This window comes from Haliotis rubra, unplaced genomic scaffold (genome assembly GCF_003918875.1).
Source record: "Haliotis rubra isolate DU_JTF1 unplaced genomic scaffold, ASM391887v1 Scf367, whole genome shotgun sequence".
Lineage (NCBI taxonomy): Eukaryota > Metazoa > Mollusca > Gastropoda > Lepetellida > Haliotidae > Haliotis > Haliotis rubra.
In genome coordinates this window covers 75,383-219,561 of record NW_025767043.1, presented here as the reverse complement: position 1 = coordinate 219,561, position 144,179 = coordinate 75,383, and the positions used below count along the sequence as shown (strand labels likewise).

The 144,179-nt window shown below is 39.0% G+C and overlaps 6 protein-coding genes and 1 long non-coding RNA gene across 8 annotated transcripts; 2 read left to right on the top strand and 5 right to left on the bottom strand.

Annotated features, from left to right (window-relative positions):
• Positions 1–5,695: 5,695 nt before the first annotated feature.
• Positions 5,696–14,592, bottom strand: LOC124285708 (plasminogen-like). The gene is made up of 5 exons (XM_046721983.1): positions 14,247–14,592; positions 10,807–11,129; positions 9,709–9,848; positions 7,278–7,573; positions 5,696–6,033 (listed from the first exon to the last, which is right to left on the bottom strand). The coding sequence occupies exons 1-5, from the start codon at positions 14,590–14,592 to the stop codon at positions 5,696–5,698; spliced, it is 1,443 nt and encodes a 480-aa protein (XP_046577939.1).
• Positions 14,593–35,838: 21,246 nt separating this feature from the next.
• LOC124285726 (m7GpppX diphosphatase-like) lies at positions 35,839–40,165 on the bottom strand. The gene is given in 5 exon segments (XM_046722004.1): positions 35,839–36,290; positions 36,293–36,395; positions 37,365–37,589; positions 39,192–39,337; positions 39,850–40,165. Coding segments are annotated over 5 exon segments (954 nt in total). The 3' UTR covers positions 35,839–36,126.
• A 264-nt stretch (positions 40,166–40,429) lies between these two features.
• On the top strand, positions 40,430–48,835 carry LOC124285724 (D-2-hydroxyglutarate dehydrogenase, mitochondrial-like). Its single transcript, XM_046722002.1, has 7 exons — positions 40,430–40,863; positions 41,800–41,997; positions 43,700–43,893; positions 45,295–45,463; positions 46,326–46,612; positions 47,081–47,252; positions 47,922–48,835. Exons 1-7 carry the CDS (start codon positions 40,524–40,526, stop codon positions 48,170–48,172), a joined length of 1,611 nt encoding a protein of 536 aa, XP_046577958.1. The 5' UTR covers positions 40,430–40,523; the 3' UTR covers positions 48,173–48,835.
• Positions 48,836–53,918: 5,083 nt separating this feature from the next.
• Positions 53,919–70,041, top strand: LOC124285725 (glyceraldehyde-3-phosphate dehydrogenase 2-like). Its single transcript, XM_046722003.1, is given in 11 exon segments — positions 53,919–54,020; positions 59,152–59,212; positions 59,882–59,978; positions 60,608–60,651; positions 60,653–60,715; positions 61,972–62,062; positions 64,293–64,547; positions 66,028–66,122; positions 67,226–67,304; positions 68,267–68,448; positions 69,538–70,041. Coding segments are annotated over 10 exon segments (1,002 nt in total). The 5' UTR covers positions 53,919–54,020; positions 59,152–59,183; the 3' UTR covers positions 69,605–70,041.
• A 902-nt stretch (positions 70,042–70,943) lies between these two features.
• LOC124285707 lies at positions 70,944–77,727 on the bottom strand. Its single transcript, XM_046721982.1, has 5 exons — positions 77,701–77,727; positions 75,671–75,795; positions 75,318–75,639; positions 73,337–73,441; positions 70,944–72,386 (listed from the first exon to the last, which is right to left on the bottom strand). Exons 1-5 carry the CDS (start codon positions 77,725–77,727, stop codon positions 71,784–71,786), a joined length of 1,182 nt encoding a protein of 393 aa, XP_046577938.1. The 3' UTR covers positions 70,944–71,783.
• Positions 77,728–106,706: 28,979 nt separating this feature from the next.
• LOC124285720 lies at positions 106,707–132,497 on the bottom strand. 2 transcript variants are annotated; one of them, XM_046721996.1, is made up of 11 exons: positions 132,390–132,497; positions 128,496–128,612; positions 121,838–121,889; positions 121,255–121,399; positions 119,748–119,894; positions 115,749–115,851; positions 114,804–114,884; positions 110,045–110,133; positions 109,822–109,875; positions 107,959–108,398; positions 106,707–106,964 (listed from the first exon to the last, which is right to left on the bottom strand). In XM_046721996.1, the coding sequence occupies exons 4-11, from the start codon at positions 121,265–121,267 to the stop codon at positions 106,950–106,952; spliced, it is 942 nt and encodes a 313-aa protein (XP_046577952.1). In that variant the 5' UTR covers positions 121,268–121,399; positions 121,838–121,889; positions 128,496–128,612; positions 132,390–132,497; the 3' UTR covers positions 106,707–106,949. The 2 variants fall into 2 exon arrangements, with proteins under 2 accessions (XP_046577952.1, XP_046577954.1); XM_046721998.1 differs by lacking the exon at positions 132,390–132,497 and adding an exon at positions 132,250–132,383.
• A 4,027-nt stretch (positions 132,498–136,524) lies between these two features.
• On the bottom strand, positions 136,525–136,975 carry LOC124285721. The gene is made up of 2 exons (XR_006900871.1): positions 136,667–136,975; positions 136,525–136,627 (listed from the first exon to the last, which is right to left on the bottom strand). It is a non-coding gene; the product is annotated as an uncharacterized LOC124285721 (long non-coding RNA).
• Positions 136,976–144,179: the final 7,204 nt, after the last annotated feature.

The window sequence follows — 144,179 nt, the reverse complement described above, 5'->3', positions numbered from 1 at the left end:
AGTTCCGTCAAAACGTGAGAGGTCATCGGTTATCCAATCAAATCGTTAGAATCTGAGGCCAAGTCGTTACGACACAGGTCAACGCAATACAACACTCGTGTGACGTACGAGATTAGTATGCAACTACCCATAAGAAGCCCATATCTAGCCCAGAAACTACTGTCGTGATCCTTCCGGCAGCACCGTCCTTCAAGCCGGGTTTCTGTGGTGTTTCAAGTCTGCCAGTGCTGGATGGGAGAAGTGTGGTATCCCTTAATGTTGAAATTCTCAAAACTATTTTTGTATGTCTGAAACGTTCCTTCCCAGATAAATGTAACCATATGTATTGAAATGTTCGTTTGTTGTAGTTTAAACTTGTGTAGGAAATTTTATGATATAAAACATTTCATTAACTTCATCAACTCATCGTCGACTTGTCTGGTTTTAAAAGGACTGGGTTAGGATGTGTTCTCAGAATCCAACTGCTTCACGTAAAGGTAGACTAAATTATGCAATCTCTTTTCCACGGTTTGGACCAGTGTGGGGAGTTTGGTGACTGAGGGCAATGGGGCTAGGAACAGATTTCAAATCGCCAACAATTAGAGTTCGCTCACCTGTTACTCTTCCTGAAATCGGTAAAATTTATTTATTTATTTATTTATTTATTTATTTATTTATTTATTTATTTATTTATTTATTTATTTATTTATTTATTTATTTATTTATTCATTCATTCATTCATTCGTTCGTTCGTTCGTTCGTTTTTATTCGTTGGTCCGTTCGTTTGTTCACATTAAAGATGCAAATTTACACATTTCGAAAACAAAATTTATACTAACTCCTTCTCATATCAACATGCCTTCCTAGGTATTAAACATCAATATCCCAATGTCTTAATATGTGTAACTAGTGATGGTCTAAACAATGGAGACAAGTTGCCAACTGCAGCTTCGCACATAGTGATACTTTATCACTATGATTAACTGATGTAAGTTCCGTTTTTACTCCAAGGCTGAGGCCATTCCATAACCGTTGCATCTTCTTCAACCTTCCAAAGACAACAGTTTCATCAGTTATTTCTGATAGTTCATCAACACCCCGATGGGGCAGTTTTCATCCACCTCCGATCAACATCGGTGACGTTGATTGTTTTCCACCACCAACTTCACTCCCAGTTTTGTCAACAGCATCTTCATGGACGGCAACATATGTCGTCTTTTGTAATGTTCATCCAAGCTGTCATTGTTACAAGCCCTTGGATGTTTATTTTCCAGATCGTCTTTTGTCTAAATGTATTGGAAAGTTTCAAAGAAACATAGTAGTTTGGGCATATGCTGTCTTTTCATATATTTTTTGTGTGCCCTAATTGACAATTATGTGAATAGCACTGCTCAGAATTTAAGGTTACGAGGATTTATTGATTGTTTGAGGCCGGGTGCATTAATGTCGTGTGATAAGAAGTTGGGGTTTGGTGTCAAAATATTTTCCTAAACGGAGAATGGGAACCCGTTTATTTATATAAATTTTACATCAAATATGAATTTTTTAGATTCTGGTATTCTCCATGACAATGCTGGAATTTGGCTAAAACCGACGTCAAATCATACTCACACACTCAATCATGTTAATTATTACTCACAGTGGAAGACACTGCAGTGTAATATTTTAGGGCAATATTACACTAGTGTAATACCGCTAGACGTATGCTGTCATAGTGGTTTACAGTTATGACGTCAGAATGCTCATACTTCTGTCACAATGTTATTATACCTTGTTTGACTCGCGGAAAGCTGACAGTCATCACACTGTAGGCAGTTTCTATCAATTTATGTTGGAGAGTAATAAACATAACACTAAACTCGCTTCCGTGAAATACCATTTTTATCAAACTCATGAAAGGAAAATGGTATTGCACGGAAGGTCGTTTGGTATCCTTTATTCCTTCTTTTGTTCGCCATTTTTTCGTCAGTCTAAAATATAGGGTCCACAGTAACGTTTACTGAAGTATGCGAAATAGGGACGAGAAATGGTTTTGAACTTTCTGTTTACGTCAAGCAATATTCCAGCAGTTCCATGTATTTATGATTCTATTTCACACCGTTTGAGGTACCAGCAAAAGCCAACCTTTTCCACGAAGAATGTGCAGAGTGTCATCAAACGCCTCTTGCTGTCAGCAAACAGCAAAAATGTTAAACACGTTTAGCACATTTCTACACATGCTGTAATTGTGGTGACAGCAACAAACATGATGACATGTCCTGTCGGATCCATCAGTTACAAACATGGTGACGTGTCCTGTCGGATACATCAGTTACAAACATGGTGACATGTCCTGTCGGATCCATCAGTTACAAACATGGTGACGTGTCCTGTCGGATCCATCAGTTACAAACATGGTGACGTGTCCTGTCGGATCCATCAGTTACAAACATAGTGACATATCCTGTCGGATCCATCAGTTACAAGCATGGTGACGTGTCCTGTCGGATCCATCAGTTACAAACATGGTGATGTGTCCAATAGTATCCATTAGTAACAAACATGATGCCGTGTCCTGTCGGATCCATCAGTTACAAACATGGTGATGTGTCCAATAGGATCCATTAGTAACAGACATGATGCCGTGTCCTGTCGGATCCATTAGTGACAAACATGATGCCGTGTCCTGTCGAATCCATCAGCTACAAACATGGTGACGTGTCCTGTCGGATCCATCAGTTACAAGCATGGTGACGTATCCTGTCGGATCCATCAGTTAAAACATGATGCCGTGTCCTCTCAGTTCCATCAGATACAAACATGGTGACGTGTACTGTCAGATCCATTAGTTACAACATGATGACGTGTCCTGTCGTTGGCATCAGTTACAAACATGGTGACGTGTCCTGTCGTTGGCATCAGTTACAAACATGGTGACATGTCCAATAGAATCCGTCAGTTACAAACATGATGACGTATCCTGTGGGTTCCATCAGTTACAAACATGATGACGTGTCCTCTCAGTTCCATCAGATACAAACATGATGACGTGTACTGTCAGATCCATTAGTTACAACATGATGACGTGTCCTGTCGGATCCATCAGTTACAAGCATGGTGACGTATCCTGTCGGATCCATCAGTTAAAACATGATGACGTGTCCTGTCGTTGGCATCAGTTACAAACATGGTGACGTGTCCTGTCGGATCCATCAGTTACAAACATGGTGACATGTCCAATAGAATCCATCAGTTACAAACATGATGACGTATCCTGTGGGTTCCATCAGTTACAAATATGATGACGTGTCCTCTCAGTTCCATCAAATACAAACATGATGACGTGTACTGTCTTATCCATTACTTACAACATGATGACGTGTCCTGTCGGATCCATCAGTTACAAGCATGGTGACGTATCCTGTCGGATCCATCAGTTAAAACATGATGACGTGTCCTGTCGTTGGCATCAGTTACAAACATGGTGACGTGTCCTGTCGGATCCATCATTTACAAACATGGTGACATGTCCTGTCGGATCCATCAGTTACAAACATGGTGACGTATCCAGTCGGATCCATCAGTTACAAACAAGGTGACGCGTCCTGTCCGATCCATCAGTAACAAACATGATGCCGTGTCCTGTCGGATCCATCAATTAAAATCTGTCCTGTCGGATGCATTAGTTAAGACATGATGACGTGTCCTGTCGTTGGTATCAGTTACAAACATGGTGACGCGTCCTGTCGGATCCATCAGTTACAAACATGGTGACGTGTCCAATAGGATCCATCAGTTACAAACATGATGACGTATCCTGTGGGTTCCATCAGTTACAAACATGATGACGTGTCCTCTCAGTTCTATCAGATACAAACATGATGACTTGTACTGTCTTATCCATTAGTTACAACATGATGACGTGTCCTGAGGGATCCATCAGTTACAAACATAGTGACGTGTCCTGAGGGATCCATCAGTTACAAACATAGTGACGTGTCCTGTCGGATCCATCAGTTACAAACATGGTGACGTGTCCTGTCGGATCCATCAGTAACAAACATGATGCCGTGTCCAATAGGATGTACCAGTTACATATATGGTGAAGTGTCCAATAGGATGCATCAGTTACAAACTTGGTGACATGTCCTGTCGGATCCATCAGTTACAAGCATGGTGACGCATCCTGTCGGATCCATCAGTTAAACATGATGACGTGTCCTGTCGTTGGCATCAGTAACAAACATGATGCCGTGTCCTGTCGGATCCATCAATTAAAATCATGGTGATGTGTCCTGTCGGATCCGTTAGTAACAAACATGATGCCGTGTCCTGTCGGGTCCATTAGTAACAAACATGATGCCGTGTCCTGTTAGATCCATCAGTTACAAATATGGTGACGTGTCCTGTCGGATCCATCAATTACAAACATGATGACGTGTCCTGTCGGATGCGTCAGTTAAGACATGATGACGTGTCCTGTCGTTGGCATCAGTTACAAACATGGTGACGCGTCCTGTCGGATCCATCAGTTACAAACATGGTGACGTGTCTAATAGGATCCATCAGTAACAAACATGATGACGTGTCCTGTCGGATCCTTCAGTTACAAGCATGGTGACGTATCCTGTCGTTGGCATCAGTTAAAACATAGTGACGTGTCCTGTCGGATCCATCAGTTACAAACATGGTGACATGTCCTGTCGGATCCATCAGTTACAAACATGGTGACGTGTCCTGTCGGATCCATCAGTTACAAACATGATGCCGTGTCCTATCGGATCCATCAGTTACAAACATGATGACGTGTCCTGTCGGATCCATCAGTTACAAGCATGGTGACGTATCCTGTCGTTGGCATCAGTTAAAACATAGTGACGTGTCCTGTCGGATCCATCAGTTACAAACATGGTGACATGTCCTGTCGGATCCATCAGTTACAAACATGGTGTCTTGTCCTGTCGGATCCATCAGTTACAAACATGATGCCGTGTCCTATCGGATCCATCAGTTACAAACATGATGACGTGTCAAATAGGATGTACCAGTTACATATATGATGAGCTGTCCAGTGGGATCCATCAGTTACAAACATGGTGACATGTCTTGTCGGATCCATCAGTAACAAACATGATGCCGTCTCCAATAGAATGCATCCGCTACAAACATGATGCCGTGTCCATTAGGCGGTATGAGTTACAAACATGATGACGTGTCCAATAGGCCGTATTAGTTACAAACATGATGACGTGTCCAATAGGCCGTATTAGTTACAAACATTGTGACGTGTCCAATAGAATGCATGTATGTGTGTATGTGTGTATGTGCGTATGTATGTATGTATGTATGTATTATGTATGTATGTATGTATGTATGTATGCATGTCTGTATGTGTTGGAGAGAGATATCGTGTGTGTGTGTGTGTGTGTGTGTGTGTGTGTGTGTGTGTGTGTGTGTGTGTGTGTGTGTGTGTGTGTGTGTGTGTGTGTGTGTGTGTGTGTGTGTGTGTGTGTGTGTGTGTGTGTGTGTGTGTGTGTGTGTGCCAGCGTCCATGCACAAGTGCCTGTCCCAATCTTCCAAAACGACAAAGTTTTCATTTTATGACAAACACTTCTTTATTTAGAGTAATTATTTTATTAGATTGGCCAAATGTCAAAACATGTTTCGATATTCACTTTTCACTTTGAATTATCTTAAACATCCCTTATCTTATCGTTAAAGATGTTGTTGCAGAGGTTCAAGCAGCCGCAGGGCCAGCAGTTGTTGCAGCATTGGTGGTGGTAGCAGGACATCTGGGAATGTCACATCTCTCCCATCTGGTCTTGCCACTAGCAACGTAACACCATGCAAAACCCTCAGGTTTCAAGTTACCTCCCGAAGGATCACGGCAGTAGTTGGAAGCACCTGCATAGCCAGGACCGGCGTCTCCGTTGGTGATGGAAAAGTAGCTGTCGATGTAGCCATGTTTGTTTGGAGACTGTGATGACCATTTCTGACAGGCGCGGTTGTTTATGGTGACGGACGTTGTACCACTGTAGACGGCATTACCACCGACCATTGTGTAACACTCATTTGCTGTAAATGATAGTTAGTTCTTAAAAAAGTGCATCAAAACAGTACAAAATAGTCACATTCGGTTACGTCTCCACCTCCTAAGAGCGTAGCTTCTGGTAATGAAACCAAAGTCAAATTCTACAATGCGCTGTGTTTCTGGGTTGGCGATTGTCAAATTATTCTTGACAAATAGCTATACGATTCATAGTTAGGTTTATAGTTACGGGCATATTATAACTGGATCTTTCACAAATTGTCAATTAAACACTGGTCGAGACGTCCTGTCTGAGAACCGTGAGGCAATAAGTGAACACAATTAAATTATGCAGACATCACTTTTTCTTACTGTTCATATTACAACTATCAGTGTTATGAATAAGTGAGTGAGTAAGTGAGTTTAGGTTTTACGCCGCACTCAGCAATATTCCAGCAATATGGCGGAGGTATGTAAATAATCGAATCTGGACCAGACTATCCAGGGACCCACAGCATGAACATCAATCTACGCAATTGGGATACGATGACATGTGTCAACCCAGTCAGCGGGCCTGACCACCCGATCCCGTTAGTTGGTTCTTACGACAAACAGTGTTATGAAGAATCAAATGTATGCAATCTAGTAAATACGTCAATGATTAATTTCAAAGTACCTGGGATGAAACTATGTCAACCGTTGATTTATGAAACATAAATTATGCTGGGCCTCATCTGCCTAACATTTGCCATTGCCACTGACTTTCAACAATACCATCTTTCACCAATTACAAGAAGTGTGTCTTCTTAATCACTCAGGTCACAGACTGCTGTCAAGTCAAACAATCACCTCGGCAGCCAAGGTACAGGTTTTAGAAAACCTGTCCCCATTACAGACTCACTTTGATAATTTTTTACCATACTTTCTCTCAAAATCATTTAAAACAGACACTTGAATTGTTTTCCAACAGGGGACATGATACCTGCTGAATACACTTGAAAACCAATGAGCTTGTGTGTCACATGACTCAAAAGGCAACTGCCCGAGTGCATCATAGAGTACATGATTGATCTAACATAACCTGTTTAAAAAATTGCCGATATGAATCCTACAATTCTTACATGCAAAGTTGTCTTTTACATCCAAAACGCTATTTTCTAATGTATGAAGGAGAAAAAACTGACTGGAAAATAGATTCATTCTATAGATCAACAGATTCATACGAGATGTCATAAGGGAACTTCGAAAATTTCAATATAGAAATGGAGGCAAACTGTTTTGATTGGCTTACCAGATGCAGCAGCCGTTGCAGCAACAGTGGTGGTTACGGCAGCCGTTCTTGGTGGAGCGGGGGACGTTGTTGCAGCATTGGTGGTGGTGGCAGGACATCTGGGAATGTCACATCTCTCCCATCTGGTCTTGCCACTAGCAACGTAACACCATGCAAAACCCTCAGGTTTCAAGTCACCTCCCGAAGGATCACGGCAGTAGTTGGAAGCACCTGCATAGCCAGGACTGGCGTCTCCGTTGGTGACGGAGAAGTAGCTGTCGATGTAGCCATGTTTGTTTGGGAGACTGTGATGACCACTTCTGACAGGCGTGGTTGTTTATGGTGACGGACGTTGTACCACTGTAGACGGCATTACCACCGACCATTGTGTAACAATCATTTGCTGTAAATTATAGTTATTTCTTAAAGAGTGCATCAAAACAGTACAAAATTGTCATATTCGGTGTCCACGTCCTAAGAGCATAGATTCTGGGAATGAAACAAAAATCAAATCATTCAAAACGCTGTGTTTTCTTGGTTTCTGACTTGTCAAATGCAATTCTCCAGAAATAGCTATACGGTTCATATATCACGAAAGAAGTGACTTGCTTCGGGCGACAGATATTTGTTCATAGTTGGGGTTTATAATTACGGGCATATTATAACAGGATCTTTTCACAAATAGTCAATGAAGCATTTGTGGAACAATCGGTTGCAGCTGAAATTCACTTAAACTTCAATTATCTATAAGTTGGTAGTAGATTTCAAACACATATTCTCATTTTTGTAACTGAAGATTGAAAATATTTACCCCCACAAGTAAGTAACACAAACATGGTGATGGGAATTTGAAGGTCCTGTGTATGCTATACGTGCACCCAAAGGTCTTATGTTATGGTTGTTACAAGTAAAAGAAACACCTGTTGTGATGCAACCAAACACTATCTTCATTGTCTTGTAGATAAAGTGCCTTTGGGGGAATATACAAACTGTTACATCGCTACAGCGAGAGAAATTTTTCAATTTGGTCTTGGGTTTAATTTCATAAGCATATTATATCTCTGGTTATGCTTCAGGCCATGTTATATATATTAGTGGCGATACCAAGTATTTGCGATACTGTATCCTGCTCCACCAGATTTGGCGTCCTGAACGTATCAATATTCATATTTGACTACATATATCGCCATCGTGTTTAGTGATAAGTATCCCATGCAGCAAGATTTATAGTTTTCCTTGTGTTTGTAATGTGGGAGAGCGATGTAGTGGTATTCTATAATCTTGAAGGGTACGTTTTACCCAATTTCACATCAAATGTCAAAAGAACATAATGGATATAATATACATATTCCTTGTGAGGTTCATCACGTTGATGCCAATCTAACTAGAGTGTGTTGCTGAAAGTGACAATCTAAAAGTGCTGACAATATGGGCGAGTAGGGTTAGTGCTGGGATTGGACTGTTTATGACAATGATAGGGTACTCCATCTACATGAACAGTAGTGCTGTTGAGTGAGTGAGTATAGTTTTATGCTTTCTGGAAGACCACCAAGGCTTTACAAATAGCGCAAACCGAGCTCGGGGCCATGGCGAGTGCACAATCGAGAAGATGATTTGAGAGATGTACTGCACTCGCTCAAGAAGCATCGAACGGACTGCATGTATTGGACACGATGAATGATAATCCCTTAGAAGAACCCCAGCTTCAATTTACACTTCGGAAACTGTGAGGGCTGGACAAGGCCATGCAAACCATGCGTGGATCGATCGTCAATAACCTAGCCAAACTGGACGCAATCGACGAGCATATTGGTCATGAAAACAAACAAACTCAATGAAGCGGAGGACGAGTTCAGCCGCCATCGCATCGCAGAAAGATTACGCGACTTGGAAGACGAAAGATCGTCCCGATTAGAATTGGCTTCCACCAATAGAGAACCACTTCAATCCCATATTAGTCGCATTCGCAAAACCATCAACCGAGTCCTCAATAAAGACCCCAAGTTAGCCGAAAGGCTTAAGACATTATTTAGAGAACAGGGGATCACCATTGCTAGCATTTTGACCGCACTCGGGCTGATCGTATCGACTTTAGCCGTCACTCTGACCGATGGTGGTACCACTCTGAGCCCAACACCTAGCCTGACACCCGCCAAGCAACAAGAAAGGTGTGAAAGAATGGATTACAAAAAAACATTTAAAATCCCTGGGGCAAGCCCTCGCGAAATTGGCGGGGAAAGCCACAGAAGCCCTCCCATGTATCCTCGGTAGTATCATCTCCAAGTTATTAGGTCTCTTATCTAAACAGCAATGTGGCAGAGTCAAAACTCATGGGTGCTCATCGTCGCCGTGGCCAGTCTGCTGTTCGTCGGCACTAAGGACTTTTTAGCCATATACAACACAACCCGACTGTTATCCCACCGACCACCGAATCGAATTGCACAAAAAATACCACAGAGCTGTCAATGCTATCAACGGTGTGGACACAGTGCTTGTAACAGCCAGCATGGGGCTCGGTGTGGCTGGGGTCAGTTTATTGCCCATGATCAGCGCCACACTGATGGTGCTGGCTATGGAAATAGCACCTGGGACCTGAGGATTAGCGGGAATAGCTTTTGTATGTGTTTCATACCGATTGCAAAGGCAGATATTATAACACAACAGCATTTGTATTCTGGCCGAATCAATATTGAATATGATCGAGGATCATATCTCGACAGCGATCTCTGATAGTAAAATCTCCAAAGAAGAGTTTCGTTTGGTGATGTAGGAACTCACCAAATACCACAAGATAAAAGTAGAAATTCATACTAACACTCGTAAAACCATGGACGTTCTGCGCAGAAGAGAAAAAAGTCAAAGAGAACAGTGGAAACAACAAGCCCTTCAAGCCTTCCTCATCAAACCAAAGACATCATAAAAGAACAACACTGAATTGCTTTCTTGGTTCGTAATTTGTTTGTCTCTCAACATGATTCAAACATGCAAACGCAGTTTTCTGACAAAAAAAAAGTTTTGTAAAAGTTTTGTTAGCCAGCCTGACTCGAACTCTAACACACAGTACCCATTGTCCAGCACTTTATCATCACACTGTCAAGACTGCTGTGAGTGACATGGTGAATTTAAGCTATTTCTTGCTTCATATATGCCACTTACATTTGTTGCTTCGTTTATGACTGACTGACTGACTGAGTTAAGTTTTACGCCGCTTTTAGCAATATTCCAGCAATATCACGGCGGGGGACACCAGAAATGAGCTTAACACATTGTGCCCATGTGGGGAATCGAGCCCGGGTCTTCGGTGTGTCGAGCCAATGCTTTAACCACTAGGCTACCCCACCGCCCCTCGTTTATGAAAACACTAGATACACAATAATGGAATGTATGAAGGAGAAAGAATGACTGGAAAATATATTCATTCTATAGATGAACAGATTCATACGAGATGTCATAAGGGAAGTTCCAAAAATTCAACATAGAAATGGAGGCAAACTGTTTTGATTGGCTTACCAGATGTAGCAGCCGTTCTTGGTGGAGCAGGTCTCCTTACAGGGGCGGTTGTTGCAGCATTGGTGGTGGTAGCAGGACATCTGGGAATGTCACATCTCTCCCATCTGGTCTTGCCACTAGCAACGTAACACCATGCAAAACCCTCAGGTTTCAAGTTACCTCCCGAAGGATCACGGCAGTAGTTGGAAGCACCTGCATAGCCAGGACTGGCGTCTCCGTTGGTGACGGAGAAGTAGCTGTCGATGTAGCCATGTTTGTTTGGAGACTGTGATGACCACTTCTGACAGGCGTGGTTGTTTATGGTGACGGACGTTGTACCACTGTAGACGGCATTACCACCGACCATTGTGTAACAATCATTTGCTGTAAATTATAGTTATTTCTTAAAGAGTGCATCAAAACAGTACAAAATTGTCATATTCGGTGTCCACGTCCTAAGAGCATAGATTCTGGGAATGAAACAAAATCAAATCATTCAAAACGCTGTGTTTTCTTGGTTTCTGACTTGTCAAATGCATTCTCCAGAAATAGCTATACGGTTCATATATCACGAAAGAAGTGACTTGCTTCGGGCGACAGATATTTGTTCATAGTTGGGGTTTATAATTACGGGCATATTATAACAGGATCTTTTCACAAATAGTCAATGAAGCATTTGTGGAACAATCGGTTGCAGCTGAAATTCACTTAAACTTCAATTATCTATAAGTTGGTAGTAGATTTCAAACACATATTCTCATTTTTGTAACTGAAGATTGAAAATATTTACCCCTCCACAAGTAACACAAATATGGTGATGGGAATTTGAAGGTCCTGTGTATGCTATACGTGCACCCAGAGGTCTTATGTTATGGTTGTTACAAGTAAAAGAAACACCTGTTGTGATGCAACCAAAGACTATCTTCATTGTCTTGTAGATAAAGTGCCTTTGGGGGAATATACAAACTGTTACATCGCTACAGCGAGAGAAATTTTTCAATTTGGTCTTGGGTTTAATTTCATAAGCATATTATATCTCTGGTTATGCTTCAGACCATGTTATATATATTAGTGGCGATACCAAGTATTTGCGATACTGTATCCTGCTCCACCAGATTTGGCGTCCTGAACGTATCAATATTCATATTTGACTACATATATCGCCATCGTGTTTAGTGATAAGTATCCCATGCAGCAAGATTTATAGTTTTCCTTGTGTTTGTAATGTGGGAGAGCGATGTAGTGGTATTCTATAATCTTGAAGGGTACGTTTTACCCAATTTCACATCAAATGTCAAAAGAACATAATGGATATAATATACATATTCCTTGTGAGGTTCATCACGTTGATGCCAATCTAACTAGAGTGTGTTGCTGAAAGTGACAATCTAAAAGTGCTGACAATATGGGCGAGTAGGGTTAGTGCTGGGATTGGACTGTTTATGACAATGATAGGGTACTCCATCTACATGAACATGTTACTCGCGTTTGCTGTTGAGTGAGTGAGTATAGTTTTATGCTTTCTGGAAGACCACCAAGGCTTTACAAATAGCGCAAACCGAGCTCGGGGCCATGGCGAGTGCACTCAATCGAGAAGATGATTTGAGAGATGTACTGCACTCGCTCAAGAAGCATCGAACGGACTGCATGTATTGGACACGATGAATGATAATCCCTTAGAAGAACCCCAGCTTCAATTTACACTTCGGAAACTGTGAGGGCTGGACAAGGCCATGCAAACCATGCGTGGATCGATCGTCAATAACCTAGCCAAACTGGACGCAATCGACGAGCATATTGGTCATGAAAACAAACAAACTCAATGAAGCGGAGGACGAGTTCAGCCGCCATCGCATCGCAGAAAGATTACGCGACTTGGAAGACGAAAGATCGTCCCGATTAGAATTGGCTTCCACCAATAGAGAACCACTTCAATCCCATATTAGTCGCATTCGCAAAACCATCAACCGAGTCCTCAATAAAGACCCCAAGTTAGCCGAAAGGCTTAAGACATTATTTAGAGAACAGGGGATCACCATTGCTAGCATTTTGACCGCACTCGGGCTGATCGTATCGACTTTAGCCGTCACTCTGACCGATGGTGGTACCACTCTGAGCCCAACACCTAGCCTGACACCCGCCAAGCAACAAGAAAGGTGTGAAAGAATGGATTACAAAAAAACATTTAAAATCCCTGGGGCAAGCCCTCGCGAAATTGGCGGGGAAAGCCGCAGAAGCCCTCCCATGTATCCTCGGTAGTATCATCTCCAAGTTATTAGGTCTCTTATCTAAACAGCAATGTGGCAGAGTCAAAACTCATGGGTGCTCATCGTCGCCGTGGCCAGTCTGCTGTTCGTCGGCACTAAGGACTTTTTTTAGCCATATACAACACAACCCGACTGTTATCCCACCGACCACCGAATCGAATTGCACAAAAAATACCACAGAGCTGTCAATGCTATCAACGGTGTGGACACAGTGCTTGTAACAGCCAGCATGGGGCTCGGTGTGGCTGGGGTCAGTTTATTGCCCATGATCAGCGCCACACTGATGGTGCTGGCTATGGAAATAGCACCTGGGACCTGAGGATTAGCGGGAATAGCTTTTGTATGTGTTTCATACCGATTGCAAAGGCAGATATTATAACACAACAGCATTTGTATTCTGGCCGAATCAATATTGAATATGATCGAGGATCATATCTCGACAGCGATCTCTGATAGTAAAATCTCCAAAGAAGAGTTTCGTTTGGTGATGTAGGAACTCACCAAATACCACAAGATAAAAGTAGAAATTCATACTAACACTCGTAAAACCATGGACGTTCTGCGCAGAAGAGAAAAAAAGTCAAAGAGAACAGTGGAAACAACAAGCCCTTCAAGCCTTCCTCATCAAACCAAAGACATCATAAAAGAACAACACTGAATTGCTTTCTTGGTTCGTAATTTGTTTGTCTCTCAACATGATTCAAACATGCAAACGCAGTTTTCTGACAAAAAAAAAGTTTTGTAAAAGTTTTGTTAGCCAGCCTGACTCGAACTCTAACACACAGTACCCATTGTCCAGCACTTTATCATCACACTGTCAAGACTGCTGTGAGTGACATGGTGAATTTAAGCTATTTCTTGCTTCATATATGCCACTTACATTTGTTGCTTCGTTTATGACTGACTGACTGACTGAGTTAAGTTTTACGCCGCTTTTAGCAATATTCCAGCAATATCACGGCGGGGGACACCAGAAATGAGCTTAACACATTGTGCCCATGTGGGGAATCGAAACCGGGTCTTCGGTGTGTCGAGCCAATGCTTTAACCACTAGGCTACCCCACCGCCCCTCGTTTATGAAAACACTAGATACACAATAATGGAATGTATGAAGGAGAAAGAATGACTGGAAAATATATTCATTCTATAGATGAACAGATTCATACGAGATGTCATAAGGGAAGTTCCAAAAATTCAACATAGAAATGGAGGCAAACTGTTTTGATTGGCTTACCAGATGTAGCAGCCGTTCTTGGTGGAGCAGGTCTCCTTACAGGGGCGGTTGTTGCAGCATTGGTGGTGGTAGCAGGACATCTGGGAATGTCACATCTCTCCCATCTGGTCTTGCCACTAGCAACGTAACACCATGCAAAACCCTCAGGTTTCAAGTTACCTCCCGAAGGATCACGGCAGTAGTTGGAAGCACCTGCATAGCCAGGACTGGCGTCTCCGTTGGTGACGGAGAAGTAGCTGTCGATGTAGCCATGTTTGTTTGGAGACTGTGATGACCACTTCTGACAGGCGTGGTTGTTTATGGTGACGGACGTTGTACCACTGTAGACGGCATTACCACCGACCATTGTGTAACAATCATTTGCTGTAAATTATAGTTATTTCTTAAAGAGTGCATCAAAACAGTACAAAATTGTCATATTCGGTGTCCACGTCCTAAGAGCATAGATTCTGGGAATGAAACAAAAATCAAATCATTCAAAACGCTGTGTTTTCTTGGTTTCTGACTTGTCAAATGCATTCTCCAGAAATAGCTATACGGTTCATATATCACGAAAGAAGTGACTTGCTTCGGGCGACAGATATTTGTTCATAGTTGGGGTTTATAATTACGGGCATATTATAACAGGATCTTTTCACAAATAGTCAATGAAGCATTTGTGGAACAATTGGTTGCAGCTGAAATTCACTTAAAATTCAATTATCTATAAGTTGGTAGTAGATTTCAAACACATATTCTCATTTTGTAACTGAAGATTGAAAATATTTACCCCTCCACAAGTAACACAAATATGGTGATGGGAATTTGAAGGTCCTGTGTATGCTATACGTGCACCCAGAGGTCTTATGTTATGGTTGTTACAAGTAAAAGAAACACCTGTTGTGATGCAACCAAACACTATCTTCATTGTCTTGTAGATAAAGTGCCTTTGGGGGAATATACAAACTGTTACATCGCTACAGCGAGAGAAATTTTTCAATTTGGTCTTGGGTTTAATTTCATAAGCATATTATATCTCTGGTTATGCTTCAGACCATGTTATATATATTAGTGGCGATACCAAGTATTTGCGATACTGTATCCTGCTCCACCAGATTTGGCGTCCTGAACGTATCAATATTCATATTTGACTACATATATCGCCATCGTGTTTAGTGATAAGTATCCCATGCAGCAAGATTTATAGTTTTCCTTGTGTTTGTAATGTGGGAGAGCGATGTAGTGGTATTCTATAATCTTGAAGGGTAGATGCGTTTACCCAATTTCACATCAAATGTCAAAAGAACATAATGGATATAATATACATATTCCTTGTGAGGTTCATCACGTTGATGCCAATCTAACTAGAGTGTGTTGCTGAAAGTGACAATCTAAAAGTGCTGACAATATGGGCGAGTAGGGTTAGTGCTGGGATTGGACTGTTTATGACAATGATAGGGTACTCCATCTACATGAACATGTTACTCGCGTTTGCTGTTGAGTGAGTGAGTATAGTTTTATGCTTTCTGGAAGACCACCAAGGCTTTACAAATAGCGCAAACCGAGCTCGGGGCCATGGCGAGTGCACTCAATCGAGAAGATGATTTGAGAGATGTACTGCACTCGCTCAAGAAGCATTGAACGGACTGCATGTATTGGACACGATGAATTATAATCCCTTAGAAGAACCCCAGCTTCAATTTACACTTCGGAAACTGTGAGGGCTGGACAAGGCCATGCAAACCATGCGTGGATCGATCGTCAATAACCTAGCCAAACTGGACGCAATCGACGAGCATATTGGTCATGAAAACAAACAAACTCAATGAAGCGGAGGACGAGTTCAGCCGCCATCGCATCGCAGAAAGATTACGCGACTTGGAAGACGAAAGATCGTCCCGATTAGAATTGGCTTCCACCAATAGAGAACCACTTCAATCCCATATTAGTCGCATTCGCAAAACCATCAACCGAGTCCTCAATAAAGACCCCAAGTTAGCCGAAAGGCTTAAGACATTATTTAGAGAACAGGGGATCACCATTGCCAGCATTTTGACCGCACTCGGGCTGATCGTATCGACTTTAGCCGTCACTCTGACCGATGGTGGTACCACTCTGAGCCCAACACCTAGCCTGACACCCGCCAAGCAACAAGAAAGGTGTGAAAGAATGGATTACAAAAAACATTTAAAATCCCTGGGGCAAGCCCTCGCGAAATTGGCGGGGAAAGCCGCAGAAGCCCTCCCATGTATCCTCGGTAGTATCATCTCCAAGTTATTAGGTCTCTTATCTAAACAGCAATGTGGCAGAGTCAAAACTCATGGGTGCTCATCGTCGCCGTGGCCAGTCTGCTGTTCGTCGGCACTAAGGACTTTTTAGCCATATACAACTCAACCCGACTGTTATCCCACGGACCACCAAATCGAATTGCACAAAAAAATACCACAGAGCTGTCAATGCTATCAACGGTGTGGACACAGTGCTTGTAACAGCCAGCATGGGGCTCGGTGTGGCTGGGGTCAGTTTATTGCCCATGATCAGCGCCACACTGATGGTGCTGGCTATGGAAATAGCACCTGGGACCTGAGGATTAGCGGGAATAGCTTTCGTGTATGTGTTTCATACCGATTGCAAAGGCAGATATTATAACACAACAGCATTTGCATTCTGGCCGAATCAATATTGAATATGATCGAGGATCATATCTCGACAGCGATCTCTGATAGTAAAATCTCCAAAGAAGAGTTTCGTTTGGTGATGTAGGAACTCACCAAATACCACAAGATAAAAGTAGAAATTCATACTAACACTCGTAAAACCATGGACGTTCTGCGCAGAAGAGAAAAAAAGTCAAAGAGAACAGTGGAAACAACAAGCCCTTCAAGCCTTCCTCATCAAACCAAAGACATCATAAAAGAACAACACTGAATTGCTTTCTTGGTTCGTAATTTGTTTGTCTCTCAACATGATTCAAACATGCAAACGCAGTTTTCTGACAAAAAAAAAGTTTTGTAAAAGTTTTGTTAGCCAGCCTGACTCGAACTCTAACACACAGTACCCATTGTCCAGCACTTTATCATCACACTGTCAAGACTGCTGTGAGTGACATGGTGAATTTAAGCTATTTCTTGCTTCATATATGCCACTTACATCTGTTGCTTCGTTTATGACTGACTGACTGACTGAGTTAAGTTTTACGCCGCTTTTAGCAATATTCCAGCAATATCACGGCGGGGGACACCAGAAATGAGCTTAACACATTGTGCCCATGTGGGGAATCGAAACCGGGTCTTCGGTGTGTCGAGCCAATGCTTTAACCACTAGGCTACCCCACCGCCCCTCGTTTATGAAAACACTAGATACACAATAATGGAATGTATGAAGGAGAAAGAATGACTGGAAAATATATTCATTCTATAGATGAACAGATTCATACGAGATGTCATAAGGGAAGTTCCAAAATTCAACATAGAAATGGAGGCAAACTGTTTTGATTGGCTTACCAGATGTAGCAGCCGTTCTTGGTGGAGCAGGTCTCCTTACAGGGGCGGTTGTTGCAGCATTGGTGGTGGTAGCAGGACATCTGGGAATGTCACATCTCTCCCATCTGGTCTTGCCACTAGCAACGTAACACCATGCAAAACCCTCAGGTTTCAAGTTTACCTCCCGAAGGATCACGGCAGTAGTTGGAAGCACCTGCATAGCCAGGACTGGCGTCTCCGTTGGTGACGGAGAAGTAGCTGTCGATGTAGCCATGTTTGTTTGGAGACTGTGATGACCACTTCTGACAGGCGTGGTTGTTTATGGTGACGGACGTTGTACCACTGTAGACGGCATTACCACCGACCATTGTGTAACAATCATTTGCTGTAAATTATAGTTATTTCTTAAAGAGTGCATCAAAACAGTACAAAATTGTCATATTCGGTGTCCACGTCCTAAGAGCATAGATTCTGGGAATGAAACAAAATCAAATCATTCAAAACGCTGTGTTTTCTTGGTTTCTGACTTGTTAAATGCATTCTCCAGAAATAGCTATACGGTTCATATATCACGAAAGAAGTGACTTGCTTCGGGCGACAGATATTTGTTCATAGTTGGGGTTTATAATTACGGGCATATTATAACAGGATCTTTTCACAAATAGTCAATGAAGCATTTGTGGAACAATTGGTTGCAGCTGAAATTCACTTAAAATTCAATTATCTATAAGTTGGTAGTAGATTTCAAACACATATTCTCATTTTGTAACTGAAGATTGAAAATATTTACCCCTCCACAAGTAACACAAATATGGTGATGGGAATTTGAAGGTCCTGTGTATGCTATACGTGCACCCAGAGGTCTTATGTTATGGTTGTTACAAGTAAAAGAAACACCTGTTGTGATGCAACCAAAGACTATCTTCATTGTCTTGTAGATAAAGTGCCTTTGGGGGAATATACAAACTGTTACATCGCTACAGCGAGAGAAATTTTTCAATTTGGTCTTGGGTTTAATTTCATAAGCATATTATATCTCTGGTTATGCTTCAGACCATGTTATATATATTAGTGGCGATACCAAGTATTTGCGTTACTGTATCCTGCTCCACCAGATTTGGCGTCCTGAACGTATCAATATTCATATTTGACTACATATATCGCCATCGTGTTTAGTGATAAGTATCCCATGCAGCAAGATTTATAGTTTTCCTTGTGTTTGTAATGTGGGAGAGCGATGTAGTGGTATTCTATAATCTTGAAGGGTACGTTTTACCCAATTTCACATCAAATGTCAAAAGAACATAATGGATATAATATACATATTCCTTGTGAGGTTCATCACGTTGATGCCAATCTAACTAGAGTGTGTTGCTGAAAGTGACAATCTAAAAGTGCTGACAATATGGGCGAGTAGGGTTAGTGCTGGGATTGGACTGTTTATGACAATGATAGGGTACTCCATCTACATGAACATGTTACTCGCGTTTGCTGTTGAGTGAGTGAGTATAGTTTTATGCTTTCTGGAAGACCACCAAGGCTTTACAAATAGCGCAAACCGAGCTCGGGGCCATGGCGAGTGCACTCAATCGAGAAGATGATTTGAGAGATGTACTGCACTCGCTCAAGAAGCATTGAACGGACTGCATGTATTGGACACGATGAATTATAATCCCTTAGAAGAACCCCAGCTTCAATTTACACTTCGAAACTGTGAGGGCTGGACAAGGCCATGCAAACCATGCGTGGATCGATCGTCAATAACCTAGCCAAACTGGACGCAATCGACGAGCATATTGGTCATGAAAACAAACAAACTCAATGAAGCGGAGGACGAGTTCAGCCGCCATCGCATCGCAGAAAGATTACGCTGACTTGAAGACGAAAGATCGTCCTGATTAGAATTGGCTTCCACCAATAGAGAACCACTTCAATCCCATATTAGTCGCATTCGCAAAACCATCAACCGAGTCCTCAATAAAGACCCCAAGTTAGCCGAAAGGCTTAAGACATTATTTAGAGAACAGGGGATCACCATTGCTAGCATTTTGACCGCGACTCGGGCTGATCATGATCGACTTTAGCCGTCACTCTGACCGATGGTGGTACCACTCTGAGCCCAACACCTAGCCTGACACCCGCCAAGCAACAAGAAAGGTGTGAAAGAATGGATTACAAAAAACATTTAAAATCCCTGGGGCAAGCCCTCGCGAAATTGGCGGGGAAAGCCGCAGAAGCCCTCCCATGTATCCTCGGTAGTATCATCTCCAAGTTATTAGGTCTCTTATCTAAACAGCAATGTGGCAGAGTCAAAACTCATGGGTGCTCATCGTCGCCGTGGCCAGTCTGCTGTTCGTCGGCACTAAGGACTTTTTAGCCATATACAACACAACCCGACTGTTATCCCACCGACCACCGAATCGGATTGCACAAAAAATACCACAGAGCTGTCAATGCTATCAACGGTGTGGACACAGTGCTTGTAACAGCCAGCATGGGGCTCGGTGTGGCTGGGGTCAGTTTATTGCCCATGATCAGCGCCACACTGATGGTGCTGGCTATGGAAATAGCACCTGGGACCTGAGGATTAGCGGGAATAGCTTTTGTATGTGTTTCATACCGATTGCAAAGGCAGATATTATAACACAACAGCATTTGCATTCTGGCCGAATCAATATTGAATATGATCGAGGATCATATCTCGACAGCGATCTCTGATAGTAAAATCTCCAAAGAAGAGTTTCGTTTGGTGATGTAGGAACTCACCAAATACCACAAGATAAAAGTAGAAATTCATACTAACACTCGTAAAACCATGGACGTTCTGCGCAGAAGAGAAAAAAAGTCAAAGAGAACAGTGGAAACAACAAGCCCTTCAAGCCTTCCTCATCAAACCAAAGACATCATAAAAGAACAACACTGAATTGCTTTCTTGGTTCGTAATTTGTTTGTCTCTCAACATGATTCAAACATGCAAACGCAGTTTTCTGACAAAAAAAAAGTTTTGTAAAAGTTTTGTTAGCCAGCCTGACTCGAACTCTAACACACAGTACCCATTGTCCAGCACTTTATCATCACACTGTCAAGACTGCTGTGAGTGACATGGTGAATTTAAGCTATTTCTTGCTTCATATATGCCACTTACATCTGTTGCTTCGTTTATGACTGACTGACTGACTGAGTTAAGTTTTACGCCGCTTTTAGCAATATTCCAGCAATATCACGGCGGGGGGACACCAGAAATGAGCAAAACACATTGTGCCCATGTGGGGAATCGAAACCGGGTCTTCGGTGTGTCGAGCCAATGCTTTAACCACTAGGCTACCCCACCGCCCCTCGTTTATGAAAACACTAGATACACAATAATGGAATGTATGAAGGAGAAAGAATGACTGGAAAATATATTCATTCTATAGATGAACAGATTCATACGAGATGTCATAAGGGAAGTTCCAAAAATTCAACATAGAAATGGAGGCAAACTGTTTTGATTGGCTTACCAGATGTAGCAGCCGTTCTTGGTGGAGCAGGTCTCCTTACAGGGGCGGTTGTTGCAGCATTGGTGGTGGTAGCAGGACATCTGGGAATGTCACATCTCTCCCATCTGGTCTTGCCACTAGCAACGTAACACCATGCAAAACCCTCAGGTTTCAAGTTACCTCCCGAAGGATCACGGCAGTAGTTGGAAGCACCTGCATAGCCAGGACTGGCGTCTCCGTTGGTGACGGAGAAGTAGCTGTCGATGTAGCCATGTTTGTTTGGAGACTGTGATGACCACTTCTGACAGGCGTGGTTGTTTATGGTGACGGACGTTGTACCACTGTAGACGGCATTACCACCGACCATTGTGTAACAATCATTTGCTGTAAATTATAGTTATTTCTTAAAGAGTGCATCAAAACAGTACAAAATTGTCATATTCGGTGTCCACGTCCTAAGAGCATAGATTCTGGGAATGAAACAAAAATCAAATCATTCAAAACGCTGTGTTTTCTTGGTTTCTGACTTGTCAAATGCATTCTCCAGAAATAGCTATACGGTTCATATATCACGAAAGAAGTGACTTGCTTCGGGCGACAGATATTTGTTCATAGTTGGGGTTTATAATTACGGGCATATTATAACAGGACCTTTTCACAAATAGTCAATGAAGCATTTGTGGAACAATCGGTTGCAGCTGAAATTCACTTAAAATTCAATTATCTATAAGTTGGTAGTAGATTTCAAACACATATTCTCATTTTGTAACTGAAGATTGAAAATATTTACCCCTCCACAAGTAACACAAATATGGTGATGGGAATTTGAAGGTCCTGTGTATGCTATACGTGCACCCAGAGGTCTTATGTTATGGTTGTTACAAGTAAAAGAAACACCTGTTGTGATGCAACCAAAGACTATCTTCATTGTCTTGTAGATAAAGTGCCTTTGGGGGAATATACAAACTGTTACATCGCTACAGCGAGAGAAATTTTTCAATTTGGTCTTGGGTTTAATTTCATAAGCATATTATATCTCTGGTTATGCTTCAGACCATGTTATATATATTAGTGGCGATACCAAGTATTTGCGATACTGTATCCTGCTCCACCAGATTTGGCATCCTGAACGTATCAATATTCATATATGACTACATCTATCGCCATCGTGTTTAGTGATAAGTATCCCATGCAGCAAGATATATAGTTTTCCTTGTGTTTGTAATGTGGGAGAGCGATGTAGTGGTATTCTATAATCTTGAAGGGTACGTTTTACCCAATTTCACATCAAATGTCAAAAGAACATAATGGATATAATATACATATTCCTTGTGAGGTTCATCACTTTGATGCCAATCTAACTAGAGTGTGTTGCTGAAAGTGACAATCTAAAAGTGCTGACAATATGATGAAGGCAGCTTACCCTGGCAGGTGGCTGTGAAGGCAGCTAACACAGTCAGGAGCTGGAGACGAGTCATGCTGGAAGTTCACTGAACACATCTGAACGATAGCAACCACCACCGAGTTATATATGGCCAGCGTCAGGTGGCAGGCAAATATTGGTGACAGGTGGATTTTGTGTCAATCTCCATGAACGTCAACGTGTCCTCTTCACAGTCGGTACTGTTACTGTCACCATGAACATGAAAATATGCGGCAAATAGATTTCCTACGTATTTATGGCCAAGTTGAAACTATATGCTAACTGCAGATGAGTCCATAAATGAGCTCAAAAGCCAACAAAGAGAAGATGGTGTATTTAACAATTGTATTCTAAACTTAACTACGCTTACAACTCAATACACATAACAGCAAAGGCATTACAATGGCAGAACAAGATTATGAGTGGGTGAGTGAGTTGGGTTTTACGCCGCTTTTAGCAATATTCCAGGTATATCACGGGGCTGGTGGGGCGCATCAGAAATGGGCTTCACATATTGTACTCATGTGGGGAATCGAACCCATGTTTTCGGCGTGACGAGCAGTTGCTTCCTGTAATTGAATAACCTGGAGTTCATACAGGAACATGAAATTGTTGGTATACCTGAAATCTGGAATATTTTGGCACATTTTGTGAAACTGATTTTTGTCTAAGATTGTTGCTTAAAATTTGCAAATTTCAGATTCAGAAACATGTGGTGTTTGTCTGATTCAGGTCACTCTGTTTTCTTGCTTCACCAAACATTGTGAAGCAACATCAAGAATTATACTCTCTAGTTTATACTAGAGGTTTTCATTGTCTGTAGATCCACCCATCAGCGGAAGTTGCAGGAGTCGTTTCAATGACAGAGAGTATAGTCTTGTTCTCACTTTGTGCAGTCCCAATGTTTCCCGAAGAAGAGGCACCAACTCTTCCAAGTGAATGGTATCATTGGGACTTCGTCCCTTCTTGTAACTATGGCTGCGTCAACGTCTTTGGGAAGCTAGAAACAGACTCAATGCATTTGCGTTGGCAGTTCTTCTGTTAGAAAGACTGCCAAAATATAAACGCACAAATCGATCAACATTGGCAGGTAGCACACAGGGTTGTATTTAATATGGAGCTCTATGATAAGTATGTTATGGTTTTATCTGATCAATATTTACTGAACATAATATCTTAGAGACTTCTAAGACATTATATGCTACCCAAAAATAGAAACGCATAGGCGTTTTGTATTTTATAAAATCTATTAATTACCTATTGTGTTCAAACAAGCGTCAAAATATGTAACGAAAGTGTTGATAAGATGATTTTACACAATTGCACAAGCAAAAAATCGACTTTACCTGAAAATGTTGATTTTGATGGGATTTCTTACAAGGATGAAAAAGGCATATCCTTTCAGCATAATTAGGTTGTGAAGTTAAGGTTACCAGAAAGTTGGTCATAATAAACTAAGTTTATGAAATAATTTAGTAGATATTGAATAGTCATAGTAAAACAATAATCTTCTTCACTTACGGTTCCCATGGCAGTTATGATGCAAATGACAAGTTACGATATTGAATTTGTACTTTATACCTAAAGCCATAATGAAATGTATCCATGAACATTAATCATGCAGAACCCACTTTTATACTTAAAACTGAAACATATAAATTATTTACTAGAAGATGTTTTCTTCACTTGAAGTATGTTGGCCATAGGCCCATGATACACTGTTCATATATTACATGTGTTACAGAAGTGATTTGCGTAACTGCATAGCTTTAAAAATATAAGTTGATAACTGCTTCAATGTGTGCCTGGTTGGGAATTGAAACTATCTCATGGGAATTAATTGAGCCATTTAATTATTATAACAAATGCATATCAAAATAAAGTGATATTCATATTCTATAGAATTACATTTACGTACATTACATATTCGCTCATTTCTAGGTTACATATTATGTCTACCAGTTTCAATTATATCAAACTAATAATACTTAAAACTTGACTGGGTCACTTAAATAATTTTAGATAGTCTTATGTGTGATATTCCAAATAGTTAGGGACTGATGCAAATTAATGGGTTCATGGATGAATATGTAATATCTCACCGTAATGGTTGTGCACTATTTCAATCTAAATACATATTGTAAGCTTTATCTGAATGATTGTTATCATGATGATACGACGTCGCCATCTCATGGATACGACGTCCATGACAACGACCGCCGGTAACGTGCAGAAGATAGCGACTTTTATGAGACCAATGAACCCTACGCCATTTCCTCAAGTTGCAGTCCTTGGTGTTTGCACCATACCAGACGTTTTCGCCTGTGCCTATCTGTAAGGAGGGATGTCCAGTCGGACAATGTACCCTCAGACGTCACAATCCCCTTCTGATGGTACTGATGGAGAGTCCAAGAGACTCCCACTCCCCATTACAGACAGACAGACAGACAGGCAGTTTTATTTGCGTAATATCGGCCTAGTGGCCTATAATGCAGTTATACAGTTGTATTAATCGATGTACAGTGCTCAACTGGGTCCAGCTCTTCTTTGGATTACATTATGCTGAAATAAAGCAGTGAAATATATTACCTGGCTGTTTCTTGATTTGAAAATAGATTCTAAGGTTAGTCGACCTTTATACACTTTTCGAAGTTGTACCAAATATTTTTCACGCCAACATTCGTAATATTTACATTAAACAAAGACATGATGCTCGTCTTCAACTTCCAATGCATTACATACAGTGCACAAATAGTCTGTTATGGGGATATCTTTTTTACATCTAAATTTGTTTATCTTCAGATTGTTATGGGAAATTCGGAATTTGCAGTACGCACGTATTAAGTATTTGTTTTTCAATTCAGTGATGTACGGTTCCAAGTGAAGGTCATATTTAAATTGTGAATAGTGGCTGAGAAACGTTGAGCTGCAAATATCATTATGCCAAATCTGGTAGGCTATATCTTTCATGCGTTGTTCGAAGGTTAGGATGAATAGCTGCACATCGCCAACACCTTGGTTTAACCATACATGTGAAAATTCGTTTTTGAATTAAGTAGATTTCACACTTGACACCCAAATAATTTTGCCCATATCGTCAAAAGTTTTAAGCATCTTATGACACTGTATGGGATAACGTTGTTGATTCATGTGTAGCAGTTTAAACCAAAACTTAATTACTTTGATCTGGCTGAAGACATACATTCGATAACGTCCAAGTTCACCGAGGGAAGCCTTGTTAGAAGCAATTTTTCCAATTTTGAGAAATCTTTTAAAATACATCATTTGAATCCTTTCAATTGAATCTCAATATTTGTGTCCCCAAATTTCAGCTCCGTAGAGTAGTATTGGTGCTATCTTCCTATCAAAAATAATCCGTGCCGTAGAGTATGTAATTTCCTGGTTTAGATCTTCAGTATGGTTCATCATATTGATGTCTTGCCAAAAGAATTTGGAGACGGTCATCATGGTTATTAGCCTTCCTCAATCTTCCAGGACCTGGACAATACTTTACTACACAGGTGGGCACGTGGTTCCTCTTAAGAGGACTCTAATAACTTTGTGATTAATGTACAAGTTCACTCCAATGTTGCGACAGATCATCCCTGCATCGCAGTGAATAACTTGCCATCATGTTTGCCATGTAAAGAAATGTTATTTTTCAGTATTGCTGTCTTCAAAATCATTAAAGAAAATTGTAGAAAATTGCTATTTCGATATTTATACACCACTTTACTCGGGACCTCCGCAACATGTGAACATGTGACCCATAGGAAATGAACAGTTTGAGACCTTTCCAAAGCATCATTTGTGGAAAGAACTAAGCCTAGTAAAATTATTTGTTTTTTTGGCGTATTATTTTAACTTTGATTGGAAACTCAAAATATAGGGTCGTAAAAGAGGGTGAAGAAGAACTGGAAACAATGAAGAGAGGCATAGAGCTCTTATCCAGGTGTAATTTAGGTGCCATGAGGGAAAATTTAGATGATTTGCTCAGCATGAAAAGCTGACACCATCCCTATAAGATGTAGGCCTCAGCACTAGTACAAAATGTGACCTATTGGCATATATAGAAGCCAGTGTTACAGCAGCAGCAGATGATACAGATGGTGCCAGGTTGATTATTGACGGAGGTGTCACCGTTCAACATTTGAAACTGTTCTGTCAAAACATTAGATGAATGTCCTAGGGAGGTTGCCATACCACACATCCAAGCACAGGTATGAAATGTCACACGTTTGGGTCTGATATGGGATAGATGCAGTCTACAAGCAACAGTCCGAGTCAATCATTGGCACTGATCCCGACTAGAAACGTAGCAGAGAGAAGATGAGAGCTACCAAGGGAACATTCCTAAATTTTCTCAAAGGCTTTTATTCAATCTGTCCAGAATCAGGACAAGGAAGTTATTGTTACAGTCGGAGAACAGGAAGAGTTTGTTCCACAACAACATCTGTCTTCACTTGTCTCTTGAAACCAAGAAGCCGATAGACACCATAGTCATTGTGCTCATACTGCAAAACATGGCCATAAAAAGATTATGTTACGAACAGTATCGGCAGATGCTGTAGTGTTTGCAGTAACGCTCAATAAATCCCATCCCACCAACACATACAGCTCTTGTACAGCCAACCAACCCAGCTACCCAGGCAGGATATATATGCGGTCAGTCATCTCCTCCACAGTCTTAACTCCTATCTCCAACTTTGTGGAGCTGGATACAGCAGCAAGGTGGTATGTTCCTTAATGGACGACACTTCACCAACTTTTGTCAGGAGTTTGTCTTTTGTGGCTGCTTGTGTGTGTGTGTGTGTGTGTGTGTGTGTGTGTGTGTGTGTGTGTGTGTGTGTGTGTGTGTGTGTGTGTGTGTGTGTGTGTGTTAACAACATATGTAAGTACAAACACTCTTCTTCATTATCAAGATATTCCACCAGAATCTATTAATAAATTTATTTTGGTTAAAACTTCCCTTTAAGGCATTGATGGTCTTTCCAGAACTTAGACAGTAGCCTAAAAAAGGCAAAACCTTATGTACGTTCTGCGGATGTCCTTCAAGATTCGAGTTAGAATTGGTCTTCCACAACCCATGCTTGTCGTGATCAGGTGGTCATCCCAGCTGACTATCTTGAAGCTCTCCACAGCAATAACCACCACCCTTACAGCAGATACGTTGTGTGAAACTGTACTGTAGGCCTGCCATGGCCATATGTCATGGATATGAGGGGTGGGTAGTGCAGAGAATTTTCATATTGCGATATATTGCGATGCGGAAGCATATATTGCGATATGTATTGCAATATATTGCAAGGATTATGTTTTTAACAAAAACTACTTATAATCGAGTTAATGCTTGATTATAAAGCAAAAACACAACAAAATCACTATGATTATTAACCTTTTATAAAAACTTTTAATCATGAAAAAATAAAAATGTACAATGTAATTAACACTTGGCAGTAATGAAACAGGGAAAAGAGCAATTCAAAAAACGGAAATATCCGAGTGTTACGATTGTTTCCGAATGCATGTCAAAATACCGGTTTTCGATCAGCGTGTCGCAATACGTATCGTTTTTATGTCTGAACCGGTAAATACCGGTAAACCGGTTATATTGCGCAGCACTAATGGATATATGTGTTAAACTCGAAGGTGTCTGGGAGGCAAGCTGATGTCAAATCGTAGACTCGTAAAGAGCCGGGTTAAAATTGGTATTCAGCGGAACCATGCTTGTCGTAAGAAGCGACTAATAGTATCGAGTGGTCACTGACTCGGTTGATGCATGTCGTCGAATCCCAAAGATGTATGTTCAGAATCTCAAACAGGGCGTTGTTGAATCCAGACTCGATGATTTACTGACTGTCGCTATATAGCAGGAATATTGCTCAGTGCGGCGTAAAACAACAGACAAACAACAACAACAAAACTGCGCAAAATGAAATTCCTTTGTGTGCTCCCGTATCCTAAAATGTTCACTATGGTCAGTCTATAAATGTGCAAGGTTTCATGCTTTTATCATTAAATGCACGTTTTATCTGCTTACCCGATCCACTTTGAGGCAAGGTTATTTATCATTTTGTCGGAGAAGCGACTGGATGACGCAGTTGATTGCGATGTCATGGCATTATTGACGGTATGGGTGTTGCTTTTCAGAACCCGCCAATGGGGGAATATTGCTGACGACATCAAAGTATATATTTGTTTGTTGTTTATCGTCACGCTCGGCAACAGTCCAGCTATGTGGCGGCGGTCTGAAAATAATCTGGGACAGACAATCCAGTGATCAACAAAATTATCAACGATTTACGCAATTGACATGAGTCAACCAAGTCAGCGAGTCTGACCACCCGATCCCGTTAGTCGCTTCTTACAAGAATTGGTTGCTGAAGACCAGGATCTTCACGGCAGCGAAAAACAATACCCATGCCATCACTTACAGTACAATGCAGGCAGGGGATGTCTAAAACAAGAACATTAAAAAACAATGCCCATTTTCCTTCATTCACTCAACACTTGGCCCAAGGTATTTTGAATGGTCCAAGGATTGGGTGCACCCGGGTTATAATGCCACCCTGGATATGATGCTATGATTTTGCCAGAACGTATTTCCTGCCAATATAATACCCTGGTTATAATGCCAAACTGGATATAATGCCATGTGCCTATGTTTTTTTGGAACAAGACATTTCTCCCTTGTTATAATGCCAATTACGCTGGCTGCATGTGGCATACATACCTTAATTTCTTAATTGACTCAAATTAATTGACCAAACTTATTAATGCTTTAACTAGACATGTAATCAATACACTTCCTGCCACCTACAACAAGTCACCTGCAGCCCCTAGACACTGGGAGTACCCAGTCATTCAAGGTTCAATACAGGAGACATCAGCTCAATCACCTTGTTGCTTGCATAAAGCCTCTAACTGTCCAGTGGGCGGTGGGGTAGCATAGTGGTTAAAGCGTTGGCTCGTCACGCCGAAGACCCGGGTTCGAATCCCCTACATGGGTACAATGTGTGAAGCCCATTTCTGGTGTCCCCTGCCGTGATGTTGCTGGAATATTGCTAAAAGCGGCGTAAAACCAAACTCAGTCAGTCAGCCAGTCTAACTGTCCTACCTGGTTATAATGCCACCCTGGATACAATGCCATATTTTCTCCTGGACAAACGGTGGCACTAAAACCAGGGTATAGTGTATATTATTCTATTCGAATTAGAATTTTCAAGGATAAATACTTCACAAATGTAACTAAATACGTTATTTTATATTTAGTTTAGTTAGTTTAGTTATAGGTAAAGATAGGGAATATCAGATATTTCGGTCACTGAATCGTGACATTTTGAACGTCCACATGCCCGATATTGTTCTTATTAAAACCTTGATGAGGCCTTAAATAGTGCAGCCTCCGTCAAACAACTTGGAGCAAGAGTAGTATGGCGTTTATTTGGCATCTTAAGGGGAGATGCTGGGTTGTAGTTGTAAAAGTTATGATTTGTGACGTACAAATTTCGGAGCAAGTGTAAGAGTGTTGGGCAGTTGAAGTTACCCAACTTATCTTTGTAAATCTCAAATAAAAAGACAAAATTGCAAGGGAAATTGAAGCCTGAATTCCCATTGGTTTCCACTGTAGTCGCCCCTAGTATAGTGAGTGAGTAAGTGAGTTTAGTTTTACGCTGCACTCAGCAATATTCCAGCCGTATGGCGGCGGTCTGTAAATAATCCAGTCTTGACCAGACAAGTCAGTGATCAATAGCATGAGCATCCATCTGCGCAATTGGGAACCGATGACATGTGTCAACCAAGTCAGCGAACCTGACCCGATCCCGTTAGTCGCCTCTTACGACAAGCATGGGTTACTGAAGGTTCATTCTAACCCAGACCTTCACGGGTTAGTGTCAAGTATAAATATGTATCCCAGTACAACATCAGTAACGATTCCACCATGGAAGTTATTCAGACCAACAAGGGTGGTTTGAACCTAGTCTTGGATGGGTATATGTACACCAATCACGCAAGTCGAAAAGCCAAGATTGTTTGGAAATGTAGTCATAAGTCCAGTATGAACTGCCCGGGCCACCTGCAGTTGTTTTTAAGAAACATTCTTAATTCATTCCAAAACGTCTGTACATACATGTACATATTCAAAAGAAATATAAACATGGACAATATCTTCAGGTTCTGTTTTGCAAAATGTACAAATATTTCTATCTACTAATTTCATTTTCATTAATTCTTTTTTGGTATATACAATTTTATGAATAAACCAGAACTGGAAATCCAATCGCTTGATATCACTGTTACTGGTTGAGTTATATTTACAGAGGACAAGTTTCGGTGAAGTTTGTTTAGAATGAACTTCCTATATTCCTAGTCATAGGTGGTTGGAGCCTTCGGAGAGTTTTTCGGAAGCTAATAATGAATTGTTACTTTACCTAGTTTAGGCCAGACGAATTTTATTTCTTGTTTTACGGATCCGCTGGTCGTATTTTTTCAAGAATAAGAACAAAAATATAAATAAATTTTCCCCGCTCAAAAAATAAAATCCTAATATTTTTATTGGCCGAAAATGTAAACTTACAAGGAAACTTCTTTTAGATTGTTTTTTGCCCCATATACACTTCATAAATTCCCAAAAGTAAAATACTGTTAGTATTTAGAAGGAATATTACTTTGACTGGTCATTTTATTTTCATTGTTTTTCCCTCCTGCCTTTAGGTTTTCTGAGGACAAAATTCTGTAAAACAAGAAATAAAGTTGGTCTGGCCTTACCTTCAATGTTTGTTTAAGTAAAAAATCAGATATTAAACATTGTCCATCAAATACTGAAATACTTATGCTCGGCACACATTTCATCTACTTGGATAACACTGAAATACCCAACATGTTAGACAATGTAAAAACATATTGTAATAACTGTCAATGACAACATTTAGTGAACATAAAACAATGCATTCCAATGGTCTTTAATTTCATATGAGGCTCAATATGGCAATTTGTTTGAATTCTAATTTGATGCTCCACCAAAATTGATAAGTCAAAATATATACAAATATATATACAATTACAAAATTTGATATACAATAATTGTAGTTTCATACGTCACTCATGTTTTGTAAACAAATGCTACTACTGCAACGTGATGCGACGCGTGCGGCACGTGCAATACGTGATTGTGATTGCCCGATACGTGGTGTGGAGGCGAATGTCAGTTGAGCAATTTCACTTACATGGAAGGTCATTCATGGACTATTTATGTATTCAAATATTCATGTGGTATTGTTTTGTTTCTACAAATATGAATTACCATGAAAAGACATTCATGAACATATGAAACAACACATTTTTTACCGGAATTTTGGTAAAGATGAGACTATTAAGTAATGTTCTTGAAATTAATATTTAATAGTCTGGCTTTAAACCAGAGGTGAGGTGAGGTGAAATTGGGTTTAACGTCGTGCTTGAGAATATTTCGCTCATATGACGACGTGCATGCGTGTGTATGTGTATGTGCGGCTGCTTGTACTAGCACAGACTGAAGCTGGTTTTATAGTGCTAGCCCACTGAGATACCATGCCGCAGTGAAGCATGAATACCCCACTCAGACACATTATACTGACTCCGAGCCGACCAGTCCTTGTTGTACCCATTAATGAGGAGCGCCAAACAGGGACCATATTTTAACGTCTTTTGGTATGACGTGGTCGGGGATCGAACCCGCGACTTCCGCTCTCCGGGCGGACGCTCTAACCACTACACCACGGAGGCGGTCCTTTAAACCAGACATAGATATATACATGTATTACCAGTTGAGTTTTATTACAGAGGACAGGTTTCGGAAAAGTTTGTTTAGAAACGAGTTTTCTGTATTCCTAGTCATAGGTGGTTGGAGCTTTCAGAGGTTTTTCGGAAGCTACTAATGAATTGTCATTTTACCAAGTTTACCTTTATTTCATGTTTTTGTAACAACCCAGGTACTAAACATTGCCCATCAAATACTGAATTACCTATGTTTGGCACACATTTCATCTACTTGGTTAAGCATAGAAAATACCCAACATGTTAGACAGTGTGAAAATATATTGTAATAATTGTCAAGGCCTAAACAATGTGAACAAAAGATGTGATGTGTTTGAATATTTGAAAAGTCAAAAAGGACAAATATATTGTCTACAAGACACCCACTTTACATCAGATTTGGAACGTAATATCAAACAGGAATGGGGATCAAAACATTGTAAATTTAGTTCTTACAGAAGTAACGCCAGAGGAGTAGCAATTTTATTCAATAAGAACTTTGAATTCAAAATCAAAGAAGAAATTAAGGATGAAGAATTTGGAATCTACTTAGCATTAAAAATACAAATTGAAGAAAGAACAATTACTTTGATATCGGTGTATGGTCCCAATAGAGATACTCCAGAATTTATCAATAACATATTTGATATCATCAAACGCCTCGACTCAAAGTATTTTATTATTTGTGGAGATTGGAACATTATCCAAGATATTGAACTTGATCTTTATAATGACAAACATGTACATAACACTAAGGCGAGAGATGTATTCATAGAATATTTTGAAGAATTTAATGTTATTGATCCGTGGAGAGATAATAACTCTTTACAAAAGCGATATACGTGGCACCAACAAAACCCGAGAAAACAAGCTAGACTGGAATATTTCCTTTTATCAAGAAGTCTTGAGTTTTCTGTCACAAACACAGGTATAGATCCAAACTATAGGTCAGACCACTCATTACACTGATTTGCTTTGAAATTCAATGATGTAGAAAAAGGCCATGGATTTTGGAAATTAAATGACTCTCTTTTACGAGATAAAATATATGTTGACAAAGTGAAGGCAATAATCAAAGATACCATAAAACAGTATCAAAATAATACTAATGATGTAGAAATGCATTTCATGATTAATGATCAATTATTATTTGAAACAATTCTCCTAATGATAAGGGGGTGGTGGGGTTGCCCTGTGGTTAAAGCATGATTCCCCACATGGGTACAATGTGTGAAAAAATTATCCATCAATATCTGGACTCTTTTTGTTTTTCAACGATTTGATTGCTCTAAGGATTTCACTCTAGGGATTTCTAATTCATTTTGCAAAGATTTTGGAAGGGTTGGGGTTTTTAGTTCTGAAACAAGTGAAAGAGACCAAGTAGTTTTTTGGTCATCCATACAGTCCTGCTCAGGGTCTGAATACAGGTTTTGATAAAAAGCCTTTTGTTTGTCTAAAATATATTCACCATCAGTGATAATTTCACCCATGAGACTAGTGATGGATTTACTAACATAGTTTCTGTTTTCAAGATTACAAATATATTTTGATGGCTTTTCTCCCTCTTCATACCACTGAATTCAGTTTCTGATCTGTAATCCTTTAATTTCTTGCCCTTGAATTTTTTCAAACTCCATCTTGTGTTTGGATAGATCAGAGAGAAGGGTTTCATCAATGTTTTGAAGATTGCTACATATCGTATCCTCCAAATCTTTAATTTTATATTCTAATTTCAAAGTTTTTTCATTCCTTTCTTTTTTTCAAAAAAAGAGCTATAGGAGTTAGATTTTCCTCTAATATTCATCAACAAAGTTTCCAGGAATAGACAATCATCTATGCTTAGTTTCAAATCATTATCATCAACATCATTTATGCCATTGGTTTGAGAATTTATTACATGTATATAGTCTCTTAGTTGCCCCGATTTCATTTTTAAGTAGTTTAACATATTCCTTGACTCTCAAGAGCGATGTGTTAAACTTCCAGTAGCCCTTTCCTCTAGACTTGCTGTCTGAAGAGAAGGTTAGAGTAATAGCTGAATGATCTGATTTATATCCTGGTAGAATTGCAGAGTCTACAGTTACATTTGAAATATCTTGAGATCAAAAAGAAATCAAGTCTGGCTTGCTGCCTTGGATTCTTTTTCCACCAGGTATATTTCCTTGTGTCAATATTGAAGATTTAATTCATCTACCTTCTCCATGATTATTTTCCTAGCATTAGGATTATTTGCATGTTTATAGTTCTCTAAATCAATGGTTGAATCCATAACTAAGTTCCACATTACTTTTGGCTTAAATTTGAAGAATTCCTTAATGATAACCTCCAAAACAATCTGACACTATCTAAATTCATCATTATGTTGGGACTGCCCTCAAATAACCAAGTAGTAACTCACATTTTACTACTTGCAAAAAGATTAATCTATACTTCAAGCCTTAAACAGCAAGATATATCCTTTGCAGAATTTCTCAAGCTGCTTAAAGACATATGCTATATCAAAAGGTTTATTGCAATGAAAAATAATAAATTTAGTTGTTTTACTAGGAAATGGCAACACTTAGATACGGTACTCTGACATTTTAATTTAGCACACATGCAGTTTGACCTACTCAAACTATTGTGTACGCTACAGTAATAATATTTTCACACTAACTCCTATTTATCTATATATGTACACCCTCATATGTGTATACAATTTTGTACTAATTTGATGATGTAACTGCCAACACATGTCACTCTTCTGTCTGTACATGCAACTTGAAATGTAATAAAGAAAGATTTAAAAAAAAAAGTTCCACATTATCTAAGTTAGCGTCATCATGTTTTATCAAACAGTTCAGGTCAAAACTATACCTTATTGACAATACATAGAGGAAAGAGACAACTTACTTTATTCAGTAAAGATAAGTTATTTTACTACTTGTAAGAAGCAAGGATCATTAGGAGCCATTGCAACCCAAAGTTTCCCCATAACCAATTGTTGTAACAGTATGTGCAGTGAGTGAGTATAATTTTACACCACTTTCATGATTGTTCCAGCAATATGACGGCGAGGGACACCAGACATGGGCTTCACACATTGTATCCATGTCGGCAATCGAACCCGGGTCTTTAGCATAAGAGGAAACAATTAAACCACTGGGCAACCTCACGGCCATAACCATGTTTGTCTGACTTGTTCACACTTCACAATATTATTTTAGCAACAGCAGTCATCGCCACACAAACCCGTGAGTAGGTCACAACACTCTGTACTTCCGGTGACAAACAACGTTTCATATCTTTTCGAATGGTCTCATGGTTGTCAGTTGACAGTAAGGAACCGAAAATCTTTGCAGGAATAACAAATTTCTGATCTAACCATCCCCAACATTACGACTAACAACAGCTGTGACAGCCAAGCATAGTTGTACACTTGGTCTGGTCATATTTGGCGGTCGCGCAATTTGGAACCAGAACTGGTTCTTGAATATATGCTTGTCACCGGAAATCTGCTACCAGAAGTAAGCTGGGCCCCGTCTCGTGTATCGCAAGTTGGTGCTCGCAAAAGGAGCCGGGAACCAGCTTAGTACCGGAAGTAGCGCTTCGCGAGACTTACAGGCCTACTGACACACAATTAACTAAGTAAGCCTGACCACCTCATCGTAGCCTCTTGTGATCAACACAAGAACATGTTCTAACTTAGAAGATTAGAGTGTATAACATACAATCCCAAACCATCATTTAAAGTAGCCATATTTCTCATAGTCTTTGTACAACTGCTGGTTTTCTCTCACAGTGAAACTCAGCGACTTGTTCTGATAGTAGTCATTGCATGTTTCAATATTATCGATGACGTCCTCCAGCAAATGGGCCCGCAAGGCATCAAATCCTGGAGCTTCGTACGTAGATGGGTGATGTGAAAGTGCAGATGGTAGTATGAGGGCTGGTAGTGGAAGTAGATGCGGAGCTGGGACTTGGGCACGGAATACTTCTCCTGTATAGCACTCTGAATAAAATAAACGTCACAGTATCTCATATCAGACTACCATGATTAAACAAGCGAGTGAGTTTAGTTTTACACTGTATTCAGCAATATTCCAGCTATATGGCCGGAGTCTGTAAATAATTGAGTCTGGACCAGACAATCCAGTGATCAACAACATGAGCATCGAACTATGCAATTGGGATACAATGACATGTTCAACCAAGTCAGCGAGCCTGACCACCCGATCCCATTAGTCACCTCATACGACAAGCATGGGTTGCTGAAGATGAATTCTAACCCGGATCTTCACGGGTCATGATTTAACGATTCATTCATGCATTGTAATCATGGCGATCATAGATGAAGAACTTTCAATATACTGCCACAATGGGCAATATTCCAGCTATATGACAGCAGTCTGTAAATAAAAGGGGTCCAGACCAGCCAATCCAGTGATTGATATTAAAGGCATCAATCTTCACATCTGGGATACAATGATATATATCAACCAAATCAGCAAGCCTGACTGCTCAATCTCAACAGTCGCTTCGTACAACAAGCATGTGGTTTAGAAGATCAGTTCTAACCTGGATCTTCCAAGGAAGACCTTAAACATTAAAGGCAACAAACTCAATGCATGTCTTCCCATCTTTCTTTAATTCATGACGATGTTCATGCTGTTGATCACTGGATTGTCTGGTACAGACTCAAATATTTACAAACAGCCACCATACAGCTGGAATATTGCTGGATGTGGCGCAAAACTAATCTCACTCACTTTACTTCATGAAACAAAATCTACCTGGTCCTATCAATCATTCACATGAATCACAACAGTTGATGTAATGTTTACAACAAAAAACAAAACAACAACAATATTGCCTCCCTTGGACCAAAAGAATTTCAGAAACTGGATGGATTCAGAAATTCCGTGAAAATCTTCAAATTGATTCATATCATGTGTCAGTAAATAGCAAACAATTGACTCACTGTTCCCTTCTCCAGTACATTTTTAAGCAGTGGCAAGTGTTGTTGACCGAGATCTCTCAGCGACTTGATCCCCCGCTTGTGTACTATAGCTACAAGGTAGAGACTGTCTACGTCTTTTCCGTCCCACTTCATATCTGGCAATAGCACAAACCCAGTGTCTGCGTCCGGATCCTCCATCACAATCCGCTCTGCTTCACTCTTCTTGTCCAGGATGTTGTATACCCACTGTAACCATGGAAACAAACAATTTCAACGGATGAAGAAATTAGACAAGGTGTGTCTATTTACTCATGACCATGTGACAAAAGTTGTTTGAAAATCATTTTTAGGACACCACACATTGTTTCTAGTCAACAGAATAGTCATCCAAAAATAGGCAGATTAAATTATCCTTTCAATTGCATGCTGTGTTCGTCTGCTCGTATTGTTGAGTAAAATTTGTTTCGGGCAAGTGAAAAATATATTTTGCTCGTCCTAGAGGACGAGTACATTTTCTGACCCAAAAGAAACATTTTTCTTTTCCCTTGAAGTTCAGCTATCTTATATGGTAAACGAATTCAATTTTGTCAAAGATTTTGTACAGAAGACAAAGTAAGTAATGTTTATTGTAGTTTTATTCCAAGCAAACATTTTTAAATAAAATAATTTAAATTTATATTCATTGCGATGCATGATCTATAGGGAAAGTACAATTTTAGAAGGATGAGTGGATAGTTCATATTACTCGCCCTACAAGGCGAGTGCAGATTTTTTAATTTGTCGAGCCCTGAGAAGAATATTTTACATCAAATGTGGTTGGGGACAGTCATTGCTGTTTGATTAACTTGAGAAAGCAAGCTGTGACAGGAACATGCAAAGATGTTGTGATAAATATTAAGGTAACTGTAGCGCCCATAAATTTTCGGAGTTCTGTGATGGGCTTTGAATCAAGGACCTACCATTCTGACACCTTGGCCATTAACCCCTTTGCATTAAATTGCAAGCTGACAAAGTAAGGATATCATGAATCCATATTCTGCAGCAACAAAATCCTATCCTTGACATTTGCAGTCTACTTTTCTTGTATCAATCTCCCTGCTTGTTCGGGAGAGTTCACTCAAACGCATCTCGTTCAGTTAGTGTTTATGGAATTTAAAAACATTCATGGAAACGCATATACACTGACTGCACGAGATTTGCCTGCTAGTGAACTACACACGCTCCCAAATTTCATATGTTAGAATTTAAATTCAATTCGGTTTTCAACTTTGCTGATACCAGACGTAAATTTAGAGTTAGGTTAGAAAGTCCATCAGTTGTTAGATATTCATAAATTAGCTTAGACAATCGGTGGGGTTTAATTAGTAAAGAACATTAGAGGTTAGATATTCAGGGTTAGACTAGTTTAGTATTAGTGGGGTTTTGAACATTAATAGAGTTAGAATTTAGATATTAGGGGTTACTAAAATTAGTTAAATTCGTAGAAATTCATCATCGCAAAAGTTTATACATTCAGTTAGTTCTTCACACATTCATTTTTCCCATAAGTGTTATCATATTTAGTTCTTCAGTTCCTCATTAGAAATAATTGTAAAATAATCACATTTAGTTCATTACATTAAGTTAGCAAATTTACGTTTCCACAAAAAGCATCAGAACACTGCTACCTTGTTATGAATGAGTTTTATCCCATGTTGTTATTACTACATATTATTAAATATGATCACACATTACATCCAATTTGATCACTGTTCTTATTTCAAGACAATTACCATAAACAAAAATATTTGCCATTTCATCACCAACCATACATTTATTATTTAACATTTTTATCAATAAATAACGAACCTGCATGCTGAAATTACTACTCTCCAGACATGGTAGTGTGATTTTCTCATACAGAGCAGGCGTCTCTCTGATGGTATACTGGTCATGTTCAGAGTATTTGTCTACGTGCTTCTGTGTGGCCGGATATATCACAGTAGTCTTGAAACCTGCATGAGAAGAAATTTTCAAAAGTGAAATTGCAAAATTTATTACATATTCTGTGTTATATATATACAACCAATAAAAAACAAAACAAATCTAATGCCATTAAATTAATGGTTTACCATGGTTACAGGATGCACAATGGCACATATTCTACGCAACAAACAAGGGAGTACTTTCAGGGTCATACAAAAATTGCTTATGCATGTTAGAAAATGACAGCTGCTTTGTCATATTTTGGTACTATTTAATTACTAACTTCTGTAAATAATCATTGCAAAAATAATACACGATGTTGAATCATATTTAAGTGATAACACGTTTAGAATCCTTTCAGATGGTAGCTACATGTGTACTTCTGAATAATTACGCTAAGGTCATGAAAACATGGATTGTGTTCACATATTCAAGGGAGGTAATTCTTACAGTGGTGAGTAATTGTCTCCCATTTCATTTGTAAGACCTGTAGTTTGAAGAAAGAACTGAATTACCATTAATTAAAATAGCGTATATTTACCTGATAAGTCTGTTGGTGGTGTTGCTTCATAGGTACTGTAAATATCATTCTTAAGCGTCTCTCTTAAAGTCGTTTCATATGACAGAAGCCTTGGAAAGCTTTGTTTAGGAAAAGGCTCTTTCTCCAAAAGGACTACTGCAAGATCTTCGCTCCCGTTAAATCTACCCTCCAAACATACAAATTTAGTGCGCTGGTCTTCCCTTAAAACCCTTTGAATAGAAAACCCCTTGAGTGACTTTGAATCTGAAGCAGGTTCCTCAATTTTGCGTTTCTTCGAATCTGAGCTATCACACAATTCTTTCACGGGAGATGCCATTTTGGATTATGTAAAACCTGAAATAGGTGTTTCATCTTGAAAGCGGATCTTACACATCTATATATTTGTTCTTAGAAAAAAATTACTTCGAAATCGTTTGATAATCAGTCTGCAATATTCATAATGTGGAGTATAGACTACTTTATTATGACACATTCAAAAACTAAATATTCATACAAAATGTAGATTGAATAGAAATCTGCATTCGCAAAATATTTCTTTGAAGTAATTTTGTCAAAAGTAGACTTATCAGGGTAGGTAACTCTCTTTTGGTTTGGAAGGGTGTCAAGGACTTTTGTCTTGAGGCTGCATGATAAGATGATTTAGGTGTCAGAGACGTTTTGTCAAGATATAAATCATGCATGCTTGTCTAGCGAGACGAGTGATACAGAGGACATACTGCCAAGGACTGTCAGTTGCCAGTTTTAGTTTACCTGGCAGAAATGACCACGCACGTGATATGGGGCAAGGAGGTCAGTCTAGGCCACATGGATTTGTTCAAGGGATTAGTAAATATCACATGTCATGCATCAACAACAGCGTGAACACTGACAGAAAACCGAAGATAGCTCGTGGTCCGTACAGCGATGTCACAGACGCAGATATTAATTTCTTTGAGAGTCTGATTCCAGGACGAGTATTGACAAACCCAAGTGATGTTGAGCCTTATAATGAAGACTGGCTAAAAACTTGCAAAGGTGAGAATTTAGCTGACCTGAAAAAAAACCAAAAGGAATGTTTATGTTTCAGTTGATCAACAAACATAACCCCATCTTTATGCAAATCTTCGTAGCTGATACGAGTACCCCATGGTAGCCTGCAATTTGTAGAAGGGATGGATTCAGCCTAAAATATCTCCAACATCATCTACAAAAGTGGCTACAGCACTTAGGGATCGTTCTTAATTTATGGCTAGGGGGATGATGATTGTTATGAAGAGGCATTTACAATATGTGAATAACCCCACCCCTAAATTTTATGTACAAAGTAAGTTAATGAGAATTGAGTTAAGATAGACATAATGTGTAGGTATTTATATATGCGTTATCCATTTGTGGCATTGATTCTGCATTTGTCATCATATTTATTTAGCAGGGTGTGGTGGGCAAGCTGGCTAAGGCACCAGGCTAGTGATCTAGTGAGGTTGAGGTGCCGGGATCAAGCCCACCTGTGACCAGGTGTAAAAACCCTGGAGTCAACTTTGTGTGCAGACTCTTTCAGTGTTGTCACAACCCCTAGTGTACAGTACACAACCCTGTGCACTTAAAAGATCGAGGGGAAAATACCAGCGCCTTGAGCATGCACCAGTTGCGTGGATATGTGCACTATATAAATATACTATAATTTCCTTGTCAGCTTGCAGACAAGGTGTCTAACTTTGAATGAGAACGTCCTTGGTTAGAATCCCAGCACAAGACTCTGACTATCTATTAATAATGGCTACCTATACATGCTATGGTCCATTGTATCACACTTGTTCCAAACAGTAACTTCTTTATTGAATCCACTGCGATATTTCACTCATCAAAGTTTGATGTTAAGTTGTAATTGCAATGCCAAATGAAATCATTAATAAATGATTCAAAAAAGTGTACTTATCAATCATCAGTTACCATGGTTACACTAACTTACAGGTTCAAGCAAGGTTGTACTGAGGCCAAAGTCAACAGAAGAAGTGTCAGCCATCTTGTCCCATTGTAATGAGAGAAAGTTGGCTGTGCAACCCCAGGGAGGAAACACTGGACTTGTTGGAGGGGGTGTCCCAGTGTTTGATGAGGTCATAATTTCCACACAACTAATGAACAAGATTATATCTGTGGATGATGTGTCAGGCAAGTATGAACATTGTTAGCTGGACACAGTCTGCAGTCAAACCAGGTTTCTCTTAATTCAAACAAATAACAGGTGTCAATCAAGGAACAGATTGGTTTAAAACTTTTGGTAAAACGATATAGAACGGTAGGAATTAAACAACAACATTTAAAAGTAACTATTATGAATAATATATTTTGATTTTCTGAAATCATTTTAAAATGTTTTGTTCGTTGTTTAGGCCACAATAAGACCAGTTCCATTTGTATGGCAGTTGTCTGTAAATAGAGACTGGACCGGCTTGAGTATCGATCTACATCACTGACATATGCTGACTTGCATCAACCAAGTCATCAAGTACCCCCAATCCTGTAACAAGCATGGGTTACTGCAGATAAGTCCTCAAAGTGGTAATAGAATAGAATAATACTTTAATGCCTTTTCAGGAATTTGTGTTACATCAGCAGAGCTACTGACACATCAGAGAGATACAATTTACACATAACATATTTACATAAATGCATTGATTTAAATATCTTCACATTCGTTTAAGAGATATATGGTACTTGGAATAAAGGATGTACGGGCTCTCTTAGTTTTCACAATTGGAACTTTGTAGTGGCGGCCTGAAGGGAGGAGGTTGTATTCCAGATTTAAGTAGTGAGTTGGGTCAGATATAATTTTGACAGCTTGATTCACGATTTGCCGCTCATATATTGATGATAAACATTCAAAAACATAAACATAAACATTCAATTTGACTCCAGCGATTTTACTTGCAGTGATAACAATTTTGTCTATTTGAGATGAACTGAAAGAGACCCGTACCAACAATGGAAAGAAAATGTTAAAATACTCTGAATAAATGCTGGTTATAGTGATATTTTTGGTTACTTAGTTATGTATATTGGTTGTAATGTCCAGAAAATGTTCAAAAATGTGTGACTGAAGGATAACAAGAAATACTGAAAAGCCAAGAACTTGTATAGCTTCAAAATTTCCAATTTTCACATTGAGTTGGAAAATAAGACTGCATTCCAACGTAATCTAGCTTTTCTGGAAGAGTTCATGTATTTCAGTTATTCCAAAACCAATAAAGGCAAACTCTTTTATGGTTTGTTTTTCATTACTGCCATAAAAGTCACATCAGATCAATGGTTTCATTCCTTCCATCTCATGGAGTTTCCAGGTTCGAAACAAGCAACTGTTGCTAGTTGTAAGAGGCGACTTGTGGATCTTGTAGTCATGCTTGGTGACTTGGTTCCTGATATCATAATACCGAATACAGTATTACACAACAAGCACACTCCACTACCTTCAAATATTTGCAAAGTGACCTAAACTGACGTGATGCCAAGGCTTTGAGACTTGTACCTGGAGTGAGTGAGTTAAGTTTTAGGCCACACTCACCAATATTCCAGCTATATGGTGGCAGTCTGTAAATAATCGGGTCTGGACCAGACAATCCAGTGATCAACAGCATGAGCATCGATCTGCGCAGCCGTGAACCGATGACATGTGTCAACCAAGCCAGCAAGCCTGACCACCTGATCCCGTTTGTCGCCTCTTATGACAAGCATGGGTTACTGAAGATCAATTCTAACCCGTACCTTCATGGGTTACTTGTATCTGGAAACATTGTTTGTGATGTCACACTCGGTTTTTATGACTCAGTTAAAGAATTGATGGAATAATTGAGGGAAACTTTCCCCCCTGTTTCAGGTGCTGTAGTGTGCCAGTCTGGTTGTGTGCTGGAGACCCTTGACAACCATGTCGCAGAATATGACCTTGTTGTGCCCCTTGACCTTGGAGCTAAGGGAAGCTGCCAAATTGGCGGCAACATCTCAACCAACGCAGGAGGCATCCGACTTCTCCGTTATGGATCTTTACATGGGAGTGTGCTGGGTTTAGAAGCTGTAAGTAGAGGATGTATATTCTGTGCATGAATACAGGGATTTAATTTCTACATATTTCAAAATTATGGGTTGCCATAATTATTGTGGTAACAGGTGAAAAATACATGCAGGAGTTCATGTGCATTTTGAGGGACGGTGAGTCTAGTGGTTAAAGCGTTGGCTTGTCACGCCGAAGACCCGGGTTCGAATCCCCACATGGGTACAATGAGTGAAGCCCATTTCTGGTGTCCCCCGTGATATTGCTGGAATATTGCTAAAAGCGGCGTAAAACCAAACTCAGTCAGTCAGTCATGTGCATTTTTGAAACTAAATGGCCTTGGGAAGAAACATTAATTTATTATACTCTGAAGTTTTGGTTTTTCAGAAATGTTATTGGTTGCAGGAGCAAACGAGATTGACTGAGATGTTTGATGGCTTGCAAATATTAACCTCTGGATATTTTGATAACCAACATAGAGCGCACTTGTAGGTATAAATATAAAGAAGTATTTCATATAAGTTTTTCGTGTGCAATACTCGTAACTGGGTCGAAAGTGCAACAAAGGATTTCCTCCATTGCGGCCTGTAGAGGTGCCTCAGAGCTTTCATGTATGTGAGCGCTCTCTGTCCGTCTCACTAGATTTCTAAATTTACTCAGGTGCCTCCAAAGTTGTCTTTTTTAAAGGCTTTTCTTGTTTTTTGATTGATGTATATTTCATTTTCATTCAGTGCAATAATGTAAAACTATTATTGTTAAACCTGTTTTCCCTTTATTGCTCCTGTTGCCACCATATCCACAAAGCTATTTTGTAAACTGTGGTACAAATATATTAGCATAAACTGTAGGGGTGACTATTGAGGGGGAAACAACTATTGAGATAGCGATCATCTATTGCAACATACTATTGCAACCAACTATTGCAATACTATTGGAATAGGTTTTTCTCCTTGAATTGTCTCATTTGGAGTCTTTTTCATAATGAATGTATATGCACAGTTTATATGAAATAAAAACAAGCTGAATTAGTTTCAGTCTCTTTTAATAACTGACAAGAAACTTGAAACCCAGATCAAGTAAACAGTTAAAACATGAACTTATTGTTATTTACAATTTCAACTCTGAGTTGCATGCCGTGTTTGCTGCCATGTTTGTTTATTGATAGTCACACATACTATCGATGCATCAATAGTTTTTCTTTTCTACCATCGATTAATTGCTATCGGAGACTCAACAATTGCAGTCCATCGATAGTTCAATGGGCTTTGAGGCAAGTTTTGGTGAATTATTGGTATTTGTGATATCAAGATGGACTTGGATGCTCATAATCATTTTCAGTTTCCATGCAGGCTAGTCTACAGGACAGATGTAGCAGTTTTGTATGTACATCATTTGCTGCTCTCACAAAATCAATGGTATTCCAGGTTTTGGCAAATGGCAAAGTGGTAGACTGTCTATCATCACTACGCAAGGATAACACGGGTTACGACATCAAGCAGCTGTTCATCGGCTCAGAGGGAACCCTCGGCTTCATCACTGCTGCATCTATCCTGTGCCCGCAGAGACCTAAAGCTGTCAATGTGGCGCTGCTGGGTAGGCACATTTGACTTGTTGCTTTTCATTAATTTCAAACTACCAGTCCCAGAGACTAGCCACAATAAAAATTACCAGTCCTGCAAAAGTTCTGCTAGTCCTATGTTCATTGCTTCAGGTTTACATACAAAATTTTCTTTTTGTCATCCATTGAAATCCACTTGACTAAATATCATTAAAGTTTCTTATGGTTTTTTTCTTAACAGTCTTAGACATTTTGATGCATTTCGTTTCCATGTTGCTAGGTTAGCTTGGTTTGCACCGAAAAAAATTAAAGATTCATCTGCTTCCCCGCCATTGCTCACAACCATGAAGCAAAAGTGAAACGTAATGTACACTTTTGTTTAAGGGCAACATGGCTAAAATGTGAAGGATCAACAAATGTATTTTAAGCATATTTTGCAGACTCAAATTTCAGATTTGGTAGAGGGTTGTTATACTGAATAGAAAGACAAAATCAATACATATTCTAGCACGACATTGTGTGATACTCGATTCTGATTGGCTGAGAGCTCATCAAACCGTACTTAAATGGCAGTTTAAGACTGCTAATTAAAGTGACCGATTCACCGCATATGAATACAACAAACTTGTTGACCCTATTGTTTGTAAACAAACATGTCGAACATCTGCAATTTCTACCTCGGCAGCATCTTTGGTGTTTTTGAAGTCAAAAGCGAATGGTTTGAAGAAGAATTTCTTGACCCTAATCCCAGTGAAGAAACTATGAAGCTGGAAAATCCGTCAGCAGCGCAAAAGCGTCAGTATATTCAAACCAGGTCCAGATCTAGCGGGCATGACGTCGACGTAGGCAGCATCTCCACTAAGTCAGAGTTGTATATTCTCTGGCTTAATGTTGTAGGCTGCGAATCCTTCAACTCACTGGTGTCAGTGTTGAAAATGGTGAAGACCGAAGTCGGCGAGATTCTGTCGGCCTTTGAGATGATGGACCACGCCACGATGGAGGTTGTGACAGGCAACCTGAACCTGACCTGTCCCATCAGTAACAACGCCTTCTACGCCCTCATCGAGACGAGCGGCTCCAACGGCAGCCATGACCAGGAGAAGCTCAATGCTGTGCTTGAGAAACTGATGGACAAAGGACTGACAACTGATGGGACACTTGCCACAGACATGACCAAGATTAGGGTCAGTAGGCTGAGTTTTTCTATTCTGTTAGCTTTGCAGTCTAGATCAAAGCGATCTTCATTTAATTTGCTGAACATTATATAATGAAATATAGCAAATCATATAATTGGTGCTTTTTTTCCAACCAAAAATGTTCAACAAAAGTTCTGACAAAATGAAGAGTTTAACTGTCCAGCTTGTGTGCTAAAATGCTTGACATTGCTGGGGCCTACTCCATGCATAGTTTTACTCCATGGCGCCCAAAACTTGTATATTTTATTATAGATAGGCAGTAACTTAAAAGGATTTCAAACTATCAGATATGAATCCAAGGGTTGTGTCGGTGTAGCGAAATGACAGCCTTGGATATATTGAATACTTTGGGCTCAATTTTATGAAATTGTCTCAGTCTTCACTACAAACAAATATTCCCAAAATATTCATGATCTCTAATAAATTCATATGTTGATGTTGTGTTGTTATACCAAGGCGATCTGGCAGCTCCGGGAACGTGGTGCCGAGGCCTTGATGGTGGATGGATATACGTACAAGTATGACTTCAGTCTGAAACTGTCTGACTTCTACACACTGGTGGAGGACGTCAGAGCGAGGATTGGAACGAAGGCGACAAGAGTGGTTGGCTATGGCCACCTTGGTGATGGTATGTCATTGGTTTGGATGGGATGTTGTTAGTTTGAATACAGAACATCAAGCTTACGAAATGTACACCAATATTTCAGGACGTAACATTACAGGTCACATCAGAATATCATGAAAATGTTACTTGTTTTCTACGAATTGTAAGGGGATAAACAATTCAAACAGAAGACTCTCTATAGCCTCAGCAAGTACTCCCATACATCTTAGCCTTTCAGTAGACATTCACAGATTATCTTTTGTTCAATTTACAAATATTTAGTACAGAGCCTTCTAATATCTTTCAAAAAGTAATTTGAAAGGCAATTACCACTTTGAATCTAGTGACATTAAACTTGAGAGCTATTTTCTGATTGTCTGATGCTGCCTTCCGGTTGTCATTTTATTGGTCAGTCCAAGTCCATGAGAGGTTGTTGTTATCTCAACTGTAATGGGATGTCCTTAAATGTTTGTGTAGAGATAGCGAGCAATAAGATCTGATTTTAATGAAATTAGTTAAAGAATGAGATTTGATCATGTTCACTATAGCCTGTTCCAGTCTTATCTTAAACACTGGAAAGGTCATTTTCACCCCCTCATGTTTTATTATATTTATTTTTAAATGAAATTTATTATGTAGCAAGAATGTGAACATGGAAACTCTGATAAATCATTCCTGAACCAATTGTTCCAGGAAACCTTCATCTGAACATCACATCTTCAGAATTCAAAAGAGAAATTCTGGATTTGATAGAGCCATTTGTGTATGACTGGGTATCACAGCATGGCGGCAGTGTCAGCGCAGAACATGGCCTCGGCTTGTGGAAACGCAACTACATCTACCATACAAAATCTAGGGCAGCTGTGGACATCATGAGGTTGATGAAGCAGGTGCTTGATCCAAATGGTATCCTCAATCCTTATAAAGTTATCCCAGCAGAATAACATCTGACTGTGTACAAGGCACACTGGGCACACTGATGGGCTTCCGCTGAACAGCTTGGGTCATGAGGTTCATGATTTAGATGCTTCTCAGAAATGACCAGTACCAATTAATGTTTGTGTGTCCCACGACAAGTCTAATGCTGAGCCATAACCATGAAACACTGCAACGGGGTACCACGTTGCCCAGACACACAAACTGACAGTCAAAATTTGAAGACTTCTAGGGATCTATTAAACTGTTTTTTGTAAACATCTATTTACAATCTTATAAACTAACAGGCAAAAGAAACAATACCAAGTCGAAATCACTGATATTACAAAACGACAAACCACCATTGTGACAAAGGAAAGTGAATTTTATAACCGGGTGTATGGGCAACCTGCATGCATCGTTTCTTTGGCCGGTTAGTTTATTAAAATGTTATGGCTGTTATGATGCATTTCAAGTATTTGTATTGATGAATCGAGCCGTATGAATCCAATCGACTTCAATTCTTTATTCATCATCACTTAAATCAAATATTCATTAATTTTAAACATTTTCAGGGATTGGGAAAGGCAGAGGCCATGGGCCATTTGCACATTAGAATTAAAACATGGCCCATTAAAACTTTGAAGTTTACGATTGATACAGGGCCATTGGCCCATTCTACATTCAGAAAATGGCTAATAATCCTGAAAATGGCCCATTGCCAAAGTTCTCTATCCCAATCCCTGAATGTGAGAGGTTTTATTTGAATTTGGGTGTTGTTTATCAAAGCGAGATTTGCAAGAATATTAATCTAAGACAGGCAGGAAAATAGTCAACAACTCTTGTATATCTACTTTGACTTTATGTGATAACTGGACATTGATATTGTCGATATGGTTACAACATGTCAAACAAATTATTTTGACACTATTTCAATATATATACTATAGGGACAAGTAAATCTACTGCTGTCTTGCTATGGTAACTGTTACCCAATATTTGTGATATTATCATATTCCTTCTTACTGGATTTCTTGCAGTCCTGCAAAATATATTTATCAAGATTCAAGGAAATAGTGTATCAACTGAATTGTTCACATTAGAACTTTTTTCAAGAAACAAAAATCAATAACAGCAGATCATTAATACACAAAGTGGATTGTTAAGAACTCCACTGGGACGTTTAGAAAGATTTCTGTATTTTCATTCACAAAGTTAAAATGTTTAGCAATCATGCCTGATATTACTCTGAATCACATGGAACCTGTCCCTCATAGCCAATGTTTTAAAGAGGAAGGATCTGTAGTTATTGCCAATCATACCATTACTACCAGCATTAGAGTTGCTGTACAGAATTTACTGTCTAAGTCATGCACAATTATTTGGCGGTGAAGTTAACGTTGAAGGATGAATGGTTGTATCTTCCGATGTAGTGTTGGGAATTGGTTGAAATCTCATAATTGATGATTTCTTCATTACCAACGAACAATCATCGATAAAAATTAGTTAGCGTCAAATTTCAGATTTTCCTATTCAGGTTGTTATTGCAGATATGTATAACATGATGCACCTTGCTTCTTTAAAGTGATGTTGATATATCATGAACATAAACCTTCTGGGGTCTTCAAGAAATATTCAGTCATGACTTTTCAGTTAGTGAATTGAGTTTTCTAAGAATTAAACAAGTTTTCAGGCCCTGACAACTTCGAAGATATGTTCCATCGTCAAGTGTTTCAAAGACTAAAACAGCAGTTCCAAAATCGTTTGTGTTCGATTATGAGAAAATGTGATCGATTGCTTGGTCGTTTGGTCACTTCGACCAATCTTCGATTATTTCAGTTAATCGGAACACCACTATTCCGATGTACTACGAAAGCCATGGGGTCCCAGAGTTTACTGAATGTTGGCGTCCCCAGAATATTCAATATAGGTGTCATGTCATTGCAGCTAGTTTTCCAAAGAGGTCATCCTGTCCATCAAGTTCTTACAATTATATATAGTCATAAGTTAATGTTCCAGAATTTGAAGACCATTTCTGGTGTCTTCCCCCCCACCCCACCCCCACCCCTGTGATATTGCTGAAATATTGCTAAAAGTGGCGTAAAACCAAACTCACTCACTCCAGAATTTGAATGGCAGTGTGAGACTGTGTCATGGAATGTTCATAAGACAGACCGGTATTCTCTACTTATAGGGCCAAATGAAAAAAATGCTGTGGTTCCGATTACAGCTCTTTAAAATTTAGGGTAGGTAGGTAGGCAGGAATATGGGGTTTTTTTACATTTTATTTTAGAAGTAAAGTACAAACTAATAACACATTTATCAATGTGTAATTGTTTATTTAATCAAGATTGCTGCCATCAAGTCGACATTCTCTATCAGAATGACAGATGTTTGTAGGTGCTATGAAAAATTATGGTATCTGAACGCTTATTTTATTTACACCGCTTAAAAGAATAGGGTCGGCACCAGAATTCAAGGGTCGGTTGGGTAATCGGAACCATAACATTTTCTTTTTAGGTCTAATTTATATTTGGTGCTTTTGTGACACTTCCTAAATGTGATGTAGTTTCAAATGTTGGCACAACTAATTCATTCTCAGTTAAGTAAAGTCATTTCCTTTCTCAAAGCCACCAGTTATGTTTGACCCTTAGAGCCCAAGCCAGCCATGAAAGGCTCCATACAGTCAGCATTGACTGTACGAGAAAACTTGCATCTGAAATATTACTGGATATCATTTCAGCACCACACGGAAACATGGCAGATGAGGAAAGTCTTAGTCTTTGAGGTTTCCCTGCACACTCTCTTATCTTTTGTTTTCAAAATCAAAGTTAACTTTTGTTATTTTGACATTTGTAACATATGTTATACTTGGGATACGCTTTCTTTGTAAAATTCAAATTCTAGTACTTTTGGGGGTTGAACATGATTCATTCTAAACGAATACTGGAACTTTTACTTTACGAAGAAAGTGTTATCTCAAATACTCAATCTCAATACAACATATGTTACACCTGACCACTTTCTAAAAGGCACCTTGTATTTATTATCGGAATTGTACCTTTTTCTCATTTTGATTTCTTTGAGAACTATTTACAATAATAAATATAACAGATGAACTAGAATGAGTATATACCCAAATCGTTTTACATTGTTGATTTTTCGATAAAAAATGAATAAACTTATATATATTGTTAATGTGATGGTTGTTTTTTGTCTTTGAACAAGGATATTTATTGTTTATGTAATGAAGACAACTCAATAAAGTCGCTATGCGCTGCGATGTACAGTGTCAGCTATAACAGAGACTAGGTGTACACAATGTGTGACATTTGTTAACAATTATGAATATGTTTATATCAGAATGTGGGTCATTCTATGATAACATATACACCTATTTGGTAACAAAAACTAATGTTTAAGATTTGTGCTTGTCTGTCAGTCTAATTTGCTGACAGATTGTCAGTTTTGAAAAGTTGCTTGCCAGATGGTCAAGCCATTGTTGCATCCCTTTATTACCTAAAGATTCTTGTGTTAGTACAGAGTAAGTGTTAAATTAAGTGTAATGTAAAAAATAGTACTAGACACGGGCTTCAGGCTTGTGGCTGAAGTCACAAAAGCTGTAAACCTTCCTCTTCCACCTTGAAAGAAAATATTTTCCTGACAAATGAGACCAATTTCTTTAAACAATTATCAATTGCTATTTAGCTCTTTCAAGGGTAACCTCCCAAAACTTAGACAGCCATCTCTTAGACAGCTTAAAACAACATTTCTGGTTCAGTGCACAACTAATCCTCAAGCTGATACCTATTTCTTATAATGGCTCAGTCCGGTAGAATCAATTAGACAAGACGTTATGTTCATTCAGTATATTTATTATAAGTTCAACAGAGATAAAAAATAAATAGTACATAATAAATATGGTCTGTTGATCATGTCCATTCTTGGCATATTAAGTAGCATTCCACCTAAGAATCATGCAGAAGTGGATAAGTCCAAAATTTCATATTCACTTGAAATTTTGTCATTCCCTTTATTTGGCCTTGTAAAATTTCAAGTCACTCAGAAATGTTTCTGTTCTTAATATTTTTCATTAATTAGCCGTTAATTATAGTTCTACGAAATTGACCCAGAATCACATGTGAAAATGTACGAAAATAGTATTTTTCAGTTGACAATATTGTTTAAACCATTAATGCTGTCAGAATTCTTTTACTTTGTATTAAAAGAATACATGCAACTTTCACTTCAGTTATATTTTTGAAAAGTTGATGAGTACAGCTCCATAGCAGCGGTTGTCAAGGTAACGGGTATTCGAACCCATTGGTTGGTTGGTTGTTTGGTAAGTTGCTTAGTAAGTTTAGTTACTAAATTAAATAAATAATTAAACAAACGAATAGATATATAAATCTAAAAATATTATATACACTAACCCTACTCAGACAAACAACATTCGGCCATATATTGACTATAAAATATTCTCACTACTTATTTCAATCCGAAGATCACATACATGCATACATCATATATTCACAACAACATATTCACAAGGTGGGTACACACATGTACAGAGCAAAGGCAAGGAAGGATCTAAAATACAGACTAGAGTGAGGATACCATGGAATACAGATATTTACAAAATAGGACAATCATACATCTCCATGACATTTCATCTATGTCTTCAGTAACCGGTATTTCACCTCCAGAAAAGAGAGACAGCATTTCATCTTCTGGCAGTAATTCTATTTTTACAGATACATTGACATGAAAAAGATCTAAAAGTTTGGAAAAGAACTGATTCCTGTTGTACATATAATGTTCACAATGTAGAATTATTTAGCAGTCATAGTCATTACATTTTGAAAATTTTGCGGTTAATGAAAGTGCATTATAAATATGTGCAAATAAAGGGGTTGATTTTATTTTATTTTAAGGGTGTTGGGGAGGGGTGTAGGTTAGCTAAAATGCATAGCGTTCACTAACATGAAGGCTATGTATCTTCAATCTTAGATTGGTGACCGCCTCCGTGGTGTAGTGGTTAGAGCGTCCGCCCAGAGAGCGGAAGGTCACGGGTTCGATCCCCGACCGCGTCATACCAAAATACGTTAAAAATATGGTTCTTGTTCGTCCCTGCCTGGCGCACGGCATTAATGGGTACAACAAGGACTGGTCGGCTCGGACTGAGAGGGGTATTCATGCTTCACTTCGGCATGGTATCTCAGTGGGCTAGCACTATAAAACCAGCTTAAGTCTGGGCTAGTACAAGCAGCCGCACATGCACATACACACGCATGCACGTCGTCAAATGACGTGCATAAATAGCGAAATATTCTCAAGCACGACGTAAAACCCAATTTCACCTCACCTCACCTCTTAGTCTTAGCTTGGTGTGGGTGGGTGGGTGAAAACTGACATATCTGATTTTGTACACTAGCATTACACTGTTTCGTATATCCCTTTCCACAGATAGTTTAAGTCCGTCTGCAAAGACTACAGGGTATAGACGAATTGTACTACTAAACATTTACTTGGGCCCCAAATATGTATCTTTAGAAAGGGTTGCTGGTAACATCATCACCTGATATATTAATGAGACGAAACAAGTGCCCACCTTCTAGAACCGATGCATAATACTTTCATATTTGGTTTCATCTGCTGGCGTACTGTACATCTGGTAAGCAGACAGACACTGACATTCATTGTACAGCACGCTGCTCGCCCCTGTCGTTTGCTCATATTTGGCATGTCATAACCTCTGAACTCCATCAAAGAGACGAGCAGACGACAGGTGCGTGCGCATACGCAAGGTCATACAAATATTGCTTCCGGACTTGCGCATTTATTCCGGCCTTCTTCACCGACACCAAAACCAGACAGGTAGCGTGCTCATTTCTTTCTACATAATAACTTGTTAATTTCAGTAATCTAGTTCATATCTTAACCTTCGCCTTATGCCCTTTTTTCATTCTATTTCACAATGCATAAACTAACATCTCTTGGAAACTTCACGGAACAATGGCAAGCATCGATGACACCAGACAACAATCCGTCGATATTTTTTGCATTACGTATGGTCATTGCTGAAAAGCATTGTGGCAGAACCGGTCTTTGTGTATTATATGTTGTTAAGGTGTATGGCACTGCCTACCCTGCGGTCGTTTGGTGTAAGTGTCCTTGAAGGCAGACCGGCTTGTCAAGGACGAATGTAAAATGACATTGACCTTGGGGAAGTTCATCATTTGTGCAGACGGTAGAGCACCCGTCCTCTCACTCATGGTTAATAATGACGTGTATACTCGCACGTTCACAATTAGTCGGTCTCAGTCCCAGAACCATATTCTTTCCCTTTCTTTCAGTCAGTAATATTAAACGAAGGCAGTATTGCCCACCACACTGGAGCTCCATCTCAATTTCAATGTAGCTGCTTCTGTCAAAAATGTGTATTTTCATTGAGCTGGCGCTCGTCCAGTTCACTATTTGACAGTAACCTGTTTGATTTCGCTTCACCCATGTTATTTGCGTGTCAGGTGCATTCCATGAAGGTTTCCTGTCATCCTGGTGATGTTATTTTGGGGGATTGATTACCCATTTTATCTGGTCATTCTGAAAAAGTAATTCCTAACATGAGACAGGATGTAGACATTCATTAAATATCCGTTTATCAGTGGTTATGTTTGATTTCCGTTTTTGCCTGTTTGCGATAGAATTTTGATGTACGCATAAGTTTCCATTTCTTTGTAAAGGGCGCCGAATGTTACATTTTTCATCTCATAGCCACCCAGTAACTCATTTTACTAGTTTAGTTATCTAAGTTGCCTTCACTGTCGTCCCAGTGAAAAAATATATAAATCCAGTGTGGCAATGCAAGATAAGATTAGCATAGTGTTGTGTTACTGTTAGGATCATTCAGTGTGAAACGGTATTAACAGAAGTGTTCCTAGTAAATGCAACTACCCTCAAAATTTGTGTGTTGTTAAGTTTTGTATATGATGAAGACAGGCTAAGAATGGACAACAATATACAATTTCTTGAATAATAACATGCCCATGTAAACATGACCTTGATATGTTGATGGGTCAACCTTCAGGTCACCTTTATCATGTTTATACACTTGTCAACAAGGTCAGGTCATGGGAATAGTTGTAAATCAAAGATCTAACTCAGATTCTTGTACGTAACCTCGACAACAGCCTTTTCACTTCCTTGTGAGGGTTGTTTGCCATAATATCAACACCTGGCTGTCATTGTGATCCCAGTCCAGATTTGCTGGTATGTAATGTTTTCATTTCAGAATGGTTGATTAATGGTTTGATTTTTAACACTGGTCCGTAGCAGTGATAAGCACATGGTGGACATGCTGAATACACACGAGCATGTATCTCTAATTTCAGATCGGTAGACTTTATGGCCCTCATATAATATTCCTTTTTTAAAAATTCATGAAATATCAGTTCTAGTTATCATGGGTAATAAATTGTATTCATGAAAGTTTATCTTCAATTCACTGAATCACAAAAGCCCAAGTAATCATAATGGACAAGATGTTGCAGTTCAAATATTTATCAAGTACTTGCATGATCAGTGGTTTTGGTGTAGTGTCTCCATGTTCAGTTTTCCTTGGGTTAATTGTCATTGAAAGTAACATGGAAGGTTCATTAGTCACCATGGTTACGGATTCTGGTAATGTGATATACATGAAATTACTTTTACAATTATGTTGAACTTGGTGATATCAAGTAAATTGGGTTTTCTGTTGGTGCCTGTTGATTTTGAGTGTTGTGTTAAATCATAAAGAGTTTTCAAAGGTAAGCTTAAAAGTTGGAACAGTCCTTGTCAGATAATTTCCATATCAAGTTATTTGACAAACTAGAGCCTTTTCAAATTTTTATCTAGGAATACTTCACAGGGTTCGCACACGTTCAATGAAAAGTACTTGAATTTGACTATGTTCGATGAAAACAGAAAGTACTTGAATTTGACTACGTTCGATGAAAAGTAATTGAATTTAACTACGTTCGATGAAAAGTACTTGAATTTGACTACGTTCAATGAAAAGTACTTGAATTTTACTACTTTCGATTCAAAGTACTTGAATTTAACTACTTTCGATGATAAGTACTTGAATTTGAAAATTTACCACAAAGTACTTGAAAAGTACTGGATTTGTTAATGTGTCCTTGAAAAGTGCTTGAAATTTCATTAAAATATTTGTTGTGGTTCCACTGACAATCAATCGATCGTTTTGATTAAATTGCGTCTATTTCCTGGTTCCTTACATATGTTTCTTTAAATTTAGAGATATTTTTAATTTTAACTTTGCCATCAATGCAATCATGTTAAACTATACACTGAATCATATTTTTCCATGTTGGGTTTGTTGTTGGTTAAGTACAAGTCTATCTACAGAGTTGTAACATCAGTTGTAATTATGACACCAGAAATTAAGAATTTTTTCATCCCAGTTTGAAGGTGGTACTGGCACATTAGGGAGTGAATATCTGCCTCCAACAGAGCTACAGATAATTTTTGGGGTCATTGAGTTATGTACTCGCTTGTGTTCATCTCAATTGAATATCCTAATGTTCCTTTGAGTAACCAAATAAATTGTGTCCACCTCACACAAGTAATATAAAGTTTAAATGTTGGTTTACTGGTTTGTTGTTTATTTAAAACCATAAGAAAGACTGCAAGTTGCCAAGTTCATGTGCTGAAATAGAACCTCTCAATCTACCTCAGTGATTATATAGATCCACAAGTTAAGATTTGTCGTTTTAGTGTGTACGCATGCAAGATCAAATTTATTGAGTATTTACAAAAATTTATGCGTATGCAACAGACTTAATAGGAATTGAGTTTTCACATAAATATTTGCATAATTTACGCAGATACGCAGTTTATCTGTACCTCTGCTCCAAGCTTGACTTGATAAGATGACTGCTCTTTTGATCATGTGGATCTCTAAATGCATTGCCTTGATATTTCAGAGTGTCTGTTATTAAATTAACACTGAAATAAGATTGTATAAATATTGCTACAGCCTCTGTGCTTGAGCAGTTATGATGTAAAAAATATGGTTGGAAATCAATTGAAGCATGCCACATGTTGCCACCTGGCTTCGTTCCTAAGACCCCAAAGTGTGCTACTGCATGTTGCGGGAATAAAAATGGGAGCTGTTGTGTCTGCAGGTTGACAAAGTCCTGTGACCTACTTGACTGTTATAGGTTTGCAGCATGCTTCCTGAAGATCAGCTTTCACAGATTTTGTTGCATTTCATTAGTTCCGATAATGATATTGCCTCATAACATTGCTCTAATGCCCTGTACAGATTATATAATACTCCTTGCAAAATTAGCTCATCGGAAGCAAATGTATTAGTCATGTATTACTGTAACATATGGTAAATTCCTTAAAAGTAATAAAACATAGCTTTGTGAATCAGTAGAATGTCAGAGAATATCTGATGCATGTTATGTGTGGAAACTGTATAGTTATGCTATTTATCATGTTTATGGTAATTCAAACAGGAACATGCATTATTGATTGTTTGACATGTTTGACTGAAATACTTCCAGTAAACCATGCTGGTAATGTATGATTGTTTTATACTTTTAAAACTTTATTGTGTTTGGTAGGTTTGTCAAACCAGTAGGGCTGCAACGAATACACATGTGGCGAATATGATGCGTATCATGAATTTTGGGTAACGAATACGAATGATTATTCACGAATATAATATTGTAGTTGATTGATGCACTTTATGGAACGTCCATGTTGACAGTTTTGATTTGTCATAGCAATAACCAGTGATCTCATGACACTCAAATTTGGTATGTAATAGTTATAGTCGACAGTACCATGTGCAGTCTTGGCCAACTAACATGACTTGCACTACTGCAATGCTAGTACATGTTCCATTCTTGCATATCTCACTTTGGAAAGGGCATAAGGGTTCAAGTAAAACATGCTCCCTTAAAAAAATCGTAAATATTCGTTAATATTCGGTTCTGGTGACCACGAATAACGAATTGAATTCATGAAGGGCTACGGTTCAATTCAGCGAATATGTGAGTGAATCGTTACAGCCTTACAAACCAGTGAAGTAATAATCGATTTTAATTACTATAGCTGTTACAATTCATGTCAGTATTCTGTGAATCAAATTGTATCCCATCATGAATTCAGGTTGTTACTGGTCATTAGAATCAAATATTCACAGTGTTTTTTCACTTGGCCTCATCTGTTACTTAGCAAAGGGAGCTGGAAAAAATATAAGCCAAGCAGTAGCACAGCTTATGGTGCTGTGCCATAGACCCTTACAGTTCTACAACCCAAATATTAAGCTATAACTTATATAAGTGGCAATAACACTATACAGTTTTGTTCTGTGTCAAATAATTAATGTGAAATTGTAACTTTCACTGAATATAATACATAATACATTAGTTTTATTGTATTTGTGATATAGATATTAATATTCATTACCCTGTCTGTAGTATATATCATATTCGTCTCGTGTACTCGTTGCAGCACTAAATTGTTCACCCCTACCATGAAGTGTGAGCATGATAATCAGCATAAAACATAATCATGGTAATTAGCTTGACTGAAAAAGAGCTGTTATTCCTGAGTTGGTGAGAAACCTGCCAATTTGGAGCTGTTTCTGATGAAATATATATTAAATTAAATTTTTGGTGAAAAGGGTGTTGTGAAATATTTTCATTAAGTAGTAAGTAATGATATATGTAGACACAAATAAGCCAGAACGCTTTCTGTAGTAGTAGCACAGATAATTCGGTTTGCATTTCGTAGAGGTGTGACAGTATACAAGGGTACTTTGGTTAAAGCTTAAAAGCCACATGGTACATGTCTAAAACACTGCCTTTTCAGTCTTTGTTTCTTTCTTGCTTTCTTTTTCTGATTATCAATCAACAGCCTGAATATTATAAATCATATTACTGATATATAATGATGTCTGCCATTTGTTTGAAACTGTTTTTATCTATTACAGAATCTTAAATACATTCATCCCAAAAACAAACGATGGGAGTACCAAAGGTTGGAATCAACGGGTAAGATTATGCTACCTCTATCTCAGGCCCTACAAAATTTACCATTTTACCTTTGTTTTATTTGTAAAACTGTTTACTTCATCCAATTTCATAATGTTATTGATTACTAACATTGAATCAGCTGTTATGGGTAACAGTGGTTACAGCTATTAAGCAGCTGGTAAACCTGCTGGTTTTTATTTGATTCTGAATGTAAAACGAACCCCAACCCTTAAGATTATTAGCTATTTTCATGATTACATTAATCAACAGGTAAATCAGCCTGATGGATGTTTATCTTTTTTATCAAGAGAAAGCTTACCAGGGTGAAATACTGATGACCGGGTTAAAATAAGATCTCACTGATATACACACTTAAATATGATAATATTTTTTAATCAGTATGATCAGTATCTGACAAATCTTTTTAGGCTTAAAAAAATGTTGTAATTCTCATTACACGACTGACCCTTGAGTTCAGGTGCCAACCCTTTTTTGTTAAGTGGTATGAATAATATAAGCTTTCAGGCACCGACAGACATCGGTCATTCTGATAGAGAAAGTCAACATGATGGCCGCAAGCTTGATTGAAAAAACAATTACACTATTCTCAATCACAATTTTGTGGATGCCTTGTGCCACACTGTTCAGTTTACATTTCTGTTATGTCTGTGCCCTTATATTTTTCAGATTTGGTCGTATTGGTCGTCTTGTTCTACGGGCATGCATTGATGCTAAAGTACCCGTTGTTGCAGTGAACGACCCTTTCATCTCTCTTGAATATATGGTAATATATGAAACAAATATACAGATAAACATTTCAGATTTAATATTTCTTATAATTGAAATTGATATTAACACATGTAAACTTTATAAACAGCAAACAAGTGTGACATGTCACATATAACAACTTCAGTGAAAGTCATTGTGAAATACAGTCGGACACTGGAGCCGTCAGGTTGTAGCCTTCCATTAAACTGTCGGCAAATCTGCCGGATTTGTCCGAGGGTCCGACACTATTCGTAAACACTGCTTTTGGCCTTGAACATTTGCCGAAACACCAATAGTCATGGTAACTGAAAGCATTCAGGGCATTCAGAGTTGGATTAAGAATCAACTTGCATATTTTTTTCATGTTACAAATTTTCTGCCTAATCAGTGCCCTCCAACAAATGAAGACACTAGGGTAGCATTTGCATGTTACACAAGACCCAGGGGTTGTTACCCCACATGGGCACAGTGTGTAATGCCCATTTCTGCTGTTCCCTGCCATGATATATGTTTCCTTTCAACAAATTAAGCATATTCGAAGTAAATATGTTGACACTTTGTGCTTTGATTATAAGATGATGATTTGTCAATATCATAGTAACAAACAATACTCATATTTGCTATTTAATTTGTTTTGTCATGTAGGTGTACATGTTCAGATATGACTCAACTCATGGACGTTTCAAGGGGGGAGGTGTCAATGCGTGACGGCAAACTGATTGTCGATGGAAGTGCCATTGATGTTTACTGCAAGTACGAAAACAGAAAAACTTTTTAACTTCCAATAATCATTTTAAAGTTGTTGCATCATTAACTAGTACTTGAACGTGAATAATCAGCAATGTTTTTGCACTATTCAAAATCACTAACACTACGTCAACACTTACCTTGTTGGATGTGCACTCCGTACATTTAATGTGCAACAGCTACCTGTTTTAATATGATACATGTATATGCAAAGTCAACACTCAGATGATATTGATGCGGTCAGTTTGATATTGATGTTGTGACAGTCATTGTCAGCATGGTGAAAGGTGTAAAAAAAGTATACTTGAAAACATGGACAGAAATATGACTTCCTAATCTCAATATGTTTGTATTCCCTGGTTACCAGACAGCCCATTTGAATCCATTAGCATCAGGTTGATATTTTTGGGGCTTTTCATAAATCTTACACATTGCTTGTGTATATATCATGTTAAAGTAACAAAAGGTTTGTTATCACCTTCCATGTTGGGGGCGTGGTGGGCAAGCTGGCTAAGGTGCCAGGCTAGTGATCCATTGAGCATGAGGTGCCGAGATCGAGCCCACCTGTGACCAGGTATAAAATCCTTGGAGTCAACTTTGTGTGGAGACTCTTTCAGTGTTGTCACAACCCCTAGTGTACAGTACACAACCCAGTGTACTTAAAAGAACCCACAAATGCGTTGGTATATGACCAGATTGTGGTCACATGAATACTTGCAAACTGCTAGTTGCGGGTACAGCAACGTGCAGTAAACTTGGACAAAGTACTTTGACTGTGTCCCAGTCCTCCCGGCTGTGAATGGGTACCTCATAAGGATGTGAAAACCGTAATAACTCGGTGCGCCTTGTGGCAGCAAGAGTTGTATGCTCCCCAGGGAGCTGAGATTGATAATAAAATGTGCCATTGAGATTGACATGCCATGATCAAGGGAAAAAATACCAGCACCTTGAGCATGCACTATTGCGTGGATATGTACGCTATATAAATATCCAATAATAATAATTGTACCCACACCATGAACTCCAGAAGCTTGTTTTGTGTGTTTCAGTTTATGAAAAGAAGGACAAATTACAAATTTGATAATGATAACATTAGCGTAACAACATAGAAATTTTCGACTATGGCAGGCAGATAGATTTTTAAGTGGTAGCAATGATACAGCAAACATCTATATTTAGGTCAGCTGTTTTACAACATTTTTTTAGTCAGAAGCCATTGCTGCCTCATTTGTTCATGTAAACACACGCTTCGTATCTTGTAGGCGTGACCCTGCAGAGATCCCATGGGGCGACAGTGGAGCAGAGTATGTAGTGGAGTCCACTGGAGTGTTCACTGCAAAGGAGAAGGCTTCTATAAGTAGCATCCCCTGGCGGTGCCAGGATGTGCTGATCATGATGCATATACCAGTTTTGCCCTGATTGTGGTATTGACCTTTCAGTGTGGTGCTCAAGCACTTTACAACTTTTGTGAATTATTGTTCTGTATGAAAAAAGAAATGTGATCTTTGTATTTGTGAGATTCTGCTTGCTTTTCGACTGTGATGTGGGGTCCTGGTGATTTTGAGTTTGGTCTGGCATATTCATTTGGTACACAGATGAATGCCTATGTATTGAAATATTTTTCCTTGTTGCCATCTGTCGTATTCAATGCTGGCAATTAATTCAAATTGTGTTAGAACAGCTGACAGATACACAAAATGAAGGGATGTTGCAGTTGTGTATCAATCAATCATCATTGATCACTGCGTATGTTTGAAGTTCTTTACCGATCTGGAAATAATTTTTTCAAAAGTTTAGGAATAACGGGAAAACTTTTAATAAGGTCAACCATGCTGGATCAGCAAGGGAAACCAGAGTAACCTCCCTTCATTCATACAGTGATACATTCATACAATAGTTCATCATTTGACACACAGATTTTGAATACAGTTAGTGTCTAACTATGAATGCAGGAATTGCAAAATAATGGATCAAGTGTATGATCTAGACGCGTCTCTGCTAAAAACCTTTGAGTACAAGCCAAAACATGTCTCTCAGCTTAATTTGAGTAGAATTAAACGGATTACTGTCAGCTTAATGTCTACACTGAACAGAAATTTTCTAGCCTTGTGCTTCAAAGTAGTAGCTGAAATTGCTGACTATGAAGCACTACAAGTAGTGCTGTGTATTGGCAAATAAAATGTATTGCAATATATTCAATCCAGGTACACGTATTGTGATATATTGGGAGCTTTGACAGCTCTGACACGAAGTGTACATATCAGTCCTATTTTCTACATTATAAGTCCCTAGAATAGGTTATGATTCTGATAACAGCAATCTAAAAATTAGGTTGCATAATCAGGGATTCTATTTTCTTTTTTATACAATTTATTGTATTACAGTACCTCGTTTTGTCATTGAATAATGGAGGCAAACATTTGTTGTACATTTTAATTTAAACCATGAAGATTATCACAAAAACTTCAAACATGTTCTTTACCCAATATACCGGTTCTTAGAATTTTTTTGCAGTATTTCAAAAGTGTATTGCGGTATACCGCTAATACTTGGCAGTCCTAAGAAGAAGAGCAGTTCATGGTATCAGTTTAGGTAGTATTGTAGTCAGTGTTTCCCTTATCCGGTATATACTACCGGTACATGGTAAAAATGTCCGGTAATTTCAAAGGCTGTTGGTCATCGTGTCCAGGAAATATTTAAATCAATTTTCTAATTACCCCTCTCAATTTTTTTTCTTCTCGAAAAAGGTTACGTTTTCACAATGACATCGAGGTGTTGTCAAATAAATAATATTAGTTTTATATATAACCCCAGGTTAAAAATAGCAGCATTGACGCATTACGATACACTCTACATTTCTGATTGGTTGTTCGAGTGCAAGGTTTCGTGCACGATGAAAAGCGTGATCACATGACCGATACATTTACAGCCGTAAAAATGACACATGGTACTCAATTTTGCTGTCTTAAGATAAAATGGGATGCGTGATGTCTGCGTCTTTTGAAATGAAAGGGCAGACATATTGTTTGAAAATACTCATTCATGGTCTCGTATAAAAGATGTGTCATTTTGTTACAGAAAAAGTTTTAACCATAATGATAGCAGTATAACACACACAATATGAACAATTACTCAGGTACAGTCAAACCCCGTTGTGTCAAGACCAAGGAAACAATTCGGCTTATCAGAGTATTCGACACATCCTTCAGCATAGAAATAATGATAAATATAAGGAAATCTGCACGGACAGAAAGATAAGTTCGACACAACCGAGAATTCATTTCAACTGAGTTCTAAGCATTGGGGTTCGACAGTACATTATCCTGTGTACTCCACAGAGGGCTGAAAACGAAAATCACAAGATGTCAGATTATTGTTAACTGTAACAAAAGTTTAGAGATGTGAGCTGTATTTTGTTTTGTTGTATCATTAATTATACTTAAATGATGTATTTAGTGTTTGAAAATATTTCCTACTTATTCAGTATTATCATACAACTTCAAGTTTTCAGGTACTCAATGTGTGTTCTAATTTGTATGCTCTGTTTTATAAACCAAGAGTATGTATGTTTTTGTTTGTCCAGGCCCACTTCAAGGGTGGAGCCAAGAAGATCATCATTTCCGCCCCATCCGCTGATGCTCCAATGTTTGTGATGGGAGTGAACCACACTAAGTACACATCCGATCTGGACATTGTCAGCAACGCCTCCTGCACAACCAATTGTCTTGCTCCCCTCGCAAAGGTCATCAACGACAACTTCGGTATTGTTGAGGGTCTCATGACAACAGTGCATGCTTACACTGCTACACAGAAGACAGTGGATGGACCCAGTTCAAAGGTACTGTCAGTATGGATGATTACTACTGCTTCAAAAGTTGTCTGACCAGAACACTTAGGCCTTAAAAAAAAATGTTGAGGGTCTGATTACCCGACTGGCCCTTGACGTCTGGTGCCGACCCTAATGTATTTAAGCGGAATGAATAATATACGCTTTCAGATACCATTGTTTTTTCTCGGCACCAACAGATATCGGTCATTCTGATAGTCGATATGATGGCCGCAAGCTTGATTGAATACATAATACATTGATTAGTGTGTTATTAGTTTGTACTTTACTTCTTTAAAAAACAAAATTCCTACCTACCCGAAATTTTTAAGAGGTGTAATTGGAACCACATTTTTTTTATATGGCCTTAGTTTAGTTTTAATCCCAGTGTTTGTGTACACGATCTTAATCTTTACACAGACTACTTTTCTACTGTATTGACCCGTGAAGATCCGGGGTAGAATAGGTCTTCAGCAACCCATTCTTGTCATAAAAGGCGACTGCTTGTCGTAAAAGGCGACTGCTTGTCGTAAAAGGCGACTAACGGGATCGGGTCGGGTGGTCAGGCTCGCTGACTTGGTTGACACATGTCATCGGTTCCCAATTGCACAGATCGATGCTCATGCTGTTGATCACTGGATTGTCTGGTCCAGACTCAATTATTTACAGACCGCCGCCATATAGCTGGAATATTGCTGAGTGCGGCGTAAAACTCAACTCACTCACTCACTTTTCTACTGTATTAAATAATACTGAATCTTTGAATAACACATTAGCCATTTCCATGAAGTGCATATGAATATTATGACTTTTATATGTTTCTAACGCTAGGACGTATTTGGTTGAAGGTTTCTCAAAATCTGAAATGATGTTTTCTTAGAATATTTGGTGTTTAGAAGTCTGAGAGTCAGTTGTTTGCCAGTAGTTCATTATTTCCAGGCTTCTATTACCTGTGATTCAGGGGTGTTGGGGTTGCCTAGTGGTTAAAGTGTTCACTCATCATACCAAAGGCCTAGGTTCTATTGTCCATGTGTGAAACCCATTTATGGCGCTCCCTCGCCGTAATATTGCTGTAAGCAGCCTAAAACTCATTCACTATGATGGAGTATAACTGTATATCATCAAGTGTCTTACAACAGCTTTCCAAATAATTAAACTACCAGAGACCTGGTTCAAGGTTGATTCATATGTTCACATGACCCAGTATGCTGTTAGAATGGTTACAATAATTCAGTTTCTGAAATAAAGTCCTGTTTGTCTACTTCAAAAACACATGCAGTATCATTATTGAAAACTATATTGATGGTGACATTTTATCCTAGGACTGGGGGTGGTGGGGTAGCCTAATGGTTTAATCGTCCATTCGTCACACTCTCACTCACTCACTCACTCACTCACTCACTCACTCACTCACTCACTCACTCACTCACTCACTCACTCACTCACTCACTCACTCACTCACTCACTCACTCACTCACTCTCTCTATCCTAGGACTGGCGCGGAGGCCGTGGTGCAGCCCAGAACATCATCCCCTCATCAACTGGTGCTGCCAAGGCTGTTGGCAAAGTGATCCCAGAGCTCCAAGGGTAAATACTTCAGTGTCACATTGTGGGTTGATCAGAACAATTGTTCCTCTCAGTTATCACCTCTCTGAATTGTGTTGTGGGTATCAAGGGGAAGTGTTTACTTGTGATGATTCACAATCACAGCAGTAGCTGTCCATGGCAAGACAGCATCATTAGTTCACATTTGCCCCCAGGTACACTAAAAATACATTGATGTAATTTAATAAAATGGGTTTTAAATGGTACCTCAGCTATTTGCTCGATAATCGCAATAGAGCATGTTCTGGACCAAATGCAGTCAGTGTTAGTCCTGAAAATGGGGATGGTACAGGTCCTCATTAGTACTTCTTCCTAGAACTAAACCAATAAATATTGAAGTAGTTAGTATCCTTTATGTGTTTTGCAGTAGTACTGGATTATCACAACAGTGGAAATGATTGTCACTCTAGAAATAATTACAGTATTTCCATTCTTTGGTATATACAAGTACAAAGTTTATCCAGTAATTTCAAAGGCACTAGATCATTGTGTCCCGGCAAATTTTAAAATCAGTTTTCTAATGAAATCTGTTGATTTTATTTCTCCTTATAAAAAAAAAAACGTTTTCACAGTGACATAGTGGTGTTGTCAAATAAAAAAAATAGCAGTTTTGGAAAACCCCAGGCTAAAAATAGCGGCATTGATGCCTTGCTATTCCCTCTACATTTCTGAAGGTTGTTAAGGTGAAAGGTGACAATGCGCACAATGAAAAGCGTGATCACTTGACCGGTAAAATTTACAAATGACCAGTATTTGAAATGCTAGCCAGTCACAATGTCCAGCTGTTAAAAAATACCAGCAGAAACACTGTTAATTGTTCTTTGCATGTCTGGGGCGGTGGGGTAGCCTAATGGTTAAAGCGTTGGCTCGTCACGCCGAAGACCCGGGTTCGATTCCCCACATGGGTACAATGTGTGAAGCCCATTTCTGGTGTCCCCCGCCGTGATGTTGCTGGAATATTGCTAAAAGCGGCGTAAAACCAAACTCAGTCAGTCAGTCAGTCTTTGCATGTCTTGTTTTATCCTGGTACTCGTTGGAACCATTTAATATGTGTGGAAAGTAATATGTTTTACATTTTCTTCCAGCAAGTTGACCGGAATGGCTTTCCGTGTCCCAGTTCCTGATGTATCAGTTGTTGATCTCACAGTCAGACTGGAGAAGGGGGTAAGTATTCGAAACACTGTCTGGAAGTGATTTTAGAATGATCCACACTACCTTGTGATTTCCCATGTAATAGTATGTGTGTCTTGCAGTAGACTAACGCTTAGGTCCTGAATATAATATTGATAGTAACAAATAAACCCATTTAAACTGAAAAGGGGCCTCAGTGAGTAGGGAAATCTAGGCTTGCTTCATTTAGGGTTTTATCATTGCATGCAGGGCTAGGCAGTAGGGAAAATAATGCAGTTCAGGTACTGTGAGACAGACTTGTCTTGCACTAACAGTCTGTGATACGTTGTAATATATGTCTGTCTTCATGAAGGTGCACTAATGAATGGGAAAGCTCACAAATTCTTTTCCGGAGAACGGAAGGTCGCAGGTTCGATCCCCGACCACGTCATACCAAAAGACGTTAAAATATGGTACTTGTTGGTCCCTGCCTGGCTCTCGGCATTAATGGGTACAACAAGTTCTGGTCGGCTCGGAGTCAGTATAATGTGTCTGAGTGGGGTATTCTTGCTTCACTGCGCATGGTATCTCAGTGGTCTAGCACTATAAAACCAGCTTCAGTCTGGGCTAGTACAAGCAGCTGCACGTAGACATACACACGCATGCACGTCGTCATATGAGCGAAATATTCTCCAGCGCGACGTTAAATCCAATTTCACCTCACCTCACAAATTCTTTTCAAGCATGGATTTTCTGCCATTATGACTCATCTGGAAGGAAGCAAGCATTATCTATTGCAGTCCCAATGCTCAACCAACAATTATTTGAGTACCAACATCTGAACTTCAATGAGTAGTTATGATCAGAGCAAAAATGTAAAATTCTCCACAGCCAGGAAAATGTTCATGCAGTAAACGCAACTATAGTTTGTGAAGTTCTGGCCAGTATTAGTGTGGTGACCAGTTTGAATAACCATAACACATTTCCACGAATTTAGTATGTTTTGTCTGTTTTAGGCATCTTATGAAAAGATCAAGGAGGTTGTCAAGAATGCCTCTGAGAATGAGATGAAGGGAATCCTTGGATACACCGATGAAGATGTTGTATCACAGGACTTCCTTGGTGATGCCAGAAGCAGTATCTTTGATGCTAAGGCTGGCATTGCTCTTACCGATAACTTTGTGAAACTTGTTTCATGGTAAGACTTATTCTGTTAATCACTTGGTCAAGTTTTGATAAATATACTGGACAAAAATAGTTAGGGATGTATGCAGGGCTCCAGATAAGTGTCGTATCGGCATATGTACGGAAAAAAATATATGCAAGATACGGTAGGAAATAGTTTAGAAAGCGTAGCAGATAGGCACAAAAGCAATGGTGTACGGTCTTATAATCATTTACAGACATATTTATCTGAAAAAGTATTGTTTAATTGTTTATTGACCTGTTTACACAGAGTAGCAATGTTGTGGTGCATATATGAAACGAAACACAAGATTACTGATACGCCATTAATTTCCATTCAGTACTCTAAATGTACTCTTAAGGTTTTCCAGTACTCCTATATTGAATAAATAACGAGTACGTACTCCTGATCATGAAAAAGTATCTGGAGCCCTGGTATGTAAATTTTGAAGTTATGAATATTGATCTGTTTATTCATTGACACACTGACAAAATATCAATCACAAAAATACCAATATCCCTAACTTATTTTGTCCAGTATATGATTGTGTGGATCTGTTTTCATAGTTTAAGACTTTGGTTTGCATGGTCCAGACTTAAGGGTAAAGCAGCATGCACAACAAAATCTTCCATTGTGGGAACTGAAATTATGTTGGCTCTTTTCTCTCATTCAGCCACCACAGCTTCTACTGGGAAAGGGGCGGTGGGGTAGCCTAGTGGTTAAAGCATTCGCTCGTCACGCTGAAGGCCCGGGTTCAATTCCCACATGGGTACAACGTGTGAAACCCATTTCTGGTGTCCCCTGCTGTGATATTGCTGGAATATTGCTAAAAGCGGCGTAAAACACAACTCACTTACTCTAATGGAAAATATAAATTTGGCTGTCTGTTCCACTTAGGCTTTAAGTAGAAGCCATGATGGCTGAGTGGGTTAGATGGCTGACTTTGTATGCTGGCAATTAGGTGCGTGACTGAGAGAATTGGTTCGAATCCTGAATGGGACTCAAATGTACAAGAATCTGGCCTTTACTGAGAAATAATACGTATTGCATTTGACTAATTCCTAATGGCATTGTGCATTCATGCATTTTTCTTCTTTTCAGGTATGACAATGAGTACGGCTACTCCAACCGTGTAGTCCAGCTGATACAGTACATGTCGAGCCAATAAACACAAAGAACATTAACATGTTTAAGTATTAGCAACCAAAACTGTTTTGCTGAATACTTCAAAACTGGTAACTTGCCTCTCTTACAGTTGTCCTACCAGTGGCTCAATGTACATGTGTGTGTTGAAGTTTATTCAACCAAAAGAAAGTATCTTGCAGGGTAAAAAATGAGTCCCTTAAAAAAACATCACTTCAACACACAGTTGTTAGTTTGATAATGTTAACCCTTCATATAAATCTCTTCAGAGCTAAAGAGTGGTGCTTAAGATCTGAGATTGTGACGGTATCGCTCCAAAGAACTTGGTGTGCCATAAAAACTGTGGAGAATACAAGTGCTAGTTTATACAGGAGTTTTCCTTTTGTTTTTCCTTTGATGTATAAGCAGTGAGTTCATACCTGTACTACTAATGGTCTCTGTAATAAAAGATGTCCTTGTTGGCCCAAGTGTTGTGATGGTTACAACTAACTTTCAGGTGACCACAACTGTACACTGGTTCAATTACCATCAAGTGGCGCATGCACTGCTGGGCAATGATGGGTGATTGGCAGTGGGTTTGATTTGGTGGTTGTTTATCGCCATGTTCAGCAATATTTCAGGCATATGGTGGCGGTCTGTAAATAATCAAGTCCAGACAATGCTATTTGGATACGATGACATTTGGCCACTAAGTCAGCAAACCTGACCACCTGATCCCATTAGTCACCTCTTACGACAAGCGTGGGTTGCTGAATATGAAGACAAATTCTAACCCGGATCTTCACGGGTGACTGTCAGTGGGGCGTATCTAGGTATTGTAGATTTCTAGCCTCACTTTCACAAATTGACTTTAGTACTAGGAGTGAGTGTCGTAAGTCGATTACAGTATTGACTGGAACATAAACCCCAGCACTGTCTAGTGTTTTTAAATAGGGCTGGCTAAAAAAGATTGATAATCAGAAATATTGTTTGGAATTATTATCAATGTTGATTTATATGAATATATCACACCACTCACCAGTGATAAGGAATGTAATGATTTCTGTCAGACTTCTTTGGCATTTTGTCCAAAGCTACTTCTACGATATTCATTGATAATCAATCGGTATTTAGTGTATTAGAAAACAATTATTGATCTCTTTGACCTGTATCAATTGCAAGTCCTATTTTAAAGGATGAGAAGGCCATGATCATAAGCTTCATCAGAGTTGCATCCCTCGATTCCCTAAGTACCAGGACACCCAATCATTTGTGTGAATCCCACATTTGTCAGCCGCAAGCCTTCTTCCTGGATCACAAGAGATAGAATCCAGTCTGTGACCACAGACTCTGGATCTCATCTTGAAAAGAATTGACATAAAACATGCATTGGTCATGATTTATTATGAATCAAAATAAAGTGTATAGGTTCAGATGTGGGGTGATTTTTTATGGCAAGCAGATGTTCTTATCACAGTCACATAAGGATAACTCATGAATAGTGACTCCATGATAAAAATCATTTGGCTCAGTCTGTTGTCAAAGTCAACATTCAGTCCTGTTACTTATAAACAACTCATCAGTCATACCACTATTCTACACTGGGGTGCTTGGAACAAAATCAAAATAGTTGGTCTACTGATATCACCAAAATGAAACAAATGCGGACTCAACTTTCCTGTTCCGGGGAGGTTTCAGTAAACCAATCGTTCTTTCTCTCTGATGCTCAAACACACGCATTCAGACATGCTTCTCACAACTAGATTCATAGAAATTTGAGCTGAGACCAGTTTAAGACAAATAGGCATATTCTATCCTTGCACACAGACATACCCATATCAATAGGTTCAATCAGGAATGCTTGGTTTCTGCGCCAGTTGAATCATCTTATCGATTCCTGCAGCCGAGTATTATTTAAGTTTCTCGTTTGGTAATGATGGTTGCAATATTCAATACTTACATTTGTTTAGGTATGCGAGGTCTTTCATGGTTTAATAGCAATGTGCTGTTTTAGCAGTATGTCATTTCACTAAAAACAGCACCGCCGTGATGTTGCTGGAATATTGCTAAAAGCGGCGTAAAACCAAACTCAGTCACTAAAAACAGCTCTTTTTGTGCCGACCTGGACGTATTCGGAAAGATTGGCAAGTGTTCCAAATTAACCCCAATTCTGAGATCGAAAATATTCGTTGTGTTAATTCCTGAGAAAGAACTGGCCATTACCATCACCTGAACTTAAATTTCCCTCCAAAACACAAACATTTGAAACAAATAAGTAAACCCACTGGAATGCCGAATAAAATATATAACTGAGTATTTGTCCACGGCTGCTCTGGGAATACAACCACCTCCTCTTCTGTATGATATGTCATCCTTGGCGGAATATACCTGTCTCTCTTAATCGACACTTGTAACGCCCTATTCAAAACTATACTGAGAGCTGACTGCTCGTATCTATGACAACCCGTTGTCTTTGGTTTCCGAATATGAAAACAAACGTCATGTCGAGATCCCGACGGAGCGATGCAGTCCGCACTGAAAGCACATTTCAACCAAGGCTTCATCATCAGCTCCCAGGTCCTCTTTGACCTGAACAAAACCATTATGTCCGTGTCAATCATGCCGGTTTCCTTAAAGGCACATCGGTCCTCCCCAAGGTACCGGAACATCTCCGGATCTGTATAAGCCACGACGTCCACGTGAATCTGCAAATCCCACACCATGAAATCCCGCCAGCCTCTGTTCCGAATTACTTTAAGCGAGTCCGGACCTTTAAACCTGGCAGTCGGTTCCATGTACATGATGGATCCAAATTCGTCTAGAGTTGTCTGAAAATATTTAAGAAAGGCTTAAATCACAAATCGGTTATCCAGCATCGGAAATAATTCTACATTTACCTTAATACCATGGTGGGATTGGAAATGACAAGTCTTTACGGCATCTACGTGTACCGTTTTCACTGCTTGAAAATAGTATCAGTATCTATACCGAAGCGTCGCTGTTGAACAGTAAATAAGTTGATCAAACATAAAGACTTGTCATTCCTATTATATACAACTTCTTGAATGCCTCTCGAACAGTTCATTGTGGGATTATCAAACAGGCCCCATATCCACACAACGTTTCGTAGCGCTACGTCGTTCGTAAGCCAGTGATAAACTATAGAGTTACGACAGGTCGTAACATTACGAACGCTTTGTGGATCGGGACCCTGATGTGATTATATATGTTATTAAGCTGTTGTCAAATATCGACCTATGGTCTCTCGGGAATAATTTGCCATGTTACAGAATTTCCAGCGTTGAGAGAAGTATGGTACATAATGCAGTTTCCAACTTATGTGTTTCTCACTTAGGTGTTCTTTTGTAGGGCCCTGGGTGCCGTTGTACAAAGCGATTTTAGCGCTAACTCCCATACCTTAACATAGACTTAAGGTCGTCTTAGCGCTAAGGTAGTTTTGTATAATGGCATCCAGTTCCACAAAGCGATCGAAGCGCTTAGGCATTCGTAGCAGCCTATAACATAGACTGACGGTCATGACCCTGAGATCGGTATATTTTGGTAATACACCCCCGGGGGAATAGAACCCGCGTCTTCGACGTGAGGAAGCAACGCTTTACCCACAAAGCTAACCCAGCACCCAGCACCCAGCACCCAGCACCCAGCATACGCGAACAGCTTCATCCAGCAGCAATATTTAGTCGCCAAGAACGACCAGCCTCAATGTATCCTACAGAATGATAGCACACGTGTTGCAGGTGATCATTATCAGGTTTACCTGCAATATGATTGGTTTCCATGCATTGTTGCTGTAGTCGGCAACGTGGTTGGGGTAGGCGCTGGTGATGAACCTCCTGACGACACAGTTGCAGTATTTTTCCAACTGAAATAACAAAATATGACTTTTAAATTGTCCGTAAATGAACGTATGCTTCCTCCCAAAACATCAGCTGTCAACACATTGTTCACGCCATTGTATATTTAAGAAATACAGTTCGCTCTACCACCATGTATAGTGTAATAAATCACACTTTTGCCCAGAACTATTATAGTAAAAGCACGAGGACGCTTGCGTCCGAGTGCTTCTAACATCATAATAGTTCAGGGAGAAAGATGTTTTTTTATACCACTATACATGGTAGAGCGAACTGTATTTCTTTTCTAAGATGCCAAATTTAATACTTTCTAAGGATAATTACGATTAATTTAAGGCAGAAAACAAACGGCGGTGTCGGTGACCTAAATTAAGAATCCTCGCACAGGGCTAGCTGGCGCGCTGCTCTATTGATGTGTCTGCCCCCCTACGTTAAGACGAACGTTACCAGAAAAAGAAATGATAAACAGTTTCATGACGGTTTACGTTCGGATTAAATATCTTCTCTAAAGTATTTTAATTGCATCTTTGATTAACGTTAACCATGTGAACGTCGCATTTCTACTACCAACGTATGTTTAGATCAGTACATCCAGACGAAGCTGAGTAGTCTAGCGACATTCCACGATTGCATTGTGGGAATGTAAACATTGCGAACGTTACCGTGTCGCTGAAAACTTGCGAGTCGAATTGAGACATTTAAAATGTCAGAAAACATAAACGTAATGTTTCCACCAGTGATGTTAGGTGAGTGAAGCAACTGCAAATCAAGAAACGGGATTCAACGTCATTCAATTGTTACGTCATCAAAAAACTATACCGTCATCAAAAAACTATTATAACATCAAAGCACTCGGACTACCGTCCTCATGCTTTAATTATAATAGTTCAGGGCAAAACTATACTTTATTACAAAACACATTGGGGGAGAGCAAACTTTATTTCCTAATTAATTTATGCAAGTGACACCAGAGTACCAAGTGTTCACATCAAATATTGAGTGAGTTTGCACTGTTATCTTTGTTGTTGGGTTCCAAGTTGAAAACGTCTTCATTTAAGCCAACACGTCGTGACGTAAATGTACAACCGTATTTCTTCTATTAGATACACATTAGACTACTGATTACTGACTACATTAGAGCCCGGGCCTCCAATACGCGCTGGATCAACGCTTTATTGCAGGCCCAGATAATATCTCAAATCAGAGTATCTCACATCCTACATTGATACATATTATACATTATACTGTTGTTCTTTATCTCCAACATATCACTGTACTGGAGACTAGTGGTGGTCCGATTAATTGAAATAATCGAAGATTGGTCGCAATGACAAAACGACCAAGCAATCGATCATGTTTTCTCATAATCGAACACAAACAATTTTGGAACACTTGTTTGCAATAACAATATTTTTCAAAAGGTTGATTTAGTCTCTACATTTCATAAGAACTCAAGCTCGTTCCAAGTCATGATTAAATTTATCTTAACAACTCCAGGAAATGTATGTTCCTAACACACTAGTCATCCTTTAAAGATGTGAAATTTGCAAATGCATTTTGTGCAATTTGTGAAAAAAACGAGAGAACTTCATGTTTTTTCTTTAATTTTTGGGCAATAACAAACACAAACAGAAAAATTTGATAAATGACGCTAACCAATTATTTTCGATGATTGATCGGTTGTAATGAACCAATCATCAAATATGAGATTTACACCAATTCCCAACACTACTGGAAACCCGACATTCAGTGGCCTGTTTTTATTTTGGTAAACACGGTGTATGACGTGACGTCAATTAGATTCCAGACGTCTGTAATAAATAGAATTTTTAAACAACGAACCAGGCAACCATTTGTAGGAAAGAATCTCGTTCACATACTTACCAACTCAAATTCTCTTTTATATAACCCAACATCATAAATGACGAGGTTAAGATCTGGATAGTATCCTTCTATTGCCTTCAGGTGTTTGATAAGACCTTGAACTTGGTAGAACTGCGCAGACGACACAGCTGTGATGATGGTCGGGATGTTCGAGTCGTTGGGAACTTCATCCGTGTGACCCTTCTCCGACGCGATTCGGACAATATAAGGCAAAGCTACTCCCCCCGGGGTAATTCTCCACCTTCTTGGAGTTCTCGCTCTGCATGGAACTAAAAGGCTCTTTACAGGGTTCCACAGTGTCGGCCTCTTTCGTGACCTTGAAATAGATCATGGTGTAGGTCACGCTGTAGTACATGCCGGCGAAGATGAGGACCCACATCGCACAGGAGACCACCATCATCGCCGCACTCAGCGGGAACTTCTGCCGCAAAATGGCTGACCTGTCGTAGAAGGCGTATTCTTTCCCCGTCCCCGTCATCTGAAAGGGGAAATATAGTTTTTGTCAAATTTATGCAATAATCAGGTGGGTGGGCAAGTGATTAAATCGTATATTTTTATTCTCTCTCTATGGTCAAAGTAGCTCAGGTTTCACTGGACTTGCCTTCCTGTAAATATTTTATCATCATTATCATCATCATCATCATCACGTGAAACCCATTCAGTGCAGATTACGGGATGGAGTGGATAAAGCATTGATCCGAATCAGGCCGAATATGGGATTCGAACTCACAATTGTTGCATCAACTGGCGAATCTGCTTTTGTAATCGGGTATGGATAGCCCTGTCGTCTAAGGCGCCCTTAACCTGTCCTACAGTCCCTGAACCACATAATTTTCCCTACTGCCAAGCCCTATCTGCAGTGCTATTTAAAGCCCTTAATAAAGCAAGTCTAGATTTCCTCAGGTCTAAATCTCTTGTCTCCCTGGGGCTCCTTTTCAATTTAAATGGGCTTGTTTGTTACTATCAAAATTATAGATATTCAGAGACTAAGCCTTAGTCTACATTTCCCTGCGCAGAGTTGCGTCCCTTTGGAGCGCCAGAAACCTGTGACTGTTTTCATCCGTGTCACAGTGAGCGAGTGAGTGAGTTTCATAATCCTAGCCCACTGAAAGTCCCAATTTGAATTAATGTTAGTCCATTGGGGAACCAAGGAGCTATTTAACATTGACACGCCACTCAGTTGCTATATAGACTTTGACCCCACCAGTCCTTCTTTTATCCCCTTAATGCCCTACGCCAGGCAGGGTAACGACAAGTACCACCTTTCAACGTATTTTGTTACTCGACCGGGGATCGAATCACCGCCCTATCGGGAGACGCTCTTTCCACTAGACCTCGGAACACGAGTTAGACGCGAAGGGGTTAACTGAGCTGTGTGCGGACATTGTTCTTGACCTGGAGAAGGATGCATTATAGAAGAAGGTTTACTCCGCGTCGTTACTCAAGCTGAACGTATTGACGTACAGCTGAGAATTCCTTTGATTTGGCTGAAGGCGATATGTGCTGACTCACTCTCACGCACCCACACACTCACATGCTCACACACTCACACACTCACGCACCCACAAAGTAGCCAGGTAATCGAACCCATTATGTTCGTCCTGTCGCGGCCCCTGTCGCAGGTCAAATCCGATTCCGAGCAGCTGATGTGATTTAAAGGAAATATACTGAAGGTAAAAAATAAGGGAACATATGAAAATAGATCTTTTTCCAGGTTTCTTCGCAAGCTTTGTGTTACATTGAGGGTGAAAATCTGACAATAAATGAAGGAACACTGCGATGCAGTTGTACTCCGGATCCCTGAGTCTGTTCTCTCAGTAACTGATACAGCTGATCACCTGTTAAACATGCAGTTACGGGTGTGAACTATTAGTTTCTAATTATGCGTAATAACCAATAGTCGTTGCAATCAATATGCATTACTACCACTAGTCATTGCTACCAATAGGCATTACTACCAATAAGTGAGTGAGTGAGTTTAGTTTTACGCCGCACTCAGCAATATTCAAGCTATATGGCGGCGGTCTGTAAATAATCGAGTCTGGACCAGACAATCCAGTGATCAACAGCATGAGCATCGATCTGTGCAGTTGGGAACCGATGAGATGTGTCAACCAAGCCAGCGAGCCTGGCGGTCAGAGCTGTTGAATGCATCAGCTTTGTGTCAGAGGATGGTCTGAAGCGATACAGGTCTTTGACGTTAACCGCTTGTGGTCAAATCCACGATCACGGGAAGGGAGATGCCTGGAAAGCATTATTGATCACAGTTTTCTGACACGCCCAAGGGACGCAACTCTGCACATCCAATCGCGCTTCGGAAACGACAGGGCCACCCCTGAAGTGATCCCGGATGTCGACACTGATCATGACTACCTCGTCTCACAATAACAGCTGTGAGGTCTGCATTCATGCGGAACTCCTCCACGAGCGATCAGCTTGTGACGAGGGGACGTCTCCTCTGCTTTTCGCGAACTGGCCGAGTTTCGGGTGACAGTCAAGCCCACTGCCAAGGTGAACATGTCCAGACAAATATATGCCCAAAGACAAATGAAGCTAGGATTACACGATGTATGTATGTTTACTGAAAACTGAAATCAATAAAGCTATGATAGCCTGGTGTGATAAGCGAATCATGTCTACCTTAAAGGTTGAGGAATTTCATTCATTCATTCATTCTGCATGATGTAGCGTAAACAGAGGCCCTGTTCGGTTTCATTCATCTATCTGACAAGAAGTGATAGCATGTTTAGTGAACGTAATACTGTATAATAGTTCAGGATTTTCCTGGTCAACATCCGGCTCATACCTGAAAACGTACCACTAGACATAGACCTCAAATCGACCCAGCCCTCAAGGAACGACATACGGTGAAATAACTGCACAAAACGATGATATTTTCACCCAACGTGATTGTATACAGGGACATGTACAGGATATGAAGGTGCCTACTTTGCTGTCTGTGTGGCGCGTCGTTCATGTAACGTTGCTGAGAAAGAACCAGTTGTTTGGACATTACCAACAACACGCTGTTTATAATATCAAAAGGGTTAACCTGGAGCGATCGATACATTACACAGCCCAGTTAACCACTCTACTAGCTCGTCAACAAGGAAATGGATGCTCGTCTGAAACACTTACCTTGAGTGTCTGGTCAGCAAGTGATTTGATTTTTCAAAATGTCTTCAGATGTTACAAGAATAATCCTTTTCTATCAACATGTTCAGGCGCAACCTCTGTGTGTACAAATATATAGCGTGTTCACAGCACCCTTCGTCGTTCAAACTTGCCCAGGTACAGTTCAACCGGTCTTGCACGAATACTTCCGCGAATGTCTTCACTACCGTTATAGCGAGGGATGGCTGTAAGTCATTTAAGCGTTACGCTTAGCAACTGCTAACAATCGAGGTTGCCATGGGCCACGCGGTTGCTACGTTGACTCATTGGTCATGTTAATTAACGCGGATTGTTGAAAAGGCTGCTAACTGATTTATCTGTTAACAATAGATAATTTTCAATGATGTTAATGAAGTTACTAATTAGTGGTAACAGTTTATATTAAAATGCGTTGAAGAACTGGCGGCGAGATGGCTGTATGTGTGCGATTCTAGGCTGCAACAATGTTGAAGGAAAACAGGTTCTATGGATAGTCATCTTTTTCTTCTTTTTTCTTTTTTTTTTTGGGGGTGGGGTGCGACGTTTCGGTACTAACACCGGTATCAATGCCTCTAGAGACGTTACACCAATCTTGCTGGTTTATGACAAACATTTTGCAAGAAGTGGATAAAACACTAAAGTCATCCATCCGTTCATTCGTTCGTTCGTTCGTTCATAGTACATATATACCAATACACCCCAGTCTACAATAGTTGACAGCAGCAACAATCTGTCACACAGACCCGGAAACTATATCAATACACCCCCATCTACAATAGTTGACAGCAGCAACAATCTGTCACACAGACCCGGAAACTAGATCAATACACCCTAGTCTACAATAGTTGACGGCAGCAACAATCTGTCACACAGACCCGGAAACTATATCAATACACCCCAATCTACAATAGTTGACAGCAGCAACAATCTGTCACACAGACCCGGAAACTATATCAATACACCCCAATCTACAATAGTTGACATCAGCAACAATCTGTCACACAGACCCGGAAACTAGATCAATACACCCTAGTCTACAATAGTTGACAGCAGCAAAAATCTGTCACATAGACCCGGAAACTATATCAATACACCCCAATCTACAATAGTTGACATCAGCAACAATCTGTCACACAGACCCGGAAACAACTATAACTATACACTCCAGGCAACAGTTGACAAATCAATATAACAAGTTAATGTTGCAGATATTGTAATAAACTAGTTGTTTATCCACAGAAATACCTCATTGTACATCTATATAGATAACTGTAGTTATAGCCAATAAAGACTCTCCGGCCTCCCGTTTTCATATGTTTAATAAACAGAATTTAATTCTCTTTCAAATATTTCATTTTGCAAGTAGAGATACGTCAGCATCAGCAGCAGTATATCATGACTACAAAAGGTGTATATTAATAAAGTCCAACTTAGATAAAATTGATACCTGTCAATGAAAGGCAGTAAAAGCACTAGATATAACAGAGTTTCTATAAAAACTAGTACGTAACCATAAAAATATAGTACTCTTAACAACAATACAATATGAAAACAGGCTGTAGATCGCCAACATCCGAAGGTGAGGTTAGGTGAGGTGAAACTGGGTTTAACGTCGTGCTTGAGAATATTTCGCTCATATGACGACGTGCATGCGTTTGTATGTGTATGTGCGGCTGCTTGTACTAGCCTAGTCTGTCGTACAGACCCTGAAGCAAATATATGCAAGAAAGCCCACGCAAGTCTAGAAAATGTGGCAAGTCTAGATTTCCTCAGCTTCTGAAAATGAAGAAAGTCTCAGGGCTCCTATTCAGTATATATTTTTTTTACTATGAACTTTCCTCAGTAAAATAGGATCATTTCAGAGACTAGTTCTTAGTTTAGTACTAGCCCAGACTTAAGCTGGTTTTATAGTGCTAGCCCACTGAGATACCATGCCGCAGTGAAGCATGAATACCCCATTCAGACACATTATACTGACTCCGAGCCGACCAGTCCTTGTCGTACCCAGCCGAGCGCCAGACAGAGACCAACAAGTACCATATTTTAACATCTTTTGGTATGACGCGGTCGGGGATCGAAACCACGACCTTCCGCTCTCCGGGCGGACGCTCTAACCACTACACCACGGAGGCGGTCACATCCGAAGGTAGATCACCACACAGGATACATTGACAAAGCCCCCGGGACGTGAGGAAAAGAAACGTGACTGCACTTTAACCACAAGGTGATCGATGTCGACGGTGTCCTCCCATTTGTGAGAACTCCCAGTTGTGAGACACATTAATTAACACACAGGTGGTGCTTCCTCATCCCTACGATAAAAAATGGGAACAGCCCTGTTGCTGAAGAGTACCCACAGGAAGCATAGTTCATTAATGAGTATATCAACCCAGAAGACATTGTTCGTAGAAGAGCATTTATTGTTTTCAATAGATACTGAAATACTGAAAAAGATTATCGTGAACTGGTGATATATTCTACTTGTTGAAGGCCTGCCATAATGGTGATCGGAAAGTCAAAGGTTAATAAATACATTTGGATTATTTATAGTTTCAACAGTTATTGCTATATTTTTCAAACACGTAAATATGAGTAGGTAAATTAATTTCTCTTTCAAATGATCACAAAGTTACCTACACAAAGTGTTTGTTTTAAAGCCATTTACCTGAGTAGGTTAATTACTTTATCTTTTAGAGTTTCATTAAGTTACCTCCACAAGATTCAGTTAAATAGCTAATCCATAATTAGCTGGGGTTAATCCATTCTATCAGATAGGGGAGTAAGGTGTGTCTTCTTTCCTAATTACCTACTCCACTGTCTCACAACTGGGATTCTCTCAAATGGGAGTTCTCACAAATGGGAGTAGACCATATCGACAACTGCGATTGCTCTGTTACGCATTGGAATCAGCGCTGGAGATCAAACTTCATATGAATCACAGTGAAAAGGGCGAATGACAAGGCGGGCGATTCGACACATTCAGTCAGACCCCCATTCGTGACCAACTCGTGTTATTCCGGGACAAGCCGAATAGCGACTCGTGTCCCTCTCGAAGGATTTCATATTGGCGCATGAACATCAGAACTTCTTTAAACAAGAACGATAACTCTATGCCTGTTTGATACCAATGTTTCTTGACATCACCGAAGTACATGTACATTGCTAGGTTGTTGTTCTGGGTTTTTTTTCTTATCTATTTTAAAGAATTAAACCTCTTTGATACAACTGAAAGAAGGAGAAAAACATTTTTTGTGAAAGACATATTCTTATGTAATTATTACCAGCTGTTCACCTTATATTTCCAATTTTCTAAATAAGGTTTAATAATCACGAATGGGAATTGTTTTATTGAATATACAAATAAAATAATATTTTTTCAGCTACATTAAATCCCAAAGCAGATGCTTAAAAATGACTTTGAAATATTTCTCAAACTGAACATTCGTGTAACCTTGCTGTCACACCCCAGGTGGAATTTCAAATGAATTCGCTGAAAACAATATGAATGACCAAAAAACAGTCAGACTAAAATATCCCCAGAGCTATGAAAGATAAGCCCAATGTTAAAGATTAAGGTTGATTAGTTACATACAAATACGATATTATTGTTTTGAAACTCGTAGCGATTATAACTGCAGTTCCTAAAATTGGTCGAAGCGCACGTACAATCTCCATAACAAGCCGCAAGCTGGTCAGAAATACACTAAGTGTATTTGAATCTCTCGCGGTCAATCGCATGATTCTTATTAAAAACTTCATAATAGGCAGCAAAATCCGTTCAGCTACGTTCTTTGTACTTTCAATATGACGATATATATTTTCCATGATTCTTTAAACAATGACATAATGCCATAAACGATTTAAGTACTCGGGATTATTTTTATCAAAGCACCGCGCACATTTACGCGCGTTCTGATTGGTTTGTCGTATTTTCGCACATAACAAGTATCGAGTGGGGGACGAGTCTTCTTGTAGGTTACGGAAAGGGGCGAGTGGTGACGAATGTCAGACCCCAAGACCCTTCCTGACCTCGAGATATAGAATTGAAGTCTTGGTGAGAATAGTCGGACCTAAAAGGTCAAAAAGTAAGACCGAGGGACGATACGACCCGATTCGAGGTCGTGAACCAACTCACGACTCGCCATCTGCTAAAGACTTACCCAATGAAACATGTTTATCTGATACCTATACCCTCTTGTAAAATGAACTGGTCCAACGCCCAGCATCCTAGTACGTGCAGCAAAGACATTGCATGTATTGCACGGGCAACAGCGCATTCTGTCAAGTACAATGTGTTCAGTGAAAATAAAATACTCCGTGACTGGTGTCTCCGTGGGTAAATGCTGAGACACAAAGGACACTGGGACACCTCAGTAAAACCTCACTGTTAAAATCAGTTCCCACCAGGGATGGAGAAGTACTTATTAAAAGAACAGCCCTATCTTTGACAAATGGGTCACATCACTTGGACCTAAAACACTAATGAAGGCGTATGTATGATACTGAAGAATCAAAGAACAAACGTAAGTACAAGATATTTTCAAACATTGAACAGTGTACGAGGTTTGGATGTTTGCTTCCCTTTACTTCAGCTGTTTTCATCTCATACCCAATAGCACTCAACACACTGCCTTTATATTAACGAATACCCTGGTAATAATGTCACCGTTTGTCCTGGAGAAAATATGGCATTATATCCAGTATGGCATTATAACCAGGTAGCACAGTTAGAGGAGTTGAGCTGATGTCTATTGTATTGAGCCTTGAATGACAAGATAGTCCCAGCGTCTAGGTACTGCAGGTGACGTTTAAGTGGCAGGAAGTGTATTGTCACTTGTGTTTTCAAATCTAGATTACATGATTACTTAAAGCATTAATGAGTTTGGTCAATATTTCAAGAATTGATTTTCATTGGTACCAGATAGTCTTAAATAAAATATGCTTCGTTTTAATCATGGTGAAAAGGTCGAATGTTGGCCTTGGTGGTTCAATTCACAGATATTCGATAACCCAAACCCTCCGGACCTCGATATGTACCTAGTGATTCAGGTCTATATAGGAGGCTCAGAAATAAACGACAGAATGTAAGTACAACTCATTTGCATACACACATCAAAGGTCACAATGTCAGCATGTTTACTTCCCTTGGACTTTTCCATTCATACAGTCTTATTATACACACGGCACGTGTGCCTATTTCACATTTCGTCAGTTGATTGTGAAATACTTAGGGAATGATCATGCAAGGGATATAACTCCATCTAACCTCAGTCGCACATGTATGTGTGCGCTGTATCTTCAAGTTGAAACGGTTTAAAGCGTACATATGGATTCCATTAACTCCATCACGGAAATAGCAGATCAGAACATACTTTTTCTCTCAGAAAATATACATACGTTTTCATTTTCAAAATATCACACTTCCTTATTCCTTTTCAACACTATGTCATATGAAGTATTACTAGGTGAAAACATTACATATTGTTTAAATACACCCGATTTTGTCATTTTGTGGCTTCTCTTGCTGCCTGCACAATATCCTTTTCCTTCACTAGGCATTAACTAAGAATTAGCATCTTTAATCTAAACACGGGGAGTTAATAAATTGGAAAGACTTCCACACGTATCCCCCCCTTAAATTTCATTCTTGTTAAATCATATCACCTGAACATATATTCCTCATCTGATAAAGACGATCAAATGTAACATGTTTAACATGTATCTTTAACTGTATTTTAACATACTGAAAGACATATCCAACCTCTAACAATGCCACTCAAAACTTTCGTCCTCGTTAAAATTTAGGGGGGATAAGGGCGGAAGTCTTTCCCATTTTTCTCCCAAACATTATTATCACGATGGTATAAAAGTCTGATCAGCAACGGTAAATAACGCATTTGTGATTGGTTTGAGACACTATTTCATTCAATATACTTGATTTGAATTTGGGTAAAAAGGTCGAATGACGGGGTGGGTGGTTCAAGTGAGAGACATTCGATAACCCAGACCCCTCCGGACCTCGAGATATATCTGGTGATTCAGGTCTATATAGGAGGCTCAGAAATAAACGACAGAATGAAAGTACAAGTCATTTGCATACACACATCACAGTTCACAATGTCAGCATGTTTACTTCCCTTGGACTTTTCCATTCATACAGTCTTATTATACACACGGCACGTGTGCCTATTTCACATTTCGACAGTTGATTGTGAAATGGTGAAGGAATGGTCGTGTAAGGGAAATAACTCCATCTAACCTCAGTCGCACATGTATGTATGCACTGTATCTTGAAGTTGAAATGGTTTCAAACATACATATGGGTTCCAACTCACTGAAGGTATAGCAGATCAGAACATACTTTTTCTCTGAGTAAATACAAATATTTTAGCGTCTCCAGGAACGCACGTTTTTCATTTTTCAAAATATTACACTTCTTTCTTCATTTTCAACACAATGTCATATTAAGTATTAGTAGCTGAAAACATTACATATTGTTTAAATACACCCGATTTTGTCATTTTGTGGCTTCTATTGCTGCCTGCACAATATGCTTTTTCTTCACTAGGTATTAACTAAGAAGTGGCCTCTTTAATCTAAACACGGGGAGTTAATATATTTGAAACAATTGAGCCCAAAAGAGAAATGCACCAAAACTGCGCTGATTTTAACGTCATCCTTGTTTAGTGGTGATGTTTCGTTTTATAAACGCGTCACACACGGTATGTACACAGTATAATGCTTTCTCTTAATTCAAATGCATAGTAGTATCATTTTTCTCCCAAACATTATTATCACGATGGAATAAAAGTCTGATCAGCAACGGTAAATAACGCATTTGTGATTGGTTTGAGACACTATTTCATTCAATATACTTGATTTGAATTTGGGTAAAAAGGTCGAATGACGGGGTGGGTGGTTCAAGTGAGAGACATTCGATAACCCAGACCCTCTCGGACCTCGAGATATATCTGGTGATTCAGGTCTATATAGGAGGCTCAGAATAAACGACAGAATGAAAGTACAAGTCATTTGCATACACACATCACAGTTCACAATGTCAGCATGTTTACTTCCCTTGGACTTTTCCATTCATACAGTCTTATTATACACACGGCACGTGTGCCTATTTCACATTTCGACAGTTGATTGTGAAATGGTGAAGGAATGGTCGTGTAAGGGAAATAACTCCATCTAACCTCAGTCGCACATGTATGTATGCACTGTATCTTGAAGTTGAAATGGTTTCAAACATACATATGGGTTCCAACTCACTGAAGGAATAGCAGATCAGAACATACTTTTTCTCTGAGTAAATACAAATATTTTAGCGTCTCCAGGAACGCACGTTTTTCATTTTTCAAAATATTACACTTCTTTCTTCATTTTCAACACAATGTCATATTAAGTATTAGTAGCTGAAAACATTACATATTGTTTAAATACACCCGATTTTGTCATTTTGTGGCTTCTATTGCTGCCTGCACAATATGCTTGTTCTTCACTAGGTATTAACTAAGAAGTGGCCTCTTTAATCTAAACACGGGGAGTTAATATATTTGAAACAATTGAGCCCAAAAGAGAATGTACCAAAACTGCGCTGATTTTAACGTCATCCTTGTTTAGTGGTGATGTTTCGTTTTATAAACGCGTCACACACGGTATGTACACAGTATAATGCTTTCTCTTAATTCAAATGCATAGTAGTATCATTTTTCTCCCAAACATTATTATCACGATGGAATAAAAGTCTGATCAGCAACGGTAAATAACGCATTTGTGATTGGTTTGAGACACTATTTCATTCAATATACTTGATTTGAATTTGGGTAAAAAGGTCGAATGACGGGGTGGGTGGTTCAAGTGAGAGACATTCGATAACCCAGACCCCTCCGGACCTCGAGATATATCTGGTGATTCAGGTCTATATAGGAGGCTCAGAAATAAACGACAGAATGAAAGTACAAGTCATTTGCATACACACATCACAGTTCACAATGTCAGCATGTTTACTTCCCTTGGACTTTTCCATTCATACAGTCTTATTATACACACGGCACGTGTGCCTATTTCACATTTCGACAGTTGATTGTGAAATGGTGAAGGAATGGTCGTGTAAGGGAAATAACTCCATCTAACCTCAGTCGCACATGTATGTATGCACTGTATCTTGAAGTTGAAATGGTTTCAAACATACATGTGGATTCCACCAACTCCCTCACGGAATAGCAGATCAGAACATACTTTTTTCTGAGTAAATACAAATATTTTAGCGTCTCCAGGAACGCTCGTTTTTCATTTTTCAAAATATTACACTTCTTTCTTCATTTCCAATACAATGTCATATTAAGTATTAGTAGCTGAAAACATTACATATTGTTTAAATACACCCGATTTTGTCATTTTGTGGCTTCTATTGCTGCCTGCACAATATGCTTTTTCTTCACTAGATATTAACTAAGAAGTGGCCTCTTTAATCTAAACACGGGGAGTTAATATATTTGAAACAATTGAGCCCAAAAGAGAAATGCACCAAAACTGCGCTGATTTTAACGTCATCCTTGTTTAGTGGTGATGTTTCGTTTTATAAACGCGTCACACACGGTATGTACACAGTATAATGCTTTTTCTTAATTCAAATGCATAGTAGTATCATTTTTCTCCCAAACATTATTATCACGATGGAATAAAAGTCTGATCAGCAACGGTAAATAACGCATTTGTGATTGGTTTGAGACACTATTTCATTCAATATACTTGATTTGAATTTGGGTAAAAAGGTCGAATGACGGGGTGGGTGGTTCAAGTGAGAGACATTCGATAACCCAGACCCCTCCGGACCTCGAGATATATCTGGTGATTCAGGTCTATATAGGAGGCTCAGAAATAAACGACAGAATGAAAGTACAAGTCATTTGCATACACACATCACAGTTCACAATGTCAGCATGTTTACTTCCCTTGGACTTTTCCATTCATACAGTCTTATTATACACACGGCACGTGTGCCTATTTCACATTTCGACAGTTGATTGTGAAATGGTGAAGGAATGGTCGTGTAAGGGAAATAACTCCATCTAACCTCAGTCGCACATGTATGTATGCACTGTATCTTGAAGTTGAAATGGTTTCAAACATACATATGGGTTCCAACTCACTGAAGGAATAGCAGATCAGAACATACTTTTTCTCTGAGTAAATACAAATATTTTAGCGTCTCCAGGAATGCACGTTTTTCATTTTTCAAAATATTACACTTCTTTCTTCATTTTCAACACAATGTCATATTAAGTATTAGTAGGTGAAAACATTACATATTGTTTAAATACACCCGATTTTGTCATTTTGTGGCTTCTCTTGCTGCCTGCACAATATGCTTGTTCTTCACTAGGTATTAACTAAGAAGTGGCCTCTTTAATCTAAATACGGGGAGTTAATATATTTGAAACAATTGAGCCCAAAAGAGAATTGTAGGAACACTGCGCTGATTTTAACGTCATCCTTGTTTAGTGGTGATGTTTCGTTTCATAAACGCGTCACACACGGTATGTACACAGTATAATGCTTTCTCTTAAATCAAATGCATAGTAGTATCATTTTTCTCCCAAACATTATTATCACGATGGAATAAAAGTCTGATCAGCAACGGTAAATAACGCATTTGTGATTGGTTTGAGACACTATTTCATTCAATATACTTGATTTGAATTTGGGTAAAAGGTCGAATGACGGGGTGGGTGGTTCAAGTGAGAGACATTCGATAACCCAGACCCTCCGGACCTCGAGATATATCTGGTGATTCAGGTCTATATAGGAGGCTCAGAAATAAACGACAGAATGAAAGTACAAGTCATTTGCATACACACATCACAGTTCACAATGTCAGCATGTTTACTTCCCTTGACTTTTCCATTCATACAGTCTTATTATACACACGGCACGTGTGCCTATTTCACATTTCGACAGTTGATTGTGAAATGGTGAAGGAATGGTCGTGTAAGGGAAATAACTCCATCTAACCTCAGTCGCACATGTATGTATGCACTGTATCTTGAAGTTGAAATGGTTTCAAACATACATATGGGTTCCAACTCACTGAAGGTATAGCAGATCAGAACATACTTTTTCTCTGAGTAAATACAAATATTTTAGCGTCTCCAGGAACGCACGTTTTTCATTTTTCAAAATATTACACTTCTTTCTTCATTTTCAACACAATGTCATATTAAGTATTAGTAGCTGAAAACATTACATATTGTTTAAATACACCCGATTTTGTCATTTTGTGGCTTCTATTGCTGCCTGCACAATATGCTTTTTCTTCACTAGGTATTAACTAAGAAGTGGCCTCTTTAATCTAAACACGGGGAGTTAATATATTTGAAACAATTGAGCCCAAAAGAGAAATGCACCAAAACTGCGCTGATTTTAACGTCATCCTTGTTTAGTGGTGATGTTTCGTTTTATAAACGCGTCACACACGGTATGTACACAGTATAATGCTTTCTCTTAATTCAAATGCATAGTAGTATCATTTTTCTCCCAAACATTATTATCACGATGGAATAAAAGTCTGATCAGCAACGGTAAATAACGCATTTGTGATTGGTTTGAGACACTATTTCATTCAATATACTTGATTTGAATTTGGGTAAAAAGGTCGAATGACGGGGTGGGTGGTTCAAGTGAGAGACATTCGATAACCCAGACCCCTCCGGACCTCGAGATATATCTGGTGATTCAGGTCTATATAGGAGGCTCAGAATAAACGACAGAATGAAAGTACAAGTCATTTGCATACACACATCACAGTTCACAATGTCAGCATGTTTACTTCCCTTGGACTTTTCCATTCATACAGTCTTATTATACACACGGCACGTGTGCCTATTTCACATTTCGACAGTTGATTGTGAAATGGTGAAGGAATGGTCGTGTAAGGGAAATAACTCCATCTAACCTCAGTCGCACATGTATGTATGCACTGTATCTTGAAGTTGAAATGGTTTCAAACATACATATGGGTTCCAACTCACTGAAGGAATAGCAGATCAGAACATACTTTTTCTCTGAGTAAATACAAATATTTTAGCGTCTCCAGTGGTGAACAAAGGGCGATGCGTTGCTCCTTTGTCCTCGCAAGTGACCCTAGCTGCCCCAAAAGAATAGCACTTTGTCTCTCTGGAGTACAGCCAAATATGCTACAGGAACCAACTCGTAATTTCTTAAGTCTGTTCAGCTCGCGCATGTACTGTAAAATATGTTTTTGCAGTACATAATTGGAATATTATTGCACTGCATGTGACCTTCTTAATAGTCTCACAGTGCCTGAACAATGTTATTTCTCCATTCGCTCCAGCCTTTGCTATAATAACGCCATACATAAACTTTTGTTTAAGTTAAAGTTTGTTTCACTAACGCAAAAGTATACAATAAGAAACAATGTCATATCAAATTATAAATTCTGTGAGACATGAAATGAAAATTGTTTTATCGAGTAGCGATTATGACCGGATAGCACAGGCGGGTGTGTTCTCTGAGTATATATCATATGCATGTTGGATCTTCGTGCCTTTTGTGAAATTCGTCTATATTGTCCTGTTTAAATTGACGATCCATAACTCAGATTGCGAGTAAATATCACGTAAGTAATTTTGATGTCGCATTGCTGTAAATTTCCATGTCGAAGAAGTCATTCTAAAAGATGTATATTCCTTGTTTGGAGAAGATCTATGGCTGTTACGCCCCTGTGTTGCTAAACATCTTATAGGCCTTTAGTCTGACACAGACGCGGACATCGCATGTTCAAGTTCTGATCTGACAGGGGCTGAAAATATCATTCCGACATGAATATAATGTCTCAGTGTTTTCCTAAGTAAGTGGAGATCTTTCTACAACATTGGAAATAACTGTATCGTTGTCCTTCTGATATTCCCCCGAACGAAAGCTCTACCCATTTAGGGTACAATGTGTAAGTTACAGAATTGTAGGGAACAGTCTTAAGACTTTTCTACTTTGACGAGGATTCTTCGAACCTGTAACAGTCGTTTGAGAAGATCAAAAGAGAAAAGGGGTAGTGCGCGGTATATGACGGACGTATATGGAGAACGTTCGAAGAACTTAATACAATAATAGAAATACCGGTTATGTTTAAAACGTACCTTCAATCTGATAGCCAGAGGGATTATTGTGAAAGATCGCAGTACGTATCATCATAAACGGGCCAAGATAAAAGTACATGTCATTCATCCCACATTATATCCCACGGGACATCGTTGTTACAGGTAGGGCAAACACTTTCTTCTAAAGGTATCTGCCGGTTTCACGGTACATACATGTGTTCAGATTATCGGGAAAAACTAGCGCAAGGTCTCCTCAATTACACCAGAGACCACATAATCTATCATATGGCCTTTGATCACACATATAATTGTATAAATACCCAGTGTTTATTGATAGCGAACTTATCAAAATTTAAGGCCGACAGTATCATCTGCATTACTCTCTTACATAAGGTGAAATATCACAGGGTTGTCATGGTAACGATAATTTGGCATACAATTTATTGGGTTATTCCTTAATCTGCGATTAGAATTTAAATCAGTTTTGACATGACTTAAGCAAAAAGAAGCTGTAAAACGAAATGTATTGTGATCGAACCTATAGGACTTTGTAAAAAACGAGTTGTAAAACGAGTTTCAAATACCCTACATAAAACCTGTTTTCATAAAACATATGTGCTAATCGTGGCACGATTCCAACCAGATCATGGGCATATTTTTGTGAATCATAATCAAACAGTAATGTTACAAGGCGTCAATGCCGCGTCAACAACACATATGCAAACAGGGCGTAGCTACCATTATAAAAACAGCTCGAGCTTACACATGATCTTTCCTAAAAATAAGTTTTCTTCTAATTTTGCCAAAAATATGTACAAACATCGTTCCATTTAAAAAGTGGAAATTCCTCTACGAATCGTACTGACTACAGTATTCTTCGATTAAAGCATTACCACTTTACAGTAAACAGGTTATTCTTCATCATAACTTTCAGTGATGATTGTGTTTCCATCGACATGTATAAAGGATGTTTTGTTACAGCCATGATTACATGTGAATCCTCACTGAAATGCAGTTGTTTATTTTTTCATTTGTTTATCATTTATTTTAGAAAAAAAAACACCAAATACTCGATGTATGGTATTGTACCAATGCAGCAGACACGTGTAAACTATGTCCAAACATATTTGTATATGAGGAAATCACATTTCAATTTTGACATTATTTTGAAGCTATTGAAATCATCAAACGTCAAACGATAACTCTTCAAGTCTCATAAAAATGAAAGTTGGGCAAGCCCTCAATACCACCTATAATATAAATCTTTGCAGCTCTTAGGGCTTTACACGAAAAATATGGCTTTGCTTCGCGCCTGGCAAACGCACGAGAAGTGCAATACGGGCCTCTAACCGCTGATTCTTCGTGACCTGGAGACACATGTGATTGAGCGCATGTTGGGACGTCGTCTGTCATACTGACCCTGAAGCAAATATATATCCCAAGCCTACGCAAAGTCTACAAAATGTGGCAAGAGTCTAGATTTCCACAGCTTCGGGAGAAAGTCTCAGGGCTCCTTTTCATTATATTATATATTGTTTTATACTATGAACTTTTTTTCTGTAAGATATGTTTATATCAGAGACTAGTTGTTAATCTAGTTCTGACGGGTAGAAGACAAAAGACAAAAATGGATACTAGTGCTGTTACTATTATTTAATTATATATAAACATTCGTCCTTGTCTCGGGATGAATGTATATTTTCCACCAAATGTACATTCGGAGGATATCGAAATCTAGGTTAAGCTTATTTGAATCATATTTGCAATTAAAACACCCAAACAATGGTTTGTTGTCCCCAATTTGGTTTTCCTTATCTTGTCCCAGTCTGTATCACAGTCACAGAACGATATTTTCCACTTCTGTCTCTAGGAAAACTCACTGCAGGGTTTGGGGTTATGGAGTGCCATACCAAACACCCACAGCTGTCGGGACCAACATCTCCAGTAACATTTACATCTGCCAACGCTTAATTCGCAAGTGGTGAGGCAATAAGCTAATGAGGCTTAGGGTTTATATGAAATATCTATGATGCCTTATATGAAGTCTAAGCAAGTCTAGCTATGTATGGCGTTAAGTAACTGCTTGAAGAAAGGCTCCTTTACAATTTTATTTGGTAAATCCATGTATTATTATTTCCATCATATTGGAAAATTACATAGACCAACGCTTCGTGTCTGAATATATATAATTTTGATAGTGACAAACCTAAAAGGAGCCCCAGGGAGACACGAGATTCAGTCCGGCCAGCCATGGCAGTTAGATATGTTTACTTTGTAACCCGACCCCCAAAGTGAGTAAGGTTTCTTGCAGATGTTAACAGACCCTGGACCTGAGGAGATCTAGCCTTGCTTCATTAAAGGCTTTAGCATTGTAGAGAGGGCTTGTCAGTAGGGGAAATAATGTGGTTCAGGGACTGTGAGACAGACTAAGCAGTAAGGGGAAATAATGTGGTTCAGGGACTGTGAGACAGACAAGAAAAAATGCATGGCGACCTACACTTCATTGTGACTATGATTAAGGCATCATTTTAAAACACAAGGGTTATTTCCTCTGCGCTAACTGACAGGCTTTCGGTTTCAAATTATTTGAAACTCCGGCCAAAGGTGATGTTATGCTGTCTGGAAATATGGCCTTTGGCAATGCTTTGGTTGCACATAATGATAAGTGATTGTTGTACATATGATGTTTCTGAAGGATAATCTTAGCTGACTAATACTTTGCACGTGTTTCCCCATTCTTTCCATACCCGTAAAAGTTAATTTTCCATATATATGTCTGTAAGAAAATACTGTAAAGTAATGGGATGTCTGAGGTAGTGACCACAGCACTCTGGTTATACTGCATTCAGAGAGGACAGAGCTTGGCAAGATACCAATAAATATGCTTGTCATTTCAACCTTTATCTGATGTTTGTGGAATGTGATTTTATAATTGAAGATGCTTCCTGCACATGCAGCCTCAATATAGATGTTGTTAGTCTGTGAATCTTCCAAATTACTTCGTCTCTTTTTTTCAATTGAAATTAAGATCTTTGCCTTATATCAAAAAATAATATATTGTCAGTCTTAATGTGCCAATGTCGGGAATCAAACTTGAAAGGCGAACGCTTTAACCACGAGCGTACCCCATCATTCCTTGATACTGTTAAAGAATGTACATTGGTACATTTATAATACATTTAAGATTGAACCCAGTTTTGTCACCATATATCCTTCAGTTTTTATATTAGTGACATGATCTGCATGGCCTGGTCGGACGCGCTAAAAAGAACCCAATGGGACAGTTACCTTACAGAACCATTGAAATACATGTTAAAGTAGTCCAAATCATGTAACACTATATTTACCAATTTCCAACCATTAACGCATGTACTAAATATATGACAAATCTAACCCTGGTCATACGAGATTTCAAGGGTATTGAAATGCATGTCCTACAATCACAGCATTTACATATGTTACACATGTTAGGAAACACATGAAAACAATGGCCAGATTTCAGGAACGCACGTTTTTCATTTTCAAAATATTACACTTCTTTCTTCATTTTCAACACAATGTCATATTAAGTATTAGTAGGTGAAAACATTACATATTGTTTAAATACACCCGATTTTGTCATTTTGTGGCTTCTCTTGCTGCCTGCACAATATGCTTTTTCTTCACTAGGTATTAACTAAGAAGTGGCCTCTTTAATCTAAATACGGGGAGTTAATATATTTGAAACAATTGAGCCCAAAAGAGAATTGTACCAACACTGCGCTGATTTTAACGTCATCCTTGTTTAGTGGTGATGTTTCGTTTCATAAACGCGTCACACACGGTATGTACACAGTATAATGCTTTCTCTTAAATCAAATGCATAGTAGTATCATTTTTCTCCCAAACATTATTATCACGATGGAATAAAAGTCTGATCAGCAACGGTAAATAACGCATTTGTGATTGGTTTGAGACACTATTTCATTCAATATACTTGATTTGAATTTGGGTAAAAAGGTCGAATGACGGGGTGGGTGGTTCAAGTGAGAGACATTCGATAACCCAGACCCCTCCGGACCTCGAGATATATCTGGTGATTCAGGTCTATATAGGAGGCTCAGAAATAAACGACAGAATGAAAGTACAAGTCATTTGCATACACACATCACAGTTCACAATGTCAGCATGTTTACTTCCCTTGGACTTTTCCATTCATACAGTCTTATTATACACACGGCACGTGTGCCTATTTCACATTTCGACAGTTGATTGTGAAATGGTGAAGGAATGGTCGTGTAAGGGAAATAACTCCATCTAACCTCAGTCGCACATGTATGTATGCACTGTATCTTGAAGTTGAAATGGTTTCGAACATACATATGGGTTCCAACTCACTGAAGGAATAGCAGATCAGAACATACTTTTTCTCTGAGTAAATACAAATATTTTAGCGTCTCCAGGAACGCACGTTTTTCATTTTTCAAAATATTACACTTCTTTCTTCATTTTCAACACAATGTCATATTAAGTATTAGTAGGTGAAAACATTACATATTGTTTAAATACACCCGATTTTGTCATTTTGTGGCTTCTCTTGCTGCCTGCACAATATGCTTGTTCTTCACTAGGTATTAACTAAGAAGTGGCCTCTTTAATCTAAATACGGGGAGTTAATATATTTGAAACAATTGAGCCCAAAAGAGAATTGTACCAACACTGCGCTGATTTTAACGTCATCCTTGTTTAGTGGTGATGTTTCGTTTCATAAACGCGTCACACACGGTATGTACACAGTATAATGCTTTCTCTTAAATCAAATGCATAGTAGTATCATTTTTCTCCCAAACATTATTATCACGATGGAATAAAAGTCTGATCAGCAACGGTAAATAACGCATTTGTGATTGGTTTGAGACACTATTTCATTCAATATACTTGATTTGAATTTGGGTAAAAAGGTCGAATGACGGGGTGGGTGGTTCAAGTGAGAGACATTCGATAACCCAGACCCCTCCGGACCTCGAGATATATCTGGTGATTCAGGTCTATATAGGAGGCTCAGAAATAAACGACAGAATGAAAGTACAAGTCATTTGCATACACACATCACAGTTCACAATGTCAGCATGTTTACTTCCCTTGGACTTTTCCATTCATACAGTCTTATTATACACACGGCACGTGTGCCTATTTCACATTTCGACAGTTGATTGTGAAATGGTGAAGGAATGGTCGTGTAAGGGAAATAACTCCATCTAACCTCAGTCGCACATGTATGTATGCACTGTATCTTGAAGTTGAAATGGTTTCAAACATACATATGGGTTCCAACTCACTGAAGGAATAGCAGATCAGAACATACTTTTTCTCTGAGTAAATACAAATATTTTAGCGTCTCCAGGAACGCACGTTTTTCATTTTTCAAAATATTACACTTCTTTCTTCATTTTCAACACAATGTCATATTAAGTATTAGTAGGTGAAAACATTACATATTGTTTAAATACACCCGATTTTGTCATTTTGTGGCTTCTCTTGCTGCCTGCACAATATGCTTTTCTTCACTAGGTATTAACTAAGAAGTGGCCTCTTTAATCTAAATACGGGGAGTTAATATATTTGAAACAATTGAGCCCAAAAGAGAATTGTACCAACACTGCGCTGATTTTAACGTCATCCTTGTTTAGTGGTGATGTTTCGTTTCATAAACGCGTCACACACGGTATGTACACAGTATAATGCTTTCTCTTAAATCAAATGCATAGTAGTATCATTTTTCTCCCAAACATTATTATCACGATGGAATAAAAGTCTGATCAGCAACGGTAAATAACGCATTTGTGATTGGTTTGAGACACTATTTCATTCAATATACTTGATTTGAATTTGGGTAAAAGGTCGAATGACGGGGTGGGTGGTTCAAGTGAGAGACATTCGATAACCCAGACCCCTCCGGACCTCGAGATATATCTGGTGATTCAGGTCTATATAGGAGGCTCAGAAATAAACGACAGAATGAAAGTACAAGTCATTTGCATACACACATCACAGTTCACAATGTCAGCATGTTTACTTCCCTTGGACTTTTCCATTCATACAGTCTTATTATACACACGGCACGTGTGCCTATTTCACATTTCGACAGTTGATTGTGAAATGGTGAAGGAATGGTCGTGTAAGGGAAATAACTCCATCTAACCTCAGTCGCACATGTATGTATGCACTGTATCTTGAAGTTGAAATGGTTTCGAACATACACATGGGTTCCAACTCACTGAAGGAATAGCAGATCAGAACATACTTTTTCTCTGAGTAAATACAAATATTTTAGCGTCTCCAGGAACGCACGTTTTTCATTTTTCAAAATATTACACTTCTTTCTTCATTTTCAACACAATGTCATATTAAGTATTAGTAGGTGAAAACATTACATATTGTTTAAATACACCCGATATTGTCATTGTGTGGCTTCTCTTGCTGCCTGCACAATATGCTTTTTCTTCACTAGCTATTAACTAAGAAGTGGCCTCTTTAATCTAAATACGGGGAGTTAATATATTTGAAACAATTGAGCCCAAAAGAGAATTGTACCAACACTGCGCTGATTTTAACGTCATCCTTGTTTAGTGGTGATGTTTCGTTTCATAAACGCGTCACACACGGTATGTACACAGTATAATGCTTTCTCTTAAATCAAATGCATAGTAGTATCATTTTTCTCCCAAACATTATTATCACGATGGAATAAAAGTCTGATCAGCAACGGTAAATAACGCATTTGTGATTGGTTTGAGACACTATTTCATTCAATATACTTGATTTGAATTTGGGTAAAAGGTCGAATGACGGGGTGGGTGGTTCAAGTGAGAGACATTCGATAACCCAGACCCTCCGGACCTCGAGATATATCTGGTGATTCAGGTCTATATAGGAGGCTCAGAAATAAACGACAGAATGAAAGTACAAGTCATTTGCATACACACATCACAGTTCACAATGTCAGCATGTTTACTTCCCTTGGACTTTTCCATTCATACAGTCTTATTATACACACGGCACGTGTGCCTATTTCACATTTCGACAGTTGATTGTGAAATGGTGAAGGAATGGTCGTGTAAGGGAAATAACTCCATCTAACCTCAGTCGCACATGTATGTATGCACTGTATCTTGAAGTTGAAATGGTTTCAAACATACATGTGGGTTCCAACTCACTCAAAGGAATAGCAGATCAGAACATACTTTTTCTCTGAGTAAATACAAATATTTTAGCGTCTCCAGGAACGCACGTTTTTCATTTTCAAAAATATTACACTTCTTTCTTCATTTTCAACACAATGTCATATTAAGTATTAGTAGGTGAAAACATTACATATTGTTTAAATACACCCGATTTTGTCATTTTGTGGCTTCTCTTGCTGCCTGCACAATATGCTTGTTCTTCACTAGGTATTAACTAAGAAGTGGCCTCTTTAATCTAAATACGGGGAGTTAATATATTTGAAACAATTGAGCCCAAAAGAGAATTGTACCAACACTGCGCTGATTTTAACGTCATCCTTGTTTAGTGGTGATGTTTCGTTTCATAAACGCGTCACACACGGTATGTACACAGTATAATGCTTTCTCTTAAATCAAATGCATAGTAGTATCATTTTTCTCCCAAACATTATTATCACGATGGAATAAAAGTCTGATCAGCAACGGTAAATAACGCATTTGTGATTGGTTTGAGACACTATTTCATTCAATATACTTGATTTGAATTTGGGTAAAAGGTCGAATGACGGGGTGGGTGGTTCAAGTGAGAGACATTCGATAACCCAGACCCTCCGGACCTCGAGATATATCTGGTGATTCAGGTCTATATAGGAGGCTCAGAAATAAACGACAGAATGAAAGTACAAGTCATTTGCATACACACATCACAGTTCACAATGTCAGCATGTTTACTTCCCTTGGACTTTTCCATTCATACAGTCTTATTATACACACGGCACGTGTGCCTATTTCACATTTCGACAGTTGATTGTGAAATGGTGAAGGAATGGTCGTGTAAGGGAAATAACTCCATCTAACCTCAGTCGCACATGTATGTATGCACTGTATCTTGAAGTTGAAATGGTTTCGAACATACACATGGGTTCCAACTCACTCAAGGAATAGCAGATCAGAACATACTTTTTCTGAGTAAATACAAATATTTTAGCGTCTCCAGGAACGCACGTTTTTCATTTTTCAAAATATTACACTTCTTTCTTCATTTTCAACACAATGTCATATTAAGTATTAGTAGGTGAAAACATTACATATTGTTTAAATACACCCGATTTTGTCATTTTGTGGCTTCTCTTGCTGCCTGCACAATATGCTTGTTCTTCACTAGGTATTAACTAAGAAGTGGCCTCTTTAATCTAAATACGGGGAGTTAATATATTTGAAACAATTGAGCCCAAAAGAGAATTGTACCAACACTGCGCTGATTTTAACGTCATCCTTGTTTAGTGGTGATGTTTCGTTTCATAAACGCGTCACACACGGTATGTACACAGTATAATGCTTTCTCTTAAATCAAATGCATAGTAGTATCATTTTTCTCCCAAACATTATTATCACGATGGAATAAAAGTCTGATCAGCAACGGTAAATAACGCATTTGTGATTGGTTTGAGACACTATTTCATTCAATATACTTGATTTGAATTTGGGTAAAAAGGTCGAATGACGGGGTGGGTGGTTCAAGTGAGAGACATTCGATAACCCAGACCCCTCCGGACCTCGAGATATATCTGGTGATTCAGGTCTATATAGGAGGCTCAGAAATAAACGACAGAATGAAAGTACAAGTCATTTGCATACACACATCACAGTTCACAATGTCAGCATGTTTACTTCCCTTGGACTTTTCCATTCATACAGTCTTATTATACACACGGCACGTGTGCCTATTTCACATTTCGACAGTTGATTGTGAAATGGTGAAGGAATGGTCGTGTAAGGGAAATAACTCCATCTAACCTCAGTCGCACATGTATGTATGCACTGTATCTTGAAGTTGAAATGGTTTCGAACATACACATGGGTTCCAACTCACTCAAGGAATAGCAGATCAGAACATACTTTTTCTCTGAGTAAATACAAATATTTTAGCGTCTCCAGGAACGCACGTTTTTCATTTTTCAAAATATTACACTTCTTTCTTCATTTTCAACACAATGTCATATTAAGTATTAGTAGGTGAAAACATTACATATTGTTTAAATACACCCGATTTTGTCATTTTGTAGCTTCTCTTGCTGCCTGCACAATATGCTTGTTCTTCACTAGGTATTAACTAAGAAGTGGCCTCTTTAATCTAAATACGGGGAGTTAATATATTTGAAACAATTGAGCCCAAAAGAGAATTGTACCAACACTGCGCTGATTTTAACGTCATCCTTGTTTAGTGGTGATGTTTCGTTTCATAAACGCGTCACACACGGTATGTACACAGTATAATGCTTTCTCTTAAATCAAATGCATAGTAGTATCATTTTTCTCCCAAACATTATTATCACGATGGAATAAAAGTCTGATCAGCAACGGTAAATAACGCATTTGTGATTGGTTTGAGACACTATTTCATTCAATATACTTGATTTGAATTTGGGTAAAAGGTCGAATGACGGGGTGGGTGGTTCAAGTGAGAGACATTCGATAACCCAGACCCTCCGGACCTCGAGATATATCTGGTGATTCAGGTCTATATAGGAGGCTCAGAAATAAACGACAGAATGAAAGTACAAGTCATTTGCATACACACATCACAGTTCACAATGTCAGCATGTTTACTTCCCTTGGACTTTTCCATTCATACAGTCTTATTATACACACGGCACGTGTGCCTATTTCACATTTCGACAGTTGATTGTGAAATGGTGAAGGAATGGTCGTGTAAGGGAAATAACTCCATCTAACCTCAGTCGCACATGTATGTATGCACTGTATCTTGAAGTTGAAATGGTTTCAAACATACACATGGGTTCCAACTCACTCAAGGAATAGCAGATCAGAACATACTTTTCTCTGAGTAAATACAAATATTTTAGCGTCTCCAGGAACGCACGTTTTCATTTTCAAAAATATTACACTTCTTTCTTCATTTTCAACACAATGTCATATTAAGTATTAGTAGGTGAAAACATTACATATTGTTTAAATACACCCGATTTTGTCATTTTGTGGCTTCTCTTGCTGCCTGCACAATATGCTTTTTCTTCACTAGGTATTAACTAAGAAGTGGCCTCTTTAATCTAAATACGGGGAGTTAATATATTTGAAACAATTGAGCCCAAAAGAGAATTGTACCAACACTGCGCTGATTTTAACGTCATCCTTGTTTAGTGGTGATGTTTCGTTTCATAAACGCGTCACACACGGTATGTACACAGTATAATGCTTTCTCTTAAATCAAATGCATAGTAGTATCATTTTTCTCCCAAACATTATTATCACGATGGAATAAAAGTCTGATCAGCAACGGTAAATAACGCATTTGTGATTGGTTTGAGACACTATTTCATTCAATATACTTGATTTGAATTTGGGTAAAAAGGTCGAATGACGGGGTGGGTGGTTCAAGTGAGAGACATTCGATAACCCAGACCCCTCCGGACCTCGAGATATATCTGGTGATTCAGGTCTATATAGGAGGCTCAGAAATAAACGACAGAATGAAAGTACAAGTCATTTGCATACACACACAGTTCACAGTTCACAATGTCAGCATGTTTACTTCCCTTGGACTTTTCCATTCATACAGTCTTATTATACACACGGATACACATGTCCCTTTGGCAGGGGTTAACATTATATATACCAACAATAACAGTACATATATTGATGCCAGATTTCTGCGTTGCAATCCCCTTTGATTATTATAGTAAATTGATAGTGAAATAGTTGATGAATTGTCATGTAAGGGGATCAACTCTATCTGACCTCAGTATGTATGCATGCACTGTATCTTGAAGTTAAGAGCTTATAGCATACACATGGATTCCACCAACTACTTCACAGAAATAGCAGATCAGAACATATGTTTTCTTTAGGATAATACTTTAGAGTCTCCAGAAACGCAGAAACACGCCTTCTTATTAGTTCAGAGACGCTTTCCCTCGTATAACCATTTCTTGATATCCAAAAATGCATTTTGTTTAAAAACAAAATTTCAAATTTCATGACACATCTCCAACAAAGTGGGATACCTTTTGCTAGTTTGTAAAATACTTTTATACTGTCTAAATACAGCTGATCGTGGCATTTGTGGCTTTATATGCCTCTGCACGATGTCCATTTTCTTTTCATGTAACAACTTAAAACCAGTGCCTTTAATCGATGCAGGTGAAATTTTAGGATAATAAATAGAGTATGAACAATGGAGAACGGTATCGGGTGTGGGTGGGTGTGGAAGATGGAGCACACAATCCAGTGATTAACGTCATGAGCATCGATCTATGCACTGGGTGAGGTGAAGTGAAATTGGGTTTAACGTCGTGCTTGAGAATATTTCGCAGCATGGTATCTCAGTAGGCTAGCACTATAAAACCAGCTTCAATCTGGGCTAGTACAAGCAGCCGCACATACACATACACATACACATACACACGCATGCACGTCGTCATATGAGCGAAATATTCTCAAGTGCGACGTAAAACCCAATTTCACCTCACCTAGCTGACTTGGTTGATGAATGTCATCAGCTCATTGGATAATTGCGTAGATCGATGCTTATATTATCATTTACTGGAATAGTGTCTGGTACAGATTCAGTTTTATTTTTTTAGCTTGTAGATGCAATATTGATGGCATTAAGCATCAAATGAGAAACCAGTTCCAAGTAATCAACAAAATAACGAATACACAGTAGCGACTATTTTAAAGTAACTTGTGGATAATTCCTTAAATGTGATAGATAGGAGATAAACATACTGTGTTTGAAAATAATAGGTATATAACGAAATTGTAATGGCTCTAAATTTGATTTAACACCGAACACGTAGCGTAAATAGAAAATTTAGAGCTATAATTTCGTTATATACCTCTGATTGTCCAACACATTATTTGTATTTCCATTCTACCATAACCGCGTAAATAAGATTTTAAAAAGATACATACTCTGTTGGAAAATCAGAGGTATATAACATGGTTAATTAACCGCACATATAACATGGTTATATACCTCTGAATGACTTTCATTAACCAATGACAATCCAGTATTTGCTTCAGTCATGGTAGAAAACAGATATAGTACCTTATCTTAACACATGAATTGTTTTATAGAATAGGATCTGCTTATACAATATGGGAGGAAGCAGAGGGCAAGAACAAGCCCCAACACCTAAAATGGGACAGTAAGAAACGGTTCTTAATGACCTGACCTGTTAAACCCAACTTGCTTACTCCTGAAATGCCCGACTTTTGTCCTATGATCCTGCAAAACCCGTCAAATAATCAGTTTGCCCTATCCTTTGTAATGAAAGTTGAACGCTGAGTATTTCATATATTTAAGCAACAAAACCATTTCCATTATCGAAAAAGGTCTCTACTTAAAGTGTCCATAGCATGATCCCAACTATCCCGTAAATGTGTTTATGACACACTATGTGTTAGTGATAGTACCAGTGGTTGTCACAAACGTTAATGTGACCCTGACAAAGATGGATCAGTAAGGACTGATTACTTTCTCCATGATGTGGATGACTTCTGACCTTACCGTGAAGTTGTTTTCACACTTAAGTACTGTCGGAAATAGAAAAAAACTTTTGTTAGGCTGTTACTCTGTATCCCTAAAATTTACACAACTGCAAGTAGCATATGTTGACATAACCGACATCAGGAGAACTTTCAGTCACACAAAAACAAGGAGTTATTGTATGCATTCCAAAAGGGGATAAACCTAAACGTTTCTTGACTAACTGGAGGCTTATATCACTTTTGAATGTCTCATAAATTGGCCACTTCATGTATAGCAAACAGAAATAAAAGCATCAAAACTTGCCCATCATCATTAATGAAGATCAGACTGGTTTCATGGTAGGTCGACATATTGGCGATAACATTCGTTTGATTTATGATGCCATCTCATATACGGAAAAACAAAAAAAATCCTGGTATGCTACTGCTCATTGACTTTGAAAAGGCATTCAACTCTGTTGCCTGGTCATTTATAGACAAGTGTCTTACTTTTGGGGGTTTTGGAGAAAACATGAGAAAGTTAATTTCTGTCTTCTATACAAACCTAAAGAGTTGCATGTCTATTAATGGTCAAATGTCATCATTGTTTAATGTTCAGCGCGGCTGCCGGCAAGGAGACCCCTTGTCACCTTACATATTCATCTTGTGTGCAGAGGTGCTAGCCAATATGATACGTAAGAGGTATCTAGATAATCTTGAGTATTTATTGAGTCAGTACGCCGACGATACTGAATTGTTACTTGATGGACTTTGATTTTTTTTGCAGACATACCTGCGCTCAGAAGAAACTATAATAAAACGCAAGTGGTCTGGATAGGCTCGAAGAAAGGTTGTAAGCTGAAATTTATGCATAAACGTCCCATTATTTGGAATCCAGAAGTCTTTAGAATTTTGGGGATAAAATTTTGTACCAAATTGGAGAACATGACTCGGCTGAATTTTAAGGACACAATATATGAACTAAAACAGATCGTCAAGAGATGGATGAAAAGGATTGTTACCCAAATTGGAAGGGTTGCAATTATCAAGTCACTACTCGTGTCTAAGCTCAATTATTTGTTACTATCATTGCCTGACCTCTGTTCTGACTTTCTTGTGTCACTTAATAATATGTTCTTTATTTTTGTATGGTGTGGTAAAACAGATAAAGTAAAGCGACGCAAGGCGTGTCAGCCAGTGAAACAGGGAGGACTGGGAATGGTTAATATATTCTTACATGTCAAATCTCTTAAAACTATTTGGCTAAGGATGCTTGTGACAACAGATAATCCAAAGTGGAAGCTCTTGTTTAAGTCTGCGTATCCTCACATGTGTAACATAGATGAATTTGCTGCCGCCTATTTCGAGAACGACAATGTATTTTTGAAAAATTGTTTTCAGTCACTTATCGACTTTGATAAGAAAATCATGCCTCATCTGTGTAGTAGCTTTCTGACTGAAACTAGTTTTCATAATCCTAACATTAAAGTTAACAAGGAGCCACTTTTTTGGAAACATTGGTACCAAAAGGGTATAACGCAGATCACAGATTTAGTGGATGAAAATAAAGAGTTTTGGGACTTATGAAGAATTCAGATAAATATATCTTATTCGTTCATCATTCTGGAAATTTATTGTGTAATAAACAGCATTAAACATTATCTTGCAACTCTTATGTTAACCAAAAGTACATCAGACTGTGTCGAAGAACATCGCTGTACTATACAAAAGCTTTGCAGTGTTAGTTCAGGTTCTAAACATATTTATTTTACCCTTGTAGCAGCAGAAAAGAACAAAAGGTCAGGAAAATGGGAACTAAAATTTGGTCAGCTTGCCTGGAATGAGATTTGTGCTAAGGTGTTTAGTACAACTCAAGAAGTAAAACTGCCCTGGTTTCAATATAGACATGTGCACAATATACTTACAACAAATTCCTCTTTATTAAATCTAAAATATGTTCAGAATGATCTTTGTTCTTTTTGTCAGAGACAAACAGAAAACATCGTCCATTTATTTGGGGAATGTGATGTTACTTAGAACATTTGGGATCAATTTCTGAAATGGATAGACCAGTGTGGTCATGTATGCAATATGCAGCTCAGTGCCGAATTTATACTATTTGGAGTTCAAGAAAACATAATAACACACAAGGTTTTGATTTAATTTTGCTTTTCGCAAAAATTCTTTATTTACAAATGCAAATTTCAAAATTCCAAAACATATTTTTAGCAGATTTGACAAGGAAATGAACATTAGATACAAAATAGAAAAGGACATAGATTTTAGAAACAGTGATCAACATAAGGTCTATCAGGCTTGGATATTATATCATGTACTTTTTGCATCATTGGAGCAGCAATAAGCAAGACCATTAAATATACATATATTTAATATGTGATACGAGGCCAGCAGATTCCTATCGTGTTGTGTGTGAATGTAGGTGTGTAAGAAGGTGAATGAGTGGTTGTCCTAATGGAGGAAACCTTCTTCCTCTGTACATCCTTTAATTAAAGTTTAAACACCCACAAAATACACTAATATATGTATTGCATACTGGAACTCAAATTACCCTGGGTGTGAGCTACCCCATTTGTAACAGGGAAGGAGGAAATAAAAAATGTAAAACAAAAAAGGAAATACCGGTAACCCACATCGGCGTAACTGGGCTTTCGGTGGGATGTGTAATAGGATATCCAGAAATGCATGTTTACTCGTAAAATCGGACAAAACTTAGAAAAAATATGAATAGCGGCTGAAAACAAAAGATCAGACTATAGCTGGCAATTAGGTCGCTCAGCCAGGTATGACGACGGATCGTCGACTCACCTGGCATGAAATGCATGTGCTGCCTACAGGCACAAAGGGTCATCTCAAAGATATTTTACGTTTTTTTCATATGTATTCATTGGATATGTCTCATCTATTGATTATCATCTTATGTTTCTTTCATAACGTTTATGTTGAGATATGTAAAAGAACATGATACCCATAGAAAAGCTTAAATCAACTATCGTATTAAATGACTCAAAATATATAGGTAGCAAGACCACCCCACCAAGATCGACAGGACTGGATATTGTTTGTTATTTGTTAATACATGCCATTTATTTCCCCTAGTTTAATTCCCCTAATGGATTATCTTATCTTAGCTGATATATCTCTATACCCCAGTATGACCCCAACCAGACGAACCCTCCTTCCTGTTTCTTTTTATAGTGATATTGAGGCTCCATGGTAGCTACATCCTTAATAGTTTCAGTATTAAAGTTAGTAATTTTTACGTCAGCTATCATTTATAATGAAGCTAGGTCTAGTTTCAAAATAGGCATTTAAAAAGTGTCCTTTGAAATACAATATCATCGCACACTTATTTGCAGATATTCCACACTTTCACACATTAACTTCCTAAATTATAGATATAAATGTGAAAAAACAGTTTATTGCTATTTCCGACAGTACTTAATATCTATTTATGTCCAGTTCACCAAAGGCTTGTGAATTGTGATTGTCGAGCAAAGGCTGATTTGTCTCATTAGCCTCAAAAGAGGCAGCAGCATCTTCGTCTGTGGACGAAAGAGGCATCTTTTGTTTCTTCTGCTCAGGATCAAAGTCGTCTGCTGACCTTGTGGTTATTCCAGACAGTGAAGATCCCAATAGGTTCATCAGTAAAGAGTCATCTGAAACAGTAGTTGTCATGAAGTAAGAGGTGAGGTGAAATTGGGTTTAACGTCGTGATGGAGAATATTTTGCTCATATGACGACATGCATGCGAGTGTAAGACTGAAGCTGGTTTTATAGTGCTAGCCCACTGAGATACCATGCCACAGTGAAGCATGAATACCCCACTCAGACACATTATACTGACTCCGTGCCGACCAGTCCTTGTTGTACCCATTAATGCCGAGCGCCAGGCAGGGACCTCATGAAGTAAGAAACTTTTTTCAGTCAAAACATTTAGTTCATGCAGGGTCAATGATGTGATGTCTTACTTCCTTCCCACAACTAAATACACTTTAGACAAGACTGTTCTGCTTAAGTTTTGTTTGTTTGCTTGTTGTTTAATGCTCAGCAATATTCCAGCTATATGGCAGTGGTCTGTACATACAGTCCAGACAATCCAGTGACTGACGTCATGAACATCAATCGACGCCATTGGAGTACATGATATGCATCATCCAAGTCGGCAAGCCATTTATGACAAGCATGGATGATCTAACCCAGATCCTCGCATTTCTGCTACAGACAAAATTTCGGTAGACATATGGTATAAAATAACCTATGACATCCAATCAGTGTGACCTAAATAAGAAATTATTTGAAATTAACAATTAACTCTATTCAATACTGGGGCAGCTTAATTTAAAGATGTACATGGGGAGCACGGGTGTGTAAAGAAGGTAACTAGTGGGTGGCAGAACTGCATCCTTAGAAAAGATATGGCTCAGATTAATATATCTAATCCGAGTGTTTCCGGTGGGCTGGTTGTATGGATCAGGCAAAGACTGATCCATCTCAATAGCTTCATGAGAGACAGCCCAATCTTGTCTGTGGATCAAAGAGCCATCTATTGTTCCATCTGCTCAGGATCAAAGATGGCTGCCAGCTGGACGTCTGCTGACCCTGTATGGAACTAGGTTTACCTCCATAAAGCATTTCAATGATTATTCTTACCAGCAGTGTCAGCATCATGCCTAGGGACGTCTTGTCCATGTTGGGGGGCCTGATCATCTCGAGCAAGGCCCTGGTTGAGTACTCTGATTGACTACAGTTGGGGCTTTGTCTTGAAGTGCTGGAACTCGATGTGCCTATGTTAGGATCTCCAGATTCGCCATTGGTTCCACTTCGGTCCAGTGAGTAGTTCCATGTAGTTTCAACAGAAAGCTCTCCTCCACCATTACTTGAGATGGTTCCATCTGTCCGAGCATCTGTTGAGTGAGCATCTGTGGAGTGACCAACAAATCCATTCGGCTGACCACCTGTGGCTGTTTGATAACCTCCATTCGGATGCTGATGCCCTGTTGAGATGTTGGATTGACCACCAATTGTTCCATTTGGACAACTGCCATCGGCTGCATTGTGGCGACAGTGATTGGTTCCATTGGGTAGACGGTCTGCAATGTTCAACAGAAAACTGAATAATTTTGTATTCTGTAGGGTAGGAAGGGGGAGGTGGGATTTTGGTCTGAAAACTCTCAGTGGGGCAACAATTTTAAACTGCAGAGTGGGCAAGTGCAGTATCAGCTGGAACCAGTACGAGAAGTAACACATGATTGCACCGAACACATATCAAAATAATTCAATAATTCTTAAGGCCATGTGAAACCCCATTTTTCTCACCACCATTCAAAGGTTTTACTCTTGACAACAGAGTGTGAATCCATTTATGTAATACAGGGCTCCAGATAACTTTCGGGGGTGCGAGTGTACTTACACATCATATTGCAAGTGGAGGTGTACTGAGAATTTTGAAGGAGTACTGACATGTTTTTGTGTGAGCGAGTTGGTGATGTGGTTTGTCTGGACGATTCATCCATCACTATTTCCAACCATGTATTTGTATTTGAAGACGTGTGAGAAATAACTGAGCGACCGTGTGATGCGCGAAATGTCAGGTCAGACTGGATATAAATAGGAACAGTGTAGTTTTTAGCCAATCGAAAAATAGTGACGCATATCGTTGCATGGCAACACAAGTGATTCCTACTGTCGGGGTTTCCTCATGTGTCAAATCGTGTTTCGCAAACGAAACTTGACAAGTATTTATCCGAAATAGATTTCCATTTGCACGATACCATGGAAATTAAATGTTAGACGTACAAAGGTATTTACGTGCATACACGATACACTTGAAATCTTATATAGACAGAGGGATTGTGACTCTTCAAGTTACAGTTTTGAGAAGGGCAAAGGCAAGCACTACTAGTAACATACCTTACCATAGACTTAGACAGTCATAGCGCGCTAAGGTTACATTATGCAAGGGCACTATGACCGACACAACTTGACTGACACAACTTGACAGAGGCAACAGAAGCATAGGGGTTAACGTTTTGGCTTGGTGCACAAGGTCCCAGAAGGTTACAATGTTGTCAGTCCTAATCTTGGCGTCCCTTTACATTTCAAGAATATTTTCAAAATGTAAACAAAAATCATTATTCTGTTTGTGGCGTTGGGGTAGCCTGGTGGTTAAAGCATTCGCTCATCACGCCTAAGACCCGGGTTCGATTCCCCACATAGGCAAACTGTGTGAAGCCATTTCCTGTGTCCCCCGCCGTGATATTGCTGGAATATTGCTAAAAGCGGCGTAAAGCTAAACTCACTCACTCACTCACTCATTATTCTGTTCATATCACTCATTTTCTGAATTTGAACTAACACCTGAGCACCAAGATAAACATATATCATCTACCATCACTGCAAGGCAGAGGAGGGTGGTCTCAAGAAGCGAACAGCATTAGCTAGTATTTTAAAGAGATATGTTTGAAAGCCTGTTCTTTGTGAGCAAGGTTACCATGGTAACTGAAAACAATTTACCTGAATTGTTTGAATCCTGAATTGCCTGTCCACAGCATGCAATATTTATTTTTCCTAAATGTAAGGCAAATATTAAAAATTAAGTTATGAAAAAGTATAATATCTTCAAAATGAATATTATAAAAAAAGAATAAACTATTAAAAATGATTATCCTTTCTATATATATATATATATTGAAGGGATGAAGAAACAAGGCAAATACAAGTGAAGAGCAAAACTTACCACTTTTAATACAACCAATAACAACGACAACGATGATGGCCACAACTGCGATCACTACAACCACCACGATAGGGACTGTATGGTTGGAGCTGTCAAAGTAAGGTATCACAAATTAAAAGTTATTGTCATATTGTAATAATAACTGACAGGTCATTGTAACATGAGGTTGGTGAATTGGTCCCACATGTTTATGCCCTAGGGCGGGGGGGGTAGCCTAGTGGTTCAGCATTCACTTGTCACATCGAAGCCCTGGGTTCGATTCCCCACATGGGTACAATGTGTGAAGCCTATTTCTGGTGTCCCCGCCGTGATATTGCTGGCATTTTGCTAAAAGCAGTGTAAAACTAAACTCCCTCTCTCTCACACTCACTCACTCACTCACTATTTATGCATTTGTTATAGTGACTAATTCAGGACAGCCATCGTCCAAATATTTAAAAAGTCCAAAACTATGTACCCAAGACATGTGAGACTTTATTGTAAGCTGTTTTTAAACTTGACATCCTTATCACTACCCATTAATTGATTGTCAGCCCATTAATTATTGTATAAGACATTTATAACCTCCATTGGTAATCTCCCTTGGCCATGTCTGCCATCACATCAACTGGTCAAGGAAGTGCTATTGTTTTTTCTGTCTGTCCATTGATGAGTCGTCGCCTGACCATTGTTGTCAAAAACTGTATATATACTTAGTATGCTCACATCTAGAGAGTGAAGGAGTACGAGTTCGGTATTCCGACTGTCTGCTTTGGGACGACCACGAGCAGGATAATGCCCCTCATTGGAAACGCCCTGGAGTTGAGCAGGTACCCCGCTCACCTTAGGTATGTCTTGTGTATTTGTTTGTCATGTACTAAAGACGTTTGAACTCAACTATCGGTATGCCTTCGTCTTCATCAATGCACACTTCATCTTAATTATGAGCTAATTCCCCAGTTGACGTATAACCAAGCGTTGACACATTAATGGAAATAATCACTGTCCTCCCAAGCTTGGAATAATTTTAGATGATCCTCCCGAAGTCTTTGTTCATCTACTGACAATAGTCTCTCAAAAGTCAATACGCAAAAGCTTTGTATTAGAAGTCCAATTGTTTCATGACTAACCAGAATATGTCTTTTTTATAAGACTTTCTAGAGAGTGACATATTTTATTGATTTACTTATTCCCTCTGACCCATTCATAATAAATAAAATCAATTTAATTTTACATTCGAGACCCACTCGTGTTATTCCGGGACTAGCCGAATAGCGACTCGTGCCCCTCTGGAAGGATTTCATATTGGCGCATGAACATCAGAACTACTTTAAACAAGGACGATAACTCTATGCCTGATTGATACCAATGTTTCTTAACATCACCGAAGTATATGTACATTGCTAGGTTGTTGTTCTGGGGTTTTTTTCTTATCTATTTTAAAGAATTAAACCTCTTTGATACAACTAAAAGAAGGAGAAAAACATATTTGTGAAAGACAATCTAATGCAATTATTACCAGATGTTCACCTTATATTTCCAATTTTCTAAATAAGGTTTAATAATCACGAATGGGAATTGTTTTATTGAATATTTTTTCAGCTACATGTACATTAAATCCCAAAGCAGATACTCAAAAATGACTTTGAAATATTTCTCAAACTGAACATTCGTGTAACCTTGCTGTCACACTCCAGGTGGAATTTCAAATGAATTCGCTGTCAGACTAAAATATCCCCAGAGCTATGAAAGATAAGCCCAATGTTAAAGATTAAGGTTGATTAGTTACATACAAATACGATATTATTGTTTTGAAACTCGTAGCGATTATAATTGCAGTTCCTAAAATTGGTCGAAGCGCACATACAATCTCCATAACAAGCCCGCAAGCTCGTCAGAAATACACTCAGTTGGACCCATGAGAGCCTTTATGTCAGCTAACGCACGTGCGTGTATTTGAATCTCTTACCGTCAGTCACATGATTCTTATTAAAAACTTCATAATAGCCAGCAAATTCCTTTTAACACGTTCTTTATACATTCAATATGACGATATATATTTTCCATGATTCTTTAAACAATGACATAATGCCATAAACGATTTAAGTACTCGGGATTATATTTATCAAAGCACCGCGCACATTTACACGCGTTCTGATTGGTTTGTCGTATTTTCGCACATAACAAGTATCGAGTGGGGGACGAGTCTTCTTGGAGGTTACGGAAAGGGGCGAGTTGTGACGAATGTTAATTTTAGTGTGGGGGCAACCTGTATCACTGTGAGATACATAATGACATGATGCACACTTATAGTATTTAAGGAGTTACCAAGAAATAACTAGAAATAATCAATATAAGATGAATGTATTTCGTAAAATGCAGTCATTCCAAATGCCCATTGCGTTGATTGATGCTCATGCTGTTGATCACTGCCATATAGTGCTGAGTGCAGCATTAAACAACAAATAAACAACAACAAATCATTCCAAATTACATTACATTAAAAACAGTATACTACAATTCATTTCAAAGCCCAAATTATATGTCCGTCTGAGGTTTGAACTTGTATTTGGAAGCCAAGGACACAAGTAAAGTTACATTGGTACGCCCAACTAGATTCGTACTCATACACCCACAAAACACAGTAAATACACTTATATATTTTGTGACAATGGTTTATTATCATAATTATATACACCAAACAATAACACCTAACATTTACATGTTTCCCTGGTAACATTTTACCTTCACCGTGCAATCAGAAAACCAGGTGCAAAAGCATTTGTGACCAACTCGTGTTATTCCGGGACAAGCCGAATAGCGACTCGTGCCCCTCTGGAAGGATTTCATATTGGCGCATGAACATCAGAACTACTTTAAACAAGAACGATAACTCTATCCCTTTTTGATTCCAATGTTTCTTAATATCACCGAAGCCCATGTACATTGTATTGCTAGGTTGCTGTTTTTCGGGGTTTTTTTACCTATTTATTTTAAAGAATTAAACCTCTTTGATACAACTAAAAGAAGGAGAAAAACATATTTGTTAAAGAACTAATCTAATGTAATTATTACCAGATGTTCACCTTATATTTCCAATTATGTTAAATTTCTAATCACAAATTGTTTTATTAAATATACAAATAAAATAATATTTTTCAGCTACATTAAATCCCAAAGCAGATACTCAAAAATGACTTTAAAATATTTCTCAAACTGAACATTCGTGTAACCTTGCTGTCACACACCTGGTGGAATTTTAAATGAATTCACTGAAAAAAATATGAATGACCAAAAAACATTGACATTCAGACTAAAATATCTCCAGAGCTGTGAAATATAAGCCAAATGTTAAAGATTAAGGTTGATTAGTTACATACAATATTACAAATGAAATATTATTGTTTTGAAACTCGTATCTATTATAATTACATTTCCTAAAATTGTTAGAAGCGCACATACAATCTCCATAACAAGCCCGCAAGATCATCAGAAATACACTCAGTTGGACCCATGTGAGCCTTTATGTCAACAAACGCACGTGCGTGTATTTGAATCTCTCACCGTCAATCGCATGATTCTTATTAAAAACTTAATAATAGGCAACATAATCCTGTTAGCTACGTTCTTTGTACTTTCAATATGACGATATATATTTTTCATGATATTTTAAACAATGACATAATGCCATAAACGATTTTAGTACTATTTTTACCAAAGCACCACAGTCATTCAAGCGTGTTCTGATTGGTTTGTCGTATTTTCGCACATAACAAGCATCAATAGGGGGACGAGTCTTCTTGGAGGTTATGGAAAGAGGCGAGTGGTGACGAATGGTGCAAAAGAACAACCAGTTTCTCTCAATGGTGGCACAAGAGGATAACTGTATTCACCAGGCAGCCTGTTGTGGCCTCTAGGCATGCTACACTTCAGGATCCTGGGTTTGAATCCTGTTTTTTTCCCTACATTTATTCTGAGTTTGTCTGCACCTGTAGGTTTCACCAAAGTGGCAATTGCCTAAACCTGCATCCCAATAAGCATTTCGTCCATATTAGGCTTACTTGCAGTATAACAGGGATCATTTTCAAACTAACTCACTCACTCACTCTGAGGATGCTATGAAAGGAACAAAAGGTTAATAGGGCATTACCAAATAATATAATAACAATGATAATATTTATAACGCGGCTTTTCCATGCTAGATATCCTGCTCAAAGCGCACAATCTGATCATTATTTTCCCGGACAACCCAAGGTGCCTGTTAGGCGCTAGAAGGTTAATAGTCTCACGACTTATTTCACCAGATACCCAGAGTGAACAGAGGCAACATTGAACAAACTCACTTGCCTAAGGTGAGACCACATATATCACATGTCCTTCGTTGTAGGGCAGGACAGAAGTCGTAGAAACAGGAGTCAAGCTGTCACACACGGTCACCCATCCATGGACTCTCTGTGCCAAACTTAACTTCAACTGACTGTGCCCTGAGCTCTATGCACAGGACCAAAGGATAACGCGTCAAAGTGGCCAGTCCTAAGGGGTCCAAGATAACATCAATATTATAAGTGATAAAGACAGCGTTAATTCCTATGAAGATACAACACCTCATGCACATTGTTTGTCTGCCTCCTGTCAGCTATCTGATGGAAGCCTGGTCCATACAATCCAGTGATGGATGCTGCACGTATCAATCCACAATTTCAGGGTAGAAGGACTATCAACCAAGTCCCCATGTCCACGCTATAGATCAGCACACTTCACAAAGTTTTAGATAACCTACCTTTCATCATCTTGGCTTGTCGGGATATCTTGTGTCGGATGTGATGTTTCGGTCACAGAATCCAAGAATGACTTCCATGTGCTGAAAGAGGGCAAACATCGGTTGGATGAAACGGTCAACACTAACTCGGTATAAGACGTTCCACCCTTCATCAGTTAGACCAGATGTTTTTTAAAACCTGGTTTACAATTAAGAAGATGCCATAACATAATATGTGAAAAGAAATTTTAAGAAAACCCCAATTCTTTTAAAAAAAAGTATTTACTGTTACTATAAACATGAAAAATATTAAGACTTGTCAACAACTGACAGCGGTTGAAGTGAGTGAATATGGCTTTACACTGCTTTCAGCAATATTCCAGCAATATCCTTGAAAATGGACAAAATGCTTCACACATTGTACTTATGTGAGGAAACAAAGCTATCTCTTCAGCAAGAAGAGCTCATACTTTCACGACCAAGCTACCCCAAAGTCCCAACAATGTTAGAAATATAGCAAAAAAACTAATAACACAAATTATGATAAATTGAATGAGGAAATCAAAACCCTTTTTTAATAATCAGTTATTTTGAAGTATTTTTGGGCATAGCGACATGATTGTTTTGGACATTTTTGTTGCATTGCATAGTTATTTGTAAGATATACCATTAAATTTTATCATGTAACCATTGGGTGGTAAGGCTTGCTGGCTCTATCCCAACTGCATAGATTGATGCTCATGGTGTCAATCATTGGATCTATCCCTTACTTAATATTAATGTATTAAATATATGATTGAAAAAATGCTGTATTTTAAAATAATTCAGAACAAAATAGAATATGAACCAAACTTTCCATCTTGCCAGAAGTATTTAGATCAAAGTACTTAATCGTGAAGCACAATGTTGCTGATATTGCTCTACATATCCAGCTCATGGATCTCTTGTATAGCACACTGTAGGCACCTTGATGATGGTTGTGTGGAAGGCTTCTTAGAGTCATCTGGGACACATCGACCAAACTTCGGATCAGCATTGTGGTACCCCTTGTCACACGGAACACAAGAACCTGCAGTGCACAATCAGAAAATATATATCCCGATACAACCTATATCAAACCTGTCTGGTTGTCAACAGGAGGTGAGGTGAAATTGGGTTTAACGTCACGCTGGAGAATATTTCGCTCATATGACGACGTGCATGCGTGTGTATGTGTATGTGCGCCTGCTTGTACTAGCCCAGACTGAAGCTGGTTTTATAGTGCTAAAGTACTGTCGGAAATGCTAGAAAAATGCTTTTTAGCCTTAATATCTTTATAAAGGTGATAAATATACTATGTTGTCAATATATCAACTCACCTATTGTCTACCTAATTTTTATTTCAATCGATTTAACATTGCCATGCATTTAAAGGGCAGTTTACAGGAGAGAATTTGGTACCAAAACAGCTTCAGTCTGGGCTAGTACAAGCAGTCGCACATACACATACACACGCATGCACGTCGTCATATGAGCGAAATATTCTCCAGCGTGACGTTAAACCCAATTTCACCTCAACTCACCTATTGTCTACCTAATTTTTATTTCAATCGATTTAACATTGCCATGCATTTAAAGGGCAGTTTACAGGAGAGAATTTGGTACCAAAACAGCAACTTAAGATTTTTTCAGAGTTTAACAGCAGAAATCTGAAATAGTCTTTACATTTATGCTAATATTCCAGGTGGTGTAAAAATATGAATTAACGTTTTTCCTAAACAAATGAATGTTGAATGTTTGTGTTACTTTACTTAATTATCGTTTTCTTTATTGAAGAAATATTAATATAAATGTTAAGTCTTGATAAATAAGTTTCCCGTCATGCATGCACATCTTTATCACAGCGTCCACTATGGCCAACGATTTGCAGTCGATTGTTGCAAAGGTTTATAGTTTTTTTCTGCTTAAAAAGACAGAGGTAAACCTTTCATTAGTTTAGAAAGGGTTAATTACAGAACTTGTAGAGCTGTTGGCATGTCTTACCAACAAGTTTACAATATTGTAAACAAATCAGACAAGACAGGGGCTGTCTCAAATGCAAAACCGGGACGTAAAACCATCCTTGACAACTTTGACAAGGGAGTGCTTAGACGGGCGGTCTATAAACTTTATGAGAAGGAAAATATATACTGAGTCAAAAAAGAAACTTCACAATATGTAATTTGAAAAATAATGAATAATTTTTCACTGATGATACATCTATGTATCCGAAATGGGATCCCTATCTTTCGACTCTAGAAAAACGTTAGCAAAACCCACTCAAACCCATCCATTCATTGTGCAAATGACGTTAGTGCCAAATCAGGTTTTGCACGTGCAGTCGATCACGTGATCTTTGCATCGAAGTTTTCTTCATATGCACGTGTTTGCATTGGCCTCAAGAATTGAAAAAACACTTTTAAACCACGGTTCTAATGGTACTTGAAATGCCACGATTGTCAAATGTGCAACGTGAACGTGCCGTTGGCATGTTGCAAGCGGGAAGATCAGTTAATGACGTCGCAAGAGCAATGGGGTGCAGCCGTCGTACTGTGTATGACTTGCGAGGTCATCTACAACAAACTGGCACCACTTCTGATCGCCCAAGGTCGGGTCGTCCACGTGTTACGTCACGAGCAGAAGACCGTCAAATCCTCCTACGTCACCTACATGACAGTTTTCGTCCGGCTACACAAACCAGGGCTGAGATGTTTAGAGGTCGACTGTCCTCACACACGGGGCCAATATTGGGCCAATATTGACGCCTTTTCATCAACGTCAACGTCTGCTGTGTGCCCAATGTCACCTCCGATGGACCCAGAGAGACTGGAATCGAGTCGTCTTTAGCGATGAATCCAGGTTTACCCTCAGATTCGCGGACGACAGGCATAGAGTCTGGAGACGACGTCGTGAACAGTATGCCCAATGTTGTGTACAGGAAGTCAACAGATTCGGGGGCGGAAGTTGAATGGTGTGGGGGTGCTGCTTACCATGACCAGGTGCTCACCCCTGAACTCGTTCCTTTCATGGCGGCTCATGGCCCATGTCTACAGTTCCAGCATGATAATGCTCGAACGCATACCGCGATGTTGACACGAAATATCCTTCAAAACGCTGGAATCAACGTCATGGACTGGCCATCGAGGTCCCCCGAGCTTAATCCAACAGAGCACGTTTTGGATGCACTTGGGAGAAGGCTTCGTGGTCTTAGGAACGAACCTCAGAATTTGCAGGTACTTGGCGCGGCCTTGCAAGAGCAATGGCGTAGAATTCCCACGTGTTCACAAGCATCAGGCAGTCGATGAGGAGATGGTGTTTGGCAGTGGTGAATGCGCGGGGCGGCCATACACAATATTGAACTGAGAAATTTAGCATTTTTATTCTTGTGACTTGACATTCTGTATACCCATGTTTGGGAACGGCAGTGTAGCCTAATGGAACTGATTATGGCACTGTCAGTGTATCGAGTACATCACACGGATCTCAGCAATGACATAATAACAATTAACCATCTTACCATCTCTTGTTCTTTTATAGTGCCCTGAAGAAAGAATGTGAAGTTTCTTTTTTGACTCAGTATATATATTCTAAAGAAGCTACACCAGTGACTTTGTTAAATCTTTGGCCAATGTTCACAACTAGATTAAACTGACCGAATTACATCCATATTTTTTTCATTGAAATATACTGTTGACATGCAAAACATTTATTAAAACGTTGCACATTTCTACAATCAATCGATAAGATAACACAAGTGATAGGATTCTTTCCAATGTACTGTAATTTGTATGTTTATTTCAAAACAAACACACATACACAAATGATCCCTTACACAACCAATACGTATACTATACGTACACATATTCAACATTTTGCAGAAAACATCTGTTGAGATGACCCCTCACCCGAGCGTGTGCTCAGGTGTCAATTTCACCTGTCGATAGTGTGCATGCTGATGGCGTAACACAGGCAGTTAATGTTTCTTTCAAATAACGTCCAACTACCCCTTATTTTTCTAAGTTTTTGGTATTTTCATCAGTAAAAACACATTTTACAACATGCCTCAAAATTTATTCCCTCAGTCTACATTAGGTAGATGTTTCTTGAAGTGATATTTGTTATTTAAGTAACTGTAATACCTCTGAATTTTAAATATAAGTCAAAAAGCATTTTTCTAGCATTTCCGACAGTACTTTAGCCCACTGAGATACCATACCGCAGTGAAGCATGAATACACCACTCAGACACATTATACTGACTCCGAGCCGACCAGTCCTTGTTGTACGCATTTATGCCGAGCACCAGGCAGGGACCAACAAGGACCATATTTTAACGTCTTTTGGTATGACACGGTCGGGGATCGAACCCGCGACCTTCCGCTCTCCGGGCGGACACTCTAACCACTACACCACAAAGGCGGTCCTTATCAACGTATATCAACTATGTATTGATGTTAGGCAAACACATGGGTGAAAGTCAGTAATGTATGACATGAAATGTCGCACCCATTTGTGGTGTCCTCGCCATGATATTGCTGAAATATTGCTGAAAGTGGCATAAAACTAAACTCACTCACACATGACTTGTCGCACATGTCTCAGTTTTATCCTAGGTTTGTTTGTTAGTGGTTTAACGCCACACTCAGCAATATTCCAGCTTTATAACACCGGTCTGTATATAATCGAGTCTTTACCAGACAACCCAGTGATCAACAGCATTAGAATAGATCTCCGCAATTGGAACTGATGACATTTGTCAACCAAGTCAGGGTGCCTGACCACCTGATCCCGTTTGTCACCTCTTTCGACAAGCATGGGTCACTGAAGACCAATTCATGGGAAGTTTTATGTCAGGAAGAATATTATCTATATATACACTTTTTATATCCTCAGAGTAACAAAATGGGTCTAAAAATGATATCTCTTATGTATACAACATTTTACTAACCCTTCTTCAGTTCTCTGTCCACTCCACATGGGTGTTTATGAAGGCTACAGTTGAAGCCCGAGGTCCCTGTGTATCCCTTGGCCTCGTTACAGACACAGGAGATGGCGCACGTCTTGTCATCATTCCAGGTCAATCTAGCCTCAGTCACTGAAGGAATACACAGGTGTATAGTATAGACAAACAATGGCCAGATCAAGATCTAACATCTGATTCAAGAGCCAATTTTACCGGTGCCAATCCCATTTTGGAATGCTGGCTGCAAGACCTGTCAAGTAGTATTCCAGATGCCACCATACAGTACACTAGCATCCATTGCTTTTAGCAATATTCCAGCAATATCACAGCAGGGGACACCAGACATGGACTTCACACATTGTACCCTTGTGGGGAATCAAATAACTTCCATGTTTGTCATGTGTGACAAACTAACCCTTTAAGCACGCTACCCCACCGACCCCTGAGAATATGAAAGATTCAATCAACTTACCAGTTAATGCTCTCTCTCAGAATTATACAGATAATGTCTTTATTTCATCATGAAATTCATTGCACATTGTGACCAAAACTGAAAACTGACCCCAGTCAGTGGAAGAGAGCCTGTTTGCTCAATAATATGTCGATTCATTACTGTCATAATCCAGGGATTTACCTTGAGTCCTATATTTGAGGGTCCCTGGGACTCATACTCTCAATTTTCAGGAGTCCTGGTCTACAAAATGGGAGTCCCAGACACTTAAATATTATTATTATTATCATTATGTTGTAATATTGTTGTAATTAAGTTACATTGTATTGTGTATCATGATCATCACATTGTTATTGTGAGTAATTAAATTGCAAATGATACCAAAACCCGGCTAGTAGCAGTCTCAGACTATTGTTACTTGATCAGAATTTTTACAAAAAGTATTTAGACTTTTTTCGCGTCCCGTAAATCCTGCATAATCGAATATCATTATCAGAAGTTTTAGAGTATGATCCATTTCGCTATACATCTAAATAATTTCCTCCGTTCTTAAAACAGACCACGTTTGTGGTCCAGTGAATAGAGTGTTTGCCCTGTGTAAGGTAAGGTTCGAGTCCCTGGCTATATCACACCATAATGTGAAAAGATATACTTGTTGTTACCCTGGCTGGCACTCAATAAAACAAGGACTAGTTGCCTTGGAAACAGTGTCCCACGTCTGTGTGGATGCATGTTAAACTGTGGTGTAATATCTCAGGGGCTGGCTATATAAAGTCAGTGTTCGTCAAGACTAGTAAAACCATGGGTTTTTATCTCTAAGTCTTAGGGGCGGTGGGGTAGCCTAATGGTTAAAGCGTTGGCTTGTCACGCCGAAGCCCGGGTTCGAATCCCCACATGGGTTCAATGTGTGAAGCCCATTTCTGGTGTCCCCCGCCCTGATATTGCTGGAATATTGCTAAAAGCGGCATAAAACCAAACTCAGTCAGTCAGTCTTAAAGTCTTAAAGTGTGAGACACTTGTGTTTATATTTATATGACTTACCCCCTTCTTCCATTTCTGGACATGCGATGCGATAGCACTTGACAGGGAAACTTGTGTTGGTGAAGTCACATTGGATGAAGCCCTCCCCTGCACGGCACACACTCCATCAGGCCACGCCCACATCTTGCTGGTAACAGCTCATGCCCTGAAGGTCAAACAAACACATTTGTCACATTTGAAACCATATATGTTTAGCGATTAATTAACTTGGCTTTTCTTACTCCTTCACTGATAATGTGTGAAGCCCATTCCTGGTGTCCTCCGCATTGATGTTGCTAGAATATTGCTAAAAGAGGCGTAAAACCCAACTCACTCACTTATTTTCATACTAAAACCATGAACACACAACTGACCCCAGCTGCAGCTGAACAGATTCATGTGAAGTACTCAATCACTGTCCTTCACTGATGAACTTACTACAGCAATCATACGTTCACTCTTTCTTGTTCATTCACATATTCAGAGGTAAATTCACTCAAACATTAACTCATTCATTTACTACATCATGCACTCATTCACTCACTCAGGTACTCATTCTGTCGTTCACTAATATTGATTCACTCATTCTCTCACTCCATCTTACCTGGAGGGCAAGGCTTGTCATTTGGAAAGCTTTGGCATTTCTTTCCTAGCACCTGCAATAGAAGGGGTTGAATAACTTCAATAACAAACAAACTATAGCATCTGCAATGGAAGCGATTTAATAACATCAATAACAAACTATATCACCTGCAACAAAAGGGATTTAATAACTTCAATAACAAACTATAGCACCTGCAATAGAAGGGGTGGAATAACTTCAATAACAAACAAACTATAGCACCTGCAAATATACTAGCCACATAAAGAAACTGTGCACACAGAAAATGCCTTCAGAATTGGAATACAACACACCAAAGACAAAATGATGTAGACACTTTATAAGCTGAAGTGTCGCACCACAACAACATGTCAAAAAAAGCATGAACAATAGGGCCTGTAAGTAGGTCACGGCACTTCGCGAGAGATTACGTTGTTTAGTACTTCCGGTGACAAACAACGTTTTTCGGCAATGGCGATAACACTGTTACATGGGGTATGCCGTGGATAATCATACTCGACACTGGCTGTGTGAATCAGAAACCTATGCCATGTAACAGACAAGGGACTGCTAAAGCACTAAGGCAATGTTGCATGAATAGCACGTGAATATTTGCCAAACAGATGCAGAGTTGTCACAGCCTCGTCCATATTTTCCATATTTTGAGTGTATTTGGTCTTCCATTTTTGCCAATTGTGACTTGAAGGTGCTGTGTGCTGCTTCATATTTTGCTTACAGCATAGCAGAACCTCAGCCCTGCATAACCAAGAACTAAGTAACACTCATGTACTTTAGATCATAGTACATAGTTCACTCACTCCAAGACATCTAGTACAAAGTGTCATAAATATTGTCCAACAACCAGTTTTTATATATCACCTCTAAAATAATGTTTACATAATTTGACAAATAATTGTTTCATGATGAATATTCATATGGCTGAGGGTTTTCACATTTTTGTTTTGAATATCTGACAGCAGTAACCGAAATAATTGTAACCATGCCATCAAGGTTATTTTGTCGAGCTGTTGATTGATTTGTGACACTGTGACTTCTTGTGTGAATAAAAACATCACCATAAATGGGAAAGTTCATATATTTATAAAAAAAATTATAATGTTACAAGAACTGCTATTTATTCCAGGCATTGGGAAAGACAGGGGCCATTATGCACATTAAAATAAAAATGCCCATTAAAATTTTGAAGTTTACTATTGATACAAGGGCAGTGGCCCATTCTAAATTCAGAAAATGGCTAATAATCCTCAAATTGTCGAAGGTCTCCATCCCAATCCCTGTATTCAATATATCATTATCAGTATATTTACAGCATGGCAAAGAAACAACTTGACACATGCAGATCCCTGTCATCTATCCAAAGTAAAATTTATAATGCATTTTCTTTCACATTTGCAAAACAAAACAAAAATTATTTCATGTATCTTTGAGTCATTCTGTCACCTGAACTTGCATACAGTCATCCCTTGGACTTGGAAGAGAGTAAAATTATTAAGCCTACCAACTAGTTTACAAAGTATTTATATTAGTACCTCAAGTATTTATACACATGCATTTTACATTGCATAAAGCCAATTGTCTCTCTTGAATATTTTGTAACTATTCCAAATTAAAAACTATTTTTTACATATCAATATTGATATTTGTTAGAAACTATTTGATCTCATATGTAAAAAATAGTTTTTAATTACAAAATATTGCTGCAGCATAACAAATGTAATTAGAAAATAAGTAACAAATTAAACAAACAAAAATATTCTAATTTGGAATTACAGACAGACAGACAGATTTATTTCTGTAGTTCTAGGCCAGGGGCCCATAATACAAAATGCAGACATTGGTACATCGCATTATACCTGCTTGAGTGTATTAGATACAATGTATATAATGGATAAAACATTGTGATATCAGATTTCCTTTTTACTTACTTTATGTGACAAGCGAGACGTCCAAGACGAATTATTATGATTATGTTGTTGCATTACGTTGAATTTCACATTTTAATATCAGATTTACTGGTTACTTTCTTTATACGTACAAGGCAATTTAATGTATTTATGTTGGTACAAAAACTTAGCATAGTAAAATTCTATTATTATTTACATACTTTAATTGAAAAGGGAAATGACAGTCAATGTTGCCAAATATGAATAGAACATCAACTTGATAAAGTTGGTAACACATGGCTGTTTTATGAATAGCAGTATATTAATTAATAGTTTTATTAATTCAATATAAATACAGATTACTCAAATGCATTTTACGTTAACCATGTCATTGATTCCCGAAATATGTTTTGTGACAAACACTGTCCCCGATACTGAAAAGAAACACGTTTAGCGATAGAACTGCACTGGTTGTCAAAAATATATTATAGCTAAAGAAAGGTGGGCATATGTTTTCGAATTGATGGTTGTTGGTTGTCACTAAGGAACCGATAATCCTTGAAGGAATAATAATTTTTCTATCTTATCGTCCCCAAATGATCCAGTTATTACGACTGTCACCAGCTGTGACAGCCAAGCATGGTAGTACACTTGGTCCAGTCTAGTAAGGTCATATTAGGTGGTCGCGCAATGTGGCACCACAACTGGTTCTTGCGTTATTCGCTTGTCACCGGAAGTCTAGTAGCGGAAGTAGCGCCTCGCGAGACTTACGGGCCCTATATCCGTAACGATGACGTCAGAAGTTCAAAATCGAGTAGGGGGTGAAGCACAGTAGTGCATCGAAGACGCATAGAGCTACCAAATGAGCATTGAAGGCCTGGGGAATGGTCTTGGACGTGGTCGCTGCTGTCTGGAACCTTTATCTGAGATGAGTCACCCGAATCCATCTGTCCTGTCTTGGCGTCGTTACGTCGGGAACGACCAGAACGTGGGTGGTTGGCGACGTCATTACTGTTTCGATAACGATGTTAATCTTGGCATGATGTGCATATGACTTCTCATGTCAATTTGTGAACGTTTGAATGACCAAAGATCAAGCTTTCGACAGTGACAGCAATTTCAGAATTTCACATGTGTGCAGCTGCACGGGCTGCACGTGCAGTAACACATTGCAAGGCCATAGGCCACCGTCAATGACGTCACATCGCCTGGCACGTGCATGAGCGTTTGATTGTCTAAATTACTTGGTATGTTCACAAATGTAATTATGTATAAAGACACTGTGTGCCTATATTTATATGTTCTATGTGCACAGTTTCTTCATATGGCCAGTATAGTAATGATTGAATAACTTCAATAACTAACAAACTATAACACTTGCAATAGAAGGGCTGGAATAACTTCAATAACAAACAACTACAGCACCTGTATTAGAAGGGGTTGAATAACAAACTATAGCACCTGTATTAGAAGGGGTTGAATAACTTCAATAACAAAACTATAGCACCTGCAATAGAAGGGTTGAATAACTTCAATAACAAACAACTACAGCACCTGTATTAGAAGGGGTGGAATAACTTCAATAATAAACAACTATAGTACCTGTATTAGAAGGGGTGGAATAACTTCAATAACAAACAACTATAGCATCTGTTTTTGAAGGGGTGGAATAACTTCAATAATAAACAACTATAGCACCTGTATTAGAAGGGGTGGAATAACTTCAATAATAAACAACTATAGTACCTGTATTAGAAGGGGTGGAATAACTTCAATAACAAACAACTATAGCACCTGTATTAGAAGGAGTGGAATAACTTCAATAATAAACAACTATAGTACCTGTATTAGAAGGGGTGGAATAACTTCAATAACAAACAACTATAGCACCTGTATTAGAAGGGGTGGAATAACTTCAATAATAAACAACTATAGTACCTGTATTAGAAGGGGTGGGATAACTTCAATAACAAACAACTATAGCACCTGTATTAGAAGGGGTGCAATAACTTCAATAATAAACAACTATAGCATCTGTATTAGAAGGGGTGGAATAACTTCAATAACAAACAACTATAGCATCTGTATGAGAAGGGGTGGAATAACTTCAATAATAAACAACTATAGCACCTGTATTAGAAGGGGTGGAATAACTTCAATAATAAACAACTATAGTACCTGTATTAGAAGGGGTGGAATAACTTCAATAATAAACAACTACAGCACCTGTATTAGAAGGGGTGGAATAACTTCAATAATAAACAACTATAGCACCTGTATTAGAAGGGGTGGAATAACTTCAATAATAAACAACTACAGCACCTGTATTAGAAGGGGTGGAATAACTTCAATAATAAACAACTATAGTACCTGTATTAGAAGGGGTGGAATAACTTCAATAACAAACAACTATAGCATCTGTATTAGAAGGGGTGGAATAACTTCAATAATAAACAACTACAGCACCTGTATTAGAAGGGGTGGAATAACTTCAATAATAAACAACTATAGTACCTGTATTAGAAGGGGTGGGATAACTTCAATAACAAACAACTATAGCACCTGTATTAGAAGGGGTGCAATAACTTAAATAATAAACAACTATAGTACCTGTATTAGAAGGGGTGGAATAACTTCAATAACAAACAACTATAGCACCTGTATTAGAAGGGGTGGAATAACTTCAATAACAAACAACTATAGCACCTGTATTAGAAGGGGTGGAATAACTTCAATAATAAGCAACTATAGCATCTGTATTAGAAGGGGTGGAATAACTTCAATAATAAACAACTACAGCACCTGTATTAGAAGGGGTGGAATAACTTCAATAATAAACAACTATAGTACCTGTATTAGAAGGGGTGGAATAACTTCAATAACAAACAACTATAGCACCTGTATTAGAAGGTGGAATAACTTCAATAATAAACAACTACAGCACCTGTATTAGAAGGGTGGAATAACTTCAATAATAAACAACTATAGTACCTGTATTAGAAGGGGTGGAATAACTTCAATAACAAACAACTATAGCACCTGTATTAGAAGGGGTGGAATAACTTCAATAATAAACAACTACAGCACCTGTATTAGAAGGGGGTGGAATAACTTCAATAATAAACAACTACAGCACCTGTATTAGAAGGGGTGGAATAACTTCAATAATAAACAACTATAGTACCTGTATGAGAAGGGGTGGAATAACTTCAATAATAAACAACTATAGCACCTGTATTAGAAGGGGTGGAATAACTTCAATAATAAACAACTATAGCACCTGTATTAGAAGGGGTGGAATAACTTCAATAATAAACAACTACAGCACCTGTATTAGAAGGGGTGGAATAACTTCAATAATAAACAACTATAGTACCTGTATTAGAAGGGGTGGAATAACTTCAATAATAAACAACTACAGCACCTGTATTAGAAGGGGTGGAATAACTTCAATAATAAACAACTATAGTACCTGTATTAGAAGGGGTGGAATAACTTCAATAATAAACAACTACAGCACCTGTATTAGAAGGGGTGGAATAACTTCAATAACAAACAACTATAGCACCTGTATTAGAAGGGGTGGGATAACTTCAATAATAAACAACTATAGTACCTGTATTAGAAGGGGTGGAATAACTTCAATAATAAACAACTATAGCACCTGTATTAGAAGGGGTGGAATAACTTCAATAATAAACAACTATAGTACCTGTATTAGAAGGGGTGGAATAACTTCAATAATAAACAACTATAGCACCTGTATTAGAAGGGGTGGAATAACTTCAATAATAAACAACTACAGCACCTGTATTAGAAGGGGTGGAATAACTTCAATAATAAACAACTATAGTACCTGTATTAGAAGGGGTGGAATAACTTCAATAACAAACAACTATAGCACCTGTATTAGAAGGGGTGGAATAACTTCAATAATAAACAACTACAGCACCTGTATTAGAAGGGGTGGAATAACACCAATAACTAAAAGAAATGACAGCAGCACCTGTAATAGACACAGTTGTTGCTCCTTGTGTATATTGGGCAACTGTCAAGGTGCAAAGCTCCCTAGTCTACCTGATGCATGTCATATTGCATGGATTGATGATCATGATGGCAGTCACAAGATTGTCTGGTCCCGACTATATCATTCACACAGCAATTAATTCAGATACTGCTGGAATATTGGTGAGTGTGGTGTTAAATAGCAAACAAATACAGTAACTAGGCAGAAATGCTTGACTAGTGGGTCCAAATGTTGTGGCAGCCAGCTTACTATCAGGAAAATATATTTGTAGGCAGATTACACACATGTAGGTGCACTTGACTTTATTTCAAGCAAGGACGGATAAAAGAATTTTATACTATTCCCTGGAAATGATATTCGGGTTTGCAAGAACCATAAAACACTAGAATCAGAAACTATAATTAAAACAATGAAAACGCATTCAATTATTGGTATTTATCAGTGCTTTAAGTCTGGTGCCCATGTACAAACCAGGAAAGAATTTCACAAACTCTACTGATGAGAAGCAGTCACAGACTCATTTTCATGAAGGGGTGGTGGGGTAGTCTAGTGGTTAAAGTGCTCGCTCCTCACACCCAAAGCTCGGGTTTGATTCCCTACATGGGTACAATGTGTGAAGCCCATTTCTGGTGTCCTCTGTCGTGATACTGCTGGAATATTGCTAAAAGCGGCGTAAAAATAAACTCACTCACCCATTTTCATGAAGAAACTATGAACACACACAACTCACCCCAGCTGCAGCTGTACAGATGCATGTGAAGATGCATGTGAAGTATGCAAGGTATGTGGGAGACATCCTTCTTCTTCATCAAATTCATTCTTGCTTTCGAAATGATACATCCATTCTCTGGAAAAGATGATGGATGTTAACTGATGTTAGCTCACTAAAAAAACAGTTGCAACTCAAATTATATGCCTCATGACTAGATGAACGGAATGAGACCAGCTCTAAAGTTCCTATGTTAAAACATCAGTTATAACCCAATTCAAACCCTTCTCATATTATCATTATGGGATATTTATATAGCACTCATATCCACACAACTAGTACAAGATGAAGGCACTGGAGTGTTCCCTTGGTCAACGGGTGTCTTTTTTTTTCTTTTAACCATCTCAACTCCCTGGGGAGTATTCAACTCATGCAGCCTGTTATGCGCAGCGAGTTATCACACAGCCTCATCCTTACGAGGTCCCCATTTGCACCTTGGTGGACTGGGACACAAAGTCAGTGTTTTGTCCAGTGATACTCCACGTTACTATACCCGCAACTAGGTGTCTGCACGTGTTCGTGTGTCCACCATCTGGTCACCCATCATCGGATAAGTGGTTCTCTTAGGTGCACAGAGTTGTGTACTGCACTGAAAGAGCCTGCAAGTAATGTTAGCTCCAATGCTTTTAGTGGGGATCAATCCAGGCACCTTTTGCTTACTAGCGCTGCGCCTTAGACAGCTCGTCCACCTTGCCCCTTGTTATATCATTGGTTATAAACCAGCTCAAACCCTGTTCATGTTATACCAATGTTTTTAAACCCTGCTTAAGTTATATCATTGGTAGTAAATTATAACTTCCACTTATGTAATATCATTTGTTATAAACCAGCTCCACGCCTACTCTTTTTACATCATTGGTTATAAACCAGCCAAACATTGACGGGGGCTTACACCATTGTTTATAAACCAGCTCAAACCCTACCCATGTTATACTACTGGTTTAATACACTAGTCTTACCACTCATGTTATACCATTGTTTAAAACGCAACCCAAACCCTACTCTTATCATAGCATTGGTTATAAACAAACTCAGTTTATAACCAGTGGTATAACATGGGTAACTGTCATGTTATACCATTGTTTTTAAACCAGCTCCAACCCTACTCATGTTAGATATCATGAGTTACAAATTGGCCGTTCCACATCATATGTTATAAACCAGTACCACCCCTACTTATGTTATACCACTGCTTATAAACTAGGCCCAACCCTATATTATACTATTGGTTAAAAACTATCGCTACAGCTCTACCCTCATGTTACATCATTGTTTATACACCAGCCCAAAGCTCACCCTGTATACCAATGGTTATAAACATTCTCTACCCCCATATTATACAATTGTTTATAAACCAGCCTAAACCTGCTCATGTTATAACATTGGTTATAAAACAGCCTAAATCCTACTCATGTTATACCATTGTATATAAAACAGCCTTAATCTTATTTATGTTATCCCATTGGTTATAAACCAGCCTAAATCCTACTCATGTTCTACCACTGGTTATAAACCAGCCTAAATCCTACTCATGTTATACCATTGGTTATAAACCAGCCTAAATCCTACTCATGTTATACCATTGGTTATAAACCAGCCTAAATCCTACTCATGTTATACCATTGTATATAAAACAGCCTTAATCTTATTTATGTTATCCCATTGGTTATAAACCAGCCTAAATCCTACTCATGTTCTACCACTGGTTATAAACCAGCCTAAATCCTACTCATGTTATACCATTGGTTATAAACCAGCCTAAATCCTACTCATGTTCTACCATTGTAGATGAAACAGCCTAAATCTTATTTATGTTATACCATTAGTTATAAACCAGCCTAAATCCTACTCATGTTAAATCATTGGTCATGAAACATATCTACCCTCATATTATACCATTGTATATGAAACAGCCTAAATCTTATTTATGTTATACCATTGGTTATAAACCAGCCTAAATCCTACTCATGTTATATCATTGGTCATAAACCATATCTACCCCCATATTATACCATTGTTTATAAACCAGCCTAAATCCTAATCATGTTACATCATTAGTTATAAACCAGAGTAAATTAATGTTATACCTCTGGTTATACATTAGCAATAATCATCTTGTTATACCATTGGCTGTAAACTGTATCAACCCTTTATTTTACATGACTGTTCAGCATTTGTAAACCATCCCAAACCACCGTTTGTACACTATCCCTACCTGCATGTTATATGATTCCTTATAATCCCGCTGAAACCCTACTCATGTTAAACCATTGGTTATACGCCAGCACAAACCCATCTCATGCCAAAGGTTATGAACAAATACCATGGTTACTTTCCCTATAAGAAATGAATGCAATTTTATACATGTACAATGTAGTTCCGCTGAGAATTGCAAACTCATGAGTTTGTATGAACGAATAATCTGGTTGATGACAAGTACCCAACAATTCGTGATATTGAACAACACGGGAAACAGCACTCCCACCCAACCCCTACCTCAACCCGCCCCCCACACAGACACTCACCCGACACCAAAGCTTCAGCATGAGCATCGTACTTGCCTCAGGTTGACTCCACAAGGCTCTACAAGCATGAATACCGCACTCGTGTTCTTATCTCAAAAATTGAAATCGTTGACGGAACGAAAATAGACTAACATCAAACTACAATATTTGTTAAAATTCTAGAACACGGCGTGACAGCTGATAGTAGTTAAAACTCATTCAGGAAATAATCATGTGTAATTGTACAAAATAAAACTGCACCAAATGACAGTGACATTAGGTCTGAGCCAAGGCGCTCAAACACGACTACATGTTTTCTCGTTGCTTACTGCCTGGATTGCTACAGAGGTTTCCGGACGTGAATACCCTAGACGGTAGACAGTAGAATATAGCTGTGTGGTTCCGATAAATTCTACACCCACTTTCACATTCAGCGCAAGGACAGCTCATAGTCGAGTCCATTCGTTACAGCTGGAGGTGAGGTGAAATTGGGTTTTACGTCGTGCTTGAGAATATTTCGCTCGTATGACGACGTGTATACGTGTGTATGTACGGCTGCTTGTACTAGCCCAGACTGAAGCTGGTTTTATAGAGCTAGCCAACTGAGATACCATGCCGCAGTGAAGCATGAATAGGTGAGGTGAAATTGGGTTTAACGTCGTGCTTGAGAATATTTCGCTCATATGACGACGTGCATGCGTGTGTATGTGCGGCTGCTTGTACTAGCCCAGACTTAAGCAGGTTTTATAGTGCTAGCCCACTGAGATATCATGCAGCAGTGAAGCATGAATACCCCACTCAGACACATTACACAGACTCCGAGCCGACCAGTCCTTGTTGTACCCATTAATGCCGAGCGCCAGGCAGGGACCAACAAGTACCATATTTAACGTCTTTTGGTATGACACGGTCGGGGATCGAACCCGCGACCTTCCGCTCTCCAGGCGGACGCTCTAACCACTACACCACGGTCCGTTACACCTGGACTTGAGGCCTGAACATTCTTGCGCCGCGTTTAAATAAACATAGAATAACACCGCCGTTATCAACCGTAATGGTGGCTGGCGGACGTTTCCAAAGCCATATTGTCAAGCGGCATTAACACCTGTATCACACTGAGTTAACAAATGAATAGGAAATGAACAACTCATAAACAGGCCATCGATTGACCGCTCAGCCGTACACCATGCTGCGCGGCGCATTTCTTTTACCTTGTGTTTAACACGCATAATTCGGTGGTATATCCAGGTATATGCAGCTCAGATGTAACGGTTGATCTTCATACAATTAAATCCAACTTCATTAAGTATTAACTAAAACATTTTGAACGCTTTCGTCAAAACGTACTCACCAATTACCAAGCTTTGTAATCCCGGTGCCTCTTCGAATGAATCCACCCATATATATATATGTATATATATAGACCCAGCAGGCACGTGACTGCGTAGACACATTGACTTAAATTTGCATATTTTCTTTATATATAAACAAACGTTTTCAAACGCGATGGAATGTGTTGGGTTCGTTTTTCAAATTTTGTTATATCAATATTAGGTCATTAAAATTTTATTCAAGATTTATGCACTATTTCCCATAAATCAAACCGTCTGTCGCAGTATGTATTTTAAGAGTAGATAAAATCAACATAGTATCTTTGTGTAAATACACTTTAAATACTTTATACATGTGAATACTTTTAGGCACCTTTACCCAAAATTCTTCACCAAAATTAAATTTTGAAAACGTAAATTCAAGCAGAATTTTATAGCATGTACTGATGTAGCGATTACTGGGCGATACCCAACAAATCATTCACGACAGACAGGTCTTTGTCTTGCGGTTTCCGTGACGTGGTGTTATATTTAGATTTCTTGGTTTTTCCAGGTTGAGGCGCTTCTACGTTGTGCTCTCAAGATAGAAATATTACAGTGAATCCTCGCCGGTGTTTTAAAAGTGCCTCACCGTGTTCACCGACGGGAACGGCAGCACTTAAAACTAGGTCGCGTTTTCACACGTGAACTGCCGGCTTTTGGTTAGATGCGAAAACCAGCCTTTGAAGTGTTCACAGATCATAAACTATTACAGTAGACTACGTTAATAACGACTACGCTTATATCGAACTAATGGATATGTCGATCTACCCAGAGGTCCCGATAGCTAAGATAAATAGCGCTCATGTCAGTGAACGCTACTTATCTTAGTTTGCTCCCGACGAAGTGTTGTATATATTAGTTGAAACGCTACGGTTATAACGAACTGTTCTGGGGTACCGACAAGTGTTGTATATTTTAGTGGAAATATATATAACGAACTACGGTTGTAACGAACTAGTGATTCGTTATAACCGTAGTTCAGTGTACTATCGTGAGAGTGAATGTGGTTGGAGTGAGTTTAGTTTTACGCCGCACTCAGCAATATTCCAGCGATATGGCGGCGGTCTGTAAAACCAGACAATCCAGTGATCAACAGTATGATCTTCGATCTGCGCAATTGGGAACCGATGACATGTGTCAACCAAGTCAGCGAGCCTGACCACCCGATCCCGTTAGTCGCCTTTTACGACAAGCACAGTCGCCTTTTATGGCAAGCATGGGTTGCTAAAGACCTATTCTACCCCGGATCTTCACGGGTGGAATGTGGTTGGAAGTCAAATCAGCTATATTCCAGGTAAAGTACACGTGTATATCCGACAATGCAGTCATGTTACGCTTGAGGCAGTTGGCGACGTCACACATGTTCAAGACCAAAACAGATGCGGTTGGGTAGCCTAGTGGTTAAAGCGTTCGCCCGGGTTCGACTCCCCACGTGGGTACAGTGTATGAAGCCCATTTCTGGTGCACCCCGCCGCGATGTTGCTGGAAAAAGCGGCGTAAAACCACTCACTCACTCACATAGGCCCCCGCAGCGGGTCAGAAAATCGACAAACTAAGCCCCGGGTTACTATCCAACACCTCCACTATATAATATGCTCACTCACTCACTCACTCCAAATCTTAGAACGTGCCTTGGTTCGCGTGGAGCTATGCACGAGTGCACAGCTACTTTCAAAAGTTCATTAAGTAGAAGTTGTGTATGCCCTTAAAACATTATAAAGGAGCTAAATTGTATTGCCGTATATTTATAATCAATTAATCTGTCAGTTACGTTCTTTTCGTTCGTCACTATGATTAGCACGTTATGAAAAACAAGCCTTCGTGCAAAGTTACACAAAAGGGGTGAGCAGTAACGAATGTCATCTGAGGCGCCTCAGTTCGCTGTGCCCATGAAATTGGAATTGATCTTCAGTAGCCCATGCATCCCTGAAGTGTCGGCTAACGGGATCGGGTGGTCTGGCTCGCTGACTTGGTTGACACACGTCATCGTATCCCACTTGTGTGGATCGATGATTATGCTGTTGATCACTGGATTGTCTGGTCCAGGCTCAATCATTTCCCGACCGACGCTATGTAGCTGAAAATATTGCTGAGGCGGCTTAAAACTGAACTCACCCACTTCGCTGTGCAGAGTTGTTTCCCTTGGGTCTGCCAGAAACCTATGGTCGTGGTTCTAATGTCTGTTCGCCCCGATTCTTTTTCCACGTCTATCAGCATCATACCCATGCACGTTTCACGAAACAATAAACGTCTGGGACCAGTATCACGGGATTTCTTCCCGCACCAAGCTGATCATGACGGAACTGGAATACTGTTCATAGCGGAGTTAAACTCACTCACTAGGGTCACGTCAGGTGAATGTTATTATCAGCCAGTCAGCCTCGGGGCTTTTCAATTCTCTATATCCAGACGAGCAAGGTACTGAAACAAGCATGTCTGGTTTCAGTATCACGTACATGCATATAGGAATTGTACAGTTCTGTACACGACAAGGGTCATATATCACGTAGCAGATATGTTCATAGCAAGCCCCGATCAGTGGTTCAAATTAGAAGCATACGAAAACGTATGCAGAGCCCCTAAACATGCGTTGTGCATGTCGTCGTCGACTGGGGTGCAGCTGTTATAGGCTCTGTCATTGTGCCCTGGTGGTGAACGTTTCGGCTGAAGTTCCCGATTTGAACTACTGAATCGCCTGGTTAAGCTTCAATGCAGGCTACCGTTTTATAGCTGAAATAATGTCAAGGTTAAAGTTAGAAAGTCTTTAGGGACCGTTTAGAATATATGGCTGGTGGTGTTGATGATTTTTATGGAGAAGCATGTACAATGTGCGTGACACCCCCACCCCACCCCCTCTAAAATTTATTTTAAGATACAAAGTGATACATCCCCCCCTGCATGTCATGTACAAAATCAATGACAACACCCTCCACCCCTCCCATGTTTTTTAAGCATAATTAATAAAGATTTCTATGTACAAGATTGTTGACCCCTGCTAGTACATGTGTACAAAGTTGATAACCCCCCCCTACCTACCCAAAGCAAAATTGGTGACCCCCATCCCCTTACAATTAGCATCTCTTCCACCTACACTAGTGGATGTACTGGTCATTCATATGTAGTGTGGGGCGGTGGGGTAGCTTTGTGGTTAAAGCATCCGCTCGTCACGCCGAAGACCCGGGTTCGAATCCCCACATGGGTACAATGTGTAAAGCCCATTTCTGGTGTCCCCCGCCGTCATATTGCTAAAAGCGGCGTAAAACTAAACTCAGTCAGTCATATGTAGTGTACGACACCTCACTAGTAGATGTACTGGTCATTCATAATGAGTGATTTCTACAACATTTTTTGTGGTAGGTATATATGAATGAACACTTTCTTTAGTTACAGCGATGTTTCAGAAGAGATTCTAACAATAATAAGCTTAATAACAGTGTTAGAATCTCTAAAACATCAGAAGTTGGTCATTCATATATACTTTTCTTATGATAAACTAACTTCTATATGCCTTTCTGGAAGTTATAACCTTGTTAGTTGTATTATGTAATGGTTATATTGTGGGTTTTATGATGATTCGTTCGCGTACAGATTTTCCAGTTCACTTGTTCCAACCTGAAAATCAAGATGTAACTCTCAGGACCGAAATGTAGGAGATGAAACTACAAATAAGGTTTGGTTTGTAACTCTGCACTCAGCAATATTCCAGCTGATGGCAGTCTATAAATAATCGAGCCTGGACTAGACAATCCAGTGATGAAACGGGTGATCAGCATTAACATCAATCTACGCATATGGGATGCGAGGACAGGTGTCAGGCATGAGCCTGACCTCCCGATCCCGTTAGTCGCCTCTTACAACAAGCTTAAGTTACTGAAGACCAATTCGTGCATGAAAATAAGGTTGGGGAAGAAATAGCCTAGCTAGGCCAGAATCTCCCTTTTCATATAAGAACAAGGGTAGGCAAGAAGTAGCCTTTAAAGTGGATTCAGTGGTGGGGAAACTTTGGCCTAGGACAAACTTTCCACAGGGAAGATTAGCCTGTTACACAGGATCTTCACGGGTACTGTAAATAAGGTCTCCAGTTGTACTTCTGTTATTAAAAAGGAAGGCCACTACCAAACATATGCCTTTATTAGAATAACAATTCATGCATGACTTGTGTATCACAACTTTACTTTTATCACTGAGTTATCACACAGAAAAAGAAATGTCAATACTTCATACCCTGAAACATGCGTGGTAATGACATTGATACATACAATCAAAACGTAGTGAAAATAATGCCAATGTTCATCTTTTCTAAGGACATATCTGAAATCATTTTTCATGTAATTTTAAGGCACAAAAATGCATGATTTGGATGACATCGAACAGACCCTTTACCATCAGGGTCTTACATTTGTTCACAATTCTGGAAGAAGAATGACTTCTGTATTAACATCCATTGCATAGGTAAACTTCTGTAGCCTTTCAACCGTACTACCTGCCTCAGGGAATGTGACAATATGCAAAGAATGCTATATATGGAGAAGTCAACCAAGTGCTGCAGTCAGCGTTTGATAATGACAATTATAACCAGAGGGGAGGGAGTATTCACATTGTCAGTTGCAACCGGTAGGGTGGGGTGTTCACATTGTAAATTACAACTGGTTCTGTGTTCACATCAATTATAACAGAGGGAGGAGTTTGGGTGTTCACATTAACAATTGTAACAGGTGGGTGTTGGTCACTCTACAGAATACAAGATGGTATCTGGGTCTGAATCCATCACTGAGACAAACTGCCTGTCTCCAGGAGGAATACAGGTAAACAAAACCAATGTCCAGATTAATTCCATTTCACACATGTCCCAGCCATATGTGCCTAGGGGAATGACCCTCCCTTTGATATCATTTCAAAAAGCGTCAGCATCTTATGGTGAACTAATGCCTTAAAAACCTAGGTTATTGTTTTTACACACGCATACTTTCAAACGAAAACATTTTATCACTAATCCCTATCTTTGCTGTGATTCTTTAAATATTGAAAGGTAAGGTCATCTATGACATCGAGATAACTGACTGTGAGTGGAGTGTTACACAGCTTTTAGCAATATTCCAGCAATAACATGGGCTTCAGATCTGATGTGGTCACACATTAAATATACTATCTAATTATTGCACTATATATGTAAAATAGACTCAGTATAAGCAGTGTAATGAATAATACTAAGACTGATGTAAAATACATCCAAGTGACCAGATAGAATACAAAATCATATAGAGACCATCACAGATACCATTTTGTAAAATAAAACTTTGTGCTAAGTAGTATTTAATTTAAAAGACATTATGCAATCCAGGTGTGTAACCTTTACAATGCCACTGTAATACATTTTCCACAGCATGAGAGTCCACTAACCTTAAGCTAATTCTCGGAGATGACCCTAGTTACAGAACTTTCCCCAATGTACTTTCTATCGTGCAAAATTCACATCAATGAGTACTGTTGACTGCAGTTATGAACAGGTGTAGGTAACAGTAAAGCACCCTGTTTGACCGCAGCAGTAAAGCACATGTTTGAACATGAAACAGATAAGGCCATATATTTCAGTCTACAATTGCAGTGGTGTTGCCTATGAAGATACAGATTAACAAAAACCCCATAAGAATATATAACACCAGCTGCCATTTGAGAAAATAGATTGCCTACCTCTAGATATGTGTGTTTCGAAACTAAACTTACCTAATCTGTCAGTGACCCAGAATTAAATTGATCCAATAAAATGAAAGCAAGTCTGACATTGTTAACTAAACTACATTACTGCAATATCTGAAAATGAAGATGGCAGGTCGGTTTCAGTGCCGCCGCCGCCACCACCACCACCACCACCACCTTGTGTGGATTTCTTGGGACAGAGTAAGGATTGGGTATGTGTATGTGACTACTCTGAATACTGCTTGTACTGTTGCTTTAACTACTTACAGGTTGAAATGGTAACTGAACATTGCAAACAGGTTTACTAACTTCCACATAATCAGGTCATGTGGGTATCTGATTTAATAACCAAGATATTTCTCTCTATAAATGTACAAGAGAATAGTCTCAAATACAAAAACATCACATGAAGCGAGACAGTCAGTCTTTCCATTCCCATATAATACTGTTCAATAAAGTCGTAAAAGACTATACAAAAAAATGTCGGTGAGATTCATTATTTGGCAAGATCTTTAAAAAGTTTCCTGTAGATTCTGGTAAAGCAATTGTGATTATAGATTTTCTTAATAAAACAGCTAGAGTGTTTCCTTTCTGTCAGGTTCAGCACTTCTAAATGGACACAATATTTTGGATTGATAAGGTTAAATTAGAATGGTACATGGCCTTTAACAGTACATTCCTGGTAATTAATGCTGCACATACTTACTGACCTAATATCTCTGAACAGGGTAATACTTAGACTACATTGTTATCTAGCAACAATCAGTGTTTCATAGGTCACACCATAAAGGTTATTCACTTTAACGGATCCTAAAACATGTTTCTTTCAGAAAACAATAAATTCTATGAAATTTTCTGTGCAGATAATAACATTGAATTAGATCATCATTAAATCAACTGGCTAAAATAAACAAGATTCTTTAAAATGGCAAAATATAAATACTAAAAACATAACATTTTAGGGAAGATTCTTTCCTTATCACATAATATATCATGTCTTAAAACAAAATTTATTATGATTATCACCAAAAGCTTTTCAAATCACAGCATTTTGTTATTTGACAATCCAGTGATCAACAGCATGAGCATCGATCTACGCAACTGGGAATCGATGACATGTGTCAACCAAGTCAGCAAGTCTGACCACCGATCTTGTAGTCACCTCTTACGACAAGCATGGTTGCTGTGGATCAATTCTAACCCGTATGTCACTTTAACGGATCCTCAAACATTGATTTCACAGTATTTTGAAGATTTTCACACACAGAAACACTTTGTTCATAATGGGAACTGGATATAAAATGTTTGCTCGATGAGAGGACGGCAATACAGGCCTATTTGGCTCACTGGGCATGTCAATTAAGTAATAGAATATTTCAAAATACTATAAAAATATAAATATATTAAAGCTTCATATGAGCAAGTCTTCATGATCTGAGATCAATACTATTAAACATGTAAATGTTTTATCAATTCCTTGGAGTGTCATTTTTGGTCAAAGACACTCATGTTCAAATACTGAATTAGAAACACCTAGAAATGGGCTTGCCAATACATTAGTCTTTTTACCATTGATAATATCCTTCATACTGAAGTCTACATCATGTTTTGCAGTGAAATATTTCTCTTTAATATTTTAATGCTAACACCTTTGGAATATTGCAACATATCTGACAAACTGTCATGAAATAATTGTTCAAGTTTAAAACCTAAATGAACTATACAATAGTTTGATTATCACTATAGTCTTCGGCAAGACTCAGCAAACTGTTGAAATTGTGACCTTTGAATGCAAAACTGGTTAAACAAATTCATTTCCAGAAGTATCTCTACGAATATAGTTTATATATTAATGTCATCTTGGTAGACTAGCATCTTGTGACTTGGTGGAGCTCTGAGGCAGGAATGTTTGAGATTTTTCAGTTGTTTTCTGTGTCCCCTGTGGATTGCTGGGGACTGAGAAAAGATTCTCCTTCACCTTCTCTCTGACCTTGACCTTCTGAAAAAGAATTTTTTTCCAAGATTGTAAATAATTCAGTACATTTCAAAGATCCATGTTATACACTGGCAACTGAAAAAGTCAATTCAAGAGTTATGCCCCTTGGGGATGCCAGAAACCTGTGATCATGGATTTGAATACCATGTTCTTGCTGAGTATAAAAGTTTATCAGCAGCAAATCACGCTAACTGCCAAATTCCTACTTCCTGCAATATGTCAGATATTCCTCCCATGTGGAAACACCGCAGCGAGTGATATCAACAAAACTTACAACAATACCAATGTACATGCACAACACAACAGCCATTTAAATCAGATCACATTTCTGAGAGCATATTTTTAAGACATCATTGCTTGGATCATAACCCAACAATAAGCCTTCAGGAACCAGAGATTTTAGCTGTGATACATCAACGAGAAAGTCTGTAAATAATCGAGTCTGGGACCAGACAATCCAGTGATCAACAGCATAGGCATCAATCTACACAACAGATACGATGACATGTGTTAACCAACTCAGCAAGCCTGACCACCCAATCCTGTTAGTCGCCTCTTACGACAAGCATGGGTTACTGAAGATCAATTCTAACCACGGATCTGTACACAACTTATACACGTGACTATTAATAATGTAAATAATATGAATAAACAAACAGATTGCTGCTTGAATCGCATTTACAAATAATTTAATTCCATTTAGCATTATTTGGCTAAATGTCGTTATTGTATGCTCCATGCATTTCCTGAATTCCTACAATTATTCTCATTCTACTGACAATTACACATAATTTCTTTACAGCAAACACAATAAATTCCTCTTAACAAAACACCCAAAGATGTGCATTTCATCACATCCGCTTACATTACGTCATCACACAATTGGACACATCATAATATTTATATTACGTCACTTTCTTTCCTCCGCCATTTTAGATAACCGTCATTTTATCTACCACTTGTTAACAATTTCATTTTATCTTTTTCTCAGTGTAGTCTAGTGTAGTGTAATTACACTGTAATCACAGTGTAAGCAGCATTTGTGCAACAATGCCTCCTAAACGTAAAGCGTCGCTTAACCATAGACTGGTCCGGACTCAGCCTGCGCCAAAGAAACAGAATGCAGGAAAGTCGAATACAACAACGGCGCCACAATATAGTGCAGGTAATGTTACAGACAATGGCATCATTACTATTGATCCGGGTGTCATATTGCAATCAAATCAAAATATGAATCAGTCTCAATCTGCGATACTGCCGGGTAGTCACATGCACCACGCTCTAGCCTGGTTATCACAGCTCGCATCAAGGTAATTTCCCATCTCCTCCATCCACACACACACACACACACCCCGATCTCTCCAAAGTCGGTTACCACTCACATATCCTGTGGAAGCAATAGGCTCACACGTAAAGGCAGTCGTTCGGCAAAAAATCCTCAATGGCGAGTATGTTGACTTCCGTAATTTGCTCCCATCGGATAACCAACCTCTCAACCATGTCCCGCTTAGACTTGTTTCAGATAGCAACGGTCAGCTCTTGTTCAAGCCATATGAATCTCACACTGCACGTCCAGTGACTTAACGCATGGACGACTGCTTTCCATATCTTCATGGGGATATACGTAAGCAAGCACGCAGACCGAGTGCAGGAATTACTGTCATACTCTGAAACAATCAGGGGAGCAGCCTTCAAGCACGGCGGAGATTCATGGGCGACCTACGATTATCACTTTCGTCACAAAATGGCACGTGACCCAGCCAGGTCATGGGGTAAGATTGACGGTGACCTTTGGTTAAAGTGTATGTTGCCAGGTAAGAAAACCCTGTCACCAAGCATTCCTTCTTTCTCCAAAACGTCAAAGGGTGATGATAATGTATGTTGGGATTTTAATCGTTCTCAGTGTGCAAGTTCCCACACAGGTGTTCCAAGTGTCAGAGTTTCAGCCACGGGGCCCGCTCTTGTCAGTCACTTTTTCGTTCCTGAAACGCACCAGGGACGACCCAGCAACACCACAAGTACCAAAATGCCGGCACAACCGTCACAAGTACAGCGGGCAAAACAATTGGCTCAGGTACCAATAAATCTTACTAATCTCCCTCCCTGGCTATCTCTCTATGGTACTGTAAATACGTTGGATGCACAGTTTTCGTTTCAGGGTTTTTCTGAGGGTTTCAATTTGCAGTACACTGGGCCCACTGGACCAAGGTTTGCACACAATCTCAAGTCAGCTACCCAACTTCCACACGTGAAAAACTCAACAAAGAAATCAAACTGGGGAGAATAAGTGGACCGTTTGAATCTCCTCCCTTTCTGGATTTGATTGTTGTATCACCGATAGGTTTGGTAAACAAAAAGGTTAGCAGTGAATCGGTGCCCACAGACGATCACTACAGGCTTATTCATCACTTATCTTACCCAGAAGGTAGGTCTATTAACGATTTTATGCCCCAGGAGCTTTTGTCGGTGACCTACACAAAATTTGACGAAGCAGTTATAATGGTACAAAAGTTGGGTAAAGGCGCCGAGTTGGCCAAATTTGATGTCAAATCTGCGTTCAGATTGATGCCGGTCCGCCCCAAAGACTTTCATCTTTTAGGAATGTGTTTTCAAGGTAAATATTACTTCGATAAATGTTTACCATTTGGATGCTCGATTTCCTGTGCATTATTTGAAAAGTTCAGTACATTTCTTGAATGGTGCATCATAAAGAAAAGCTCCTCGCATTCCTTAATTCATTACCTTGATGATTTCTTGTTGGGGGGTTATCCCTTTACAAACACATGTTCTGAATTACTTAAACTTTCTATGGACATGTTTCAGCAATTTGGTGTGCCAATTGCGAATGACAAAACTGTCGGACCCTCCACTACAATCACATTTTTGGGCCTGACGATAGACACTGTAGCTATGGAGGTGACAATCCCGGCGGAGAAGATAACAGAGGTCACCTGGCAGATACAAGCAATCCTCACGAGCAGTAGAAAGAAAATACAGGTAGTAGAGGTGCAATCGTTGGTTGGTAGACTCCAGTTCATTACACATGCTATCCCAGCGGGCAGAGCTTTCTGCAGGTGCCTGTACGACTCAATCAAGGGTCAGGTAAAACCATATCACCGAGTCAGGATTACCAGGGGAGTGAAAGAAGATCTTAAGGTCTGGCAAACATTTCTCCTCAACCATAATGGTACATCTGTGTTTCAGAATGAAGAGTGGGTCACTTCAACCCAAATAGAGCTTTTCACAGACGCCGCCAGTTCGTATGCGGGTTCGGGTATACTTCCATGGAGTTGGGCGATGGTAAATGGCCAGGCTAATTGGTGAGAGCGGGTTACATGAAAGACATGACTTTCCTGGAATTGTTTCCTGTCATCGTGAGCCCCTACGCTTGTGGGCACCTAAGTTTCTTAACAACAAGGTAATGTTTGTGTGTGACAACCAAGCTGTCGTGTCCATCATCAACAGGCAAATCCAAGAACCCAAGGTGATGTCTCTCGTGCGTTTGCTAGTAACTTCATGTCTTAAACATAATATTCTTTTCCGTTCCAGGTACATTTCTACTCATGATAATGTTATAGCTGATGCTATTTCGAGGTTTCAGTGGATCGTTTCCGGGAAGCAGCACCACAAGCAGACTCAACAGCAACACCACTACCACCGGACATCTGGGACATTTAAGACTGGAGTCGGACCGTTTACTGGACCTGTCACTATCCAGAAACACTTGGAGGACCTATCATACAGCGTTACAGTCTTTCAACGAGTTCAGAGTGTCACATTGTCTCCCATCTACATGGCCGGCACCGCTTGATCATCTTATCTATTACTTGTCAGCATTGTCATTGCAGGGTAAATCAGCTAGAACGGCCAATGCCTATATCTCAGCACTGGGAACCTGGCACTCCAGTGGAGTGGGGTGTCAAGTGGGGCTGGACATGGCGCCAGTACAGGCCGGCAATAGATCTGATCGCCAACTCAGCCCGTCAACCCCGGATCCTAGTATTACACCTGGGCTCAAACGACCTAGGAGTCACCACCGGCCGGGAGCTCTTTGAGCAGATCATGGAGCAGCTAC

What these genes read in the sequence shown, in the direction of transcription:
- LOC124285708 (XM_046721983.1), bottom strand. Translation starts at nt 14,592, where the DNA reads ATGGTCGGTGGTAATGCCGTCTACAGTGGTACAACGTCCGTCACCATA. An exon ending in AAGAACGGCTGCTACATCTG is followed by an intron (nt 11,130 to 14,246) that starts GTAAGCCAATCA and finishes TATAATTTACAG; the next exon opens with CAAATGATTGTTACACAATG. An exon ending in TGCAACGGCTGCTGCATCTG is followed by an intron (nt 6,034 to 7,277) that starts GTAAGCCAATCA and finishes TATCATTTACAG; the next exon opens with CAAATGAGTGTTACACAATG.
- LOC124285724 (XM_046722002.1), top strand. Translation starts at nt 40,524, where the DNA reads ATGCATGCTTGTCTAGCGAGACGAGTGATACAGAGGACATACTGCCAA. An exon ending in CTGGCTAAAAACTTGCAAAG is followed by an intron (nt 40,864 to 41,799) that starts GTGAGAATTTAG and finishes ACTAACTTACAG; the next exon opens with GTTCAAGCAAGGTTGTACTG. An exon ending in CTATGGCCACCTTGGTGATG is followed by an intron (nt 47,253 to 47,921) that starts GTATGTCATTGG and finishes CAATTGTTCCAG; the next exon opens with GAAACCTTCATCTGAACATC.
- LOC124285720 (XM_046721996.1), bottom strand. An exon ending in TCCACACAACCATCATCAAG is followed by an intron (nt 114,885 to 115,748) that starts GTGCCTACAGTG and finishes GCCCTCTTTCAG; the next exon opens with CACATGGAAGTCATTCTTGG. An exon ending in TCAGGATTCAAACAATTCAG is followed by an intron (nt 108,399 to 109,821) that starts GTAAATTGTTTT and finishes TGAACATTGCAG; the next exon opens with ACCGTCTACCCAATGGAACC.
- LOC124285707 (XM_046721982.1), bottom strand. Translation starts at nt 77,727, where the DNA reads ATGAATGCAGACCTCACAGCTGTTATT. An exon ending in GTCCTCATCTTCGCCGGCAT is followed by an intron (nt 75,640 to 75,670) that starts GTACTACAGCGT and finishes ACCATGATCTAT; the next exon opens with TTCAAGGTCACGAAAGAGGC. An exon ending in GGAAACCAATCATATTGCAG is followed by an intron (nt 72,387 to 73,336) that starts GTAAACCTGATA and finishes AAATATTTTCAG; the next exon opens with ACAACTCTAGACGAATTTGG.